Source organism: Hirundo rustica, chromosome 3, assembly GCF_015227805.2.
Source record: "Hirundo rustica isolate bHirRus1 chromosome 3, bHirRus1.pri.v3, whole genome shotgun sequence".
Classification (NCBI taxonomy): Eukaryota; Metazoa; Chordata; class Aves; order Passeriformes; family Hirundinidae; genus Hirundo; species Hirundo rustica.
The window spans coordinates 81311603-81442480 of NC_053452.1; the positions used below are offsets into that span (position 1 = coordinate 81311603).

At 39.8% G+C, this 130878-nt stretch overlaps 2 protein-coding genes and 1 long non-coding RNA gene across 11 annotated transcripts; 1 reads left to right on the forward strand and 2 right to left on the reverse strand.

Annotated features, from left to right (window-relative positions):
* The first annotated feature begins 40811 nt into the window (after positions 1-40811).
* Positions 40812-87368, forward strand: CEP162 (centrosomal protein 162). 4 transcript variants are annotated; one of them, XM_040059564.2, is made up of 29 exons: positions 40837-40919; positions 41038-41168; positions 41574-41653; positions 42495-42591; positions 47231-47369; positions 56091-56243; positions 56508-56694; positions 57655-57704; positions 58957-59072; positions 59989-60019; positions 60331-60453; positions 61163-61354; positions 61526-61607; positions 62444-62708; positions 63860-64127; positions 65830-65972; positions 66776-67003; positions 67643-67777; positions 68691-68803; positions 69595-69700; positions 70434-70560; positions 71455-71618; positions 73026-73130; positions 74164-74385; positions 75475-76145; positions 76963-77104; positions 78716-78814; positions 82660-82794; positions 84502-87367. In XM_040059564.2, the coding sequence occupies exons 4-29, from the start codon at positions 42532-42534 to the stop codon at positions 84709-84711; spliced, it is 4266 nt and encodes a 1421-aa protein (XP_039915498.1). In that variant the 5' UTR covers positions 40837-40919; positions 41038-41168; positions 41574-41653; positions 42495-42531; the 3' UTR covers positions 84712-87367. The 4 variants fall into 4 exon arrangements, with proteins under 4 accessions (XP_039915497.1, XP_039915498.1, XP_039915495.1 ...); XM_040059561.2 differs by having other exon boundaries at positions 41038-41157; XM_040059563.2 differs by lacking the exon at positions 41038-41168 and having other exon boundaries at positions 40812-40919.
* LOC120750650 (uncharacterized) lies at positions 60171-62111 on the reverse strand. Its single transcript, XR_005700091.1, has 5 exons — positions 61821-62111; positions 61216-61322; positions 60730-60862; positions 60532-60614; positions 60171-60417 (listed from the first exon to the last, which is right to left on the reverse strand). It is a non-coding gene; the product is annotated as an uncharacterized LOC120750650 (long non-coding RNA).
* A 2678-nt stretch (positions 87369-90046) lies between the features above and the next one.
* MRAP2 (melanocortin 2 receptor accessory protein 2) lies at positions 90047-110443 on the reverse strand. Of its 6 annotated transcripts, XM_040059073.2 has the most exons (7): positions 110346-110386; positions 107627-107897; positions 104621-104769; positions 101800-101904; positions 101246-101395; positions 96237-96336; positions 90047-91837 (listed from the first exon to the last, which is right to left on the reverse strand). In XM_040059073.2, the coding sequence occupies exons 5-7, from the start codon at positions 101370-101372 to the stop codon at positions 91444-91446; spliced, it is 621 nt and encodes a 206-aa protein (XP_039915007.1). In that variant the 5' UTR covers positions 101373-101395; positions 101800-101904; positions 104621-104769; positions 107627-107897; positions 110346-110386; the 3' UTR covers positions 90047-91443. The 6 variants fall into 6 exon arrangements, with proteins under 6 accessions (XP_039915007.1, XP_039915006.1, XP_039915009.1 ...); XM_040059072.2 differs by lacking the exon at positions 107627-107897 and having other exon boundaries at positions 110346-110443; XM_040059075.2 differs by lacking the exons at positions 107627-107897; positions 110346-110386 and adding an exon at positions 110120-110203.
* Between the last annotated feature and the right edge of the window lie 20435 nt (positions 110444-130878).

Below are 130878 nucleotides of genomic sequence, written 5' to 3' on the forward strand. Positions count from 1 at the left end.
CACCCTTTGGCATGATTGGAAGACTTCTGCTGAAGTATTGAGTCTGGTCTTGGATGCAGCACTTCAAAATGATGTGAAGGGAGGGACTCAGAGAAAGACAATAAGAATAAGAATAAGCAGATATTGAAAAACAAGAGCAGAGAAGAAATTTCATAACACTTAGCCAAAAAAAAAAAAAAAAAAAAAAAAAAAAAATTAAAGAGAGGGAAACTGAGATGAGAAACGGTAATAGGCTATGAAGGCTTTGGAGAATAGCTGCCAAAAGAGAAAAAACTATTCTTGTTTTTTTCACCTCTGTTTAGATGTGACAAGCATCTTAAATTGGAGCAAAGAAGAATGAGGCCAGGCATTAGGAAAACCCATAAGGATCTTTAAACACTGGAAGGTGTTTCTGAAGAAGGTTGTGCAATTTCTAGTACTGGCAGCATTTCTAAGAAATGCATCTATCAGACACAGTTTCAGCACAGAAGATCCCACCTCGAGTCAAGAAGATGGATAATGTCCTCCCATAACTTCTCACACCTTTGTTATCTCTAAGTCTATGCTTGGCCTTTGTCTTTCTTCCTGACTAACTCCTTATCAACACCTGCTCCTCCTCCTAAGCCATCCTGCTCAACCCCGCCAATCCTCCTAAGGTGAAGTTAAATTATCAGCAGGCAGTAGCACTCATTGGGAAAAGCTACCTCTAGTCCCCCAGCTCCTTCTGGTGTTTCCTGACAGGAGGTCACAACTGCAGGGAATGGATTGACCAACAGCAGTAGCAGAGAAGGAAACCCACCCAAGGTCAATCTACAGGTCAGCAGCTCTGCAGTTATCTTGAGCCTCCTGTGCCCATAGACTTGTGAATCCAGTGGATCATGTTATGTCTGTCAGTCAACTGGTCTTCAGTACCAGGGCTTGGCTATCTCTACAGAAGGAAAAAATATATGGGTATAGTTAACATGTGTAACTTTAATGCATAACACATGTAGCCATGTATGTAGCCAGAAGGTGTTCATTGTGCATGCTGGAGTGATGATTGCCTCAGCTTGCACCACATTTTTTTGTGCCACTGCTGCATTTCCTCCATCAATTGCCTGTTTGGCCACAGAGCATGAGTGCTTCTTTCTTCTCACATATGAAACAACTGGTCTCATGCCAGCATCAAACCCACTGTGGACCTCCCTGTACCACAGGAGACTTCAGGATGTCACGCAGCCAGTCTGACATTCGGGCTTGCTGAGCTCTTGCTGAGCTTTTGCACAGCGCGCTGAAATCGGCAAGAACAACAGATGTTCAGCAACTTTGGAAATCAAGCCAAGAGCATTTGCTGGGGTTGGTCTAATGGCAGAAGGATCCTATTCTGCATATGTGATTTAAAGCCTAAGCTGTAGTCTCTTGCTCCTCAAATGGACACGTCATGTGCACTGAAATTGCAATCTAAGTTTCCTGACTGCTTTATTTCATAATTAAGGAGGTTGATATGAAGCCTTCAGAGAAAATATGAAGCCTACATAATGAAATGCTTAATTGAGTTGACATAGACTGCTTAGGCCTGCAACAGGCAAATTTTTATGGGAGATGAGGTTTTTCTTTCATCGAAATTATGTCTTCCCATAGAAATACATGAGCTGCTGCTCATTAGAGAAGCATGAGACCACTGAGCAGCCTCTGTCTCCAAACTTGTCATGGGCTGGCATTAATGAAGGTGGAGCACAGGACCTGGGGCTTCTGACAGACCCCCCTTTCACAATACTGTGGTTCCCATCTTCAGACCTTGCACCAATCCTGCTGTATGTCAGCCACAGCATGCTGGGTGGCAACTTTGGCTCTGGGGTGGATGTTGTTGACTACGTGACGGAACCTACCCACAGGATCCCAAATCCTTAAGGACTCGGTAGCAGAGCTTTTCAGCCAACCTGAAGCAGCATATGCACATATGTGAGAAACAGCTACTTGCCTTCTCGGTTTTTGAGCTTTTGAGCTGACAAAATAGCTGAGCAAGAGCTCATGGTAATACCTTGTGTATTTCAGTCCATAATGGCAACCAACCTTCTCAGCTTTGCACACAGAATGATACTGAGGAATGAAGTCCCTGCTACCCTCTCAACAAACTGGGTGTGCAAGGGCTTGTGTCCAGCAGGGGTGGGACACGGGCCACCTCTTTGCAGCCTTGAACCTTAGCTCCCAAAAGCCTTCCATACTGCCTTCTCTTCTTGCTAACAAAGCTTTGTCACAAAATTTCAGTGAAAGTATATGTTTCTTCTCAACTTTCCTTGCCTTCCTCTTTATTTAATCAGAACACTTCCTCATTTCACCTACCAATATTTTCATTTGTCTATGACAGAGGCGCTTTCTTTCAATATACCAATCATTTCTACAGTGGCTGAAAAAGCAGTCATCTGAACCACTATTGTTCTTTAAATATTAAAAGTAGGGGTTGATGATAAGAATAATAAACCCTTAACATTTTATATCTCAGGGAATCATGAATTGGGAGCTCCATGCTTGCACGAAATATTGGGAAAATGAAGCTAGAGCTGACTTGCTTAGGAAAGAGATCTCTAAATTTTCTTCCATGAGTGTCGCATCACGCATTAGGCTTTCTGATTACTTTAGGAATGAAGTGTAGAGTGCACAGTATGAAAAGGAAATATTGCACATATGAAGTTTATGATGATTACAAGGGCAGAGGCCAGAGTGCAGTGGAGTTTCCTCCAGATAGTCTTCTACTAGGCAGTCGAGTAAGGAAGAAATACAGGGTTAATAAACTGAGTTCAAAGAGAGGAGTAACTGAAACAGTTGGAGAAACAAAGCATATTCTCATTCAGTATGCCCAGTTTGTCTCTATCCAATGTGTAAGTGATAAAAATGATCAGAATAACAGAATAGCCTCAGATATGGCAAACTTACACAAGTTTGTCACATTATTGAGTATTTATGAAAATTAATGTGAAAAAATGGTAAAATTCTGTTGTTAAAAAATGACCTGTCAATTGCTTCTACCATTGTTTTCACTATATCCCATGAAACAAAGAACATTTGGAGTCCAGGCCTCTGCTTCATTTTCATTTTGTCCCAAGCTTGTGATATATTTTTGCAAATTTGTCAAGACGAAAGAAAATGGCAGTTGGTTCCACAACCAGCATCTTCCAGCACACTCTACAAGGACACTGGAGTGAACTGTCTGTTCTCAGAAGAGCATTCCTTTCTCTGTTGTGGGCCTAAGGACACTCTCCTGCCCTCAGCTCCCTAAGGCAAGTCCTGGTTTTTGTTTTGTTTTTCAGCTAGGAACTAGGCCCACAGACATGCTATAAAACAGCAGAACAAATTGTTGCAAGCCAGAATTGAGGCTAAAGCTCTATTTCTCTACTGAAGCCAGTCAGACCTAAAGACCACACTTGGTATCACCAGCACTTATCACGGATCTAGAATTCACACACAAGGATATCTGAGATTAGTATGTTTTTTCTCTACACTTTGGGTAGAAGATATCAGTGGTTACAATGAGGTAATGACTGGCCAACGCTGATTTTCCAGTGACCTGTAAGGACGCTTGTTCTTGATCCCAATTCAGCACTCCTGCTGCTATGTTTTCTTACCCTTTTTTAACTTACAGTCTTGGACTGGCTCCCACACATCCACAGTTAATTCTCTTAGGCTACAAGTAGAAAATGCTGTACCCTTTCTGCAAGAGCCCTTTTTTCTAAATTACATTCTAATCTTCAACATGTTATACTCCCTTTTGTGTTCACTTCCTTTCTCCCCTCCATAATTTAGCTTTCCCTACAGAGCACACACATCTCAACAGACACATTCAGCCTTCATTTCCACCTTGGGCTTTCTGCACTTGTTATGCTCTGCCACCCCTTGCTTTGTCGGGGGTGGGGGAGGGGGGTGCTCCTCTCTCCTTCACCATGCCTGTTCAGGGCCACAAAAGGCAACCTCTGGCCAATGTCAGTTCTTCCACACCAGCTCTTTCACTTTCTCATATCCCATCCCTCCTACTTTCCAGAGCAAAGGATAAAAAAACGAAGTTACAAATCATATTCTTGACTTGGGGTTTTTCCCTATTTGGTGCAGGCACCTTCCAACTCCTTTAATCTTATCCATACCTCCTCCATATGCCACTTCAGAAGTCAAACAAAATATGCAGTGTATAATCATAGAATCATAGAATGGTTGTTTAGAAATCATCTAGTCTCAACCACCATGTAATTGGCAGGGACACATTCCACTAGACCACGTTGCTCAAATGCACCTTTTCCTTGCTTCCTGCTTTTGACAGCTTCCTTGCTCTCAGAATTTAAATTGCCAGGACTCTCTCTTAATGTCTGAATATCATTTTTCTTGGTTCCCCTCTTGGCTTCAAAAGTTTTGGGTGTACTTCTGCCCTTCGCCTATGCAATTTATCTTACAACTTAAGATACAACTGAGATGAATGAAGACCTGGGCAACTGTGATCAAGTGAAAAAACTGATAATTTGGAAAAAAAAAATAATAATGACACAGACTTTTAGGAGCATTTGAGGAAAAAAAAGTTTCTTTGCTTTTTACATAGCTCTTCCTTTCAAAGACAGCTGCAAAGACAGTGGGGTTTTTTGTTTGTTTCCCTGGCTCAAATGGTAGATTTACACAGCAACCTGAAAAAAGTTCATCTTGGCTCCAGATCCATCCAGTTGTCACCTGCTGTTATCTCCAGAGATAAACCAGTAACACAAGCACAGCTCTGAACATAGGTGGAGCCTGAACATAAATCAGACTACGCCCAGCAGTCCCAAAATCAGTTCTCCCCCATCCTGGGGTCCCACTGGCATCCCCAGCACAGGCAATGCATGGGCTTAAACAAAACCAGGAGGGTTGGAGCCAGCCTGGATATTTCAAGTACCTGTTCATATTGCCTTGTCCAAGCTCATTGTCCTTCATAATTGCCATCATATGTTTCTACGTGCAATGTGACTGAAAGATAGCTTTATATCCATTCTGCTTTTTGCTATGCTGTTTCACAATATATACAGCAGAAGTCCCTCACAGCTGCACAAAAGTGGAAACCAAAGTGTCCAAAACCAAGCACAATCAGTAGCTTGGGTTAATTTTCATGAGCAATTATATTTCAGTCGTGTATTTTGTGAGGGAAAGCAGTTAAAATCAGCTCTCTATTTTTATTTATATTAACTATAGTATTTTTCCTGTTGCAATTGTGTCTCTTCATTTAACTGTTTGATTAAAGCAAAGTGTCTTATAACAGCTTTTAAAGTAATATTTCTTTATATTTTCCCTCAATTGCATCAATAACTACCTAAACATGGCAGAAAATAATACATTATTTATTTCTTAAAAAGATTATAATGGCATTCAAGCTATGTACATAATTTGTCTCAGATTGTTTTTCACTTTAATGACAACACTATTTTTTTTCCCACGTGTTTGTTAATTTTAACATTCTCTAATCTCAAAATTGCCACAAAGAAACTTTCACAATTCTTATCCTCGAGAGAAGCCGATGTTACTTCACCAGTGACTCTTCAATTTGGAAGTTAAAATGAAACAATTCAGAATGGATAGCAGGACGAAGTTTTAAAATGAAAGACACTGTTGCAAACTTCACAGCACCGCTATAAATCAGGGGTTTTCAATCTCTAAGTCACATGATCACCATAGTTCCCTGCTTCCTCAACAAATTAAAAATATCTATCAAGCAACATATCTTTCCATTGATAGGGAATATTGTATCCAGGCTCAGTAAATATATATCCAGATACAGAAATGCAGCAATCAAGATCAAGATCAAGAAGATCCTGAATATAAATAGAAATTAAAGGTATCCTACTTTTTTTTTTATCATTTTACCAACATCACCCAGACAAAATGAAAATACTGCCTGCAGTGAAAGGACTCGAACTTTGCATGACTTGGAAAAGAGTAGTTCCTTCAGCAAGCAGACTGGGGACTTCGGTAGCCATTGAGATATCTCTAATGCCTACTACCTTGTGCATGGCCAATTATTGCTACAGTGCTCTGTTAGACAGAGATTTTAATGGTTAAACATTTCTGGAGGTCTATGCAGATCTCCATCTGCCTCTCTTGGACAGCTCCTTCTAGATTTCGACAGAACTGTGTTTTCTTTCTGCATCAAACCATCAAAGGAGGCTAAACACAGTCAGGGAATCCATTAGAAACCTCAAGCCATGGTCCAACCTGCTAAATATTTATTGAATTTGGAAAAATGTGAGACAAATTTAGACTGAACTTGGGCTGATTTATTGTGTTTGGCAAAACATTGTTTTGTATGATTATGACTCTCAAACCAGACAAAGCTAAGTGGTTTAATTTGAATGAAACTGAAGCTTAAATCAAAGTTGGAGAGACATTGCTGGAACAAAAGTTGATGGATTTTTCTTATTTTATTTTTTGTTCTTTTTCTTTTTCTTCACAGGAATAAAAGTTGTTTTGGTTTGGTTCTTTTTTCATCTTGAGCCAAACTCTATAATATATTTTATCTGTGCCTTTCGTCTGCCTGCACATATAAAAATGGAAAATCATGCTGATTTTTAATAAAAGGTTTTTCCTAATCATCATTTACCTATTTTCACCAGAATGTAGGAAGTCCTATAATTTTGTGAAGATTGATTTCTTCACAGCAAACAGATTCTTCCAGAACAGAGAACTGTTTTTGCCTAAAATATGCAGTCTTTCAACCAAAAAGACAGTGGCAAACTCTTATGCTTTTATTGAAGAGGTTAAACCAAATAACCATTCCAAATGTTAAATTATAGGGAATAGGCACATGAAAGCAACAATAAAATAGCTACAGAAAAAAAAAAAAAAAAAAAAAAAAAAAGTTTAATTCTGCTCTTCTGGAATTCACAGGCATTGCAAAATTTATAGCACTTCCTTTTTTCATTATCATCATTGTTATTATTTGGAATCATCAAGTGGAATGTTGTTTTCCAGACAGGTTTTGTAGAATGTAAGTTGCAAGCCGTTTTATTTTCATTTCATTAATACTTTTGCATAGCCTTAATCCTCTCCCAGCAAAATAAATTATCTGAAATTTAAATATATCCAAGTCTTGAAGATAATGCAGATACCTAGCCACCTACTCACAAAAACAGACATGAAATAGCAAAATATGGGCAGGTAGCACTACACTTTTTCCTCATATGTTTGCACAAAATAATTTCCTTTCAGGTTTGAATTATAAAATTCACCAAAACAAAACTAATTTTTCTTTGTATTCCAGATGCTTTCCTTGACAGAAGACTGCATTTAATTTAATTTAATTTAATTTATAATGCAGTTGATGCTGGAATAAATATAGTTGTACTTCAATTTGTCTAAAGCGACAATTAAAATATATTTAATATTTATGTCACTGGAGGCTAAAGAAGAATATTTTGGTATCACCAAGGCCAAGTAAAGCAGAATACGATGTAGTTATGAGTTCATTTTTGTGACTGGATGTAGCATCAAGGCCTTTTGGGTGTCATTCAAAAAAAAAAATCCAGTGATTATGTTTGGCTTTAAAATCAGTAGGGTTTTATATAGATAATAAGACTATGTAGAAATGTAATGCATTATGCTTAGGTAAGAGATAGTGCGAAAAATGTACCTCAGAGCTTCATCCTGGCCTTGTTTCTCCCTCTAATCCCACTACCAGAGCACGCCCTTGGTGGAGTTGGATGCTCGCGTGCAAGCTGGCTGTGCTGCCCAAACTCTCCTGCGTTCCCCGGCAAGGCTGATGCAGACACTGCCAAGGCACATGGCTGGGGCAGGGGCCATAGCAGCGGCTCAGTGCCAACACATCCAAGGCATGGCATGGCAGCACGGCCACGTGAAGGCCTGTGTAAAGAAAAACCCTGCAAGGTTTACACACATGCAACAACTGCATCTGCTCTGCAGGCAGCTGCTGGCCAACACCCAGCCCAGCCTGGGTCTCTTCCTTACCTCCTGGGTGCCCTGAGTGATGTCCTGCTGCTTCACAGCCTTGCCTTTCGCAAGGTCCCTGCAAATTAAGTGTTTGCAGAATAACAGCAGAAAGGTAAAGCAAGGCGATTTTATACTCCACCACAAGTATATCTAAAATAATACCCACTCCCACTGTGGCGGGAGAGGAAGGCTAGCTGTAATTAAGTTGCTGAAGTATAGCACTTTCATTCATTAAAAACAATTCTTTGATTTAGCGCTTAACACAAAACACCCACAGACCACAGGAAATCTCCAGGCTAATTCTCCTGCCCTTTCACCTCTCACACATTCGAGCTTTCTGCTTTCTTCCTCCTGTCCATCTGCTTTAATCATTAGCAACAGCCCTGTGCAACACCTCTAACAAGTAAAGTCAGCTGTCATCAGAGCATATTTAAACTCTGACTGTTAGTTTCCACTAAATCAGCTCTATGCCCACAGGCCTCATTAAGCACAGAGAAGGGCAGTAGTTGCAGGTCCCAAAAAGCTCCAGGGGCAACCAGCCTTTCCCAGGCAAAATTGTGGTCCATGAAGTCCACAGACCAGGCTTGTCCTTTCCTGAGTTTTTTGAAACTTTTGAAGGGGAAACACAATTACTGCAGAACACAGACACTGCATGACCAGCGTGCTGGGGGTAGGCCTGAGGATGGCAGATTTGCACTGCAGGCATTTGACTGCCAGAATATACCATTGTTGGGAGGGAAAAAAAAGTGCAGCCCTTGACAGTGGTCTAATAGGGCAAGTACAGAGAGGACTGCAGCACCAAACCAGAAGAAGGCTTGATTTTGCTTGGGAAATGAGCACCCCTTTTATAACATGCTTGCTCTTCACAGCACAATGACTGTAGGAATAGAATGAAGGCAAAGACAGGGGAAGCTTTTGGTGTTCAACTGGAAAAGACTCACGGGCAAAGAAGTTTGGAAAAGTTACAATGTTTGTCCTTGAAAACAGCATGCCACTGCTACGTGTCCATAACAGAGCACATAATGTGAAGATGCAGTCCTGCATTGTGAAGACACTTACACATTTGGATGAGCTCTGCTGGAGAATAACAGATGAAATTCAGAGATGTCATGGAAACTACTGGGTTAACCCAAAACCAATCAGGCAAGGCATCAGGTAATCAGGCAAGCTGAAGGGATACCAAGGCGCTTGAGTTTCCATTTTCTTAAAAGAACCTTTGGATTTTTCTGCCTGTAGTTCTAAGTGTATCTGCACTGCACATATTAAGCGTTAAGTCAATGATTGGGTAGGCCTAGAGAAAATATATCAATGGAAAAAAGTCAAGTAAAAATCTGAGGCATTGGTCCTGGATATTACTTTTAAACATAAGTACACATCTTTGGACCAGTTCCTCAAATGTTGGGAATCTATGTACTAAAATTAGAGAAAATGCCAAGACAGAAAACCCAGACAACCACACATAGAATCGTCAGAATAGTTTGGATTGTAAGAAACGTTTAAATGTGACCTAGCACAACTCCCCTGCAATAGCAGGCTCATCTTCAACCAGACCATGTTGCTCCAAGCACTGTCCAATCTAATCTTGAATATTTCTAGGGTTGGGGCATCCAGTGTTTTGTCATCTTCATGGTAAAAAACTTCTTCCTTATATATAGTCAAAATCTATCCTTTTGTTTGAAACCTTACTTCTTGTCCTATCACTACAAACACTAACAATATTCTATTTTCACAGCTCTTTATGAGCGCCCTTTAAGTATTGAAATGCCACAATAATGTCTCCCCAGAACCTTCTCTTCTCCAGGCTAAACAATCCCAGGTCTCCCAGCCTTCCCTCATTTGAAGGGTGCTCCAGTCCTCTGCTCATCGTCCTGGCCCTCCTCTGGACCTTTCCCAGCAGATCTATGACTTTAGTGGATTGAGGACCCCAGAGCCAGATGCAGCACTCCACAATCTCTTCCCTTGGCCTGTTGACCACTCTCCTTGTCCTGCAGCCCAGGTTACAGTTGGCTTTCTGTGCTGCAAGCACCAGTTTATGTCCATTTTTTTCCATCCACCAGCACCCCCAAATACTTCTTGTCAGGGCTGATCTCAACCCCTTCATCCTCCAGCCTGCGTTGATACCAGGAGTTGCTCTGACAAAGGTGCAGCACCTCAAGAGGTTCACATGAGCCCATGTCTCAAGCTTGTGCAGGTCCCTCTGAATGGCATCCCATGCCTCAGGCATGTCAGCTGCATCACTGACACAGCACCTGCCATTCAAGAGAATACATAGGTTGTGTCTTCAGTTTGGAAAAACAACTGCAGAAAAGCAGTATTATAGAGCAACAGACAGCATTGTAAGTGGCATGGAAAAGAGAAATAAGAAATTATTATTTACTGCTTGGATGTAGCCACACTGTCTTTGAACCTACTCTTTGCCCTGTGCCAAGTGTGAATTTTTCACTTGGTTAAAATGCCTGTAGAGAAGTAGTTTTTAACACTGCATGTGGTTAAGCTACAGCATCCAGAGAAACCCAAACCGAGTTATGGGAAGTAGGTCTATCTCAGGTTGCTGATCATAGTGGATGACAGTATAGGGCATCATTAAGGCACTGATAACTAAAGGCTGGCAAGGTGAGTGAAGCTCTACAGGCCTTGTGTTAGTATTCTGTTCCTCCATGCCTGCTGCCAGCCACTGTTAGAAACCAGATACTGTGTCTGAGTGATCTTCAGCTTTTTTCAGTGCCAAGACCATGTTCGTGTTCTCCTGAGAACTTAAAAACTCATAGAACATCTTGCCAGGTATTGAATTCAAACATTAAAGTTATAGACTGAAACAGGGCAAAGCTAACAAATTAATAAGCAGTGAAAACTTATGTTCCCATCACAGGATTGCCAAATTATCACCTGATATCTTGAATAGTGCTTTTAATCTCCAGCATGCTTTACTTATTAGCTGGTGGAAGGGTGGCAAGTCTACAGAGGAAATTACCCTGAGCTTCAGAAAATAAGGTATGCTTCCCTTAGGGCAGCAACAGATTCGGGTTACTCAGACTATGCACTCTATAAATGGGTATATTGAATGAAATAAGTTTGAATTTTGCAATAAAGTTGAATCACTAGCATTAATATAAGCATAATTAAAGTTATATCAGCACCTCTGTTCTGAAATTGCATTTTAGCAGGTCAGTTTCAAAGGTGCATTTTTAACAGAAGTTTTATTAAGCAAAAATAATCTGTGCTGAGGACAGTCCTAGAGGTGCTCCAGAAGGTGTAGCTACACTCAGTGTAGCTACAGTCAGAGCTCCTGACTTCAGGCACCAGGCTCTTTTCCTTCACCTCCCCCTGGAAAAGTCTGGAGCTCTCAGTGGTTAGAGACTGGGGGAATGCCTTGGACCAGCCTCCCAAAGAAGGCACTCTTCCATATACCTGCTGAAATTAATCTGACTGGTTTCTGCCTTCTTACACCTCTCTAAATGGCCACATTTTAAAATACACACATACACAGTGCACATGAGAACATTTCACATTTGGTTCTGCAATTTAATGGTTTTGCTTGCTCTGTTATGGTTTCTTGCACCAGATGTAGGAATGTTGAGACATATGGAAAATAAAATCAGCTGCAGCAAGAATGAGCTACCAGCCATCATTGTAGGTCACTCAGAGATAGGTGAACAAGATTAAAGACAACATCAACCACCTGGTAGAAGGATTCTCTGGAGCACTAGTGTTTCTTCTTTCATCATCAGATCCCACAGCCCATAACACTGTAACACTGTGCCATGCTTTCTCAGTTCTTCAAAGGAAGCAATTCCAGAAGAAATACTATGATGACAGTGTGTTACTATATAATCTATTGTGAAAGTTGCAAGATGATAGCAATTAAAAGAAATTTAAGGCTATTCACAGCACAATCTCTGAGGTGGACACGTGGCGCAATGCCTCTTGCTGAGGCAGCTGGCCAGAGGTTTTCTGCAGTACCCCCCTGTTCCTCCTCCCTGTGCTCTGTGTGGCAGCCAAACCAAGCAGTGCCACTGAGAAGAGGTGACAGGTTGTGTACAAGTGGCGGTGGCAGTGCCAAGAGCAAGGTGGGTCCCTGCCCATGGGCTTAGCCAGACTCTCAGTCGGGTTTTGCAGCCCCAGCCTCTGGCTTCCTCTCAGTACCTCAGCCACCTTGTTCAAAACTAGCTTAAGTAAGCCGGCACTGCATCGTGCTGCCAGCTGCACTCACCATCCCAAACACACCCCAGGCACTCTTGACTCCAGAGATAACCCATCACCTGTGGTCATGCACAGAAAACTCCGGTTTTCCAGAGCATTGACTCAACCCTTCAGGCAGGCATTAGGATCACTTACAGAACCATACAGAATACTTTGTTTCAGCACTCAATGGTCTGTTTGTGTGTTTACCAACTGGAGGGGGTTGTAGCATGCAATTTTGCCAAAGCAGAAAGGTGTTCCAAGAAGAGCAGCAGCAGCTGTAAACATGCTCTGGGAATTAAATAATGGCATCTTATAAAACTTCACAAATTGAGCCAATAAGTGTGCAATAAGTCCGTTTTGAAATTACTGTCTTATATCAAGTTTCTCTAATAAAAGTCAAATTTGTGCTTAGAAAAGCTTAAAGCCCATATGTAGGAAAACTTTACAACTCTAATGGGAGCCATGATAGAGCAGCATGTTAGTAAATACATGTGTAAGCAGCATAGTACAAAGAGAAAAGTAGCAACATGTTAATTATCTCCCTCCTGTATTATTTTTAGTTGTCACTATGGATGCAACTGCAGCAAAACACATGCACGTTCTGACAGCTGCTCTGTTCCACAAGGATTAAAACAGCAGGAAGACTGGCAAAAAGAAAGAAAGAAAACAAAGACTTTTCTTCTACAAGAGCTTGTTATGTGTCCATTTAGAGATAGAAATAACCTTTTTATGTTCTTAGTGATTGATCCAGAGGCAACTTTTTAAAAAAGGTTTAAAATGAGATATATGGGTTGGAAAAGAAAGTTGTCTCATGCTGGAGAACCAATTCAAAGGGGTAGGTTCCTTACTAACAGCCATAGGTTCTCATTTAGCTTGGATGTGCTGCGAACAGTCATGCTAACATTGATAGAGGGGTAGTCTTTTACATCCCAAAGGCCTCTGGCAGGCTCACCCAGCAAGCTTGGAGCCGGCCTGGATTTGAGGTCTCTACCAGATGAAAGGTGAGAAAAGCTGCTGTTGCTTTGCAAGTGTGAGACTTGGATACTGTGCAGAACATCCGTCCTGCTGCAGGAGAAGTTCCAGCCATTCCATATGGAGCATCATAGAGTAATGACAATTCATACACTGACTAACTGCATTTCCCAAATGGGTAAATGTCGGAGGCTTTCCCCGACATTCAGGTGGTCTTAGAGTCTTTTTGCCCTCTGCACAGCTCTGTGCCAAACGGATGAAAGAGACGGAGTCTTCAAGTTCTGATTTTTCAAGGTTGCATACTTTGTTTATTGTTTCTTATCTTACAATTTTCTCAGTGCCCAACAAAGATGTTTGCAGCTGTCTGGACATCTGATGACTCCTCCTGAACTGGGCTGTCGTTACCTTTTATACTAATTGCTACGTATTCTTTATTTATCATTTCTTGCCAATGCCTAATACTAAACAGGTCATCTCTACCTTGACCCAATCCCCATTAAACTACTTTTTGCCAACGTCACTGCCGAAATGGAGTGAGGGAAGAAGAAAGAAGAAGCAGGAGACAACGCCCCAAATTCTCCATCTTGCCCCCATTCACTTCAATGCTAGAAATCTAAATTTACTGGTTTTTCACCCTGTGATAAGCTAAACTACAATCTTTCACACTCTTGTGGCCTGCAAACCCTCTCGCAGTGTAGGAAGCCTTTCCCATGGACTGAGATCAAAGCCAGTGTCTCTCTGAGCTCTGGGCTGGGGTCCCAGACCCCCCTGTCCAGGTCTCAGACTCTCCAGGGCAGCCAAAGGAATGCCCTGGGCTCCAACAGGTAAATTTTCCATGGTTTGAAATAGAAGTGAGCAAACTCATTTTGATTAGATTTTCCCTTAGCCACAGTACAAGGCTGTACCACTTGTTGCTGTCTGGATGAGGTAACCACTACTGTATTGGTTGAGGTATAATAATAAAAGTTCATCTGAAAGGATCTAGGCAAGCCCTTTGATGCCCTCTCATCTGAACTTTTAGAGGAAAAAAAAAAAAAATCTAATAGAACATCAAGATAAAGGATACTGTAGGATCCTTACTGCTTTTTTCCACTAAAACCCCATACCCTTAAATAGAAAAGGTGAAGAACTGAGCTGTTTACAAGGTAGTTTCAGATGCTAGTTATTCCAGCAAATTGCAGGATAAATAGAGCCCATTACGCATGCAGTCATCCCTACATCCCCCAAACCTCAGCAATCTATTGCAGGATATAGTAACTTCTCACCTCAAAGACATTAAACACAGTGAGACAAATAAACAAATGCTTCCCCAAAGCTGTGTGTAACTAAATGGAGACGTTGCATAAAAAGGGTTACAGAGTATCTAATCCAAAAAGCACCTAATTCAAGGGTATAAGTCTTAACAAGTCCAGAGTTAACAACCTAAGTTCCAAAGTAGGATGAGCCTTTAAGATACAGCTTCATCATTTCTTAGTTTATATGACTCCTACTCACCCTGTTGGATTTTGTGATTTTGGTTCATAGGCATTTGACCCATGCATCACACTGCGTAAGTATCAATCCTAATATTTTTATATAGGTAACGTCCAGAGTCTAGGCATTACTATGCCTAATTCTTTTAAGGAACTACACTTGGACTTAATGTAGGAGCCCTGGTCACGAGTTTATATACATATTTTTGTTCAATCATTTTTGAGTTAATAGACAAGGCCATTTCAAAGATTTCCTTTGCCTTTGAGGTTAAAAAAAAAAAAAAAAAAAAAAAAAAAAAAAAAAAAAAAAAGATTGCTTATGTAACTTTTCCTTATCACCAGGTCTTCTGAGCCCTACTGTTCTGCTTTTAGAAACGGACAAATTATATCCTTTTCCTGTGATATGGTGACTAAAACTGCATAAACAAGTGTTTCAGATAATAATATGTAATACAACAGACCAGGTCCTCCCACTCTGCAAATAAAACAGGACCCCAACATTTCCTGGGCCACAGTGATGATGTAAGCAAAGTAATTCCTCAAATATGTTGGAGGTCTGGACTTGGAGACCAGAAAAAATCACTTTACCTATTATATTCCACGTAACTTTAGTCATCACAAGAGTATGCAAGTATGGAAGCCTCTCTCCTTCGCACAGTGTCTGTCATACATGGCCCATGGTCGGGGCTAGAGCTATGTAAGTGACAGTGCTTTATTTGGTTGTTGGGCTCTTCCTTTGCTTTGCTTTTGGGTACAACAGAGAGCTTAGATGTGTTGGATAGACACATACCCTCATCTTCAGGCAGGTGCAGGTGATCCTCTGTACTTGTAGTGGGTTATTCCACTGCCATGGAAGGCCCCTGCCTCAGCAAGCCTTCAAGGCCAACAGCTACCCATGATCTTTCCTCCCCCTTTTGGCAAGTAGTCTGGAAAACCTGAGCTCAGGTTCTGCCTGTTTTCTGAAGGCAAGAATCTGCATCTTGAACCTGATTCGCTATCCAAGGGGAAAACTGTTTTCCTGCACATCCTTAAGAGGGAAGAGCTCCCTACAGCTCCTTGGACCAGGTTTTGGGCAGCCTAATTTCACATAATTCCCTGTGTTAGTGTTTCCTGTGGAAGGCTGTAAGCCTTCGGGCAGCCAAGGCAATACAAAAACACTTAAAAATTGGTTTTGGAGTCAAATGGGGCTTACTGACCCTAGGCCTGTAGGTTTCCACTCCTCAAGGTGTGGGGGTTTTTTTGATGCTTTATTCTACAGCATGACCAAGAGTTAGGAAGTGTCCTGGATAACAGCAAATTATAGAATAACCTGCTGCAACTAGCTTGAGCTAAAAGCACTTGACTTTCAGTGGGACTTCTCATCTCTAACACTCTGGATCTCTGGATTCAAGTGCTGCTCTTCCATTTTGGCTGCAATACAGTGGCAGAAAGATGCAGCCTCCACTGGGCACAACAAGAGGAGCATCTGAGGATATTTTTGTCAGATGTAGAGAGAAGGGCTAAGATAAATAAGAATTCCAAAATCCACTACCTGAAATAGCAACTCTTGACTAGACCTTCTCAGATTCTTATCTATGACATTGCAGATTTTTCACTCAATCTCTTGGCATTTTGTGTGTGCATATGCAATGTGAAAGGTTCTGGAGCAAATAGTACAGTTCAGTTTAATTCACACAGGTCTGTGAAGTTGTAGTATAATTTGATTTGCATTCTGTTAGTAAAATAAATACACAGCATTTTCAAAACTACTTTTATTTTTCCAGAAAAATATTGTACCATCTATCCCTACCTTTAGAAGCTGTTTTGCCTTTGAGATGCTAAGACTCCACAAATGTGCAACCAAGAGATTTTTTCCTAGAATGTCACAACATGCTCTTCTCCTAAAATGGAAAATATCACTGTCTCCATATTTCATGGTATTCTGGGGAATATGAAGTGAGCTCTTTTATGGACGAGGACAGAGAGGCATTGGAACACCATGTGCAGGAAGTCACAGTGCAATCACTGGGGATATGGTGAAATGCAAAAACCTCACATTTCTACTTACAGCGCTATCTGGGAAGCAATTCCCCAATAATATAAGAAGATATATGGATAGTCTGACCTATTTTTTTGTAGACTCACTGCAGCTGAGTATTTCCTGTACCGACCTGGATCCAATATCATAGAACCTAATAAATCAGTTAATATTTCAGGTAACTAAAATATTAAAAGATGCCTTAAAGATTTGAAATTTTTCCACACATCATGCTCCAGCTTAACAAACAAAGGTAAAGTGAAACGTGTAAAACGTTCCCCCCTTTATTAATTTTTCTTTTTTTTTTTTTCTTTTTCCTTGAATGCTATCCAACTAAGCAAGGAAGCCATGGTCTTAGAAAGTGCTTTTCTCTTTAGCAGAGTGTTCAGAGACAATGTGTGTGGCACATTTAAGTGATACATAATCCCCAGTTCTTTCCCTCAGTCTCTAAGGAATAATGACATAATCTCTTGTTGTGGTAAGGACTATTCCCCAGAATATAGATTTCATCTATACAGTGTATCTAATGTTGCTCCCGTTATTAAACATCCTGTTAGGTTCTTATCTGTTTCCAAATATAGGATTTCTTTTCTGTGATTTGACTCAAGAATTAAAATTTTCATTTGGGTCACATAGGCTCCATCATAACCTCTCAGTTTTCCTGTGTATTGGTGACTCTGTGTAAGCACCCAGGAATAAATACACTTGGATTAGAACCAACTAATTTCACTTTGTTAGGCTTTGCTGACCATGATGTAACTGCACAGGCATCATGCTGCTTAGCCCAGGAGAATCTGTACATTAGGGGAAAAAAAAAAAAAAAAAAAAATCTTCCTATTGTTTTCCTAAAACAAAAGGACACAGTTTCATAGAGCCAAGCCTTTTGTAATAATGCAGCCACTCCATTTCTTGGAAGTTCAAGAAACAGTTAATTCAACATGATCTCTTAGAAAAAGCCTAGTAGCAGAAGAGTGTTTGCTGAAGGCCTTTTGTTTTCCTCTGGGTTTTAGTTAATTTTATACACAACAACTAGGTCATAATTCATTCCAGCCCATTTTCAAGCCAAGAATTCTAGGATTTGTGTAATTCTTTTGTAAAAATGGCCAATTTCATGCAGAGCATGCAAACATTCAGAATTGCAACTGTCAGGAAACAAAATTTGCCCATGGCCAAATGGAATTAAATTCAGAAATATTTCAGTCGCTGTCTTTTATATTAGGGAAGCACAAAACAAAATTTTACAAAAAAAGATGGTTGTGACACCAAAATAATATTTTGTCATTGATCCACAGATATTAATTCAATCCCAAATCCTTAAAACTCAAGGAATTTTTCATGAAACTCTGATGGAGGCTTCTATGCTTTCCAGGCTTTCCTGATTCTCCCAGCCCTGCAGAGAAACAGGCAAATGAAAAGCCCTTGGTACAGACATAGCTAACAGCATAGTTACAGATTTTAGATTTTGGCCTTTTTTTTTTTTCTATTTATAAATATTCTACGAACAAGCTGTAATTTGACTGCTTATTTCTTTAATCTAAAGTAATATGATTTTCAGGTTGCTGACTAGACACAGAATATTCCCTGCAAGTATCAAGCAAAATCCATCTAAGATTTGAGCTAAGATTTCAGGTCATCACTGACAAAGCAGTAGATTAACACCTAACTGTGTTTCCATGAAATTTAACTATATTATATCATTACATTTACAGATGTAACCAATGCTAGAAGACAAGAAGTTAAGCTTTCAGCTGGATCGAGGAACTCGTCATGTAAGGAACATCAAAATGTTCTTTGGTGCTTTTTTTTTTAATTTTAGAATAACAAATAAAAGGATTTTTACTGCATTCATTTGTGCTGCTGCATTTTTTTAATAAATTCAGACTTGACAGTATGAAGTTTATAAACACATCATGTTTATGAATGCACAGTTTATTAACACACTTTGCTTTAAACAAATCACTTATATATTAGGAAATCTTTCAAAAATGCCAATTGTTCACAGTGACATTGTATAAAAATACTTTTATATTTTCTAATTAAAATAGAACATTCCCTTTCAAAATATCCTTCTATTTGATTTTTATTAAGAAAGGTTAAAAAGTCCACAGATCAATAATCATTTCTAATGTTTTAGGATTTTAAGTGCGGTATCTACCAAAACTATCCACAGATCAATAATCATTTCTAATGTTTTAGGATTTTAAGTGCGGTATCTACCAAAACTATCTGCATGGTTTAGATTTGGGACAACTTCATCCCCACAGTTACTCCATCCCTGCCACTGAAGCCCAGATAAATCATCTGTTCTGGAAGAGCTCAACTAAAACACAAGACAGTCACAATCTTCGGTCTGAAATTAGCTGGAATTTCAATCCAGCTCAATGCTGCTAGCAAGGTAGGTGATGCCCATGGGATGGTGGTGGCACCTTCCCATTAGAATGCAGCCCCACAGCACATGGCTTGGGCAGGAATCCCTTCAGCCACGAAGTATTATTGTGTTGCCACAGGTGAGTCAGAGCCTGAAGACTCCCTGGGGCAGAATTGCCTCTTCACACCAACCTTGCTCTGAATCTGGCCAAGTCGAGCAGCTGCAACGCCACATTACTCATTTGGCAGGCAGGTCGATCCTGCAGTTTGTCGAACACATATAGCAGTCCACTAAACAAACCCTGATGCATGTGAAGAGTCCTCAAATTCAATGGGAATACTGCAGTGATTGGGAGATTTTAATTTCAAGGATACCACCCTTCCCAGTACTGGACCATTCCCAGTACATGGGAATTTTGCCATTGAATTCCACTGGTATTGGGGATGGTACTCCAGGGTCAGGTCAATTCTGTTACTACATGGAGGGAAACATCCATTTAACCACACCATTTGTGTTTTAACACAGCACTGATGTTCTGCTATAGAAAAGTTTCCTGCATGCAAAATCTGCATTTTCACTTTGTAATGCTGCAGTTACAATCTTTGCAAGTGTCTGCTTGGATCCACTATGAAAATGGGGTAAAACTGAAACTAGTTGAATTAAAGGTGTTCCATGCTTGCACTGGTTTAAAATGCCTTTTTCTCCTAACTCCTCACAAAATCCATCCTCCTGGCTAATCCTGAGAATCCAGGGAACAAAAACCCACTTCACACAGTCTGTTTCACCAGGATAATGAAATATCCAAAGGAATTAGTTTGGATAAATGCTTTGATTCAGAATTGTCTGAAGGCAGGACAAGTTAACTGGTGAAGATAATCCACGGAATTTGAGATAAACAGGAGGTGAAATATCTCTGGTTTAATGGATAGCTGATATCACACCTTGGCTTTCTTTATAAAAGTCTGCACTTACCGTCAGGAACAATGGGTACAGCAGACTTGAGCTTCCTCATATCCACCAGTCAGGCCTGCTCATTCCCAGCTATCACATATTCTTTGACTTGCAGCTACTTTTCAATGTCTGCTGCTACACGAGTGCTGAACTACCTCAATTTCAGTGCATGTGGCTGTTGCTGTTCCGTGAGCACTGAGAGCTGGCCGGAGGCTCTACTGTGGAGCAGAAGAAAAGGTCACTACTGAAACAGCTTTCCAACAACAGGTCCTGTCTGCAGGGGCAGATACATCTTCTCACACACACTCTGCATCCCTCTGTTATCAGGGGGCTCTAGGAGGCGCAGCTGGGTTTACCTACACGTAGAAACAGAAAAAAGCACAGATACACCCCTATAGATAGAAGAGATGGGTCAAAAGAAGGGGAAATGAAAATGGATTGGGAGAAGCCATGCTCACTACAAGGAGCTGGAAGCCAGTTGGGGTGATTTCTTCCCTCTGGTTTAAAAATGCCTATTAGAAAAGAACACATATAAGCCATTTAGGAAAAGTGCATTTTAAGGAAGTGATTAAAAGAAAATAATATATAGGCAAAGCCAGACAGTTACTCCAGGCAAAGGAGCACATATTTATCAATGTTGCTTTATTTGCAGAAAAAAACAATGCAATATTGGTCAAGTAATTTCTCCCTGCTAAAGACCACAAAAATATTAATTGAACAACTTACTTGACAAAAAACTCTGGCTATTATTATTTAGTCAGCTGTAGTTACAGCCTAATTTATGTCTGTTTCCATTCTCATTGTTATGAGAGTTTCCCTCAGGAGCTAAGAGTGTGAGATAGTACAAAAATGTTTTTATTTATTTTATAATACTGCCTACACCCAAATGCTTGATAATTGTACTAGTTTTTTTCAACATGGCAAGCAGAACACGCTGAGTGAGAATTTTAATTATTTAAGAAACTAAAAAATCATGTTTTCCTCACCTCCCAACTTCTTGGACACCAGCAAACAACTGAGTAGAAAAACATCAGCCAGAAAGAAGCATTTGTGACCTCAACAGTGCACTAACTGGCTTTAATGAGATGACAAAGTACCCAGAATCTAGCTGTCTACAGCAAATCTTCCAGATCATCAAGCAGAGGGTACCTCCAAGTCATAAAACTGACTGAGTCTCCATACGGAAGGCCTTGAGATCCCCATTTCAAAGCATCCCTACAACCTCCTCTTTTCACAACCACACAAGGTGAACACGTCGTTTTTAAAAGGCCCAGAAAAGTAACCACAGTGTGAAACAAAAAATACAACAAAGTCCATGGGTATTTGGGGCCACTAGGGTATTTCCTCCCTTTATTTTTTTGCTGTTCCATTCTGCTTCTATCCTCCTCCTTGCAGCAGCCCTCTCTTGCTCTCGATCTTTAGCTCTCTGCCACAAACCTCCTCCCCCCCACAAAATCCCCGCACATCCCTGTACATCCCTGTACATTCCCACACATCCCGTGGCAGCCAGCAAATACTCAGCGGCCGGCCATGGCCTGTCTACCCAAAAGGGAGCGGCTGAAATATTCCCTCCAGGGTTTCCCTTTAGCATCACCATCAGGAACCTTGCTGCTGACAAAGGCTCCGTGCTGGCCCCAGGAATCAAACAGTGGCCGAAGAGCAAGGGTTCTCCCTGTAGCCCAAACAAACACAACTTACTGTAATCCCTTGCTGCCTCTGTGCTCATACAGTGCAGGCCTTCTTGGGTTACAAGACACTTTGAAGATCTCACCTTCTCCCATTACTTGTCTTTTATATAAAATGTCCACAGATGTGAGTCTGCTAGCGTGTCAGAGGGCTGCGGTTAATAATTTATAAACCAGTACTTCCTATCGGGCGCGTTGTTTGACGCGGGGCTGCGCGGCGGCGCTACCCTGCTGCAGGAGCACCCTCTGCTGACTCCCACCAGGGGCCGCGGCCCTGAGGCGAGCGGGGGCCGCCTGCGGGGGGACAGCCCCAGGCTGCAGGGACACGGCGTTCAGCTTCTCCAGCGCCACAGAGACTGTTAAAGCCCTTGCTCTGCAGCAAATTGCAAAGCTGAGCGTCCCAGCAAGGATCAAATGAAAAGGACCCAAGTGGGAATACGCTGACCTGTTACCCACAGAAATGCCCTGCAATGCAAATCCAGCTTGTGAAGCATCACCTGCAGACAACCCCGCGTATTTTCGGTGTGCGCGCTCCAGCAATCGCACTGAAAAGGCTCCCCCTGAGCCAAAGGCACAAGGAAATGGTCTAGACAGACACAACTGAAAATAGGCCATTTTGTGTGTGATACTGTATTCCCAATTCACCCCAGGTCTGAGAGGAGCACAGGAGAGGACGTGGGCCATGTCAGATAACTCTCTGAAGGTGGGACTGATGCTCTGGGCCAGCAGTCACAAGCCGAGGAGAGTCTCCCTAGGAGTGTGTACTTGGTGGGTCTTCAATGCCCTTCATGACTGTGACAGCTCTGGAGCAGCAAATGGCAGCAACAATGGTGAGAACAGTGAAAAAGCATCTTCCTGCAGGGGTGTGTGGACTAGATCCTCATAAATAAACAATGTGGTGTAGCAATGGCTGTTCAATAAAGAACCTTTGTGTAGCTCAAGAGAGCTGGTGGCAAGTGCACGTCCTTCCTGCTCTTACCACATCTATCTCTGAACAGTAAGCCTATTAACTATTTCAAAAATATTTTTTAAAATATTCTAGACACTTTCTAAGTGCTTGCTTATTGGTGAGCTAATGGCGATATACCTCGCCAGGAATCCTTAAGAGATTTTAAACTGATGATTAATTTCAGATTCCCAAAATGCATCTACGTGGTATAAAAATTATAGAAAAGCTTTCTGGGGTACTGTGCAATTTCAGTTTTCTTTCAATTTTGTTTACATCTTAGGACATTTTTTTACCACAAAAGTGATTACTAACAAAAAACATTATTGGCTCACTAGGCATACCCTTACTGATCTGAGGAAGAGTTTGTCTGTTGAAATCTTGTCTGCTTTTTCAGACTAGTGCAATAAAAGATATTTCACTCTCTTAAAACCTTGATCAAAATGTTGGAAAGGTTATTAGCAGCAGTCCTTTATTATTCAGATTAGAAGGGCAGGTTTAAAAACCTGCAGTAGAGGCATATCCTCATTCAGATAGAAACCAAACTGACTTCCTCTTGCCTGAAACCTTTGGCTGCTTATCTCCAGTCTGTGGTACAGGAGTCTCTTTTTGCACCAGCAGAAACCATGGACAGTTGCTGGACACCCTTCACAGTAGGATGGAGGCCAAGGCTTCAAGACTCTGGCTGAGCTGTCCCACCCTCCACACTGCTGTTTGTGAGCCTCAGATTGCCCTTTCCTGCTGTCCTCATGCTGCGGATGCAGCTGGCTGATGCAGGGTGGGAGGTGTCACTGGGCAGCCACAGCAAGTGGTGGGACACGTGAAAGCTGCTGTGCTGATGCTCCCACACAGTCACAGACTCCTTCACATGCACAGCACCTGAGCTAAGGGGTGCTGCACAACCAGGAATACCTGCAGGGACTGCTGCTACCAAGTGTCACTACACTCTGCTTTCTCAGATCATCATACGATAGGGGGAATGGCTTCAAAGTGAAAGGCTGATTAGGTATTAAGAGGAAATTCTTTACAGTGAGGGTGGTGAGGCACTGGAACAGGTTGCCCAGAGAAGTTGTGAATGCCTCAGCCCTGGAAGTGTTACAGGCCAGACTCAGAGGCATACATGAGACATATATGTAGTAACCTGGTCAAGTGGAAGGCGTCCCTACCCATTGTAGGTGGGGTGGAACTAGGTAATCCTTAAGGTCTCTTCCAACCCCAAACATTCTATGATTGCATGGTAGAATTTGTCTAGGTGGTCTATTGTTAACAGCGTAGGGATACAGGAAGATTTGTGGCAAATGCTGAATTCTTTCCCACTCATCCAGGAAGAACCAATACCTTCACAGAGGAGAGACTTGAACCACGGAAAGGACAGAGAGCTAAGCCAAGACCTACCACTATAAGAAATACTGTGCATGTTGCACTGCATGGAGATGCAATTTATTGATCCCTGCTTCAGTGTGTCGAGATATTTTATATCTTTAAAGGAGGTGGAAAGCATACAGACAGCTTACTTCAGCCAGAAAGTACCTGTTAAGAGACCTTGAGGTATACTTAATTGGAAAAATATTCTGGTTAATCTGGCTTTCGGATTTTCATTACAATCCTGTTAGTCAGTGCATCAAAACCACACATACCACTTCTCATCCACATCTGTTGTGAACAGACAATGGCCAGGTAGGGACAAAGGGCCCTTTTAAATACACATTGTTTCACTAGAGCTTGTTGCAAAGCAGCATCTAACAAACTCCCTGACTTACTCAGGGAGCATCCACAGAAAATGAAGCTCTCTGACAGAGCAACCCCCTTGCAACAACAGTAAGAGGATTTGTTCTGAAGGCCTTTTATTTAGAAAAAGCAGCAAAATGTTAAGAAGTGCCAAGATTTTTCTTTTGCATATAAATCCCCTCACTTTTTTTTATTTCAGGGGTCATGCACCACTGAGGTATGTGGTAAGGAAATAGCATCTTGAACTTGCCTTATGCTGAAAAATGAAACAGATCTTCAATATTCCATGGAGAAGAGAGTGTGCATCATTTCTTGAGAATAAGCCCTTTGTGTCTCTATTATTTTTACAATGCACTTTAATGACCTGAAAGCATGTGTGTGCCTTCTTAAATCATCACATACAAAACTACATTCTGACTGTAAAATATATTAAGAATCTCATAGAGGAAGTTACGCCATGTGTGGAAGGGGTTTTTTCCCTTTTCAAAGATAGGATGAGCTTTGTCTACACTACAAGGACAGGCTCCAAAAATGAAAAAAAAACTAAAGTGGGAACTGGAAGATGGTTGGTTTAGGTTTTTTGGGGTTTTTTTAAAGAATAAATCCTAGCTCTAGACACCAGTGTTAGAAAAGTCACCCTTACCAGATGGCTAATACAGACAAGGGAAAATAGCCAACTTGATTTCAAATGTGAGAGTGATTTTTAAAATGAATGATAGAAACTACTTCAGATTCATTATTTTAAGCAGGAAAACTCATGTGTTTAGCTTATGGGTCTGGTTTGAATAAAAGTTTGTCTTTCTTGAATAGAAATCATATGTGATTCAGGCAGTGGCCTGGACCATTTGCTAATACTAATTGTTGAGGGTTGAAAGTAGGGTAGAAGATTGTTAAAGTCTTCCCTGGCAGTAACTTGATCTGTGGAAATGTACTTTACAGGACCTGTGATGAGGTTTACAGCTGGCAAAAGCTTGTGATAGGATGGCCACATGACTTCACATCTCCCTTTTAATAATGGAATAAAAGCTCACATGACACAAGTTTGGTAGGCAAAGGATGGCAGGGATTGTATAAATTGAAACAGGAATATATTTTTTTATAAATATTTCACATCCTGAAAGATACATGATGATGTGGCTATTTTGAAATAATATTATCACAATATCCTGAAGTAAAGCTGGCAACTTAGAAAACCACCAACTGAGGCCAGATGGGCTGCTGAAGTTCTCACATGAACCACTGGTGGAGAAAAAAAAAAAAAGTGTGAGATTTTAATCACATCAGTTTGCTCTTGCCCAGTCTCAACAGAAATTTGGTCAGTTGGTAAACACTTCATTTGCTGATAAGGAAGAGCTCTAACCTTAGTTAAAAAGACAAAATGTGATTATTCCACCTAATTTACATGTTAGCACCAGTACCCTGGTAAATTCCAGAGTGAAACCTTATCTTCTGTTTCTCAAATGCCAGTGTTGAAGTGTATTCAACTTTCAGCCACAGCCCATAGTGCAGCCTTGCTATTCACATTTACATCCAAGCTTGCTGGAGCTTACTGCTGTGTGAAACACCTAGGGCATGATTCAGCTGCCCAAAAATAGGTTTTGGTGGCCTTCAAATACCCTTCTGTGTCTGAGACATCCCCAGTGGGCTGGCAGAGAGGGTGCACAACCCCCTGCTCTTCACGTCCCTGCCTCCCCTTCCACAGTGGCACGCAGCTGCCTCGGAGCGGGGGCACGCACAGAGGAGCATCAAAAGCACAGCCAGACACCAAAGGTCAAAGCACTGAATCAAATCCTCTACATCTGTGGTGTAAACCTGCTAAGTCCCTTTGGAATCAGGCATTGCAGGGACCCATAACAGAACTGTGCCTGCAGGGCAGAAAGGAGTTGTGGATTTGATGCCCAGGTGGAATGCCACAGCTTCTCACCTACGGGGAGCAAGAGAAGTTTGGCCCCAGTCGAAGGGATGAGTGGCTTTTGGTTAGTGTTCATAACAAAAACATGTCATTCGTGATCTTGTCCAGAAGATTTTCAGCCTGCAGTTCCAGTCAGAGACTCACACACTTATTTTCATTGCACATCCAATTTGTATTCCTGTGTTTCCTGAAGCTTTGTCATGCTCGGGTAGACAGAAACTATTCTTTTCACTAATATTTGTATTGTTTCACATCTGGTTCGTAATAATTCTCATGCTATTGTCAGTGGAATTGCTCTGCCATTTCCTTTCATGATGTGCTTGATGGCTGTTCTGGAAAACAGTTTATTTACAGGTTCAAGAAGATGCCGTTGGGTGTATTTTCCATTTGGCAAACTACAAAAGTAACATTTACAGTTATAAACACCTACGTAGACTAGCACATATGTTGCATAACTTTCTTCACAGAGAGGTACACAGCATAAATGTCATGTAAATAGCTTTCCACAAATCAAAATGAACAGAGAAAAAATTGAAGACTCTTAGGGAAATAAAAACATAGAACTGCAAGTTTTTCAAAACTTTTCACTTCCATTCCTTCCCAATCCTAGTCATAGTTACATAGATTTTCTCCACTGACTCTCTTTTGAAAGTAATGAATATTGTGTGCTCATTTTGTATTCAATTGAAAAACCCCAACCTTTCAGAAACACTGATTTTTTTAAAAAAATTTCTGATTTTATTTTTTTTTATCCATTGTCAGAATAGCAGCTGTTTGTGAAAATATTCTGTGTAATGTCCTGCTTTGTGTGGTCCTACAAGAACTTTAAGTGTGCTCTTCTTTGGGGGAAGCTGAGCTTCTTGGTTGAGTCGTGTCCATAGCTAAGGCTGACACTAAGTTCTTTCACATTTTTCTAGTTCTCACCTGAATGTCCTTTGGCATTTTTTGGCATAACAGTGTCCTTGCCCAAAACATAGCTAATCAGTTTTCAGATCTATTGTTCAGCTGGAAAGCAGATATGAATGGAGTTGGATATGTAATGGTCACTTGTGAATAAAGACTGCAGCACCCCTGACTGTGGGGTTTCCAGAAGATTGTAACAAATTCACAGCTGCCCATAGCTGTGGTGGTGCAGAACTGTTTTATTAGATTTTTGTAAGAAGTTTATGTTATGGTTCGTTTCACTGTATCCCCAATTCTGTATCCCTTTTGTGTTGTCTGTATAATAAGGTGTTTTGTGTCAATCATCCCATACCTCACATGACATGTAACATCCCCTCTGCCCCAACCCCCCTCTCTGGGGCAGCTTGTCTATCACTCCCGGGGTTCCTCCCGGATTGTGAAATCTCTGTGAGAGAGCTTCAGGTGATAGGTAGCCTGGAGGAAATTCCTTTGGCTCTGGATTTTAGTGGTCTGAAGCTTGGGGGTGGGCACACCTTGTTACCCCCTGAAACCCCTGATATGTTGTCTTTTTGTATCCTCCCTGGGACCCTCCCCCGCTTATAAGGGGTAGGAGGGAGGAGGAAGCTCTCTCAGCCGCTGGGTTCTCAGCCTGGAAGCTCTCAGCCGCTCGCCTCGGAGCTTGGAGATCTCTGCTAATAAACATCTTTTAACCTGCTAAGCTGAGAGCCAGCCTTTTCTCTTCTGCTGCTGTTGACTGTCACCTTTGGGTCCAGCTGCCAAGCCGAGAAGCCAAAACGAACTGGAAACTTTGTGTCTGTGTTGACCCGAACTAGCTGGGGGTCAGCTCCCACCCGGAGCGGGGACACAACCGGACACACATAGCAAAAGTGCCTGAGAGAAAATTCAGCTCTTACACTTATAAACCTGACATTAGTGACTGAAATCAACCTCTTGTCTGCATATCTCTCAAAAGCAATGGAGATGGCTGTAGGATAGACCTTTCCTGCTCTGATTCAAAGACGAACATCTCACTTGTTTCCCTGGTCTTCACATTCCCATAGAAACGTATCTTTTTCTTCCTGCTCGTTGTATGTCCTTCAGTCCTCTTCCATTGACATCCTCAAAGGAAAACTGGCACAAAAAGTCCGAAAAACCTCATGTCTCTGCCTGTGGAGGGTGGGGTCCTACACTGTAGAACTCTCCTGCCTCTGCTCTGTACACTTCTAGGAGGTGCAAAGCTACTCCAGTGGTGTGGAGAAACTGAAGGAACTAGCAATTTATAGCTGTTCAAGGCTGCAGCATGGACCTCTGGGCAGCGTCTTGGAAGAAGTGATTTAACTTAACTGGTCTCCAGAACTGCCAGGATTATAGAAAAGACCACTGAGACTGCCGAAAAAGAATAAGATAGAACAAGACACCTGAGCTCAACACTTCCCAAGCCAGGCCTCTGAGAGGTTCTGCATGTGTCAACCTTTCGCAGGCGGTTGGGTACAAATGCTGAGCATGGAATGCAGGCCTTTGCCAAGAATGCTTTAGAGAACAGCATGGACAAAGGCTAAGAAAAGCTTTCACAAACAGCACAGAAAACAGAAATTAGTGAAATTCCTTTCCCAGCTGTAATTCACATGTGTTTTAAGCACTATTAACATAGACAAAAACAAATTTTCAGATAGTTTCTGCAATAGCAGAAGAGCTCGCTCTTGTAACAGGTTATGACTCAATGTTTCATTTTCTTTCATGCAGTATAACTTACATCCAGCCATCTTTTAGCTGGCTCTGTCAGCAAGTCCTGACTCCCTTTTAAGCCTCAACCCCTGGCACTCATAACTAAAGCAGTGAGACCAAGTCCTTAAATTTATCCACTAAATGTGTTCGCTTTGAGAGCATTCTCTAGAATTATGTCAGTCCTCCACTTATCACCTATCTCCCTGCCTCCTGCAAGTGGCCCTATTCACTGCACTTTGCATACTGCCTGGGACTTTTGGGGATCATCATGTAACATATCAAAGCCATTCTAATCTGCTGCTTCACACATAACACCTCAATCACAGCTCGTGATTCCAACCATCAGGCTTCATAATCTTTGCAGTACATTAGCCAAAAAAAAAAAAAAAAAAAAAGGGAGAAAATCCATTTTCATTCTATCTTATCCACAACATGTGCAAATATTACCTCATCCATTCTTGAGCTGGCTCCAGAGATTAACTCAAAGTTGACATGATAGATGTCTAATTTAAAAAATAGTCTGTTTCCTGGCAGTTGATTTTGTTGTCAGTTTTGTTTTAAACTTCAACTTCGGGTGTGACATTGCTACCAGAATTTCATATTTTTAAATACCATTTCACTTTCAAAGGCTGAAGCCAAGGATGATGTCATGTGTGCTAGTAGCTTAGCACATATCTGCAGTGGGAGCTTAAAAAGAAATTTTTTCTTCCAAAAACAAGAGCAGGAGACATAGGAAAAAGATTCTTGTAGAAAAGCAACATGACACTATTTAACCTTCTGATTAGGTAAAATATTACATGAGTCTTTTAATTGAGGGAACATCACTTAAGCAGTTTACTAGGCAGGAAGTGGCTGCTGATGCCTGTGGAAAGCAGGCTGCGTGAGGTTTGATGCAGCAACCTTTGAAGTGAATGGAAAGAGTTTTACTGAGCTCAGTGGAGGTACTCCGCATTTGTACTAACACAATTCCGAGTACAATTTGACCCATGGGGATGAAGGGCACTGGCTAAATGAAAAAATAGCATGAATCCTTTGTTTATGTTACAGAAAAGCTCTTATTGTATGCAATATTACTAAGAAATAAAATATCCTTTGCAGTGAAACAGTTTGTTCTTCCGAATCCAGTATTATTGTTATGCATGTGTTAAATCATAGGATACACATGGTTGTAAAAGCTGATTTATTAACTAGCTAAAAGTCAGAGGCATCCACCCAAGCGCCACCCAGCATCTGCTGGGACTAATGTCCCTCAAAAACGTCCCATATGTCAAGGAGGGTATAGGTTCAAAACAACACTAATCCCAGCTTGTCAAAAGGAGCAAAAGAAAAACAGGTTTAGCTTTATAGACTACAGTATTTTGTTTGTTTTCATTAAACACTCTTACTGATTTCAAACATCTGTATTTGTTAACTTGTCTAGTTCTTTCAAACTTAAGAGTACAAACAGTGCCATATGTGCTCACTGCTGGCATTTCTGTTCCCGGTCCTAACATTTGCCTCTAGAGACAGGCTTATCTCTGACAACTCAGTAAACATGGCTCGTGATGAAATCTGAACTATGTAAGGTAGTTTGATGCCTAGAGAAGGCAGGAGGCACACATGGAAATCTCTCTCTTAAAACCTATGATACCCCCTGTGGCAACATTGGTTCGGCTGAAGCAGAGCTGACAGACGCGGGGACTGCGTGTGGCCGGCTCTGTTGTCGCTGGTTGTTAACTTTCTCATCGCTTGCATTTGCTGCTCGGAGCCCGCACAAGCAGGTGGAAAGGTAAACTCCAGTGACTTGCACATCCTGCTGCTCTATTATCATAAAAGCTGGTTTAAAACGAAATCAGTAGCTCCCCACAGCAAGTTTGCTGACCTTGAGTTACAGCTGGTCAAGAAGTGGTTTGGCTTCAATATATTAGTACTCTCACAGAAAAGAAATAGAGTGCACTTCTGAGCTCTTTATTCTAGCAGAGGAGGTCTCACAAGTTGGAAGGCTCAAGTCAAACACATTTAAGTGCTGAATTAGATGGGTTTTTATCAAAAGCAGTAGTCATTATTACTCACCAGAACCAGTTACTAGGGAAGGCAATGTCTTTATGGCTGCTTTCCTAGAGGGGAAATCATGGTCACACAAGTTACACTTCCCAGTACCACAGTACTTCCAATGGACAGAAGACCAGACCTACCTATTCTGGGAAGCCACCAAGCTATAGATATGTAACTCACACTCCCTGGATGTGTAGGGAAATGACAATCATGCTCCTTCTTTCGCTATGGGATCAATAGAGAAAACAAATCCCTTAAGTTCTGCTCTTTTTTGGTAATTTGAACAACTTGCTCAGAAAAAAACCAAAAAATCATTTAAGGCATTTCCCATAGACTGCCCTCATTTTGAATATTCAGGCCACTTTTTGCAGCCATTAATCTAATTTCAGGCTGATCGCTTTTCCAAAATATTTTGACTTAATCATTTTTTCTCCTGTGATCAGCTTGTCATATCTAATTTCCATTTATAATGTATGCCCCCCCGGCAGAGAAATCTTGGAAACTGGCCTGGAATTATCCAACATAATTCTTGGCAAAAAATTTCCAGCAGCATGGAAATGGGCACCTCCCTAGAAATTATTCTTAGCTTCTTTTCTTAGGTAGTTTGCACCTTCACACAGAGTCCATAGATACCAACATTAAACATTTGTTTAGAATTAGGGGAACATGGGTGCCTTTTGTCCTCAACGCCCATCTCCTTGGCATTCAAGATCTGTATTTCATACTGTCTTTGCTAAACTCTGTCCATGTTATAGAGACAGAAGTCCATGTTCACCTCTTCTGCTTCATTCTCTGTGATCCAGGGAACCCCTCACTCCTCGAGACAGGGGTGCACCTATGCATGAGAGCATGCGTGCACACATGTGTGTGTTCATGGACACTCACACATTAAGGACATGCAGCAACTCTGCCTGCCTCTCTCCAGTGGACAACACTGGAAATACTGATCCTATATAAAGGCTGGGGAAGCAGCGGCAGGGAGAGGGGGTGGTAGGTATGGGTATACATATGTTTCTTCGAAGGAAAAGAGGAATGGTTTGTGGAATATATATAGGGTTTTTAATGAAAAACAAGAGAGGAAAAATAAAGCAATGGACAAGTTTACTTCTCAAAGCAGAGGACGCAGACGAAGTGTGAATGTGGAACTGAGGACAGCTTCTGCTGGTCAGGTGCCAGTGTTTACATATGTTGGAGTAAGGAAGAATCAAGATGCAAATACAGAAAAACTTCTCCTGATCATCTCTGGACACATCCCATGTGAATCTAACAGCAGCTGGATGAGGCAGCTAACAGAAGATGAGGTCAGGCAAGAGATATGATATGGTCTTGGTCAGGTGAACATTTCCCAAATACAGGAATCCAGTGTTAGGTGAGGTGCTTTACAGTCCTTTAGAAGTCGACTAAACAATCTGTCAGAAACACTGAACATCTCCACTACTCCTAGAGGCCTTCTGAGGCCTCATTTAACATTTCACTAACAAAAGTGTATGAAATTGTCTCTTCTACCTTGTACTTCACTACAGGATGCACTGGCAACGAGAGCTGATCAGAGAATGTGTAGTTTCATGTATGTGAAGTTGGTATCTTTTTTTTGTTCCTCTTTTTCCTGCAGCATTCCTTTCACTCTGTTCTTTATTTGTCCCCGTGGCAGGTAACTTTTGGCACATCAGTAAGAAGGTGTATGTTAATCTGATTAGACTCAAAGACCCCTAAAGAGGAAAACAGCACCTGATGAGATTATCAAAAAGTTTCTAGGCAATGAAATAGCTCAAGAAATCTGTCTTTACTCTCCTCCTTTACTCCTGGGTGTTGACTGTGGTATGTATAAATTTCTGAAATGAGGGACAGGTGTCTGGTAATGCTACTGCAAAGCAAATATGCAGGGGATTCTAATTCATATCACTTTTCTGAATTTGCACCTCTTTCCAAGCCCAGCTATTGGGTGGGTTTTATTGTTCACTACATTTTGAACTTGACACTGTGAAGATCAAATAAGCAGCCAGTCATCAATTAGCTTTCCAGAGCAAATACTTCAATATTCACAACACATATGCATTGCAGGCATAAGGGAGGGTGGTGAGGGGTGGTGGTGTGGGGGGTGTTGGGGGGTGTGTGCACATGTAGAAGCAACCAGGGAATTGGCTGCTCAGTTAACACACAAGTTTCCAAACATGTGGAGTATACACGCTTCTTCTACTTCTTTTCCCCACATCTTTCACTCCAAATGCAGGCAGATATGCACATGCTCACCTTTGATATAAAATTGGGCCTGTCCCTTGCTGTGAATATAATCTTCTGCTCAGTGGCTCCCTTAAACACTTTTCTGTAAATGGTCTGAGGGGGCCACCAGGTAAGGGAATTTAGGCCCACCATGTTTTAAACCTCATCACACATTAGAGCCAGAAGCAGCAATAGCTTCTCATTGTAAATTGTGCCTGTTATTGTAATTTATCAGGATCAAACAGTTGCTGGCAGCGCTTTCCATAATATCCAGTTTCAGTGTCTATATCAGCATTGAGCAAAATCAAACATGGCTTGCGAACAGAGGTTTAGTGATAAATAAATCACTCAGGGAGCTTTAAAGAAACAAAGCTTCACACACACCAATGTTATGGTACTTGTCTTTATTTCTCTTCCAGCTTTCCTTTCTTTTCTTTTCTTTTCTTTTTCTTTTTTTTTTTTCTTTCTTTTTTTTTTTTTTTAATTTGATTCACAGTGTTCAGATGACATGTGTTTTTCTTTATTCAGCCATTTGGAGTACAGGTGCATGACTGTGTTTTTGATGGAGTGTTGCTATTCTGGAGTGCTCCATCCAAAACACAATCCCACACATGTAATCCAAACTGCAGAAGATGAGTCAACCATCTTCCTTTTTCCATGATAATTAGACTTTTTTTTTTTTCATTCAAAGTTACATAGTTATTAGTTGCAGATGCCATGCTTGAACAATATTGTTGAATCTTAAAAGGCTTTCACACCATGGTATTTTATCCCTCAGAGGAGAGGAAATGAACAAAAAGTCCAAGCTTAGTCAACTTTAAATAAAATCACTTCAAATATTATTACACTGTGAGACAATTGTGACACCCAAGTACCGTTAGTATACATGTAAAAATCATAGCCCAACATTCAATTAAATATATATAGCAGCTTGCCAGGGAAGTTTTGTTGTAATTAAGGGATTCGTGGAACAGCAGCTTCCAGTCTTACTAATCCAGGCAGGCCACACATCTAAGTATCTTTTCTTTGAAAACATTTCAGTTTCTTATCACATTAAGAAAATTACTATTCCCAGAAGCCTGAAATAACAAAGAAACCTCAGTAGGTTTTAAATACTTAAGCTAGGTATTATTTTCCAGAAAAATGCTTGCAAAAGGCTGTTTTCACAGGTCTTAATATACACTGTCTGAACCTTGGGACTGCTAGTGTTTATTTCTGGTACCTTAGGAGCTAATAAGCGATTAGTGGGGTAGATATGGAGAGAAAGAGAAGACATAGGAAAACAGGTGTCATAGTCCTCAGAGGCTAAGCTTTAAGGTCTATTTTAGTCCCACAACAAGCCAATCTCTCAGCATTTTTGGTACTAGGTGGGTGGTAGACAGACACCAAAGATTCCAGTGCTGGAAATCTCTAAGTAATGACAGGTCATATCCCTAAAGCACTGTTTGTAGGGGGAAAAAAAAAATTAAAATAAATCTGCCTGTCCACATTTGAATTCCAGAGTAATGAGGTTTTCTATTCAATAGTACCTATCTGGCTGGCTCTTGTTTTCATGTACACTGAACATCAGTTTAAATTATCTTTTTTTCCAGGTAAAGAAAAATTAAACCAAAAAAGCAGGACTGCTGACTCCAGAAAGGTTGCTTCACCTGGTGCAGAATGGAACCTCCTTATGCCAGCACAAGGCAACAAAAGTGTCGTGATAGAAATGTGCTCTAAGTGAGGGATCTGCACCTACCTGAAATGTCCCCGAGCAGAGCTGGGGATGTGGCTGCAGAGAAGGAGACCTCAGATTTCCCTGACTTCCTCATCCCCCTTTTCTGCAGTAACAGCATCTGCACAAACAGCATGGGACTGAGCCCTCTGTCTCCACGAGAGAGAAGATGACGAGTGAGACAGCTATATTAAACTGACAAAACATGTAAACTTGCTACTCACAGAGAACAAACTTGTAATAGTCACCCTGTCCTCCCCCATCAATACTGGTTAACACATCCCAGGGCATTTGTTATTACATGCGAATTGGTTGTGAGGGGGTCATTCCTTCACTGGCCAAAGTCAAAAAGGGGTATCCATGTCCACTTATCTTTTTTCCATTTTTCACAGGAAAAAGACTTCCTGTACATTCACCTGGGCAGTCCACAGATCAGCTGGTGGAGCATAACTTGCATAGGCAACAATTCCTGGCAAGAATCTGATTTTACCCCCTCAGGCTTTTAAGATCTATTGCTCAATTCCCTGTGCACAAATATAAGACTGAACCTCACAGAGATATTTCAAAGAAAATTAAAAACTGTGGAGAAGATTATTTTCTGATGAAATTACAATGAGAAAAAACTTTGGGAGAAATGTAATAGGGATAAATTTTACATTCCAGATCTCCTGCCCAAATGTACACTGTAACTACGTTTAGCCTGATGAAACATACCACTTACAAGCCACTTAGTTCACAGGCATACACACATGAACACCCTCAGCCTGGCACGGGTGGCTGAACCTATGGAACAATGCAAACTGCTGTTGGATTAGCATTAGTTATCACACCTGTATGCATCTCCTATTCCACACCACGTCTATCCCATGGGAGACAGACCTGGAATTACCAGAGGAATGCTGCTGTTACACGCAGGGAAAGAGCAGTATGGAGGGACTTTTTTCATATGCCTCCAATATGAGTAACAAGCACCACATTCCTCAGCTGCAAGACTAGTTTGGGGCACACTTAGCAGTGGGCTTCAAACAGGTAACACTCCTAGCATTTGACATAGACAAAGCTCAACATCGTGGATGCACAGCAACTTCAAAAACATTTTCACTGATTTTCCTGGGGAAATGCACAATCTCTCTTTTGATCTCTTCCAACCCAAAATAAGCATCCTACACTGAATGAAGGAAGCACAATCCATGGCCAAGTGGGTGTTTCAGGTTTCCATCCCTTGAATAATATATCATTTTTAAATCAAGCCCCCCAAAAATCTGAACACCTCCCATTGCACTGAACACAACTGTTTGATCCTTTTTCTGGAAAGTAGGAAAAAATGTGGTGTTATGACTAGCTGTATTTTAGGGCACAAATCTCCTGTGTCCACCTTTAAGCCACCTAAGTTTCTGAAGAAAATGTTGAAAATTGCAAATCTGTCCCTTAAGATCTTATACTGTTTCTGTACCAACAAATCTAATTGCACTTGCCACACTGTACTTTTTCAGATACTTATCTGAAGAGAAATGATGTTCCCCTAATTCAGCTTTTTAATATAAACACACATGCATGTGCTGTTTATTTTAATTAAAAAAAAAAAAAAAAAAAAAGAAAAAAAAAAAAAAAGTGGAGCGCAGAGAAAGTTCTTCGAACTGCATTTGGAGAGTGACCTAAGATGTGGGAAAGTTGTCTATTGCTTATGTTATTTTTTTCACCCACTTTTGAGTGCTTTGAGGCTACATTTCCCCTGAGTTATGACAGATATTGCCACCCACCTTAGTTCTTCCTGCCTCTGCCCTAACAGAACCTCTTTGTTGTTTTATCTAATCAGATTCAGAGGCCCTGCTAGAGTTGGCTCTTTCAGACTGTTCAAAGCAGTTATATTTCTTATTTCCCAGGCTTCAGAAGAACTAAAAATAACCAAGTGAAAATCTGAAATGCAAAGCTAACATTACTGCCAGCGTTAAGCAGATATGTTGTCAAGATCAACGAAAGATGTTACAGCTCTGAAAAAATTTAATAAATCAGAATAATTTTTCTCTGCAGAATTTTCTGAATCTGATCTTTCCTAAGCCACCAATAATTTTTTAATAAAAATGTTTACCTTAACTTTTTCTGAACAGAACACATGCAGTGTATTTTCACACTAAGAGAAAAACTTTATATATGCAAAGGAGAATATTCAAGGGAGATGAGGGTTTGTAGTTCAAATTATCTCAGGTAGAAGTGACCCAAGGTGTTTCTCCAGTCCCACAGGGTTGGAATGGTAAGCGTATTGCCTGATGCCAAGAACAGAGACTTTTCACTGGCAAAGAAGGACATACACTGGCACAGGGCAGCATCATTAGAATAAATCAGAAGTGCTACAGTTAGTCAAACCAGCTATGTTTGTATCTATCTTTGCATAATATTTTCCCCAGGATTTCTCAAAAGCAACAGAAGGGATCTTGCTCCACTAGCTGGATTACACAGCGAAGCAATGTTTTCCAACAAGTTTATAGATAATCAGGAAATGAAAGAAAAAGTAGTGTTAAGTTTTGGCAAATGCACTTTAATCTGAGAGAGTGATAAGCACCTTTAATTACTGACTGCAAACAATCACCCTCTTGAAAGAATTTTTAATTGCTTACAGTTGTTGGTGATAGGAGAGTTTCCTCTGTGATGGTGAAGGATTTATTCCTGCAGCCAGTAATTGCAGCAACTTTGCACTCTTCCAGAGAAACTGAAAACTTGGCAGTACAGGGCACAAATTAAGGCAATTAAACATTTACAAAAATAAGCCAGAGGGAGGATCCATTTTCAAAAAGCATGAGAAACAGTTTGTGTCTGCTAACTTCCAGAAAACGGGAAATGGCCAGTAACAGCCCAGCTTCCAAACGCCAAACTTTGCGGCTCCCTTCAAGAGATGCAAGAAGAATTAAGATTTGTGACCAGTCTGAGTCTCTGGAATAATCTGAAACATGACTCAGAATTTAGTTCTCAGCCCGTGGAGAAAATTCATGATGGAAAAAACCCACACAGTGAGACACTGAGTTCAGGCTACTGTAATTGAATCAACCAAAAATCCAACCCTTGAGATCTGAGGACTTTTTATCAGTGACGGAACAAAAGTGAGATCTGAAGTGAACCAAAAGTGAAAGTATTAAAAACACTCTTTTAAACTACAATTATACTTATGTGAATTATTTTATAACTAATCCCAATTTGACTACCATTTTCTCCCACATGGAATACAGTTCTATGCAATTCCTTTTGTTTTCTGTGCAATTTCTGGTTATGGAAGGCTTTTCTTTTTTCTGATGTGCACACTGGAAAGGGCTTTTATTCCATCATCACTTAAAGAAGTTTCATCACGATGAGCATACACAGAGAATGCAATTTTAACTTCTCAGTCCACCACTGTTTTTTTGCTTTTGATCCAGTAGGAAACTGTTAACCCTTAAAAAAATATAACCAAGAATATGGTGAAATATTTATTATCATATACTCGTATTTCACATATTTGCAAGTTCAGTACTGAAATACTATCTGATACAATGCTTCAGCCAAAGTGAATGTGGCAGAGGTTTTTGTTTTTTATTTGGTATCTTTTCCCCCTTGACTTTTATGGATGATACAAAACTGAAATTAGCAGAATAAAAGTGTGGATAGTTTATTCTTTTTAATTTTGCCATTAATCTTTGGAAATTACCGTAATAATCTATGATGCCTCATATTTTTGCTGTTTAGCAAGAAAAAGATATGTATTATGTGTACACATGCCACAAATTTAAATGAGAAGCCAATGACTATAGCAGCAAAATCTGGTTTCATAGAAGTCAACAAAGGCTTCCCACCCATGTCAGAAGAGCCTGAAATTTACCTTATAATTTGGGGCTCTGTCCAGCAGGATCTATTTTAGATTTTGCAACCATCCTTCTGCTTTTATTAACACTGCTGCCCAAATTACCATGTTCCTGGCTGAAATTCATGGCTAGCCCTGCTCTCCCATTTTTAAGTTCTGCTGTTAAGAGCTCTTGAGAAAACTGCTTGTTTCCCTTCTAATGCCAACAACTGGTTGGCATTAGAAGGAAATTAAAATCTTTTAAGTGGCTATTGTGCATGTTATTTGAATGCACTGGATGACATTTCAACACCAGGCAATGCCTCCTCTCCACCACAGCCATCAAGAGTGGTTTAGGTTTTTTTCTTTCCCATATGGGCACTGAGGTTTCCAACAGCATTGATCCCTCTGCACATTTTTCTATACTTTGTACAAGGCTCTTTGAACATATTTCTGCAAACAGAAAAGCTTCAATGTGCAACAGTTTTTTAGCAGCTTGAAGGACTGAGCCCTTGATGTGATTATTTGATCGTATATGAAGTAACTCTCATGATCAATGAATGATGTCACAGCTATCACTTTGAAGTTAATAGTAAAATTTGCATTGGCTTAAATCTGAGCAGGATCAAGGCATGAAGCATGACTGGCATTCCTTTAATTAATTTCCATATTTCTTTTTAAATTCTCATGTCTCACTCCATGCTTTTTCACGTGACAAGAGAAAAGAGTAAATGTTGGAAATTGATGTTTTCACCATCTGTAGGCTGTCGTGTGTAACAAATTGCTCTAGTATATTAGTTTATGTGGGCATTCTGTCCTTGATCAGCTCCCACATTTCCCACAGACAGCAGCAGAAGCTGCACATAAAGACAAAAAAAATACTTTGCAAAGGGAAATATAATACTCCGTCTGCAGACAATAGGCCTGATTGAAAGAAGTGCTGCAGCACCTTTAGCAAAGTAATTCCTATAGACCTGTGTGAAAAACAGAGTCCATATTTCTTTTCTTCGTTTGTATTTAAACTACAATTTATACTAGCATTAAAAAATCTGGGATAGATAAAGGCCATACTGGAAGCGCTGTCTTTATCTCTGAAGCTAACAGGAAATGAGAGGCAGTAATGGGACTTTAGCTGGTTTCTCACTTGCAATGAGTATCCAACACTCACTGAAGAAAACTTCCTCTCAAAATCTTTTCGTTCCAAGTCTGCTGAACAGAGAATCAAAATGTGTGTGTGCGCGCGCGTGTGTGAACAATGTCCATTTGTATTCTTAAGTGAACTTGCTTTATTTTGCCATTTTACTAAATGCTGGCATAAAAATTCCTGAAGCAACGTGACTCTCACAACAAACACAACTGACAGACCCTCGCTGGAGAGCACATGCAAGCACAGACTGCAATTGTTCTGTGGTTATGTGAGAGGCAGTGGTCAGGGAAACAGGGGTCATTAATTTCCCTGCGTGTTTTAAACATTTCCAGAGATGTGCTAAAGCGCATTAAAAGCACAACGGCCGACATCTACGGCTGAAACATTAGGAAAATTTTAGAAAGGGATTTCTGTGAAAAAGCGAGAAGGGATGCTTTGAGTTTGACCCTCGCATCACGGAATGCAACACACTTTTAACTCTTTCCTTGCTGCTTTTCCTAAAGATCAATCGTACGACTTCTGGAGAAGTGTTTGGGGTGGTGGCGGAAGGAAACCGTGTGACGACGGGGTGCTGTAGCTGCTGAGGGGCCTCGGTCCCGCTCAGGTGCCGCGAGCATGACGCCAGGGCGGCTCCCCACGGCTCGGCCATTGGCGCTCCCTCAGCCCCGTCGGGCCCTGACCGCCCAGGGACCACCCGCCAGGGGGCGCCGCTCGCGCGCCCGGCCCCTTCCGCCCGTCTATGGCGCCAGGCTCGTCCCCGTCCCCTCGCGACCCGCGTGTCCCGCGGCGGCCATGGCGCCCGGGCCCGTCCCCTCTCGTCCCGCGTGGCCGCCGGGGCCCGCTCCCCCCGTGACGCGTGTCCCGCGGCGGTGCGGGCAGAGCAGAGGGAAGCCGCCGGATTTGGCGGAATCACGTGGCGCGGTCCCCGCTGGCGGGCGGGACGGTGGCCGGGAGGGTTTCCCCGGCAACCGCGCCGCCGGCGAGCGGGGCGGCCGTGGCCGAGAGGGGCTCGGCGCGGTGCAGCTGCGCGCCCGGCGCCCGGGGCAGCGCTCGGCTCCGAGCCGCGTCCTCTTCCCTCCCCCGCTGCTCCCCGGGCCGCCCGTCGGGCCTCGGAGCCGAGCCCCGCCCGCCCGTGCCCGAGCCCCCGCGCTGCCGTGCGCCGGCCGTGCGTGTGCTCCAGGGAAAGCTGGAGGAGGAGGATCAGGTCCCGGCTGGGATGATTAAAAGGTTAGGTGTTCGGCTGTTTAAGCTTTCCTCCATCCCTCCATCCCCGTGGTTTAGCCATATCTTCTCAAAACTTCCGCTTTTTTTTTTTTTTTTTTTTTTTTTTTTCGCTGTGTTGTAGCGTGTATCCCAGCAAGTGCCGCCTTCGTTTTGTGCACAAAGTCATTTGTGAGTCGCCAGGTCTGAAGATAATGGCTGGAAAGTATATTTGCTACGGTTAATGGTTGCCTGTGATCTTCTGGTACCGAAATTGTAAACATGTTTTTTGTCCCTTAAGTTACATATTGTTAGCTTTTATAAAATATGTAATTACAAGGTAGGCAGAAGAAAGCCGTCATTCTCACGTAGGAAGAGGTATGGATAATATCAGAAGAATCACTGTTTTTCTGGCAAGGTTAGAATTAAATATTCCCCACTTGCTAAAGTAGCTGGCACAGTTAGTAAATTGCTAAAGCATCCTGCGTTTAACATCAACTGTTCTTTGATGTGAAAGTATAAAAGGATACTGGATTATGTGTGCCCTGAGAGGTAACATTCTTAATCTCCTTACCATGTTTTCAGAGATGTTGTCCAAATGCTTACATAAGGATATCGTGCTCGATTCAACGCCTGGGCAGTCTGCTATATAACTTTTTCTCTTTTTTTTAACTGCCAAAGTGTCGGGTGGTCTATGGATGGATAAGGAGTGAAAGCAGGAAACAGTTGTCACAACTCGCCTGTCAAAATCGATTTACTAGGTAGGTAACAGTCCTGTGTACTGAGTGGGCTCCATACTGGGAGAAGTTTTATTTAATGGTAAAAGTGCTTTTGCAAATGTTTGGCCCTTTTATGTTTACATCACACTTCTCATCCTGGAAGATGCTAGTGTGGTTTAATGCTGCCATACATATGCGGTTTTGAAGGCAGCCATATGTGTTGAGCAGTGTTACACAAAAACTTTGCAGCATTTTGGTTGTGGGGTATATTTTATACCTGAGAAGCTGACGCAGACTTAGGGGAAGGAGAAGGGGGCAAGTGTCACTGGCTTTCTGTGTCATGGCAGATCAAACCAAGTGCTATTCCCTAACCTTTAAAATATTTACATGTATTTATTGTTTACTAAATCCAAAGCATAGCAGAGATGATGAAACAAAACTAATGATGCCAGATGTCCTCAGTGTTGGCGAAGAAACATAGAAAGGAATTAAAAGCCCTTAAAATGGAAATATTACTGCCTTAGATTCTCATTTGATTATTATCAAAATGCGTAACTGTGGGTTGCTAAGAGAGTTGGCTTTTGAAGAAGAATGTAAAGATGCTGAAGGGAATCATATTTTATTTATCCCTCAAAGTTAAAATGCTGAAGGTGGTGTTTTGGAAATGAGTATTTTTCTTATAAGGAATTTGGGTGATCTAGGTATGTTTGCACTAATTGTCTCATTCAGTAAATAGTTTCGTAAGGGATGGCAGAATGTTGTTTGTCATCTCTCAAGTTTTAGATTGGGTTTTTTTTGCTTATAGCTCTATTCAAGCAAGTCATTAGGTCACATCAATTTCAGAATGCATTTAATTAACTTTTATTCAAACTTTGGTTTTTAGACTCAGTTGTTTGGAAGGCAAAATCCAGCTGCAAATTATGGCACATCGATTTTCAAAGGAAGAATTAGATGAACAGTTTGAGGAGTTTTTGAAAGAGGTATGTTTGAGGGCAAGATCACATCCCTATTCTCTAATAAAAAAATGGGGAAAATTGAGAATGGAAGAATATGAAATATAAGATTCAATTCTGCTTTTGTCACATAATTAACATAGCTGTTCTTTTGTATGGGTCTTTGCAAGGTCTTAATTGCTAAGCTAAGTTCATACTATTTTGCTGTATTGAAATCAAGTGAACAGTTTTGTGATTAAATAAATATTGTGAGATTGCCTGGTTGTATCTTCAGAAAGAGCCCTTGGTTCTTGATTTGTGTTTCAGTTTTATTGTTGGTGCTAGTTAGTACCAGAAGCTTCAAATTGATGTATATTTGAAAATGAGGTAAAAACTCTGCCTCTGTATAACCACATGCTACATTTTAAAAATTTCTTTATTTTTATGTGCAATGCTTACTCTCACTGAAATATTTTAGAAAATTCTTGTATAAAATGAAGCATGTCACAGTGATTAGAAAATTTGAATTCGATTCCTATAATTTCTCTTGGTGCTTCATGGTTTTGAGTACTGGCAAAATCATGCAAGTCTGTGGGTTCTGACTTCAGCCAAGAATTATCAGATGTGATCTAAATGCCCTGACTAGGTATGTTTTTTTCAATGCAGATAGACCTGTAATTTCAGACCTTGCCCTCTGGTCTGTCAGACACATGGCGTGGTAACCCTAAAACATAAATACTGCTACATAAAGCCTTTACTAGATTTTAATCCTGTATATAAGCATAACTAGTGATGGCAGAGAATATTTCTGGAGTCTCTGTTATATGTGATGTATGCTTGAAATTTTTTTTAAAGTAGAGACTATGTTACAATTTAATGACTTGTGAAAAGTAATTTCATTTAATGATGTAACTAAGCACTCTTGAACTCACTGAAATTATTGACGTTAGTAAAATTAGAAAACTAGTCTGCATTTCCTTCAAAATTCTTTACTTACTGTTGTTACAAAGGGAGTTGCTCTGGGGAAGAGAAAGGGGTTTTATTCTTGTTTTTGTTATGCACATCTGTCAAAACTCTGCATGTGATTGCTTCTAGTATTTTATTCCTCATTTGACATGCTCTTCTTCCTCCTCAGCTATTGCCCACATTGACAATGCTCATTAAAAAAAACCAAATCCAAATAATTACTGAATTATTCTAAGTGGCATTTGGAATGTCCCAGAGGATGTAACTTTAACAGCTCACGTCTTAAGTTTTTTTTATAATTTCAATCCAAAACTGTTTTCAAACTGCTAATCCAGTTATTAAAAATGTTCATTGTGTTTTTTGCCAGCTAGATACAGACCCTAATAACGATGTTATTTATTCTCTGTTATTTTGACCCATGCATCCTCTATGTCCTTCTCCTTGCTTTTCTTTTTTATAAAAAGTGTTTGGCCGTTTAATATTAGAAAGATGAGAAACTGATGTGCTCCATTTCTTTAAGTCACTCTGTAGGTGATGTTCGTGTTGAGAGTGTCACAGCAGGTGGGGAACAGTAAAATCTGTTTCTCAGTAGTTTGTGGAAGGCTTAATATTGTTTAAGCAAGTCTTTCAAAGAGGAAATGGAGTAGGATTTTTCTCTTTTAAATAACTCTTAACGAATCTATGTTTAGGGTGAGGCTGTGTATGTATGTTTGTGATTATACGAAGTTAAAAGAAAAGTGTATATACAGCTGGATGATGCAGGTCTAATATAAGGATTAAACTAAGTCTTTTGGCATGTACACTGAACTTTAAAAGCTATCAGGATTTTCTAGACTATTATCATTATACAGAAGGAAACACAAATGTGTAATAACAATGACTGCATGTAGGATAAATCCTTTAATGATTCCCTCTGCCTGATTATGCTTATTCCCAACTCCTTGCCAAGACAGCCTGTTGTCATCCATAATTCTTCCCTTAATCCTTCCTCCTCCACTGTCTGGGTTCCTGTGGTACATCCACTCCTCACCATCAGTATCTTGTTTTGGTGTGCTTCACCTGTTGTCAATTGGATTTCCCTTAAGCATCGTCTGTCATATTGGTTTTGCTCCAGGTTTTCAGTGCTTGCTGTGTTTGTTGTGATGTTCTCTTGGGATGTGCAATGTGAGGAAGTCTTTCTAATACACAGGGCTTCAATTAATTGAATTAATTGCCTTTTTTTGATGACCCAAAGCAGTGTCGTGAAAAAGCCGTTGTCTGCTTCTAGTATTTTCAGTTGACCTTTGTTCTATTTGATATTCATGGATACTTGAGAAGGAAGACTTTCAAAAGGAAAGGTTATACCATCTTCACTAGAATATCTGTAGAATAGTATCTGGAAGACAAACACCACACATTAAGCCATGTTTAAGAAACATTTTAAGTTTTTATTAAAAGATCAAACAGATAAATTCATGAAACCAGTATTTTTCAGTCAAACAAGTCTACTCTAAAATATGCTTTTATTACACAATAATATGTTAATTAGGACAACTGGTCATGAAAGTCTGAGTGTTTTAGATCAAATTCTGTATTACCTATCTTTTTAAAGTTCTTTCACATGCAAAGGATGTGGTAAGCTGATGATGTGCCATGTAGTTGTTCTACTTCTTAAAACTCTCTCTTCTTGCTTTTATTTATGTTGAGATTGAACAACTGGCACTTTTTGTGTGTCTGTATGTCTATGTTCCTGAAGGGCTGAGAGGCTGTCTTATGGAGGAGGGGAAGGAAGTCATTGGTGCCACTTACTGGTGCTGAGAAGTCATTGAGTCCGAAAAGTTGATTGATGATTGATGAATCGACTTTTTTTTCAAAGGAATGAAAAAAATCTGGAAGTTTTGCTGTTGAGACAACTGACATGTTGGGAAAAATGCACCAGTATTTTTGTGTCAGCATTGCTTTCCCAGCTGCTGCAGCTTTACTGTCTGCAGTTGACAAGATGGCTGGACATGGAAAGTTTCCAGAACTGGAGCACCACCTGTGGAAGTTGCAGGTTCTTTAGTTACAATCCACTAAGGAGTATGAGCATCACTGAAGTTCTGTTTGCAGATCAGAGGATACTGTTGGTTGTAAAAGAAAGAGCAAGTGATAACAGAGCTTGCATCAAGCAACTGTCAGTGCTTCCAGCTAGCAGGACGCAGTCTGACCTTTGGGGACAATGGCACTAGTCCTTGTCTTCTGACTAGTGTCAGGAAATTGTAATTTATTGGATATTTGTTAGAAATCTAAAGCTGTTTTTTTCTATGTTACAGAGCCAGTTTAGAGAAATTGCAATACATCCTCTTGTCTAGCAGTTTCATAATTTATTAAAATTGTGTTTTATTTAAGCCCAAGGCTCAGAGCACTTCTTTCTTTCTGAGATATGACAGGCATTTAGTTTTCTCCGGTGAAATTGAAAGTTTTAAAGATGTTCTTTATCAGAGATACTAGTAAGAATATTTTATTATAATTATTTTTTCTTAAATTTTAATTTTATATAATTGGCATTTGATTTTTGAATGGTCTTGTTAAGCCCAGAGAAGTTGAAGTTTTAGTCATATAGTAAAGGTAGGCTTTTATGGCAGTATTTTTAATGTAATAGGGGGCAGTGGATTGCAGAAGCTTGTTTTAATAAAGCATACCCTTGTGTTTTACATCTTAAGTATTCACAATCCTGTTGCCTCTAATATTGGGTTTATTTATCACGTTTTCCTATTTGTGACTATTACAAAAGTGAAGCTTTTGAATTTTCCCAAGTGATTCATTTCATACGTGAATTCTTTGTTTCTTACCATTTACAGTTTTTGCTAACTCTGTGCACCGTGTTCTTTAAGACACTTTAGGACAATTGGTTTTAACAGTTGTAGCTAAAAATTTAAATAAAAACTATTCCATTGCCCTTAACCCCAGTTTGCTGCATAAAGAATATGTAGAACATAAGGTTGCAGTAGTTGCAGTTTAATGAATATTTCCTTGATTAATGTGTGGATAGCTGTTTGTGACTCTGAACTTGCTGTAGGTCACAAAGAGCTTTATTAAAGGAAAAGAGCAGAGCTTAGTTTTCTTTCTCTTCCTGTTACTTTCCAGTAATTTAAATTCATATGGTGTCCATACTCAGATTTTTTTTTTTCCATTGATTTAAGCCATCAGTCAAAATCAGCATGGATGACTAGTACATATGGAAGTTTAATACACAGTTGGGTAGGAATGGTTCTGCCATTTCTACTATATTCCATGAATACAAACTATAAAATTAGTTTATGTAATCTGATTTGCTGGCAGCTAGAATGTTGCTAGTGCACATTTCTTTTTAGAATATTAATAATGGTGTACAAAGCAAGGACAAGGCAAGATTGTTTGTGCTCTACTTCATTATCTTCAGGGATGTAGTTAGAGTTTTGGTTCTTCTATATCTCAACCAGGTGAAAAAGAGATGATTATGCTTTTCGTTTGAACATACATTCGCTAAAGCAGTCAACTTTTAATATATCCAAATTCTGGCAACGAGATTATTAAAATGTGCAGTATTATACCACATGAGTATAGTTATTTTTTTCCTAATCAGTTTTGTCATACATATACAAAAAAGACAAACAGCAGGGAGAAATGAGAGGCATCTGGGCTCGGAAGTCCAGAATTGAGTGGCTGAAAAAAACATAAAGAGTGTAAAAGCTGTCTTTAATCTTGTATGCAATTGATTCAGTCTCTTTCAGATGATTCACTTGGAAATTCAAAGAAAAAGTCCAGCATTCTTGAGAAATTGGGACAGCCCAGGAAAAGAGAAAAGAAGAAAAAGGATTCGGTGCCGTGGTGGTTATCTGAGGAAGATTCAGATGATGGTGGTAAATTTACAGTTTTGCAATGTTTTGGCCACAGGGGGTCAGGCTAGTTCTTTCTCATTCTGCGTGTTAGGCCTGGTTTCAGATTAAGCTGATGCCACTCAATGGTTTAGAATGTTACAGTGCAGGTTTGTAAAGCATGAAGGTCAAATAGAATTGTATTTTTTAACAGTTCATATTCATGCTGTCTGCTGGGTTTTTTTCTGTAGCTTTTGAGTTAATGAAACTTTTAAAAAAATAAACACATTATAAGTAGTAAAATAATTAGAAAATACCGTTTACAAATTCTGCAGAAATATTGGTGTGTGTGTTTTGTAGCCAACTGTTCTTTATACTGACTTTTTATAGCTTTCTGTTTTCAAAACTGTCGTGGAAAAAGACCAATTTGTATAAACATATGCTGACTGCAACATTTGTAGTAGGTTGGAAAAGCACAGAAAAGGTTTTCAACGCCAGCTGAATCCAAGATGTATGTCTTTAGTATTCTCAACATTTCCCTTGCCAAGAACCATGGCCCAAGGTGAAATGGGCTGTGATGACGTGATTGCTGATTCAGTGTTGACATGGTCACATAGTTCTGGAAGAAAATATATAATTGCTTGCAAGCTTTCCACCTCTATTTTTTAAATTTCTACATTGTCTTCTTGCTGGGTAGTAGAGCCTATGGGTAATGAGTTTCCACAGGGTGACTGCCTCTTCTTGCAGTAGCTGGTAGTTTCTTAATTTTCAAGATTCATATTAATTGCAAGTGGACCTTAACAGAAAAATACAAAAATCAATTTTTCATCTGGCATAGTTAAAATACTGCTAGTAGTCTCAGATATTAAGACTAGCTGTATCCTGTCAGTGTTGTCTTAGTGAGTGAGTCAAATCCTAGTCAGCAGTTGTGCCGTTTAGGCATAATCCTAATAGGTGGATTTCTTATCTGTCTGTGGCCTTTTAAGATGCTATGCAAAACTCAGATGGATATGAGAAAGTTCTTTTCAGGTGGTTGTGAGATATGATTTCCTTACAGCTTTTCAAATAATGTAAGCATGGAGTGTTCTTGCTGGGCAATGTGAGAATTAAGAGGTTAGCATGACCTAATTTTTCTACATACTATCAAAGAAAATTTTTGGATGACTTTAGAAGTTCAGCATGTTTCCAAGGTTTTTCTGAGAATCTTGAGGCAACACAGCTTTGATACTTATTATGGAAGAAAACACACTGGAATAGGTTCCTAAAGGGCAGGGTGATTACAAGTTTTAGAGAACAATGCTTTTGTGGATTAAGTAAAATTTAAAACAGAATTACAAGAAACAATGTGATTATATCGAGATGTTCCATCCAAATGATTTCCACCACTGTCATTTTTAAAATTAAGAGTATCTTATCAGCTGTGCAGGTTAACTAGTGGTAAAGCTATTAGAACCGAAACAAACTTGATCTACAATTTACTGATGTATGAAATATCTGGTAAACTTTTCAAGGTCTCTCTTAAGAAAAGCTTCTCATTTAACAGAGAAACATTTGAAAGGTGAGCCTATGCAGTTTTGCCAGTATGGAATCAATTTACATGCAAAAGAGGCTGGCCTGTTCATACTGTTGATGAGGGGCTGTTTTTGGGGGTTTTTCTGGAGGGAGTTGAAAGTAATCTATGTGTAATACATTTTGACTCTAAGATCCAACATCTTGGTGGCTGGGCATAACAAAACTGAGAATATAGGAGTGTACGCCAAATGTGCCAGATCTGTGCACAGAATTCTTCCCTGAGCATCATTTTTGCCAGGCAGATTACTAGTTTTATTTCATTTACTGCTCTGTCACCACTCTGTGTAGAATACCATGCTCATGGAACATATGCAATATAAGCCGTACTCCACCTTCTGCTTTAATATTGCCAAGAAGAGTGGGCCTTAATTCTTACCAGAGGACTTTCCTTTCTGTCTTGGCAAGAAGGTGGTAACTCCATGACCTGAAGTGGATCTCTTGGTTATGTCATCCCGTGAGGAAAGGGTTATATTTGTCACACTGGACACTTGCAGATGGTAGCAGTTGCAAAATGTGTGCTGTGATGAATACCTTTCTGCAAGGTGGGCTCTAGTTGTAAGGCAATAGGGTCAAAAGAGAGCCATTTGCAGAGACCGCCTTGGCCGTCTTTGGGATAAATTGAGTTTTCCTCTGCAGTTTTATGTGGCTATAATTTTAGTTCATGTAGATGTGTTTGAGGTGTTATAAAATGACAGGTGGGATAGATAGGCTTCCAGACGTGCTCATGTTTTCCTCTGTGTATCTCTCTGTCTTGTGTGCTTCCAAGTACTTTGTCAAATACCATTTTGCCACGTCTAATATTCTCAGCATGTGTGTGTTGTGCAGTGTGTTGCTCAGGCCTCTTAAAAGTGGATGATGGCACAGCAGCATTGCAATGTAAGTTACTGCCCTGGATGACTGAAAAGATGATGATTTAGGCTTGTAATTCTTTGTAAGGTTATATGTAAATGTCCCCTAAGTAGCAAAATAATTTCCTGTGGGAGAAAATAATAACCCTGCTGTGATGCTAACAAACATGAAAATAAGATGAATTTAATTTCTGGAAAGTGTCATGTCAGCAAGCTTCAAAATTTTGTGGAGATCCTTGTGTGTCATTCTAGGCTTGAACCTTCATGTTGGGTGCAGATAGGTCATAATCAATAGACTGTCAGCTGATAGGATTAGTATTTTTTAAGTTGTTTTATCATCATGAATTAAACTTACATAAATGCATAAATCTTACCTTCACCCACAGTGTGGCACTGCATTCATTACAAATGAGTGCTCCATCTGTGTAAGTTGATGTCTTTGAGTGTGACTATATAAAGTTATCTGAAGAAAGCCTGGATAACTAGCTTCTGTAATACACCAAGCTGACATGCTGCTTGCAGTTTGAGGTTTTGATTTTGAGTTACTTCATTATCTGTATCGTGCTTTCTTAAAAGACAAAGAGAAGAAGATGAAATATGTGCTCTACACTTATTTGTTGTCCATTCATTTTTTTTCCCCAAGGCATCAAATAGGTAGAGAGTTAAACTAATAGTCTGCTTCGCTGAGAAGTATGAAGTACATTTTAAAATAATTCCAATAGTTATTCTATGCATGTTTAAACTATTTGTTCTTCAGCTTTAAACAAATGTGCAAATTATGATTCAAGACACTGTCTCCTATATTGGACAGGTTAGACACCTAGGTAATATCCTTTCTACTTACTTTTGTCATTTAAATTATTAAAAAAAATTGGATACTAAGAATTCCTGTCTTGTTTTGCTTGCATGTCTGTTCCTGTTGCTTGTCTTTTCAAGATGTTCCAATAAAATTTGTTCAAGTGAGAAAAGAGAAGAAACTGACAGAAAGCCATGCCAAAGTAGTGGAAAATACTGAACAAAAGAGTCCCCATTCAGATTCCCAGTCTGGTATTTGATTAAATATGTTTTGATATATTTAGTCAGTATCAACCTTGTTTTTCTAGTCTGTTTCCTGTAGAAAATCCTTAGCAAACTCTCCATTTGACCAAGCTGCCACATACTTCTTTTATCATTTTCAGAAGAAACTAATAATTGTTTGAACTTTTGCTCAATTGTTGTAGTATCATATATCACTACATATAGTGATGTAGTAGGACAGACAGTATTGAATGTCAGCCTGGGGAAAGGGGGAAATAACTTCGAAAATCTGAACAAAAAGCTCTCACCTGTACTAAGCACATGTTTAGTAACTAGAAAGTCTCTTACACTTTCTCCATTTCATACCTGAGAAATATTAATATTCATTGTTCTACTTGTTTAATTTCAAAAGCAGCAGTCACATAAGCATTTTACTTATTTTCTATTGATGTGGTTCTTTTCCCTTTGCTGATGACTTTGCTTTGTGCAGGCTTCCCCTGGAATGGAAACAGCAGTTGGTATAAACAAAAAACTTAAATTGTTTAATATGCAGGATTATTTTAGTCAGTGTAACTTTAAATTCAGCATTTTATGTGAGTCATTTTATGTTATCTGAAAAGAAACTCCAACGACTAAGTAGGAATTAAAAGCATTGATCCATTAAATACTTCTGTATAAAAGACAGTAACAATTAACTTGTCCTGATTTAAGCATGGCTTTGGTGTTAAATTCAAGCAGATCAGTAATATTTCGGAGAGCCATGACAATGAAATATTTGGCACTTGGTCTTTGGATCATGTTGTAGACTAGTTTGGATCTAGTTAGCAGACTATAGAACATCTCCCTGTGTTAGTTTTCTTGAGTGTATATGCAGCTCTAGAAAATGTATGTAAATGTTTTCATAAGCCTCATTTGCATTGAATGGCTGGAAAGCATCTCAGTCTGGGAAATAAATGCTTTAATTGACTTTTCAAATTAGGATTAATGTTTGAAATATGAGCAATAGGAGGACCTCTGTAGTTATTTCAAATTACTGTTTTAAAAGGTATCGGGTGTTCACATTATTTATAATAGGTGGTGTGCTGTTAACACTTCCAGTTTCCCAGTAGATGTGGGAGAATATAGATCTAGAGAAGTAGTGCCTTGCTACTGAACTTACACAGGAAATAAAGGACCTATGCATTGTATCAGAGTGGATTTTTATCAGAATGGATCCACTGGATCTTGGATGTTTGAGCTGTGTTAAGTTCTGGTCACATCCCTATACTCCTGTTCTAAATAGCAGAAGTATTTGGTTCCTTGTCCTAGACTACTCTCTCTTCTGTCAAGGTCAACTCAAAAGACCCATAAGTAAGAGTTTCATCTGAATTAGTCAGTTTTGAAGTCTCTTCCACCGTGACAATTTCCACCTGGCAAAATCTATCACAGACCATCTGGCTGAGGTATATAAAGGCTGTAGTGGAGCTGTCATGTAGGAGTCCAGGGGAGGCCACTAAGATGGTTAGAGAGGTGGAGGACCTCTTGTATGAGGAAAGGCTGAGAGAATCAGGTTTGTTAAGCCTAGAAATGAGACTTCAGGGTGGCCTAACTGTGCCCTAGCAGTACATGAAGGGAGCCTGCAGGAAATAAGGAGCCTTTGGACAAGAGCGTGTAGTGACAGGACAAGGGGGAATAGTATCACACTGAAAGAGAGTAGGTTTAGATTAGGTATTAGGAGGAGGTTCTTTGCTATGAGGGTGGTGAGGCACTGAAAAGGTTGCTCAGAGAAGCTGTGGATGCCCCATGCCTGGGAGTGTTCAAGGCCAGATTGGATGGCGCTCTGTGGAATCTGGTCTAGTGAAAGGTGTCCCTGCCCATGGAATGGGCATTGGAACTGGATGGTCTTTGATGTCCCTTCCAACCTAAACCATTCTATGGTTCTTCGATCATGAGAGCAATTTTCAGCATAGGTGCTGTTGCCTAAAAACTTAATTCTGCTAATGTAAATGGAAGGTGTTTGTTGTATTTGCTGCTGAGCAAGTCCCCACAAGGGTTTGAGCAAACAAATGCAGTTCTTACATCTGGCAGTGATAAAGACAGTAGTAATTCATGTACCTATGTTTTCCTGCTTTTCTTTGAACCAGTCTAGATGCTTTCTTTCAAATCTCATAGTAAAAACCTGTTGAGGTAGTTTTACTGGTTTTCTTTTTTTTTCTTTTTCAGGTCATTTATTGAGTTCCTAGAACAATGTAATTGAATACAAAGTATACATGGATCAATAATGTTTTTAAAATAAAATTTTAAAAAAAAAGGATGGAGAAGAATAGTTTTATTTCCAGAATTTATAAGTATTAACTTTAGTTTTTAATTATAGGTAGAAAATTAGAGGCAATTCAGTATACAAGAAATTGAACTGTATTACTTTTTTCAGAAGTAATTTCAGTTTGAAGTCTCACATCTCATTCTTCTCTTTATTCCCTGTCCACTGTGCATTAAAATTATAATGTTTATGTACACTTAGAAGTAGTTCCCTCTAAATCTTCCAGTGCATCTTGCAGCAAGGCTTTGTCTAAATCCAAAATGTTGGAAAAATTTCATAAGGACAAGAAAGATTCGTCCTTAAACAAAGAAGAAGGAGCCCTTTCTTCTGAGAGTCCAGACCATTCTGAGGGTAACAAATTTACTGTATTTTATATAGTATTAAAAGGGTAAAATGGCTCAATTCTGACAGACTTGGTCAGATTAGGAAAAAAGAAGATACTTTTTGAAGTAGGTGTTTGTCATTATCAGTTTGAGTTCTTTGTATTTGTATTTTTAAATATTTCTCTATAAGTGTGGTAGTTAGACATTTTGTTCAAAGTGAGACTCAGGTTCTTATTTTAATTAATTTCAAGTGGCTGTACTTTAAAAAAGAATATCATCTATCATTAGCCTTACAAAATGTTGCATATAAACATACAGGCAGCAAAATCTTTGGCATTCAAAATAACTATTTAAAAAGCTTTTAAGAGAAGTAACAAATACCCACTCCACAAAAACAAATAGCTCTTGCTAGCCTCACTGAAATCCGTGGGATTGTTCAAACAGCCAAAAACACAATGACGAGACTTTTAAATCCATATGAGTTGATATTTTCTCCAAGTTTGCTAGGCTTGTCAGAGTTCAGATTGTGTAGGGAGAGATAAAACAAACATTCTTGCCTTCACTAGCAATGGCGGATGTGTCTGGGTGTTGAGAGTAGCTAAGCTGCAAACTTCAATGGCTGCAGAAGCAGTATTTGATTTTCAGATTATTATGGAAGGTGCTTTTTAAAAAAACTCTGATTTGACTCAAACCCTGACTAGCAAAATATTTTAAAATTATTAGATAGCTTACATAAACCCCGTGAAGCCTTCAAGATCAATGTACATCTGCTGAGAAATTTCCCTGGATATGAGATGGTTTAAATAAAAAACCACAGGAAAATGTTTTCTTTAAACTTTTGTTCTATTAAGCATTCTAATTATTTTTTTTTACTGTTGTATAATCCCTTCTCCTTTCTTGGAAATCTCTACATAGGAGGTCAGTTGCAGTTAGCATTTGATTCTGCTAATACATTCTCATTCAGAAATAGGGTGTTGGAGGTCTGATGAGATTATGGGAAATCTAAAGCTCTGCAAAAAACTTGTGACCCAGCTGCAACCAGACTCCTATTTACTGTCTTGATAACTAGAATAGAGTGCCATCTGAGTAAATGACTTTAAATTACTGCACTCGCCTACCGGAGAAATGGGTTATTTGTAGGTTTTTTACTTCTGTTCAGCACTTTGAGCTTTCCATTTTCTACTTTGCAATGTAGCAATATGTATTTATTTTGGCATTAACTGTTCTATACATGTGAAGCTTGACCTTTAGACAATGTCTCTGACATTTATTTGTTGTATGCAAGTCAAGTCAGTCAGAGCTCTATATTGAGGACAGAGCTGAGGTTAGATACAGGAATGTGGCTTTCCAAGATGTGGAATCTCATGCACCTAGCATCTGAATAAGACATGCAAGGGGATTGTGTCATTAAAATCAAGAAAATAAACCTATTCTACTTTTTTAAAAGGAGGCTCTTATGACCAGAATGAACATGCGGAGGGCATGTAGGGCATTTCCCTAGTAGGGAGGGAAAAGGTATTGAGACTCCTACTTTCCCACTTTCCCTCACCCTAAGTACATTTTCAGTACCAAAGGGAGAGGATTCTCCATTGTCATGATATAGGCAAGTATGACATTTTTAAGTGGGACTTGTATGGGCCCGTGTAGAGAACAGAGGAAGATCCCGGAGCTGAAGCACTTGGTCAGCACATGGAGGACTGACTTAGTGGTTTTGATGTATGGATCTCCTCCAGTCTCCTGCAGCAGGAAATGAGCTGTTGTCAGTGTCTTCACCCTTCCTGGTATGTTCAGTACAAGGACACAGCTACAGTCTCAACATCATTTGACCAGGCAGAACAAAAAATTCTGAGTGTTACCAACTGACAATTCATGTCAGAAAAGATGAACGTTATTTCTGTTCCCTTCTGTGAGAACTGTTAAATAATTTCATGTGTCATTCAATAAAATGCATAAGCAGCTTTTCTCCTATCCTTTCTCCAACGAGAACTTTATTAGAATCTAAGTATAAATATGTGTGCTTTGTAGGCAGGGAGAAGGGAGTTTTGGAACTAGGAATGTCCTGCAACGTCTGGCTTTTAGTATTCCACAAGGAAGTAGATACAGCAGCATTCTGCCTGAGAGCCAGCATAAACTTGTTAAGGTGATGTTGAACCCTCAGAAAAGTGAAACTACAATTAGGGGAGCAACTACAAGTTGTAGTTGCATAAATATATAGAACGGGAGAATTGAGTGTTCATCAGTCACTTTTGAGAGACTATTTTCCTTATAGCCTTTAAGCAACAAATGAAATGTAGCTACTAAGCCAATGGCTTAGCAAGTTTAAAAAATCTGTGGTGATCTGAGGTAGTAGATCAAATAAAATGAGCTGGGTTTTAAGAAAGAAATGTCAGTTTCTGGATAGGGTCTGTGTGTGAGATTGTCTTTCATGAATAATGTGACGATAACTCAGTTTTTGCATTTGACTCATGCTGAACTTTAGGTATGCATGCAAAGGATAGGAAGGTAATGTTTATAATAGCCTAATTAATTAAACAAGATTTACATATAGAATCAGTGGAAATTAGGTGAATGTGACTTGTGAGATGGCATATCTTTGCAATTGCAATGTGAGACTAAAACTGGTGGTTCTGGAAGGAGACTAGAAGACTGATGTGTCATACAAATAGCTTTTAGATGGTAGTCAAGAATATTGCAACGTTTTTCTTAGGAATGCTTGAAGGCAATGGAAACTTCGTCAAGATGCAGGACACTTTACAGCCTGTGGGAGAAAGTCATGAAAATATGGATGTCGAAAGGATGCAGCTTCAGAATCGTCATGGAGATGCTGTCTCTTTGAGTAGAGACAGCCTGGAAACAAATGGTGAGAACTGAGGGCTCAACCATTTCATCGAGTTAAGTAGATCTAAATAAGTTACTATTAAAAGCAGTTTACCTTAATTCATTTCAAGATGAAATCCTTCACTTCTGTCAGCTGTGTTGTGAACTGAAGTCTCTTAGTACTAGTTTGTGATGATTTGATACCACTAATATTTTTTCAGCCTGTCTGTAGTTGTTGTTAGCTATTATGAATAGGCTGTGTGGACATACCGCACAGACACAGTTTATTCTCTTTTTTGAACTTTAGATTCAGTTTTAGCTTCTGGGCCCAATCAAAGTATCACGGGAGTTGGATTGGATACCTTGGAAGAACAAGAGGAAAAAGAGATCTTCTTTGCCAAGCTTGAACAAGAAGCTTCCTCTACTATTGATTATTCAAGATTAAATAAAGAGCTGGATTCCAATGATTCTGTCATACTAGCACCATTTGTACGGTAACTTAGAGGGAAGAAAAGGGTTGACTGTATTAGTGGGCACATGTATGGCCACTGAGATTTTGTTGGATGATATTCTGTATATGATTTTTTTTGTTTATAGTGGTTTGGCTTTTTTTATTCAAGACAAGGACAGAAATGAGCTTAATAGATAAAAGTGGGAGCATGACTTAGTGATGAGTGGATGTAGTTCCACAGTCTTGTGCATAACTCCATAGTAACAACTCAACATTCCTAATCGTAAGGAATAACTAAATGAGGAGGTAACAACTGATAATAACAAGGAAATTAATCAGGAAAGATTCTGTGTCCCTTTAGACATGATATTACAAATTAATATAGAGGAAAGATACTTAATCTTCATAGTCTAGGGCAACCCCCCCTATTTATAATCAGTTACATGAAAATAAGTTCAAACATCTGTGAGAGAAATGGATGAAGGGGAAGTTCAGTCTGCTGTTGCTGAAAATGCAAAGTTCAGAGGCAACTTCTGATATGAAAACAGCTGGAGGGGCAGAATTTTGGGGAGTTCTAGACAGGGACAAAACTTCAGTTTTATGGGAAAAGGGGAAAGAAAGGAGAGGTAAGTGGTTTTTTAAATTGATTTTGTTAATCCAGAATGACAGGGTCAGAACAGGAGGCAAATCTTTAAAAATAAAAATAATAAATAAAAAGTGATAAAAATATTTTTGAGAAGTTAATGTAGATGTTGAAGAGCATGCAGAAAGGGAGTGGTTTTAAGAATTTGAGAATTTTAGCTGGGAAATACTTTATGTTAATAATTGCTCACACTTTACTGCTTTTCTTACCTTTGATTTGATTTGCTTTGATTTGTTGGACAAATTACAACTTTTTCTTTTATTACTAATTGTAAGAAGTATCAGAGTGTAGAGTTCCAAGAAAAAAGGTATATTTATTTGCTGTCCAGAAAGAGAGTAGAATTTTCATTTTATTTCTCAGAAATGAAAATGCTGAAAGAGAAGAAGAACCTGCACATGAAGGGAAATCTGGTAATACAATCTTTTATTTTACCTGTAGTTCTTACATCAGCCTTTTAGGCTGTCCTTGCATTATGACTGTGCAGCTGTTATTCATTCAGAGGGGTTAAGGGGTTTACTTTTGCTTCTGTACTTTTGCTTTTCTGAAGTGGATTTTTAATCTATTGTAAACCAAAACACACCAAAAAAAAAAAAAAAAGGAAAGGAAAAAAAAAATACTAAAAACCCTGCGTCAATCATAGACATAAAAACCCCAAACCTCTGATGTTGAAATTTTGATTTGATGCTTGATTTACTCCGGTGCCTTAACTGTCATCTGTATTTTCCTGCCATCTTCTCATGCCTCAGTTTAATCTTTATAATCTGCAGTTTAATCTCTATAATCTACTCTTACCTGATTTTCCTCCCCAAATTTGCATGCTACTTTTCTTGCTTCTTTGTCTTTCACTTGTCATGTCCCTTCATGCTTCATTGCTGCCACATGATAGATTGTATTATTGTAATTTAATGGATTGTAATTTTCAAATTTATATATTTGGCTGAACTTTTGAGAGGTCGTGTTGTCAGGCTGGAATTTCCCAAGCATAAGGAGAATGTATTTGTAAACCATAAACACATAATGAACACATTATGAACCAGTGTATTGCAAGGGTTCTAGGTTTAAGTGTTACAGATAATGCAGGTGCTGGAGCCTGTAACCACAGGAGCTGAGTGGGAGAGATGCAGCAAAAGAAAACTGAAACTTGTAAAAGGATCTAGGTGACTGAAGGAAAAGCCTTTGGCTTGCTTGTGAAGTTCATTCTCTGATACACTTGGTTTTAAATAGTGCTTACTCTTGAGAGTGGCTTTTGGCCCACCAAAGCAGGTCATAAGATGCCAAATTACCGATTCTGAGCCTCAAAACTGCTGGAGTTGTCAAAGTAAATGTACAGAGTACTTTATCTACGGGATTGAAATTACATCATTTCATCCCTAAGTGAGAGAGAGTAATTGAATAAAAGGGATCAGTTGAAGTACACCTCGAGGAGACAAAGCATATCTGATCACAAGGCAAGCTTCCTTTGAATCTAGAGATATTATGTGTGACTTTCACTGTAGTTTTAGTACCACACTCAGTTTTGGACACTGTGTTGCCCCTACAAAAGGAGTAGCACTAACAGTAGCTGTTCTTATACTAGGCATTGGGGAAAAGAAAATACCTGTCTCTTACTGCTTTATCTTCCTTGAGTATTCATTATATTTGATGTTTATTTTACTCTTTTAGGTAGCTACAGTGAAGATTTTGAAGAAGAAACAGATACTAGTCCTGCCCTTAAAACTGAGGGAGATCAGGTGAATCAAAATGTCGTGTCAGAAGTTGATTTAAGTCCTCAAGAACAGGTAATGCTCTAAACTTGCTAAATGTTTCTATTACTTGAAGGAGTTTTAAAAGCTCTGCAATATGTAACTAAATACAGTAAACCTTTTTATGATACATACTGTCTGAAAGAATGTAGTGGCCCTCAGACTGTATGTTTCTGTTAAGGATATCCACTTTCCTGTCATAGATCGTAGAAAGGGTTAAGTTCTTCACAGGGGATGGAAGTGCACAGATGATGAGGTTGGGTGGAGACTCAGCCTTGGACTGGGTGGTGATTAATCTCTGAGGTGATGTCTACACTAGAAAGTGGCGCAGACTGATGGAAGTAATTCTGGACAGAGAACCCAAAAATCTCCACGGTATGAGCTGTGAGGGCACTGCTGTCTGCTGGCTTAGTCAGGTCTTTTGATGTGTAGCACATGTGGTTGGAGCACATAGGTGCATCGCACAATCAGATATGGGTTTTTTTCAGAAGTAGTCTATAGAGCTTCATGTGTTCGTTTTCACAGGGTAAACTTAATTAATTTTTAGTTATTTTAAAATAAATTTATTAGAATGGTATTTCTAATAAATGTTTGAAAAGTTAGAATGGAAGTGTAATAATGTGCTTACTGCTACTTAGCTTTCTTTTCTCAAATTACAGTAAAAGAAAACCAGGAAGGTGTAAAAATGTTCCTCTATGCAGAGGAACTTGTGCACTTGTGAGAAGTGCACTTGTGAGAAGTTTTATAGAGTACAGGATGTTGAACTTTTTGGCATCCTATGGAGGGTTTTAGAGAAGTGCCTGTTCTTGGAGAATATTGAATAACTTCTTAGTTCTAAAAACTCTTTTTAGGTATTGGACCAACTTCTAAAGTTTGTCCAATTTTTTTTTTCCTTATATTCAAAAAGTAATTGTGGTTTTTTTGGTTTGTTTTTGGTTTTTTTTTATGTTAGGAAGAAGCAAACACTGGCATGCTGGCTAAAGGTAAAATACAAACTTTGATCTGTGGAAGAAGATTAAATGTAACTTATTTGATTGTGTTCTATTGAAAAATATATTGAATTGAAATAGTTAAAAACAGTCTATATATTAACACTTCAAGGTGATCATCAATATATTTTTATTACACCTACTCAGAACTCAGATTTGTAATCAGAACTCATTGGTTTTCCATTAATGGCAATAAAATAATCTACATAGTACTTTTTGTATGCTTAAGATAGCAAGATAAACTGGTATAGTTGTAATTCCAGTGTGACAAAGTACAAGGATTTTTGTTTTCTTTATCTTCTTAGTTGTATTGCTTGATTCACAAGATTCCACTGTAGAACTTCAGAAGGCCATTGAAACATTGGATGTAGCTCCAGGCGAGCATCATCAGCCTGAAGAAGTCAGTGCAGTTGAAATGAATGAAGCAGGTAAGGGGTGCTTTAAAAAAAGAAAGAAAAAAAAAAGAAAAACCACCACACAACAAAACTCAAAACCTAAAATCTTACTTTGTTAAAATAGGTGACTCCCATGTCTTCACTTGTTCTTAGATTTTTGGGGAACATGAAGCCCTTGGCTTTTACCAACAAATCTTGAAAGCAGAAGGAAATATTTCAGGGAAAAGTGATGTTTCTGCTAAAAAGATGTCTTTTTACACTTGGTTATTGCAAAGCAGCTTTTGATGCTGCAATTTCATATTTAATTACCATCTCCTTTGGTTATTCCTCAGTGTAAAATTCTTCTTTGACAGCATTGAACTGAATTATTAAATGCATTTTCTTATCCAACTTCACACAGCACTACAGGCCACTTATATCCAGATTATGGTATTGATGGCACCTGTTAAAATAGTCATATAACATAAGGTGTTAATTTTAGTACTGTTGAAATATTGAGGTGGGGGAGGATGGGGGAGAGGATTGCAAACTGTAGATGAGACAATTTAGTGGGCACTAATTAACTTGGCAACTGTTTCTTTTTATAGGAAAAATGAGATTTAAAGTATTTTTTTTAACGTGAGCGATATCACTGTTTTCCCTACATAACAGACCAAGCTAGTAACTGAAACAAAGACTCCAGTGGGATGTCTCCAAAACAGAAAATCCAGTAGTGTCTCTTACAAGCCTGCTTTTTTCCCAGGTACTTCCTGTGGACAAACCACCAGTGACATAGAAGCGCTACACCAGGCATACCATCACATTGGTCAGTCTTTGGGGAACACCGATGAGCAGAAACTGCACAATTCTGCAGTGGCAGTCTCAGAAGGCTTAGGGCAAAGCATTTCACGAAGTAATGTCATCTATGCAAAGAACATATCGACTGTTGATTCAGGTAAATAGCTCAAAGGAAGGAAGGCATGCGTTGTACAAGCTTGTAAAACAAGGGAGCTAGTAATATCATTAATACTCCATTTATGAAACATTTTTAAATGTTGTCCTTGTAACCAATGTCTTTTCTAGGCTGCTTTTAAAATTTATTTTATATTTATTTCCCATTATTTAGATTTACCTACTGTGGAAGAATTGATGAAAACAATTAAAGGACATACGTGTAGTATCAGAAATTTTGATATGGACCCTGAAAGGTATTTATTTCAAAATGCAATTTTAAGAATTTCAGTAACTTAAAGCTGCTAACAATTTGTGAAAAATACCTTACTGAATAACTCACCTGTCTCTTTCTCTAATTAAATACTGAACTTTCGTTACGTCCTGCACTGGCATTATGGCATTTGCCGTGAGCTGTTAAATTAATTATACAGTGTTAATAGATTTACACCAGGGATTCCCATACTTACTTTGGGTAATAAGCAGCAGTGTTTGTCAAATCATTTGGAGGAGTGTTCATCACTCTCACAGCTAGGATCTCTGCCTTCCCAGTCTTCTCTTTGCTCTTCTCTATACAAGGATTTCAGCCCACATCCTATCTTGGCTCCCTAAACTTCATAATCTTAAATTGAAATCCTCTTAAGATCAAACCCCACTCTGATTCCTACTAACCTGTGCTCCATACTTCCCCCTTATTTGCTGCAACTGTTCTGTCTAAGGCAGACGGCACAGGCCTTGGAACTGTTGGAAATAGAGCTAGTGCTTGGCAGATGAGTTCAGTGGGCTTATCAAAGTGCTGCACTCAGCAGAAATACTGCTCGTTTTTTCATTAGTGTTAATTGCAGACTTACAGGTGTTTATCTTGTAGCCAATTTTGCTACCTGCCTAAAAACAGCTGCTCTTTTTACACAGCATGGGAGCGAATCTGTATGACTAAGTCTGCAAGATGGGTCTTAAAAGAGGCTTAGTAGCTCTTTGAATTCCAGGCAGTCTTTACAGCAAATACCTAAGGGAAAAATGCCACGCTTTTTCCAGAGTGATAAAAAAGCAAAGGGCAAAAGTCTTATTATATACAGCTTCTTTTTTCTTGTAGTCCTGTGAAACTGGTAGGCAGCACAGAAAATGACCTCATTAGCCACTCACCCTTTGAAGACCCCCAGAGTAATACAGCTTGGGAGAAAAACTTCGTTGAAAAGTTTAACAGAGAAGCAAGCTTCTTTCTACAGACAAATATGAATGACAGTAACTTTCAGAGGATGACTGAGAAAGAAATTCAGACCAGTGAAGTACAGCCTGATAGACTAAGAGAAAAAACAGGACAAGACTCTCTGCTTTCACTAGGAAGCAAAACTAAAAAAGTAAGTATTATCAACCAGATTTCTGTTATATAAAAGTAATTTTTAAAGGTTTGTATTTTAGACTGCCTGTCACTTGATTATGCCCAGATGTTAAGAAATTGACAGACTGTTGTTCTTTTTCTTGAATTTCTCACGTTTTCATTGCTACTGTTAGAGGTCACCAAATCCAGTGGACACTGGGACCAGTGGGATCCTCTTATCCCAGCCCAACATGTGCAAGGCTGCTGCAATTCCATGTCTCCAGCTCAAGACAGTGATGTCTCTTAGCATGTGAGCATTGGAGGGACACATGTAAATGCACAACAGGCTCAGAACAGGGAATATTTATACAGAGAGAACAGTTAGAAATGCAGTTCAGTAAGAATATAAGAGAGACTGCAAAGGTCAGTGTCCTGCTGAGTCAGACAAGCTTGCTGACCAGCAACCTGATCCTGTCACTGACTTTTTTAATCTGATTTTTTCCTCTATTTCCCAGACTTGTTTCTTTACATAGTTTTTATTCTTTCCCTAAAGATACTGTAAATTTTGCACATTCTTACAGTCATCTCAGATACTCCCAAACAAGATTTACATAATTCCAAATCTCCCTGCGTCCCCAAATTCTTTTCTCCTTGCATCCCCTAGATTGACGCTCCTTTAGGCAATTATCTGTGTGTGCGAGGCACTGTAGGGACAGATTTGGCTGATTTATCCTGGTGGATTACCCAGCAGGGCAAACAGGCTAAACTTTTTCATTTGTTGGTCTTGGGAGCTGTGTGCCTTGTTTTTGATGATCAAGTTTAGCAGGGTTCCTTTGCCTGCCACTGTTCCTTTTTTCATGGCTGGGTGTCTATAATCAGTGAGGTTTAGTCATGACTGACCTTATTTGGTAACCAAAAGATCCTGTAATGTAGAGTACAATTAAAATCAAAATGCAATTCCCCAGATCATTTAAACAGAATCAGTACAAAATACTTACTCTATGTAGTTCTGAAGTAGTACAATTCTGCAAATTTACTTACTACTAATTTAATAAAAAATAATTCTTGCCATCACCCTGAATCTTACAGTTTTGTAATTTTGGTAACTGGTTCTGTTTCTCACTGGTGAATACTACCCTCAGTTTGCAGCAAAGCCTAAAACTTGTTTTAAACAAATGTGTTCTGCCACAGGCTCTTCGGTCTTGCTCCTTGAAGAATGAAAGATCAGGATCAATGACAACCAAACCAATGTCACACAAGAATATTAGAAGTCCAGCAACTGTACATAAAAAGAAACCTTCACATGGTCCTCATGGATTGGTTAGAAGTTCTGGCTATGGGAAACCCAGTTTCATTTCAAAGCAATCTTTTCCAGTTAGTGAAAAGAGAACACCAAAAGAATCTTTCAAAAATACCTGTCTGAAAGCCAAAAGTCCTGCAGATAGGACAAAATCTAAAGGTAATTCTAAGTTTTAAGAATTTTAGTTCTGAGTTTATGAGCCAGAGAAGTTTGCTTTTTATGCTTTACATTAAAAAAAACCCCCAAATGTCATGGAGAAATCTAAACTCAAATGCAGTTTAATACTGATTTTTTTTTCTGTACTAGCATGAAATTGCTGTGAGAGAGACTTTTATATGAATCTTTGTAGTCCTGCTTCATTTCCACTCATATTTACCACTGCTGTGTTTGAGACTTACCTATTGTTCACCAGTAGGACTGAAAGAATAAGAAAAGCTGGTGTTCAAAAATTAATATCTACAGTTGACATTTTTCATTACAGTAAGTGCAAAGATTAGCTGACTCACCAACTTGTATGTTTGAGCCTGAATTCCTGTTCTCAGCTGCTTCTTTTGATCTTTGCTTTCCTAGAGTGCCAAAAAAGTAATAAAAAGGAAGCCCTGTTTTCTTTTCATGTCTCTTGGAAACAGTATGGAAAGGAGAATACCAATGTAATCCTGTGAAAACTGGTTTACAAGTAAAGAGCTGAACCTTTTTATTTTGGGGTGAAGCTTGAAGAGTTTTATGAGATAATTCAGCTTAGTGTCTTTGCAGACAATGTTTGCTATCCCTGAGGTGTGGGCAAGTAACTCTACAGGTACCTGGGCTTTAATGCATTTCCAGCATGCAGTGCTTTTAAAAACCCTGCAGGCAGTGGCAGGAAGAGCGGTTTAGGATTATGTTAACTATCTTAGGGAGATGCTTCAGTGGCAGCTGTTGAACTGAAGGACCTCAGTTCCTTGGTACATTGTGTCTCTCCCTGGGGAAAAGAAGGTATTACAGCCTGGTGAAGGTGGTAAAGTGAATGACAAGTACTGAGTAAATAAGACCACTGTCTTCATTCAAACTTGCTCTTTCCTCTCTAGCTATAACCATTCACAATAGCAATTTTAGGTGATTTCAGAAATTAATCTCACCTCCCCACATTCTGCAAAGGCCTCCTCTACAGCTAGAAGAAGAGTAGCATTGAATCAAACAATTCCCAAGTCATCAGTGCTCTGGGAGCACCTTTCTGGGGGGTGTGTGACACTAAAAAGGCATGCAATTTGGAAAAGAATCATTGTCTGGTGTGTTTTTTTCAGGTGTAAAATTCCTAAGCAGGAGCAGTTGAAATGGCAGTTGTAGTTACTATCTGTATTTCAGAAGACTGAGATGTGAACAGTTCCATGTATGTTAGTGACTCTAGGGGGAACTTTCCAGATTTCTTATTCTAGTCGTTACTTGATGCAACAAATAAATGTTGCATTTCTTTCTATGCTGTCTGCACTCCAAAGTCTATTTTGAAAATTGCTGTGTCTTAACTTCCTCATAGCTTGAAATATGTTGTTTTTCTGCATACTTAGATAACTGGCCAATTCTGAAGTGGAGGAGTGAGGTTAACCTTGTTTCATGAAGGATTTATTATCCAGCTACTTGTTTCAGTTGTTCTTTTGGGTTTTGTTTTATCTTGTCATCCATTCCTTGCTGGGGAAGAAAAAAAAAAAAAAATCCTTCCAGTTTTTCCATAGTCTATCACTGCTCTCAAGTTTCTATATTTCTTTCAAAATTTAGATTGTAGAATAGTTTATAGAACTACAGGTTGGATCACATTAATGCATATTTTTCTTAAAGGACCTAAAATCTGAATTTAATTTGTTCTGTTTTACTTTCTGCCTAAATGAAGAAGCCTTATTTGCTACTAGGACAATAAGATCTGCAACAAATGAACAAACTTTGGAGGGAAGTATTAACAGAGTTTTGTCTGGCCAATCAGTTGTTGGTAATCTTGGACACCAGGCTGTGGATTATAACAGGCAATATCGTCATGTGAGTAATTATCAGCAGTGATGCTCCTAATTATAGCATAACTTGGTTTGCAAGCCTATTTTGTCAAGGCTTTTAACAATTATCATAAGGTTGGCATATGGTGAAATATTGAATGAAGGCTTCCCCTTGGTCAAACACTAGTTTTTGCTTTTAAAATATGCAAATATAATCATACTGCTTTTCAGTTGCTTGGATAATGCTGTTGCTTTGGTGGTTCTATATAATTAAAGTGCTTATTAAATTCTAAAAATTGCTATTTCATTGTAAAAGAAGGTTAAATAGAACTTCTACATATAATATTCTGCTATGAATGTTTAAACAGTACTACTGTTCAGGGATTTTTCCTATTTGCGTTGCATTAAATATTTAATAGTGTCTTCTGACTTCTCCTGGATGACTGAATTTATAGTCCCATAATGGTTTTTCCTTCTCCCTTATCAACTGCATTAAAAAGCTATTCATTGAATACCTAATGCATTGCTACTTTTCTAAAAGTAAATGCATAATAGAATAATTCTAGTAGCAGTATAGTGGCTGTTATATGTGATGTATTTGTTTCTTGTTGGGTTTTTTGTCTTGTTTTCCTCATATATATTTTGCAAATGAGAAGATAGCTCATTAAATTAAATATAGGATGTTTTGCTATTAAATGGTGGGGGGTGGGGAGGGTGTATTTTGGGTTGTTTTTCCAAGTGCCTTGTGTTGTTGCTGAGAGCCAGACAAACCAGTTAAAAAAAGCTGATGAGCAGAGTTTTGGTAAACAATCAGCTCAGTGTAATGTTTGCCTGAATTGTCTATCCTAGGGCTTATCATTTTCCCCTTTCAAAAGCTGTGATAGAGAGCTGTATTTGTTAAAGCGAGTACAAGCAGCAGAGGAGGACCTGAACACAGCTCGGGATTTGGTTCAGCAGCTGGGCAGCAAGCTTTCACAAAAAGAGAAGGAGATGGAGGCCAAGGTAGTGGAACTGGAAACACAGCATGAAAAGGAGCTTTCACGTCTGGGTCAGGAAAACTTTGTTCTTCAGAGTAAGGTACTTTATCTTCTTGTATCCTGTGCCTTTAGAAGAGAAGAAACATTGCTTCTGAAGCTTGAATCAATGTTACTTTACTTGAGCTGTTGATGAGCAGAAAATCCAAATTTACACAGAAACTGCAACTTTATAAATGCATACCTGCTGTTATATTCATTGCCTGTAAGACATGATTTTTTTTTTTTTTCCTGGACATAAACCATGTTATCCTGAGTTCCCTTACTTTTCTGAGAGTCTTGCAGCAAGTTTTTTGCAAAGGTTTAATTCACTCTCATGGATACCGCTTGTTATAGATAAGTACTATATGCTGAGACATTATTTATAGTTCTTGATGCATTTTTCAATGTTGTGTTTTGTCTGTATGAAATATTCCCAGAGTTATTCCACTCTACCCTTGTTGCAGATATCCCTCTGCTTCATAATATACCCTCCGGTCTACACACATGAGAACAGAAACTTCTCGCTTTTCCCAAAAGTTTTATACCTTTTTTCTGTTTCATAATGCTTCTGTAAAACTCCAGTAAGAGCCACTCATTGGTCTGCTCTCATACCTTAATGAAGAGATTGGCTGGTAGTCTTGCAGAAAATTCCCTATTGCTAACAAAATTTTCTTATTGCTTGTGTGTCTTTATCTGAAAGTTAAGAAATATGGAAGAGATGATCCAAGAAAAGAGGTGGACCCATGCAGAAACAATTCCTGTAACTGAGGAAAAACTGGCACAAATACAAAAAGAGATTGAAGATCAAGAGGTCATTATTCAGGGTTATCAACAGGTAAGACCACACATCATGTTGAGCTGTGTTCTGTCCAGTTTCAGAAACAATTGTTTAACGGTTACTACTTTTCTGTTGAAAACAGGTACCTTGTTTTCTAAAAAGTGGATGGAATTTGGGTGTGAAGGGCAAACATATTGCAGGTTTTAAAAGTCTTTCACACTTCTAGTTTGGACTAAGTTTTTCCACAGTTCCATGTAAATGTTCTAAATTGTAAAAATCAGTAACTTTTCAGTTGAGAACTGGGAAAATACTTTGTGGTCAATGAAGAACCATGAACTTTTTGCCCAAATGTAGTTGAAAATTAATACATTTAAGCAGCATTAGAAATCTGAATAAATTTGGTTTTTAAAATGTTCTTCTCAAGATCTGAGCAACAGATTTCAAGGTAACCTTATTAGCGTGCCTGATTTGTAGTACTTAGTTGAGTGGAGAAATAGATAATTGAAGCTTAATAATCCTTTTGAATACTTGAAGCTGTAAAATCTAAAATCCAGTAGGTAAGTCAATCAGCTTTCAGCTGATGCTCAGCATAATTCCTTGGTATAAACACAATGTCTTTCCAATATGGCTGTGAGCATCCCAAACAAGGATGGGTTTGTGTCCCTGGGACTGGAGCGTGGGCAGGCTGAGCTCTGATCTAGCAGCACTCACCCATGAACACATTTTCAGAATATAGTTGGGATAGTTTGTAGAGGATCTGTCTTAGCTCCTTCCTTCAAAGTGAGCAGAAACTTGGATGAGATTGTAGAAAGTGAAAGTAGATACCCATTTTAGGAGCTCAGTAATGAAATATTTAGCGTTTTCTTCCACTGTTTCAGCAGGGAAACTATGTGATTCAGATAAAAATTTTTTATAACTGTGGAAAACTCTAATTTATGAACATTCTGTAACTTTGTCTGTCTCAACTTAGGAAAACGAGAGGTTGTACAAACAAATGAAAGAGCTACAAATCCAAAACAAAAAAAATGAGGAACGAATGTTTAAGGAAAATCAGTGCTTAAAGTCTGAATTAATACAGTTAAGGTAGGCTGATTTACATATCTGACCTAAAATCTCTGGAGTTTTCTACTGGTTTTGGTTTTGGTTTTTTTTTTTTTATGAAGAACCATTGCAGAGTCTATCAGGTGTGTGTTTTCTAGTGTTTCTTGGGTTTGTGGTTTTGTTTTGTCTTTTGAGAATTGATTTGTGATTATTATGGGCACTTAATTCCTGGTTTTCTTGATGGTGTTGCAAACCCATGGGAAGACTAGAGATTTCCACTTGGGAAATATTTTGATGTTGTTATTCATATCAAAATGCATAATACATTATACTGCACTTGTTCTGATATTATGGTCTGCTGATGTTGTTAAGATGTTTTGATTCTGTTGTAAGATACACAGTAGTTCAGGGGGCGCAAGAGGCTGTGCTAGTGGAGAAACCATTTTACTCACTGCATTGTGGGTCCTGTGAGATTTGCGTCCTGTGCTAGTAAGGAGGGAAAACAGCCTAGCAATTTTGTGTACTCCTAATCTAGAGATCTTTGCTTTGGAGAGACCTGTAAATGAGTTCCACTGACACAGGGTAGATTTTTATTTCCTTCCCTTGTGTAGTCTAAATAAACAAGTTTGTGTGAGATGAGAAGACTTTGCCTTACAGTGAATTTTATTTGTGTATAAATATTGTTCATATTCGCTTCTCTTTTTGTTTTGAACCTGCCCAGATTGACTTTGTGGTACAATCTGGGGGGCTGGGGGTTGTGTTTGTTTTTCAGTAGCCACTGGTAGTGTGCTGAGTCACCACATTGCATAACTACTTTTGTTGTTGTTGTTTAGAGAAAAGATAGAGAAGACTAATAACCAATCACGAATCATGCAGGATTCTGAAACAGCCAGGAATCAGAGTTTCACAGAATTGATTTCAGAGCTTCGAGCAGCACAGGTAGGTATATACCAAGCCTATAGGATAACAGAGTAGTGCCTTTGCTTGTAGCGCAGAAATACAAATAATACCACTGGAAACACAGGAGCATTTGTGGCCCGATGCACACAGGCCTGATATGGCCTGCTCAGCAGATTCAGGACAGGAGCTCCAGCAGTAACATACCTACATGCACATGCCTAAACACTGTTTACTGGCTGCTCCCAAAATTTCAGCCCCATAGTTGATACCTAGGACCAAGGGGCTCCATCTCTAGAGGTGGCTCTTGCACCAAGACCTTTTGTCCTACTTGGTCTTGAGGTTTGCTAGTGTTCACACATAGCAAAAAGAAGAGAGACTGCCTGCAGAAAATAGCAAGAAGTAGAAGGTAGTAAGGTGAATTGTTGGGCAATCCATCTGCCCGATTGAGCTACAGTCTTCAGTCTCAGGAGTAAGTCAAGCCATTTTCTTTACTGACGCTCTCAAAAGGCAGAGGTTTTCTGCTTCTGTGACAGTTAAGGCTTAAAAAATCTGGGGTTTGGGTGGTTTTTTAATGTTTAGCTTATGTTTTCCCATGTTCGGCTACAGCAAGGCCTGAGAGTAATACCAAAATTAAAAGACCTTATCGTTGCTGTTGTTGAATGCAACTGTTCTGATTGATCTAATCTTTGTATGATGAAAAGGCATGCTCAGAGGTTTTGTGTGATATCATGTGTTTAGTTTTTCATGTTCTACTGTTTTCTCTAACACCCAGAAAGAGGAAGCTAAATTACAAGAAGATATCAGATGTCTAAAACAAGATAAGCAAGCTCTCGAGGTAGACTTGGTACAAGCCAAGAAGGAGAGAGATTTAGCAAAAGTCCAGATTGCATCTGCATCAAGTAAAGCACCTTCATTTGGTTGAATAATTTTGCTTACTTTGCATTTCAATAAATAAGTATGTAACAAAAATTTCTTCTTAATAAAGTATTCTTTAATGAAATGCATCTAGACCATTTCCAGATATTTTCTAAACTTCTAACAAAAGCATGTGGTGAAGGACATGCTGCAGTACTTTTGGTACTCTATTAGAAAGTATCTTCCTGTATCCAGCCGAACTCTTTGTTGTGGCCTGTTAAGTTTGGTTTCTTGCCCATCTTTCACTGGACATGGAAAGCAGATGATTTCAATTATGAGACAACTCTGTTCATAAGAAGAGATTTACTGTGTTACATCTTAGTCTCTTAATTTAGCTCTTGCCCATTTTTTACCTATAACTTATGCTTTGGGACTTTTTTCAGCATTCTTATCAGAGCTTTTTCCAGTTTGAATTAATGAGAGCTCAAAATTGGACTCTCATTTCCAGTGTCAGGCATCACAAAAGCTAAGTGCAGTAATATTTACCTCCGTGTCTCATCTGAAAATGCTTGATCCCTATATGGGAAGAGTGTGATCAATACACATCTAAGCATATATTCTATGTTGTCATTCATCTTGATGCTGAAGGTCTGTTTACTAAAGCATGATCAAGAATCTCCCTGATATTCTGTTTTAAATACTTTCTGTGGTGAACTGTGGGCCATTGAGTACTGCTATAGATAAGAGAAATAAAGGGGTTTTTACAAATACTGTTGCTTTTAAAATCCTAATTAGGATCTGGTTTTAAATTTGCTACAGTAACAGTGTTGTCAAAATGGTAAATGTATGAAATATGCTGAGGAAAACAGTGTTGACTAATTATTCATTCAATACATAATTACTAATAAAACAATTCTAAGAATGTTTTATTCTTGTAGGTGAGAAGTCTTATGAATTTAAAGTTATGGAAGAATCATACAAACAGGAAATTACTAATTTAAAAAAAAGACTTCAGTGGTATGCAGAAAATCAAGATCTTCTGGATAAAGATGCAGCCCGTCTTAAAGATGCAAGAGAAGAAATTGAGAAACTAAGACTAGAGGTGATAATATCTAGCTTTATTTAAGAAGCTGGAACTGGAAATTGTTTCTTTCTCCAGTGATAAATGTAATGTAATTATTTCCTTCGTAATAATCCCCTTTTTTTAGTATATTAGATTGGTTCTAATGGATTGGATGCCTTGGCTGTGCTTCTGGGAACAAGAGTCACATGCTTGCCTAAAACCTTCGTATTTCTCGACCTACAAAGAAAGAAGTATATTGTTACATTAACAACTAGGAACACCCCTCTTCTCATTCTCTTTTCCTCCTTTTTGCTCTGTAGTAACTTAGGCAACACTTTTTTTTCTCTTAAGTACCAGTTCTAAATTCTTTCTTAGGAAAAACTCCCTGGTTAGTGTGTAGTAGGGAAGACAAACCCAAAACACTTGAAATCTGAAACAAAATTAATACATGAATCTTTAATACTGCTGAGATTTGCATTGTCTGCTTGTCAGTACAGTGGACTTCGGATTCACAAAAACAAAAAATTTTACCAGTGCTAAAATGGAACTGATCTTGGAATTTTTTAATGGTGTTTTGTTAGAGAGATTGCAGATGAAAGGAGGTGCTTCTGAAGGAGCAGCCAGGGTCAGACATCACCATTTCAACCTTTGATCATGATATCATTCCTGTGAAAGAAAATATTTTTATTGGCATTTTCTCTGACCAGCACTGGTGTTTGAAAATTCTGGTGCCTAGAGCTGTGACTTCATAGAAATAATGAAATCAGTCAAACTATAAAATGCTGGCATAAAACCTTGACTTATGCTAATATTACCAGTGTGGGAGAGAATTTAAGATAGGAGTATTTTTAAATATCCAGGGTGTGATATCCCTGTACAGAGATCACAGTGGCTAATCGAGGCAGGAAATTCAATTTTAGATTATAGCTTTGAGTCCTCATGGCCAGACTTCACAGAAGTGCAGGAACATGAGTTATCATCCAGGTCCTTCCCCTGATTTTGGGACTCAGCTTTTATTTAGGCACAACATAACATTGCCTGTTGGCTGTTTCTATATCTCATCACATAGTGTAGCATTGCAAATCACAAACCATTTCCTAAACTCATGCTGAAATCATGGAATGCACTGTAGTATTTTATATGATAGCTTATTAATCAAGCCTGCTTACTGGCAGTAGGAAAGAAACAGTTTTACTGATATGAAGACAAGAGTGTCCCAGAACTGAAATTTTCTCTTATATTTCCATAACTAGTTTCAGTTGCTTTGGAGAAGGAAGCTGTCATGTGGATTAAGAGTCTGAAGAATCACTTAGTACAGAAATTACTATTAGGAGTTTTTAAGTGGCAGAATGCTTCCATTGTATTGTGTGTGTTTGAAATGCTTTTGTGCTACAGGACAACGTGTCTGAATACATATTTCAGTTTGTCTCCTCATAAATTGGACAGGTTGAGAAGCTCAGAGCTGAAGCAGGAGATCAGTGTGTGCAACAGAAGAAACGTTTGCGAGACAGAGCCGCAGATGCTAAAAGAATTCAGGATCTTGAGCGACAAGTATGCAATAAAAGAACTGTCCTTCATTTAACCTTTGTTTCAGATAAGGTCTCTTAAAACCCTAGTGCTTTTATAAGGATAAAGCATAGCATGAAGTTCTGTGATACAGTAACTTGTGTTATTGAACACTCATAAACACAAAAAACTGAAATTATTTACTTAGAGCTCTTCTTGCTACTATATCCTGACAAGCTGATTCATTTTAAAATCTTCTAAAATAACTGTTTAGAGTTTCTTCGAAGGAGCATGAGGGCAAAAGCCAAAGCTTGCTGTTTACCTTCTAAGACTCCTGTCCACATTCAGTAATTCCTTAACAGTATGACAAATTTCAGTCAAGTTGATTCAAGAGCAGGGGTTTAAATTCTATTGGATTCCTGCAAGATTCATGAAAACTGGGGGAGTGGAGACCTTAAAATCCATGTTTCTACTAAAGAAACATGAAGTGGAAGTGAGCCTTCCTGAATTTTAGGAGGTGGCGGTTGCATAGGCAAGAGCCATTGCAGATTTCTGATACAAGTATCTTATCCATAGATAAGAGAGGGACTTGTTATTAAGTTAGTTATTAACACTATGAAAAGTGTTTGTTTTATATTATTGCAGACTACCAAATAAAAAGCATATAATCTGTTATTGGGAGAATAATTCCAATTTCGCTATGAAATATATTTAATAGTTGGAAAAGCAGAATGTGAATGCAAATCCAGAAAAAAGCATATTCACAGCATTAGGAGCCATACTCAAGTAGCTTTTTTTTTTACTTTCATCAGAATATTGACATAAGGCAATCCAAAGACCAGAGCAATATTTTGTTTAAGATCGTGTGTAAGTTAGTCACTAAGAGACAATGAGTCTTGCTTTTCTGTAAACAAAAACATAAATGGGAGGAATATAAAATAATTCTCAATATATGCATCTATAGTTTTCATTCTTCCACTTTAAGGGAATGAAATTTAACTTTCTGTCACTTATTTCTGTTCTCTTTTCATTAGAACTTCATTATTTTTGACATTTGACTTAACTTTCTTACTAACAGATCAGAGAAATGGAAGGAATTATAAAAAGAAGGTACCCAAATTCTTTGCCTGCTCTGATTTATGCTGCTGCTGCTGCTGAGAAAACAAATCTTCCAGCTAAAACAAACACAGTTGAGTTTTTGGAGAGAAGAATAAAAAAATTAGAAGCAGAACTTGAAGGTAAAGATGATGAAGCTAAGAAAAGCCTCCGTGCCATGGAACAACAGTTTCAAAAAATAAAGGTAAAAGTTGAGTAGTCCACTTTGCAAGTAGCGGTCAGAAGGTAACTGTAGTCTAACACAGGGTAGTGGTTAAAACTGAAAGCAAACACCACATTCAAGGGAAAAAAAATACTCAAAAGAATTTAGAACCAGAATTTCGGTACCTTCAGCACCTAAGAAGAATAGCATTGAAATTGCTAGGGTAGCATTGAAACAAAGAGGCCATGGTCTCGAGGCAAAATTCTTACAATTAAGGTAAATGGTTTTCACCCTGTGGGTCAGAGTAGCTGCTTATCTAATTCCTTGCTGTACCAAAGGCAGTGATTTCAAAGGTCTGCTGACAGCATTTCTGCAGGGAACACTGGGAGCCATTAAACATGCTGTCCAAAAATTACATGATAGTGAGCCTAAAGACTCAGGTTAGCAAACATGGAAGTCTGGCATTTTACTTCAAGTAAAAGGTGAACTGCACAGGCGCTTAATGAGTAAGAAAGGAAAGCATTGGCCAGTTGTTCCACCCTTTCTCCACGCGTTGCTCATTATACTTTCCTCAAAGGCCATCCAAGCTATTCAGAAGGTTTGGTTTTCCTCAGCTCTTTAGGAAGAAAGATTCTGTGTCTCTCTGAATTCATACTTCTTTCTTCATACTTACAAATACATAAAAAGAAAGATGTGTTCTGTTAAAAATTAGGATGTTTTGGAAAATGTGATGTACAATTTTGAACGTGTGACATGAATGTTTGTCAGCTGACATATAACAAGTATATAATGACAAAGTTAACTTTGGTAGCTTCTGAAGAGAACTCAATTACATAAAAATGAAATATTTTCTTGTCAATATAATTTTCTATCCCATGGTTACTGCATCCATTGAGATTAGATTATTTTGTAGGAAATGTTTCAAGTAATTCTGTTTTACAGTAGACTTAATTACTTCACTCACTAATTTCTGAACTGATTGAGTAGTTTGTTAGTAATCCTGATTTGTATCCTGTCTTCTGAAATCTTCCTTCAGATGGGCAATAACTTTAAAGAATAATAGGAAGAGCTAATAATAACAGTACACTTATGAAACTGCTTTTTTGTCCCTGCTTCCTACTCCCCTCCTAGATACAGTATGAACAGAGACTTGCAGAGCTTGAGCAACTACTTGCCTATGAATTTATGAATGATACACCAAAACTGAATGGTGATAAAGCCACTTCTACAGAACTTGAACAAGAGCTTCATAATCTAAAGAAGGCCCATCAGATCACTGTCGGAAACCTCCAAACAGAAATTGAAAACCTTAAAAGTCAAAATTCCCAATTAAAATTCAGAAGTAAAAATGATAATAAAGACTTAGAGTCCATGGACTCTAAGATAAATCAAGATAACACAAAAGACAGGTTGTTAAAACTAAAGGAAGAACTGGTCACCAAAAATAGAGAAATACAAGACCTCACAAAGACTGTAGAGAAACTTCAAAAAGAAAGGATGGTGATGTTGTCTGATAATAATTTGAGAAATAAAACAAACACAAATGGAAACTCTGCAGAGGTCTTGAGAAAGAATACCTCAGCAACAGATGGAAGGAATTCCAACAACACTGAACCCTGTCTAAGCCTTTTCAATGATGACAAAATACACCAACCACATACCTTTTCTGAGTCTCATCTCTTGGAAGTTCTGCAAGAAAATGCACATCTGAAAGAGGAGCTGGAGAGATTGTCCCTAGAAATGAGCCAGCAGCGGGTGAAGTCTCAAGCGGCTCTGGCTTATTCTGAAAGTAACATACGAAGGTAAATGCTCGACATATTCCTTTAAAAACCTTCTTGAAGTGCTGGCAAATGTAGGATTGAAGTAGCACATTAACATGTCAGCCATGTGTAAAGGTTGTTCATTTGTACTGTTTTCTGGCTTTGGGAGGGGGTTTTAGTTTGGTTTTTTTTTTTTACTTTGGGTTTTTTTTTTTTTAAGCAGTGCACTGTCACAGTTCTTTCTACAGGCAAACCTGTATTAATGCTTTTATTAATACTACAGTTTCTTATGCTTTTAAGTAAATTATCTCAGTGTAAATCATCATATCTTAGATGCTTTGTGTTGTATAGCATTAATATTTGGTCCATTCATGCCTTCAAAGCTGGGGTTTGCTTTCAGTGGGATTTACTTGGCCAACTGTAGAAACCTTATACTTCACCTAGTCTCCCTTAGATCCCTTCACGTCAAAGTAGAAGAAATTGGCATCTTTGCAACACATTCTTTTCTAAAATAGATACCTGAAAGAAGATAACTGCATTATGATTAAGAACCATGTGTTTTCTCACCACTGTTTAAACAGGAGGAACCAGCAAAAATGATTGACTGAATTTTCTGCATCCAAACTGCCTCTAGTTAGATGATATACCTATCTACCATTGTAGGTTTCCCACCCTTTCCTCCCTTCAGAGCAATAGAAGTAATGGTGATCCTGTCTTGCAGGGTTTTGTTGTGAAATACCAAAATATGCTGCCTTTAACATTTTTGTTATTTTGTGTGTTTAAGTGAGAAGCTGCTGCGTTTTTGAAGAAGTGTCTGTAGCTGCTTCACTACATCTCACTTTTCTCTTGTTCTGTTCAGGATGCAAGAAGAGGCAGCAGAATACATTGCATCTCTGAAAGCTTCCCACCAGAGGGAAGTCGAGAAGATTGTTTGCCAGCATGCAAAGGAGCATTCTACTTCTAAAGTAGCTGAACTAAAGAACAGAATCTCAACACAGGAGGTAAGATAGAGTTAAAGTAGATACATTACTTACATATAGATATATATGTAAGTTATTTCTTTCTGTATTATTATAAACTCACTTTCTTCAAAGTAGGACCTATTTTAAAAATCATCCTGTGCAACAGTAGCCACAGAATCCCAGAATGTCTGAGGTTGGAAGGGGCCTTTGGAGGTCATCTTGTCCAACTGCTCTGCTCAGGAGGGTCATCCAGGACCATGTCCAGATGGCTTTTGAGTATCTCTTAAGGAGGGAAATTCCACCACTTCTCTGGGCTGTTTCACACATGGTATAAAATGTAGAAAGAGCTGTTTCATTCAGATTATTAAGAATATTTTAAAATGGGGAAAGTAACTTGAAGATTGAGGGGTTTTTTTCATATACTACACATATACCACTGCCCGTGCACACACATGTTGGAGGCAGTGTTGTTAATGCACATATCACTTACACCTGCAGTACTACAGTCAGAGAATCATTGAATGTTAAGGGGCTGGAATGCATCTCAAAGATCATCTACTCACAAGCCCCCTTGCTATGGGCAGGGACAACTCCTACTAGACCAGGTTGCTCAAGGCATTGCTCAACCTGGCTTTGAGCACTGCCATGGTTGGAGCGTCCACAGCCTTCCTGGGCAGCCTGTTCCAGTGTCTCATTATCCTCATGGCAAAGAATTTATGCCTAATGTTTAACCTAAACTTCCCCTCTTTCAGATTGTACCCATCACTCCTTGTGTGTTGGAGTCCAGGGCATTCCTTTGGCTGCCCTGGAGGGTCAGGGACCTGGACAGGGGGGTCTGGGACCCCGGCCCGGAGCTCAGAGGGACACTGGCTTTGATCTCAGTCCATGGGAAAGGCTTCCTGCACTGCGAGAGGGTTTGCAGGCCACAAGAGTGTGAAAGATTGTAGTTTAGCTTATCACAGGGTGAAAAAACAGTGAACCTAGGTTTCTAGCATTGAAGTAAATGAGAGCAAGATGGAGGTTTTGGGGCGTTGTCTCCTGCTTCTTCTTTCTTCTTCCCTCACTCCATTTCAGCTGTAACGGTGGCACAAAGTAGTTTAATGGGGACTGGGTCAAGGTAGAGATGACCTGTTTAGTGTAAGTGATGGACATTAGCAAGTAATGATAGATAAAAAATACGTAGCAATTAGTATAAAAGATAACGACTGCCCAGTTCGGGAGGAGTCAGTCAGAGCCCAAGCAGCTGCAAACATCTTTCGTAGAACACTGAGAAAATTGTAAGATAAGAACAATAAATGAAGCATGCAACCTTGAAAAATCAGAACCTGAAGACTCTGTCTCTCTCATCCGTTTAGCACAGAGCTTTGCAGAGGGCAAAAAAACTCTAAAACCACCTGAATGTCAGAGAAAGCCCACGACACTTGTGCTATCACTGCGGTTCCTGGTGATGAGTCTCTCTGAATTCCCTGTAGGCCCCTTCAGATACTGGAAGGTTGCTGTGAGATTTCCACACAACCTTCTCTTCTCCAGGCTGAACAGCCCCAACTTCTTCAGTGCTGCTTATTTTTTTCTGTACTTTTCCTGCATTGGTTTTCACATGTTGTCATGGGTGTGTATGCTAATGACAAAATATTTTTAAACCTTTTGTAGGTATTAATAACACATCTTCAAGAGCAACTTGGTGAACAAGAGAGACGGCAGGAAGCCCTTTTAGTTTCACAGATAAGAGAGCAACTCCTACAAAAAGAGGTGTATTTAAATTTCAGTGGGGTCACCTAGTCTAATAAGAATTTTCATCCTAATTCATGTCAAGCCTCAAATAATATATTGTTGTAATGCATTAATTGGGTTTATATTTCATCAGATTTGTAATGTTTTTTCTCTGTATCAAGGGGTCTGTCCTTGCCCAGCAGTGCCCATCCCCCACACTGAAATGTAACCTGACTCTCTTCCCCTCCCACTGTATCCCTTATGGGGTGGTGTCTTGTCCCTGCCTCTGGGCCCTGCCCCCTGGGGAAAAAGCCCTGACACAGGAGGGGCTGGGTCTCTCTGGCAGGGGAGAGCCATTGGGAGGGGCTCCAGCCAAGCAAGGCAGGACTCAAGAATAAAAGCTGTAATATCCCACCCGGTGAAAGAGAGCAGACTCTTTTCCTTTTGCCATTGGTGGTCATCTGGGTCTCTCTAAAGAACCTCCACAAGATATCGTAAAATAAGTCTTAGAAACAAAATCTTTGTCAGTTGCTTCTACATCAGTTATTCCTGATAATGCAAAGTTTTTCTAGTGTGACCAGGAGAGAAATACAGAACAGAATGCAGAACTTTGATTTTTTTTTTATTTTAATCTTTCTTTTGTTGCTGTTGTTTGAAATGTCTGACATCTGTATGAAGTTTGATCTGCGGGTTAATCCAGGTTTTCGTATCCCTGTGTTATGGTGGGTAATGGTAAATAGACCATAGCACTTTTTCTTTATTTCTCTCTAAGAGTTTTTTTAATTATTGTTTTCAAAAGCTTTTCTTTTTTCATCCCTGTCTTGTTTTTGAAAGACAGTTGTCTGCCAGGGAAAGCTAGAGCTTCCCTTGGAATGGAGAAACGTAAACCCTCTTCCCTCCAAATTATTATAATTGTGCAATTAGGGGCTTTCAGGCAAAGATGGGGGAAAAGGAATAACAGTTCTTTACTAGGAATATTTAAAAAAATGAAAATACAAATGTAGTAGTACAAAAAAAACAAGCAAGGAAGCAAACACAAATCCTGGAAAAACCCTGACAGAGTCAGGGGTTCTGTGGAGTAGAGATGGTCTTGTAGAAAGTCCAGTGGTGGTGAGATGGGTCCAGTCTTCCTCTGGGATCCAGTGGAGAAACCAGATACCTTGTGTCCTTCAGTCCCAGTTTTTATCTAGCTGGGAACAGCTGGCTCCTCCCCCATTGTGTGGAGCATCTCACAATGGGATGATGGAATGTGTCATGTCATTGGTGGGCCCTAATGGGCTATTATCAGAAGATGTCCCCCTGGAGGATGGAGGGGTGGTGAAAGAGATAAGAAACACCGCTCCGTCTGGATTTAATGGCTGGGCCATTATCAGGGGGCATCCTTCTCCTTCCCCCCTGAAGTTACAAGAGATAAGGAAAAAGCATCTCCCAAAAAACAGCTTTCAGCAGATGAAACAGAATACACAGATTTTTGGTTACGTAACCCAAGACAATCCTCCATTGTCATAAAACTGACTTAGTCATTTACATGCTTGGCTTTCTCCTCTGCTATCTCTGAAACTTAATGTGTCTCAAGAAGGGAGAGTTACCTATAAAATTTACGAAATTCAATGGGTTTTGAGAGAAGCATATAGCTTTTTTTTTTTTTCCTAATCTTCTATCAATAGCACATAATTAAAAATTACACTCGTTCTCATCTTTGCTTTTGGGTTAATGTTGCTTCAAATTGCTGTCCACCTTTTAGCTCAAGCTGTTAAAATCATTGGCTCTGCTTTTGTTGTTCTTGAAGTACTGCCAGTCTTTTTGTTGCCACCTCCTGTTCAGGAGCAGAATGTAGCCTGTCTCAGCATTGTGCCTATACTTCAATCACCATCTCCTTGATGGATGAACATCACTAATTTTGACTTAATTTTGATAATACTCTAACTTGGATGGGTTATTAAAAGCAATTAATCTTAATCTCACTAAACTCAGATATATCTGGGTATTTATCTTACACATGCAAAATTCCATCTCTGTTGTGATGTATTTGTATTAAACTGTGGGTTTGTAGGGGGAGAAAAAAGATGTGCTATTAAACAAGTTCTGTGTTTGCAGAATAGAGGCCAAGACTTTGGCTTCATACAGATGTTGGCTTTCCGTACAAAGCTTGTTTCACTCCAATGGTGTCAGTATATGCAATACTTCTTCCTGGAAAAACAGGGCAAGGGCACAATGAGACAAATGTTATTGTGTCCTCTATGACTGCTTTACAGATTATTGACAGTGATGGTTTAAGAGAGTGATCATCTGATCTGACCCACATGGTAGAGGCCAACTTCAAGGTGCTGGTATTTAAGAAATTTCTTTGTTAAAGAAAGCATTGCAAGACTGTACAGAGAGAAATATCTATGTAAAGCCTTGCTTTTGCCCTCTAGCACAACTTCTGTGCTGCTTTTAAAACACGTCTTAAGCATTAAATGGTTAAATAAGTTTTGCTGAGAAAAGAAAACAACCAAACCTGCAAATGGAAATAGCAGTGATAGGGGAAAGCACCTCACTGGTAATAGGATTGAGTCCTCTGTCCAAAATAGTGGTACGTCCAAAAAGGCAAAGTTTTTCCTGAGCCTTGTTGGAAGATTGTTATTTGAATACTAATCTCAGAAATGCTGTTCATGGATTTCCATTAACTGAGTACTTCTTTTCCTTGACAGCTTGCACGTAGCACTGAATTGTATTTGACGTGGTTCTGTTGCTGACAAAATACATAGAGCCCATTTTTTCCTGGGGCTTTTTTCCCCCTTGGGAGATCATGCCACTATGATTTTTAATTGTATTTAGTTATATACTCAAGACCACACATAAGCCCTTCCCTTCAGTGTGGCAACTTAGCAGCCACGCAGCAGACACTCAATTGCACAGACCTTTTGAAATTAACACTTCTGCTCCTGTGACAAATGTGGCTGAACAGGTTCAAAGCTGTAAGGACAGGCAAAAATGTCATAGGCTTTGTTATTTTAGAAAGCCACCTTAAAATATGGAAATAATAGTAAGCTGCTTTAAAGTTACTTCTCAGTAAGAATGACAACATCTTATGAAGACACAATGCTTTCCGCTACTTGAATTCACAGCAGAGAGCCAAGGGTGCCTGAGTGCTTGAAGAGGGTTAGCAGCTCTCAGATATATTGGCTAAGGGGAGCTAAGGACTATCATAAAAGATAAAGATGTCAAAGTTTTCCCTTTACTTACACACATGAAGAGTGACCAAAAAATACTTTGGATGTTAAATGAAGGAATATCAAGTTACTTAAAATAGGCAAAGAATGAAAATAAACCAGTAGGGTTTTATAAGAAAACTTCCCTGAGTTTCTGGAGGATTAGGAAATCAGTTTTAAGTAATTGTCAAGTTGATTTTTTTCTGGTAATTATTAAACTTACATGCAGGCTTGTAATCATCTCTCCTAGCAGCATGTCTTTAATTAATTTAGTCATTAGAAATACACTGGTATCTTTTATATTTGGTCTTTATCTTGCGTGTGTGAAGGGATTGTGTAAGAACATCTAATCATAATATTCTCTGTTAACTTTTGTTCTATGAAGTATAAAATGTGACAGAACACAATCCCTTCATAAGATTATTAACAGGACTTGATTTATGAAGGAGGACTAGACTTTCATGTCCTCAGGCTACTTCTTAGAAATGAAAAATCCTAATATAAGTCTCTGAATTCCTGTTAAAGCTTTTGAACAAAAGGTATTTCTCATCTCTTCTCTTCTCTGTATTCCTTTCTACAGCTTTTGAATGTAATGATTAAACAATGCAAGTACATTTTTAAAGGGATCTGGTTTATACACTGAATATTGAAACAATTAAAACAATTTTCATCAATTCTCTTTGACTGTAGGTGACAAAATTATTGGAAGAACTGAGAGAGGCTAGGGAGAGCCAGAGTCCTGAAATGAAACATTTCTTGTGCCTGGAAAAGAAAATCAAGCATATAGAGAGCAGATACGCAGAAAGAGAGCATGAAATTCAAAAGGTACACCAGTGCATAACTGCATTTACTTCTCAAGAGTAATTTATTGCTTTAGCTGTAATTTTATGATATTTATTCAGGCTTATTTAGCTTGCACTGCAGGAAGGAAGTAGCTCTTGTACAGCCATGGTTTTGTCTTTGCCTGCTAATGCAAGTGAATGAAGGTGCAGGCTGGGTCAGCTCAACCCTGCTGTGGTAATTAAGATTACTTGTGTAATGTCCTTGCAGCCTGGTCTAAGAAGGCCTTGCTGTTTCAGAGGTTTGGACAGAGTGACCTCTGGAGTTAATATCATTATTTCATACTTCCGTTACACAATGAAAGCGAGCTACTGAAAACTGACAAGAGTTTGAAATGTGGAGTCTAAGCTATGATATATTCCTCAGCTGAACTGTGATTATCTAGTCCTAGCAGCCCTATTCAGAAAAGCTATATTGAAAGTATAGAAATACCTTATTTTATTTGAAATTTTAGAACCAAAACTCAAGGAATATACTTTTAATGTACAGATGTTTTTGTTGTAGATGATTTCTTTTTGTACATTTCTATATCAAATTCTGATTTTCTGCCAAAAAAGGTATGTGTATAAAACAATCATTGGATTAAAAACAAATCCTGTTGCCACTATTTTTGTTATTTTTGTTCACATTCTTTCCTGCTAAAGGTAACTGTAATGCAGATCATTTTTTTGCTATTAATTTGCTTTATATAATGTGAGAATGTCTTTACCATTTCTGTGAAGTGTTTGCTGCTGCCTACTCTGTGATCTTGCTCCACTGAATACCAGTTGTATTTACTAAGATGTTTTGTAATGTTTTGGGGTTTTTTTAAAGAAATAATAGTATACATGATTAGTACTAAATAATTTCATCTTTTTGTGGTACTCCTGCCCTTGTTATGTATTAAGCCTTGTGTTTTGTTTTGTCCTAGTTTTTCTCCTTTAACCATCAGCACTGGAGCATTGAACAGTTGCCCAAATGCATTAGATAAAAATGAATAATGTAGAAAAGGGAATTGCTGAGCATTGACAGGTTATCTTTGGTATCAAACTGCAAGTAGGGTGATTGTGGCCTTTAAGTAATAGGCTTTCTTTAAAGAATCTATTACAATTAATTGTGGTGTGGAGATCTTGATATCTTTTGATACTTCTTATGCTGTGTAATTTATTAGGATTATATCAGGGATTCGTGTTAAAGTTATCCACATCTTTATCTGTAGCAGCATTAGATCTTTGTGACTACAGGACAATTTCTGATAATTCATGGAACTTGAGGTTTTGAAAAGTAAAGTAGTAGGGTACAACATGTCATTGACATTTAGTTTGCTTTGCAGAGTATTATTTTAATTACCACATTTACGTGGCAATTCAAAAACTTTATTTTGACTTATAGAGGGTTTTATGTTATATGCTCAACTTTGTCTTACGTATTAAAATTTAATTGCTGCTTTGGAGAGGATAAGTTAAATTCTCCTAGGGCTCATTACTCAATAAGCAATTCTACCCTTCTGTCATTAATGCAGATATTTAAAGGAATTCATTGCTATCGGAATGATTTTTGTAATATTCAGAACAAACTGCTTCTACTTAATGTGAGCATTCAGCTTTGATACTGAGCATCAGATAAAATGATGAGGCACATTTTTGCTAAGCGGCAGCACAGGCTGGATATTGGTGTAGGAAGTCATAGTGCTGACTTTCTTCTAATTTGCAGGCAACCCAACTGACACAGCACGTTTCTGAAGTAAGGCGAACCCAGGAGGCTGAGAAGTGGCGAAGGCTGGCGCAGCAGAAGAATCAGGAGCTGGAGAAATTTCGAGTGGAATTGGATTCAATACTAGATGTTTTACGTGAACTGCAGAAACAAGGGGTTGTTATTCCTGCACCTGATTCCTGTGGATTCAGAGTGACAGGCGGCTATTAGAAGACATGACTAGGTAGTAGTTAAGGAGAGCAGAAGAATTTTAATATTCAAAGTTATGTATAGAAAATGTTATTGAAAATGGTTATTGTAACATGTATAAATTGCATTGCATTCTGATCTTCTCTGGAATCTCTCGTGTCCAGAGGCACATTTGCATTGAGCAATACTCTAATCATACTGTGTGTCTTCTATTTTATTAGTAATAAATTGGCATTTTTTTTTTAATAATAGGAATGTTGAGGTTATTCCATAAATTTAACTACCACGGAAAATTTTCCTTTTTCACAGACTGTAGAACATGCCTGAATATTTTTGATTTCTAACTTGTCTTATAGTGATTTCTTTGCAAAAAATTTGAGCGGTAAGCTGTTTGGTTTGTATGTTTAGTGTATGGCATACGTGTATTCCATTCCATAGGACAAGAAAAGCATCCTTTTCCAACATTGTTTTCCAATTTACTGCGCTCCCTCAGATTCATATAATATTCCCTTATCTTTAAGACCCCTTTCCACTTTAGTGAATGATTGGAGGGCTGGAACAGAGCAAGCATTCCCTGATGGTGCTCAAATTCAAGCTGTTCTTTGTTTCTTTTTCAGATAATTCCAACTGTGCTGGTAAGATGGATGGCAGTGTGGGTCTAGCTGAATTCTTACAGGGCAGATACAGAAAAAACCTATAAAACACAGTGTGAGAGTAGTTATTGGTGTCCCTTTTAAAAGGGAAGGCTGTTCTGGTAAGGTTTTTATCATGGGCTGTTCAGGATCTGATAGTAAGTACCTCTGTAGGTGATCTTGACAGACAGAGAGAGCAGTCAGATGTGAAGACAATGTGCTAAAGCTCAGACTTCAGGCATGTGTAGGCAGGGAAATTTAGAGTTAAAATATTGAGCAAGTTAGGAAAGGAGCCCCAGGAGGGGAAGAAGGAAAAAAAACACCACCCAACCGATAACCAGACCAAAATACCAAATGTGGAGGTAACTTTCTGCTGAGCTGCCAGGCATCACGGCAGGTGACACACTGAATGTTGGAGGCTGTTGCATTCTCCCTCTCCTCAGGCCCTGCTACCTGTGCTGTAGAGCAGGTACATAGGAGCAATTCCTGCTGCAGCACAAATGTGTACCTTAGGGTGCTACACTTTTGGTCTTTTCTTTCAAGAAAGAAATGGACCCAGTGGAGGGAAAGAAGAATCATCACTCAGGAAGTGTAGCTCGAAGAACCTCTGAAGCCATAGGAACTGCACTGCTCCAGAGAGGAGACTGGGGGGGATGATGAGCGTGGCTATTACACTTAACATATATGAAAAAGCTGCCGCTAAAAGTGAGAAGCAGCAATTAAAAATAAAGAAAATTCAAAATAGGTGATGATAGCAATTTGGTGGTTGGAAGGAATTCACAATAAATCAGTACATTATTAGTTTGAAGTTTCAGTGGCTGCAAGTCCTTAAGAATTCCCTAGCACATATATTGATCTCAATCAACTGTACTTACTTAGGGCAAAGAGAAGATGAAAGCTAGAATGTACTCTTTAGGTCCCTAAAGACCTGCAGTATTGGTTGAACCTAGCATTTAAGTCAGATATGAAACAGTTCAGGTCTGTGCATGTGTGTTTATGTCTCATGTTCTTCAGGGACCAGCAGTAAACGTGCATTTTCTCTCATGCAAGTATGTGGCTGAGCATGCATAAAAAAGAGAAGAGTATAAAAAAATTACACCATTTAGACATAGACAGTGATTAAGTGCAAGGTTTTTTTGTTTTTGGCACATACACAAACATAAAATGAGCATGTATACACATATATCTAGATATTTTTAAAGGATGGTCGGTTGCCAATTAATATGGTAATCTTGATTGTTTCATGTTCAGATATTTTCAGTATTTTTATTTCTTCCACATCCAACAAAGTATTAGTCTATATTCATAAAATGTGTAAATATAAAAATGCTTTGTATATAAAATATCAGCTATGTGTAAAATGATGCATTTTCTTGATCTGGGTATGTTTTGCAAATGAAAAGGATAAAAACTGAATCATTTAAACTAATTTATTTCCTCTACAATTTGCTATATATGTAACAAAGTGTGTATTAAAGTGTGTGACCTGAAGTGAGAGATGTTTTTTCAACTGCTGCAGCCCTTGTGTTCCCAGAGAAGCCAGGTCCTTGATGGAGGTTCCTAGGACAGGAATCCTGAGGAAGCATTTCTGGTTACTGGAAACTCTCTCTCATGTATGATGCCTAAGTCATCAAGAGAGGGTTGCCCTAATGTTCATGCAGTTGATTCAAACACTTTTTACAATTCATACAGCCAGTGCTGGTATTTTACGTAGTTGGAATTAAATTCTCTCTCTGAGTCAGTTTTTCTGAGCAGGGGCAATATTATTTACCATTACTGTAAGCTATCAGATGATTTTTACTGTTTTCTTACAAGTATTTATGCAGCTGTACACTCACTGAGGCATGGTCTTCAGTTTTTAGGCATTTACCATGAAGTTGTCGCTCTACATAGTAACAGACTCTCTCTGGGCTTGAATGGCTGCTGTTAGGGTGTCCTTTTAGAGAACTAAGGTGCCAGTTTTAAGTTCTCTTCTAAAGTTGATACTGACTCTCTGAGGATTTCAGTGTGATCTTTCAAGGAGTTACATGGTTATATACTCTTTATGTATATTTTTCATCTTCTTGTGCCATCCTGTTTCATCATGCATTTCCAGGAGGCAGCATAATGGATTGATTAAAATAATCAAACATAATGTCTTTAAATCGTTGCCTAATGCTTAGCTGCACTTCATCTGTTTACAGCAAAGCAGCTGGAGTATAATAATTTGAAGTGTCATGTTTGAAGCTTTTAAGAAATCACATGAACAGCTGGCTAGTTGACTCAGTGACCTAGATTGCTTCAAGAGAGGAAAACATGATGTACAGAAAAGGATCAGATTTCATCACGGCACTTGGGGCAGAGACAGCAGCAGTGTGTTCCATTTCAAGTTCTATGAAATACATGTCCAAATGGTTCATGTAACAAACAGGTTATTGTGAGTGAAGACTTTATCTGATAGCACATAATACATTTTGCAGTCTGCCCCTCTATCCCATGTTTAACCTATTCTGGAAAATTTAAGGAAAAAGGACAAGTATACCAGCACTAGCTGTGCAAATCCACTTCTGCAGGGAATGGGGGAGTCATGCATCAAGTGCTGCCCTGACTCTTGCACAGAAAATAAAGTGATATCTCTGAATTAAAACTAGCCTTTCACACAGCTAACTATATACCTCTCATCCAAAAATAAGAAAGCACAGGCCTCCAGCTCTTGCTCTCATTGGACAACATGAGGTAGAAGGTTTTTCTCTGCTGTCCGTGCTACCTGTCAATATCTAAGGCTAAAAAGTGGCAAAAAATGTCAATGTTACATTATTCAAGGTATTCACAGGGCTCAGGTGCATAAATACTTAGTTTCATGACAAATATACCTCATTTACCTCACCTTGCAGTCTCAGAGACTGTATAGCTCTGGATTGTAGTAGAGACAATCACAGTTTTACCATTCACTTTCTCTTCTCTATGAGCAGGTATTTACTGATTTTACATTTTAGGTTTTGAGGGGTTTTTTGTTTTGTTTTGGGGGTTTTTTTATTATTTTTAATTTTTTTTTAAGATACAAAACTAAAACTTGTTTACACAGAAGAGCATTTTGCAAGTATTTACCTTTGAAAACTGGAATAAATAACTTGACCTAGTAAGTTCTTACAGAATACAAGATATGTTTAGGCAAACGAACATATGTAGCTGGTTTAGACGAGCTGTGTCTCTCTGCAGTTAAATCTGCTGCAGGTCATGCATTTACACTGAGTTTTGAGAAGAGGATGATTGAGACCAAGCACTAAGAACACTCACAAAAATCTAAATCAGACTGATGCTGCCACAGTGTCCCTGAAGTGGCATGGGAGCTTTGACATGTTATTTTTCTGAGAAAAGCAGCATGAAGGACTTTAAATATAGAACGGAGATAAGATGACAAAAGTAGGACCTTCATCAGGAAAGAACAAGAGCAGGAACCAAACACTTAAATAGCCTTACAGGATTAATGTATGCTGCAGAAGGATATTAACTATGCAATTTAAATGTGTTGTAAGTTAAGCTGGCATCATCTCTGTGTCATTTTATTAAGTACCCTTCATCTAGGCATTATTGCCAATATCCATACACAAAATGCTTCCCTTTTCTCCCCAAAGTAATAGTTATGTACCCAAAGAAAAGCCACTGAGATTTAAGGTAGCAGAAGAAAAACAGAATAGCCTACAGGGAATAGCAGCATCTTCTTTTTCAAAACCCCCATCTGCATTGTTTTGAAACTTCCAAAACTTTTGAGATTTTTTTCCCCCCAAAGGGGTTGTGGAGCACTGGAACAGACTGCCCCGGGAAGCAGTGGAGTCACCATCCCTGCTTCTACCAACATCCTTAGAGGTTTTAAAAAGCCATGGGGGAGATGACTTAGATGGGCAGTGCAGAGTTAATTGTTGGACTTTATAATCTTAAAGGTCTTTTTCCAACCTAAATGAAACGTAGTTTTAAATGCCATAAAAGTACCCTTCATTTCTCAATTGCAAAGAAAATGGATTCCACATAGATTTGCCCTTCCTTCAAGCAGCACTGCTGTTTTCAAGCATGGCAGAGGAAGAAAATAAAATAAAAACAGTAGCTCAAACATTACAGAAGGCAGCTCACTCACCTATAAAAACCTTTTTTAGCACAAGTCCCACAGTGTGTTAAGCAAGAACCAACATCGATCTTCAAAGTTTAGCCATCAGATAGCTAATAGTTACTGAGGTGCCTCAGCAGGAAGCAGATGCCATATTCAGAGACAGATTTCCCAAATTTAGGAAGAGGAAAGTCTATACCTATAGCCTTCATACTTGCAGTTATGTACTTCCTGTGAAAGAAGACCTTTTCTGCACCTGAAACATTTTACTGGAGAAGCACATTGCAGCCCATGGAGCAGTGCTCATTCAGAACAGGGTTCATTTCAGTCTTCTCTGGGAGCTATTTTCAGCAATAACCCTCTATAGGGTTTCAGATAGTCTCTGCTTTGTTTTAAGTGTAATCCTGTTGCTTTAAACACTAGCAGGTCCTGCAAAAATTACATTTGAAAACAGGAAATTAATCTGTAAGTGGTGTGTAATAAGGGCACAGGACATAAAAACAAAAGATGTTTCATGCAGCCTTCCTACACAATTTGTATTCTTTAAATGCTCAACCCATTCACTCTTTTTCCTATTTGTAAGGTGAAGAAGGGATGAATTAATCAGCATTTAAGTGGCTGAAAACTATCAGCAGGTCTCTAGCCTTAAACACAGATGTGTTGGGTACAAAGCACATTAATTTGAAGAAAATCCAGGTAAGCACAGTGTCTGGAATCCACTCTTTTCATCTCAGTTAAGAACTTCCTACAGAGCATACTTGAAATCCAGCAAAGGGTTTGAACCTGGTACTTGTGCATCTTATATGTGTGATCTAAAACCATTCAGTCACTAGTTGCCGTCTTTTGAAGAAAGCTGAAACACAATTTTGAGTACTCTCAAAGGTTCAGAATTTAATTCCATCTCTCAAAACTAAAGATTGAAATGATACCTATTCAAATCCTTACTGAATCTTTCACTGGGAGAACAGCTGGGGTTGCAGCCCTATCTCAAATGAGTACAAAAAAAAAGATGGAGCAAGCACAGCTTAGCTATACTTTCGGAGTTTGTCCTCTCAGCTCAAAGCCTGCTAGCACTTCACTGGCCAATGAGTAAAATGACCTTTTATAAAGACAAAAAGCATAGGAAGATTCAGCCTGTTAGCAACAGATAACACCAGCTTAACATACCACCACCAATTGCATGTAGTAACTTTACTGGCAAAAGAAAAAGGTGTTTTCTTATTTCCTGTGATTTAGCTACTGAATCCTGTAATTACTGAATGGAAATTCACATCAGCAATTGACAGGAAAAAAAAAATTAAAGAGAGAGTCAAATCACAGTTTGTGTTTGTGTGTAGAATACTAATTCCATGTCATCACGGGGCAGCTGCTGAGGTGTCATTCTGAAGTATAATTACAGGCACCAATTTGCTTTTACTCAGCAGCAGGTGGTGATAGCATTTTGTAAACACTGTAACCAAACAATTTAATTTGCAAAGTATTCCCTCTGGAAGCCTTGTGAATTGGATTTAACCTGCACCACAGAGCAGTTAGAGATCAGAAACTGAAGTTAGTCCCAAGCAGATATTTATTGTGCTGCTCAGCTTCAGGCATCTTTATTGAGAGTAGCAGAAACTACAGAACCTTCCCAGAGCCTGATTATTTCTTTCTTCCATATTCTTTGAGATATACACTTTTTTTGGCCAGTGAGTTTTCACAGACCTCCCAGTGCCAGGCTCCAGTCTTCACAATACTTGTAAATTACTGTCCTTCAGAAGCTGGTCATAAGAAGTCGTTTAAAAATGAAGATCAATACAAGAAACAAACAAACAAAAAAATCAAAAAGCAAAAATAGTACTCGACAGAAGTTTTAGACCACAGAAGGCATCAGAATAAAGCATTCAGTGTCTTCTTGTCTGAACTGAGTTCTATCAGTACAGCCAGTCTTACATACAATAAAAAGCACAGGTCAGAAATACCTTCTGTCAAATGAGCAGGAGGCCAAGAAAGGCTTCAAACTGGACAATAACGGGAATTTTCTCCTTAAAGTAAAAGATTTTTTCAATCAAGGATCCGATGGGAAGATTGCATAACCAGTTTGTTTTCTAAAATGATTGGTGGCTCTGAGATGAGGAGATCATCCTCACCTAATGAAGAATTCTGCTCAGTGTTCACAAAGTTAGGAATGTTAAATTTTGTAAGACAATGTAAGTCTTCTTCAAACATTCCACTGCTTTTGGGAGCCTCCTGGAAGTGGGTATTACTCTCCTGACTTGGACCTTTCTGACTCTCTTTTTCTTTGTTCATATGGTCCACTTCATTAATGCAGAAATGGAAAAGTGACTGGGATTCTTCAGCCATTTGGTGAGAAAAGACCCTCTCAGATTCCAGAGGTCTTCCAAAATCTGCCACAAAGCTGTTCATGCGGAATCTTTTTTCAGACAGTTCTGCATTGCTATGGAGGAAAAAAGAAAAATACAGTAAATTAAAAAGTAGAACTATCTGAGTTCTTAGCAACAAGTTTGGTTTCAGCAACCATTATGATCAGGAAAAAAGGAAACCCTACAGTTTACCTACCACAGACTTTTAAAGCCAGCACTATTTATTATTTTCTGCTGAAGCAATTTTAAGTCTTCATTTGTCATGATAATTTTCCATGGGAATAAGTTAATGCCAGCACTCTTAAATAGCACTTCTAGTAATCAATATACTATAATAATCACATCATTGAATGAGTTTATAAACACTCTAGATTTCAAGTAGCAACAATTGTTTTAAATGGTTCATAAGAACAGTTTGAGAAAAGTCCTTGATGGACAAAATGTTTGAGGCACAGGCAGCACTGCTCTCACTAAGGGCATTGAGTGCTTGTTTGTCCAGACATCAAACCATCTTTTCCACAGACTTCAATCAATGACATTCAGATTTGCAGATTAGGAGAGCTGGAACTAAAGACTGCTTTAAACACTGACAGTCTTAACAATCCAGACAGTCCAGGAAGGGCAGCTCAACAAGTTTTTTGGACCCTTTTCTCTATAAATCTTACCTCAAACCAGCACCAATCTGCATGGACTTATGCAGGAGCCATTTGCAGCTGGAGGTGAGAAGAGCTTAAGCTAGATAACAGTTTTACAGATTCATTCTTTGTCAGGCTGAATTTATATGCTATCATCACAAAATGCAGGTTATTTGCATTTGGAAAAGCAGTCGAGGTATTCAGAGAATGAGCAATGAAACGTTCTCAGAATATGAATTTTGTTAAGAGCTAATAAATCATACTGTTTACATCTGAAGATGTAGCAAATGACACTGGAGTCAGATCATTGGACATGCAAAGGTCCACCCAGCACTGAAGTGTTTTTTGATGTAACTTAATTTCCTCAAGCCTGCAGTTGAAGATAAGTGCCTGCAAGCTTTGAAAGCCTCAGATGACACCTTCAGAAACCTACCCACTAAAATTTTCAAGGTCACAGGATACCTACCATTAGTCTTTCAATCACAGTTAAAGTTCCGTGCTTCTCAAAAGCTAATTTACTTCCATTACATGATGAGGGAATTCTGTCCTCACAAAATCACTTCCACTAGCCTAGAAATGAGAGCAGTTCTCTAGTTTGTCAAAACTGTGTTGGCTCACTCTGCATTTCAAAGTGAATCAGGTAGAAGAATAACATTTAAATTGATGTAAGTCTGACCAGTAACTAAGTAAAAATCTACTGTATACACAGCAGGGGGCAAACAGCCTGGAATAATTCTGAACTGACAACTGACATTTATGCATTTATAATGCAGTCTAAAGCACCACTCTGAGTTTAAGTTTCATAAATAATTTGGCAAATCTCTCCCAAGAGTTTCTAGGCAGAGTTGTGGCACAGGCAGTAGAGGTGGCAAATAAGCACAGAAAGAAGGACAAGCACTGTAAGCCCAGGAAGAAGGGACTGCAGAAGAAAGTTTAAAATGCATCCACTACAGGAACAGAATTACTTCATAGGTGTGGAAAGTGCTTCATAATCCAGTGAACTATGAAGGAGCAAAGTCTGACCATGCATAGGGGCACACAAGACTGACAATGGCAACCTAATCTTAATGAAAGAACAGAAGGTGCAAATAAATTTTACAATGACCCAGAATGTTGAGGCTATATGATGAATCATAAACCTGTGTTCATGAGCAGGGGACACATGATCTAATATACAGTGATATTTTTGGATTTTGAAATTCACAAACACCATCTTTGTATTCTGGAGAGGAATTTTATTAGATTTTTTTTAAAACTAGACTAGAAACTTGCATAGTCTTGCTCATTACAATCTGCAAGCATTCCTCAGCAGATGCCTTTTCAGAACACTCAAGAAAAGCAGCCTCAAAAATCATGTTTATTTAACCAAGAGCAACTGATTTCTTAAAAAAAAAAAAAAAATTTAAAAAATCAGTTATGTAACTTTTACTAGTTTAAGATTACATCAGCCAATATTTTGTACCGATAGGTTGCATGACCTTTTGCCTTTTTTGCACAAATGTGCTCTTAAGGACATATTCAAATGCAGAAACAAATATGGCATGCTTTCCTCTCCTGAGTGATGAATGAGAGCATTTTTTGGAAATTCAGATGTTACCAACAATTTTTTTTTCAGTTGCACAAGCTAATGTTCCACACATACTTATTATATGCAAGCAAACAAAGGAGAAATGTAACAGATGTAATTTCCATAACCGATTAAATTTCTGCCAGTCCCCATCCATATCCTGTCCATTCTGGTCTGAGAATGTACCTAATTCTGAATATCTTGTGTAATTTTGAAAAGTACATCCTATCATGCCCTCTTACATTGAGCCAAGAAAAGCATACTACTAGGGGAAAAAAAAAAAAAAAATCACAGTATTCTACATTGGATCCATCCATCTGAGCCCAGATAATCTCTCACATTAATGGTACTTTAAAGAATAGCCAAATAGCCTTACTGATGTCAGAGACTTCACCCATCCATCCATCAAGCTGGCTTTCTCCCAGGACCTAGGAATCCTGCTAACATCTATTTCTAAAGGAGGGCTGAAGGCAGCCCACTAATGAAACGCTGAGTCGTGAAGAGTCCAGTCAGGTATAAAAATAGAAGATGCAGACAAACTAAAACCAGTCTGCTCTGGTTTTACAGGTAGCTGTTCTCCAGTTTTTATATACATGTATCAAAAATAAGATATAAGACTGTATTCACTGCCCTTGGTGTATTCCCAGAGGATCCATGCACATTTCATTGCCAAATGTCGAAAAAACTGCTCAAATTTGTTAAAGGTGCCAACTCAGCACACATAGCAAGTGGGCAAGCACTCAGGCACAAAGCTCCCAAAGCTGCAAAGAGATCTGTAACAAATACAGAAAGGAATAACTGGTCTGCCTCCAGCAACTGAAGAAAAATTATATTAATAATTTTGAACAAAAGGGACTTCTGGAAGTCTCAAGCCTAATGATGAAGGTAAGGGCAAGACAGAATTCTGATCACATTATCTGGATGTAGAAGTTGACCGAAGGTGGACATTTCACAAACTCTCTAGGACACTGTTCTGAGACTGATGAAAAAAGCAGAAAAAAGTGGGAGATATCAAGCAAACCTCTGGTACCTGAAAGTAAATTTTTACAAGTGTAAAAATTTTTGACAAATATCCATATTAAATTCTCTCTATATATGTTTTTTTTTTTTACTTCATCACTTTTTCCCCTCAAGTTATCCACATGAGGTCCAGACTCATGCTCATCTAATAAATAAGACCTTGGTGAAAAAGAGACAGCGTACCAGCAATTACAGGGATTTAAAATCTATTTGGTGGCAATATCTGGTTACTTCATAACGGTCTGTAGGGGAAGCAAAAATACCAGTATGTCAGTTCTGTAAGCTGGATTCTTCTGCCTCTATTTTCTTCTCACAGGAGCAAAACTTTAGGGGCACAGAAGAGGCTCAGGACATACATCTGCCCTCTCTAATGTGGTCCTGTCACTTGAGATGTGCCATTACATGGCGTTCCAGAGCGAGTTTACATGTGATTAAATAGCAAAGGAGCTCTGGGAGGCAGAGACAGGCTGCTTCAGGAAGTGATAAACACCAGCAATTGCCTTTTACAATCAGCTTCTCATCATTGCTACCTGCCTGCAAGCAATCTCTCGCTCCAGAGAGGCTTTTTATTTCCACTTTATGGCACACAAGCCTGAGAGGAGATATGGTTTCAAACTTTCTCAGAGGAAGGGACACTGACTTCCTGCATCCTGCTTCCTGCAAATGCAGATAAACCACTGAGGCAAGGCATGGGCTGCACATACTTATCAGCCAGAAAGAATAAAAAATAGAGGACTTTCAAGGGACCCTGGCTTAAAGAAATGTTGAGCTGATCTCTACTTCAGCATCTATTGCAATTTCTCAGCAGACACAACGACACTCTCAGATCCCAGGGGTTAAGGGAAGACTTTGCAAATACTACCCATATCTGTCTTTGGACTTGAACACACAAACATTTGGAAACCAGCCAGGCTACAGCTTCCTTAATTCAACATCTACACTGCATTTTATTTGTATCCACTCTGTTGATATTCACAGTATCACTCCATGAAATCTTGAGCCTACTTAGAACCATCCCACCTGTTTGCAAAGCAGTAATCTAAAGGCACCTGTGTGGCAGCCTACCCAAAACATGCTTTTAGAATGAAAATGCTAAGATTACTTGAAATGAAGACAGACTGCACTGTTTCATAGGAACAGACTAGAATCAAAGGGTACAATCTCAGCACAGTCACTGCTTGTTTGGGGGCGGCAAGAGCCCAGGTGTGCCACTTAGCAGGCTGGATTTGTTATTCCCCTTTTCAGACTCACTCTTGATGTGGTGCTCCTGTCTTCGTCAGCAGGGTCAGGACAAAAAACATGAAGATGACAAAAACTGCAAGACCAACCCAAAATCCAATCACAATGGAATCTGGTGAAATAAAAGGAGGAAACGAGATGATCAATATTTTACTTGCACTTGCAAAAAGTTGCCTTCCACAGGCAGCACAAGTGCAAACTCAAAACAATTTGCGGTTTATTTCGGGGTGACAAAGAAAACGGATAAACAAATTTATCTTTATCTATTTTTAAACAGAATGCTGCCATTGGAAGTGTCATTTTGAGACCAAATTTTACAGCTATCTGGACAAACCAGACAGTAGATAACAGAGGGAAGACAATTCTCTTGGTTAGTGAAAAAAGAGGAGCTCCTATGTGATGCCAGGTCCGTTTCCAAGCATTGCTTTGGAACTTCAGTGCTAGAACTAGGAGGAGAGGATTATTTGATTTTCCTCAAAATCCTGTCTCTGTAGAACTGAACTGCTATTTTAAGTTATTTCTGCCCCAGACCATTAAGTTTCTGGATTTAAATGGATTTCTTTGACAAAATATGTTTAGGAATACCTTTTAGTGGCAAGACAGAGGGTTCTGCAAGAAACAGAACCACAGATAAAACTATTTGCTACTTCAATAAATATCAATAACCAACAGATACGATATGTTTTTGAATAATTTTCAGTTTGGGTTTCCAACTTAAGCACAGAAAACTGCAACACAATGTCAGAGGAGCGCAACCGATTTAGACAAGAAAGTCAAACCACCAGTTAACTAATCAATAGGAAAACACCAGTGCATTAGCCAAATATAGCAGTCATGGGGAACAGCACAGCTTTTTGCCTGTGTGCATAAACTGTATCTACTGTCCTCATTTATAGCAAATGGACCGTAGACAATTTGCCAGTACTACGAGAAACAAATCTATGTCCACTTAGAACTTCAAGGTGGAGATCCATTGTTGCCAGGAACTTAATTTAGAGAGTTTCAAGTGGGACCAACATATTTCTGACAATGATCAACTAATTACCATGGACCAAAGTTACAGAGCACCAACACTCAATATCACCTGGCCCAGGACCCATCAGCACCCAGGTATTTTTTCACCTGTCATTCAGTTAGTTGTTCTTTGCTTATGCAAGTATTCAAAACTTCCACTGTAGAAGTTCAAACATGCAAGAGGGAACGCTTGGCCAGGACAGGAATCCTTTCTACCCTTACCTCTCATTACACAGCCACTACCAAACCTGAGATCCTCACTGGCTGAAATGTCTGACCCAGTGTAGCAGGCACAGCACAGAACTGTTGAATTTCCTACAGGACTAACTAAACACACTGAAAAAAAGAGGAATCCACTATCCTACCTGGTGCTTGACCCCAGCTGTTAACCATGCTCCCACTCTGAAGTATCTTCCACACTAAAAGGCACATGTGGAAACTGGAAATCAACTCAACCCTTTCTCTTTCTCTGCAAAGTCAAAATGCCTGCTGCAACTTGAGATTTTCTCCCTGAGAAAATACTTTACCACAGTGAAGTCTCTCTTCAATCCCTTTCTCAGGTAAGCTAAGGAGGTTAAGTTTCAAGTCTCCCACTGCAATATTTATTTCATCTCTCCTATGCCATATCTTCCCCTATCAATACCTTGTGTAAAATAACAGGAATGTAGTTTGAGTACCGGTCTCTGTGATGGAGGGGAAGGAGATTTTAATACCCCTTTCTGCTTAAAGCTTTCTGCCATGAGTTTATTTTTGTAATTCCATATATAATGTGCACTAAATTACTTTCAGAATCATTCTATAAGCACAGCCTGTATTCACTGGTTAAAGATATACCTTATGGACAACCTTCCTGATACAAAATAGCTCATCCTGCTGGACTTTGTAGTACCTGAAGATTTCATCTAAAAAGAAACACTCCCTTTAAAAAATTTACCACTTAAACATTTATAGCTACTAGAACCTTCCAATTAGTCAGGCATGCTTGGATGATATGCAGTTGCATTAACAACCAGAGTGTAAAATGTCATCAGGATGACTAAAAGAACTGTACACAGATTATATCAATCAAGCTGAAAAACTTAACTAAAAAAAAAAAAAAAAAAAAAAAATCAGGGCTCTGATAAACTACTGCTCCCCACAAAAATCACACCTGCTATTGTGCGCTGAATAACAAGCCTGTTTGTGATTGATTTGGTGTCCCTGCTCCCAACAGAATTATTAAAGATATACCTCATGGTATCCTGAGTTCTCTTCAATATTTCATTTAGGTCTCACTCACTTTAGTGGAAATTCTTCAAACCTACTACATTCTAAACACTTATTCAAAATTAAGAGTACATAACCCAACTTCTGTTCAAAAAATATGGTATGAAGGACACTTAAACTGCCCAAAGTTACAAATAGATAATCATGGGATACTTTCACATTTTCATGCTGCAGTTTTGACCTTCCTTTTCTTCATAATACAGACTCGTAATGTCCTGGCAGCAGTTCCAACTCCCCTGAACATTTCTGCCTATTTTGCTTCTCACTATTATTACTGAGGCTTCCTCATTTTCAAAGGCACAAAAAGTGATTTTGTTCTAATCTCTGCCAGTCAGAACTATCTCCTCCTGGCTCTCTTTGTCTATTTACTTTCTAATGCTTTAATGTACAAAATATCTGGTCCCTACTTTTCCAGATATTTTGATTTCTAGTTCCAACTTTCACTTTTTCTTCAGCAGAACATACTAACATACTTTTTGCCTTCTTTTTTTTTTTTTTTTTCTTTTGCAGTCATATATTTGAAACATCACTGTGGCATCTTTTTTTTTTCTTTCTTTTTTTTTTCTTTTTTCTTTCCCTCCACAACCCACCCCCCCCAAAGAAAAGTATTTTTGTGTAGTAGATTGTTTTGTCTATCCTTTTTCTCACAGGTTATTTTGAATAATTTTTTCTCTGCTTTCAGAAAACAGTCTTCTGGATTCCTTTATATTTAAATCAATTCACCTAAACTGGAGTCCATTCCCTGTTGAGCTCTCCAACATAAGTTACAGGCATTCATTGACACCTGTTCTCTGTAAGTATTCAAGGTGTCCCTCCCCATATAACTCTTGTTTAATCTCCTTTCCTTCTCCCCAGTTTAGGAATTCAGGGAAGTTCATGTCCAATCATGTTGCCTCCACATTTCACAACAATCTCAGCTCAGCTAGCAATGGCTGCAACAAGAACACACCATGTCAAGAAATATCATCCCATACACAACATGGATTATTCTTTTAGTAGATTAAACTCTGCCCTCTGGGGAATGCTTGCAATAACAGTGAAGGAAACAGCCCACTCCAACCTGTCAGTTAAAACAAAGAAAGAAAGAAACAACAGCTAAAGAAAATCCACCATAACCAGAGGGGACTTCAAGGACCGCCAATGACATCTTTCATCAAGCTCCACCTGAAAAGCAGTTGTTTCTTCCGTCCCCTTCTCTAAGAGCTGTCCAGGATGTTCTGCTCTATGAACAGCACAGCCAGACAGGGAAGCTCAGCTGCCATGCCCAGCATGGCAATCACTTTGATGGCAATCCAAGACCTGATTTGCAGCTGTGCCTTCTGCAATCCAGAAGCAGCTGTCATTTATACCTTTTTGTCTCATCACCCTGTTTGAGACACTGAGCTGAAAAAGAGATGTGCACATAACATTTCAGCTGATCTTTGCAAGCAGTAATCTTTGCAATCAGGTTTAACCTCTGATTAAGTGGAAGACTGGAAGATAAATTAAAAACATGATGAAAGTTAGTCCATATTTTTCAAGTACCTATCATTTGTAAAAATACAGACAGCAATCAGCAGACTTTTTTTTTTTTCTTTTTTTTTTTTTTTTTTGGTGGTGGGGGGGGGGAAATAAAAAGTAAATTCTACTCCTTTTTTCAGAAGTGTAAGTAATTTCAACAAGTTTCTTCTGTCCCTTGCAGAGCCTGCCCCAAATCTTCCGACTGTGTAAAGGCGAGGGAGATCAGCTTTTCTGGGCTGCTCTTTCCCAGTGCAGACACTGGTTTTTTTCCCAGTCTGAATGCTCATCGTGACAAATGAGACAGAAAGTATGTAATCCATCCTGGACCAGCTCTCCAGCACTGGATAAGGACCCTTCCCCAAAACTTTAAAGTCTGGGGATCAAACCCTTTCACAGTGAATCTAGCTCAGAAATAAATACACAGGATGTGATTTTTTTTCTCTTTGGTGAAGTGCTTGCAAGACCCATCAGGTAATTGAGTCAGCTTCTTTTATTTTTTCCCCCCTCTTTTACTGTTTGTCCCTCACAATCATCTCATCTAAAAGGAAATATCATGAAATCCATTGTCTCGTTTTTAGAAAAATGTTGGTCCAGCTGTACTAGCTTGTCCTAGTTACATTTTCTCCCACTTCCAATCCACATATTTCATCTTTCTGGTACCTATGTATTTTTTGCTTCTACTGTAAAACAACTCCAGTATTAACAGAAAACTGAATTTACCACATTCCTCCTATGAAGAAAGTACCAATGGCAAGTTTGTTCAGAAGGAGAAAATTAGTTTCTTATTTTCAACCTTTTAAAAACCTTTATTTTCTATCAAGAAAACCAAACACAGATAATGCAGGTAAGGCTCCCTACCTCTGCCTTTTTACCATTTATACAAACAAATACAAGCAAATAGAACCAAAACAAAGCAACACTGATCTTGAAAAGTAGCCACCAGAGGCAGCAGCGTATCTGTATTTGTTGTAGTTAACAGTCAGATATTCCTCGGTATTAACAAATTTCTACCACAGCCAGCGGTAGAATTTAGCCATGGTTCTCTCATGCACAAGACAAAATCAACCAAAGGGTACAGAATAATAAACAATAATGCCGATCTGATAACTAGAGGGATGCTGCTAATTGCAGAGAATCCTAGGAACTGGGAGAGAAACGCTGTACAATATTCAGTCACGAGTGAAGGATAGGAACACGACAGGGAGCTCAGCTGCAATGAAGTACGTCTCTGCCGAACTTACACTTATGAGCCTTCAGGCCTTCAAACGACACTGGTCCGTACTCATAGTACTCGTAGTCCCAGGTGTAGTCAGAGTTAGACAAGGCTTGCTGGGAGGTTCTGTTAGAGATCAGCCTCGGGGCAGACATCTTGCACCTCAGCAATCGCAGACCTGTGGATACGAAATGTGTTAATGGAGCCTACACCTAGCACAGCTTTCGTGGGTTTTTCTTTCTCATCTGTTGGATCGCTTCCTCATCACTGTTCCCAAGAGCAGCCGCTGCCTCATTAGAGAAGGCCATCCCATCCCCAGCCATTCCTCCCCCTAATTACAGGCACAGACACTGGGGCCCAGTGAAAGGCAAACAAGATGTTTTGGGAGCTGAACACAGGAGGCACGGGAGCCTAAGGGTGTGTTCAGCCTGGGGGAGAGAGCTCCAGGGACACCCCAGCGCTGTCTGCACTTCAAAGGTGCAGAGATGCTGCTGCCAGGCTCTTCTCAGGGCTGCACAGTGAGAGGACAAGAAGCAATGGACAAAAATTGGAAATTCAGATTAGATACATGGAAAAATTTACCTGATCTAGTTGAACATGCTTTGAGTAGGAGATTGGACCAGATCACCACCAGGGGTCCCTTCCAACCTAGGTTTCTCTATGCTGATAAACGGGCTCAATATGCCACTACAGAAGGAAAATAAAACAGGAGTGATTTCCCTCACAGATTAACAAAAATTGGTAAGCAACACTGAGCATCATGAAATTATCTTGATAGATATCTCTGTCATTACCACCATTCTGTACTAGAGCCTTGCATTTTACAGAGTCAATTTTTCAGAATATGAGACAGTTTCATGCACACCAAAAGAAAGCACATCTCTCCACAAAACATCTGCTGCAGTAGCTGGAGTCAGGAAATCCAAATTAAAATATATGACAAAATACTTTTTGTGAAAGCAAGCTGAGCTTTGGGTAATTTTGGATTCAATTAAAACCCATGAGGATTGACCAAGGCTTCAAGTGCTAGGAGGGCCATACATAAAGAATAAAAAGTTAGGCACAAAGTAAGAAACACTTTCACCCAGGGAATATGAACAGCATTTCAAATTTGTACATTCTTTCTGCAGCTATTTTACCATGACCAAATGCCTCAAAGCAAATTTAAATAAGTAGTATGCTTGAAAAAGTAAACTTCACACTTAAATACAATGTTCAGAACTTTAAACACACAACAAAACACTTGACTGGCAATTAATAAATCTTTTAAAACAATAAATAGATCTATTTCTCAACTCAAATTAGTTTAGTTTTCAGAATGAGCAACCTGACAGCAGGAAAGGTGTAGTGATGGGCTGGGGAAACAAGGGACCAACCTCATTCTTGGACTGGATCAGGATTACCTTCACCGCATTCCCCTACCCTCCCCTCAGCCACTCAGAAAGCCTCCAGCAGGAATAAATAGCCTGAAGCACAGAGAAGAAGGAAAAAAAACATGGATGTTGTGGACAACCCAGTTCATGGCTGAGGATGTTTCCCACCTTGTATGTCCAAACCTCTCAGAATGGACAAAGAGGTAAGTCTAAATAAAAGTGCCTGCGTTGGCCGTAAAGTTCCTCCTTGGTTTTTCCATTTCCTCAGATTAAAGAGAGAATGTCTGATTAAGCTTTGGACAGAAGTTTCTTATTTTAATCAACTAAAGGAACTGCTGCCTCTGGGAGAAGTTAGTGGCACAGAGAAAACCCCAGGATCCCTGTTGTAATTTTCTCCCGTCTCAGCTCTGCCAGTCATTTATTACAAGACTCCGTGTTTTGTTTTGTGACGGTGCTCCAAGAGACCACATGGTACTAGACAGGGTTCCCACCATCTTTTCTCCCCCTTCTCCTCAATGTTTTGTTGATGTCGTATCTCTTGACAACATTGATCAGTCCTGCTTAAAGGCTGTTTTTCTTTTTTATAACTTTCCAGAGAAGCCTTTCATTTAAATATTCCTCACATGGCATCCCTAATGGCCATTGTCGCCTCCCTCCTTTTAGTATTGCAAAAAGAGCTGAAATCCACTTGCAGAAAACTTCAGAATAGAGTATAGGAACAATCTGAAGAATGTTGTTTCTTCCACCTCAGGTGTTTCTTCACACCTCGAAGCAGATGGGATTCGTTGGGCCACATGCAGAGCTCTCTCCCAGTCTAGTCACTGGTGTCCATTTATGATTTATGGGGAGGATAGCCACTTCCAGGACACAAAGAATCTGTGCCAGTACAGCATTAGGTTACCATTAGAAGCTCCAGCCTTTCACCACTGACTGCATGCATGTGGAGACTTGCTTTCACTGTAGACTAGCCACTCTCAGAGGGAGAGGTGCTGATGAAAACTGAATCATCAGCTCTCTGGCTAATCTGTGCTTTGAAGGACATATAAATATGCTTCTAAATCAATCAGTAGGGCTAAGCATAAGCACTGTTCCAAAGCAACTTTCAGCTCACCTCTAAGTTTCGTCTGTCCAAATACCTCCAAATCTCAGCCTCAAACATGTGAAAACCTTTTCTTCTACTTTAAAATGGTGGTACAAGGACCAGCACAGTGAAAGAAGTGACTATTTAGACCTTGCACCTCTTGAGGAAGAGCAAAGCAGGCTGAGCTGGCACAGTAGCAGCCTGTCAGGTGCATTTGCCTGGCTACAGCAGGTCATGCAGGGATTCAGGTAAGAGGCAAGCACTTCCAAGAAGGAATTCCTGCAGGAGATGCTCTCAAACACTCTTTCTGTCAGACACAGAGAGCAGTGATTCATCCCACAGCTCTGAAGCTTCACAAGGACCTCTTCTAATTGACTTTGCTGGGTTTTTTTCTGGAAGGTACAGGAGTCTTTTGAGGCAAACATGAAAGCTCCTCTATTGATTTTGGTGTGTATGGATGCAGACAGGCTTTCCTCACTCCAGCTCTCTTCTTCCAGGAGCTAGTAAGTCAGGAACAAAAAGCTTCACTTTGATTATTCAAGCAGGATTATCCAAAGCAGGACTCTCTTCAGAGCTGCAAACCAGAAACTTAGGCAGGTCGGTATCCTGGAAACTAAAAAGGGCAAGTGCTCAGGGCTTTCTTCTGGAGCATTGGATTGCTCTCTGCAGATAAGTGTAACCAGATGTTCCCCATGGAGACCCAACTGCAACTCTTGGAATTGAATTATGCCTTCATGAGAATTTTTAACCTGTGTGAAAGTCTGTAGGGTCTCAGATGGCCTGACAGCTGCCAGTGGCACCTGAGCAAGGTAGTCTGGCTGTTGGGCAATGTTTGCATAAAACCCATGCCCTTGAACAGCAGCAGCAGGATATCAAACACCGTGCAGATGGACTCTTTTCTCCAATCTGGACATCACTGATACATTACATGAGGCTCTCAGCCACTTACCGTTCAAAATGAAAGCAAAACTGAACACCCACCACATCTGCAACACAACTTCATGGCTTATACCACCACTGAGACCACAAAGGCATATCTGGTTTTGTGTGCGTCTGAAACCGTCCTTGTAACCAGCAACAATTACCTCCGAAGCTGACCTGCATGCACAAAAAGAAAAGCATGTGGATTGTTCATGTACCCTTTGTTTCTGGAGCAAGAGAAATTACCAGTATGGTAGACACAAGGAGCTTGGTGAATTTCAGTCCCAAACTACATCTATTTTCCACATACTTCTATTCTGCTTAGTGCCACAGACTCTAAGCACTCAATGGTTTTCAAAAGAACAAATGAACAAACCATTGTCCCCTTGCAAACTCTGAAGATCCCAAGACCCAGACAGGGGAAAAAAGAAGGAGCATTTCAAATTGTGAGAAGTCCCAGCCTGAGGAAACTTAGCACGACACCCTTGTGCATCATCTCCATCAGCTAGGCAGTACAGTTAACCCAGAAGCTGTTTGTTATGAGAAGTTAACAACTCAGGCTGTTCCCATATCTTCTACGTTCCCATACCAGCACCAATATTCTGCATGAGGGAAAAGGGAATCAGCAGCCCCCACATTCCTTTTTGCTCCATCCCAAAGACTAGGAGGTGAAGTCAGAGAAAAAATCAAATGAAAAAAAAAACCCAAAAAAACCCCATGCACAAACTTATTTACACTGCTGAACTGCATCAGCTGAAAAGCAATACAGACCCCATCTTTCCACAGCCCTGCCACATGGCTTTGAACAAGCTGTGCCACTCCCAAGCACAGATGGGAAAGTCTGCAGGAAATACTTCACCTAAGGGTCCTTGTTTCTTGCTCTTTCTCAGTTCCCTAGGTGGGCAGGGTTTGAGTTCAAATTTGTGGTCTTTTCAGGGGAATACTCAATCCACTTGCAATAAAAGAGAGGAAAGCAAGCAATAAAAATTAAATTTAGAAAAAAAGAGAGAAAAAGAAAGATATCTGAAAACTGACTTTACAATTAAAAATCAGTCATGAATGTCAACTCTGATACTTAAGTCTTTCCTTGGAGAGAAAAGAAAGTACAATGTTAACCATGGTTATGTTTGTTACTGATGTTTACAAAGAGCGATGTCTGAGCTGTTCCACTAAAGTAACAAGAATAACATTGGATTCATCAGAAAAGGAGTTTATAACAATGGAAAGGAAAAAAGCCGGTTTAGTCACTACTTAAACTGTGAACTAAGGATGAGATGTTACAGTTACAGACATCTTTGCCTCATACCACCATATTACACATCATATAACATGCATCTTATTATCCTTATAACTGTGCAATGTAAACTCCAACAACAAACTTCTTACACACCGCACACAAACTCCACACCATTATATACAATTTGCACGCCAGCTGTACAGCTACTCTTTGTACTGTTTGTACCTAGTTAAAAAGTGATGACATTTAAAGTGGAATTGCATAAAGGCTAAAAAGACTTGCCAACAACTTTCCTCCAGGCTAACAATATAATCAAATAATAATGCCCACTTAGCAGTCCAGCTCAGTAGGTGCCACCTGGAAGTTAAGGTAGAAACTAATATGAAATCACACCTACGAGTTCACTGACAACTGTATGGTTCTAAAAATAAACAAAGCAAATACTACATAAGCCCACTCATTAGCCTCGTCTGAGAAGACAGATGAACTGCAGCTAACATGGTATCACAGAACGTCTGCATTCCTCTTTCTCTTAAATGGTTTCATGCCTGCACTGACAGTAAAGGGACATGGAACTGTTCGTAGGGAGCTGCTGGGACTTGCTCCCAAAACACGCTGAAGCTCAGCCTAACTCCAGTACCAAAAGCTTTATATTACAGCCAGAATATACAGTCTTGGGAGCCAGCATTTTCTAAAAGTAATAAAGATTTGCCATAATTCCATTAATTTCCTGCATCTAGGGCAGGATTACACAATCAGTACTGAGCCTCTGTTCCTCTCCCCACCGAAAGCCAACCTCCTCTTAGATGTGCAGGTATGGCAGCTGCAAACCCAATTTTCCTCAAGACCAACCAGACTAGAAGAAGCCCTATCAGTGAGCATTAAAATACTGATACTTTTTCAGTCCTATAATGTTATAAATGCTGACATCAATGGTATGTATATAAAAATATATTCAACACTTCCCAAAGGAAAGGCTGCCTTTCCTTCAGCTATTTATATTGCCTGTTTTAAACTTTCTCACTGCAATTTTTTAACTTCTCAGTCTGATTTGTTGTAGAAAACCCTGAAGTGAAAGAGCCCTGGCATATCTGCTGAGGTAAGATTAAACTGTAAAGCAAGTTTTATTAGCTTTATTCTCACAGAAAGCTAAGTGCTGGGATGGGGATGTTTTGAATTCCTTTCTAGCCCTGAAGTCTGACAATCCAATGCCTTACTCTGAGCAGAGAGAAAGGAAATCTCCCTCCATCCACTCTTACTGATCAGCACACTGCAGGTCAACTGGAATGGCTCCATCAGAATATGACCTACCTGTAACAGATGCTTTTAAAATACCTCCTATTTGTGCTACCATGTAAGTACCTAAAAAAAAAACCCCAAAAAATCAAAAAAACAGCCTCCACAGAAGGGACAGAACAAACACTGCCATTTTTTTAATAACTAAAACATGGTATTTGAAAGAATAAAAACCTCACAGAGAAGTTATTTTGATGCAGAGGGGATCAATCTAGATTGACTCCAACTGGCTAGTCTGCAGGTCGTGAAGAAACACTGGAAGTGTTCTGTGCAGCCAGAAAACCCAACCAATCCCAAGACCAGAGGCACCTGGGTGTGCTTCAAACAACCCCACCTAAACCAGCCATTTTCAACAGGGGCAAGGCTGAAGGCAGGAAGAACCCTTGTGTGATTGTTCCTGGGAAACTCAGCGCTGATGAGCAGCTGAAACCACCCGCGCTCCCTTCGTGTCAGTGCCCCGGGCATGGAGATGCCCCGTGCCCCACAGGCAGCCTTACCAACCTGCACTGGGCCAGCCCCCAGGTTTCATGCAGTCACCTGTAGGGTTGCACAGCCCAGAAAATGGATGAGCGTGTTCAGGCCTCATTTCATAGCTCTGTTTTAGCTTTGCGTCAGTGAAAAAGCCACCACAGGGCTGAGGCTGACAAGCGGAGTGGAAGCCAGTGACAATTTCCTCTTTCCCATTAGAAAATAATTCTCTAATCTTCACACAGTGTTCATCTGGTCTGAAGTACAGCCACAGCACGCTTCCCATAGCTCCTCAATGTTCTCCCTGCAGAAATAGTTCTGTTCCCAGCCTCTGCTGAAGCCAGAGCAAGATAAACCAGCTGGCAGGGATGAAAAAACCCCAACAAAACAGGTATGATAGACCATTTATCGGAGCTACTCCCACACTTGGGTATCTCACAGCTGAGGTTTGACAGCACTATGGTGGAAAAATCTTCAACTTGTGCTTTCATCCATGCAGGGTCTGGAAGCTATAATCTTTCAGATGCAAAATAACACATGAGCTTTTTAATTTGAATCACGTATTACATTTCCTCAAAAAGTAATAAGACAAAATTACAGAGATTTTCTTTAAGATTTCCACACTTACATGACAAATATTTTCTTAACTTTTGTAGTTATCCTACAACACAATGCAGAAACATTGCCTTAATTGGTTCAGTGATGATTTTAAGCACTCACTGAAATAGAGCTGTTCATGCAAAGTCAAACTGGTCTGGGATTGTTCCAAACAAGAACTGGGGGATTTTTTCCCCATCTTCAAATCAGTCTTCCCTCCAGCCTGCTGAAGAAGCAAACAATTTATTGTATTGCCTCAAATACAAATTTCTCCTCAGGTTAATCAGACAGCAGTACACAACTCACAGGCACGTGTCTGAATTTTCCCATTGTTATCCCTGCCATGTCTCTGTATTATAAATAAGTAACTAGATGCCAAGAAAACATCACTGAACCAGTACAACCACAGCTCATTGCTGTGAGTACAGAGAATAAAGCCTTAATTTATTTGTAATAAGATTTGTAGTATAATTTTGCCAGCAATAGCTGCTATTATAGGTTCAAAGACTTTACATTTTATTTAAGTTGTTGAACAAGCTGCAAGAGTATGACCTGTGCTTCGCCTTTTCCATGACAAAGTGTACATGGGCAACCAGGGAAAAAGTAGTCAGTAAATTACTTTATCTCTTCATATTTGGGGAGGGGGGGAGGGGGGGGGTCCTTAAAAAAAAAAAGATTTCTTGCAATCGCTTTATTTATTTTATACCTAGTTGGTTGTGATTGATACACCCAGAATGTCTCATTATTTTTTGAGAATAATGGAGCCAGGCTGTCCTGAGTCAACGGAGACCTGCCATTTCCCTGGCATTTTTCCAGGCATTTACTCCTGTGGTCAGAATTATCTTGACTCTTTGATTAAGAACCTGAATAGAAAGCCACAAATGGACAAGAAAAACAGCCAGAACAGGGGACAATTACCTGATTATCTCTAAGCAGAGACCAAAACATCTGTTTGTTTTCACAGCGATTACATAAATCTGCACCCCTGTGGGCACAGCCTCTGGGAAGCTCAAATGAGAGGAACAGACTAAAACAGGGAGACGCTCCAAGACAGAGCAGTGGGCTGGGAAACACGCCTGGAAATAAAAGCACCTCAGTGCCCTCTCCCACAAAGTCCAACCAGCCCTGCTGAAGCAGTTTGAGGCAGCATTGCCGCTGCTGTCCCGTCCCTCTACAAGCTGCACCTGTCACAGAAGAGCCAAACTTGTGGTGTGTTCTATGCTTCCAGTCACTGTCCAGCTTTATGTGCCAAACAAAGTTATATGACAGGATGAAAAGGCAAATGTCAGGGAACAGGGACTGCTCAGAGAGAAGTTTTGCGAGCTTGTCATTGAGGTGATTGTTTCCAGCAAAAAAAGAATGGCAGACAGCTCAGGAGAGGGACCTGAACTTACACACCAGTCACTGTCAACAGAGGCTGAGGCCAGAGGAAGAAACCACTGAGATGACAACTGTCAAAAACAGAGATTGTTAAGGTAGAAGGAAGCGGGGGGGGGGGCGGCAGGGGGAAAGTATGAGAATCAACAGTCTAGGGAAGAGCACACAGAGAAAGGGAAGAAGGCAAGACTGAGCAGAAGAAGTAATCTAAGGCTTTATGGAGGAGAGATGTTCACTCCTTCAGTCTGAAAGCACAAAGGAAGAGAGATGTTACCTGCAGGAGGAAAAAAAGGAAACCCGCCCCCCCTCCCATTTTTTTCAAAGGTTTTCGGATCAATTATTAAATTAATTCAAATGCTTAGCGGCGAGTGTGCTTTTTAGCTGTTCTGCTTTTGAATACAGAAGGAATCACTCCGTTACAAACTCAGAAAGGAGACACAAGATTTTCTACAGCTGACGTTCTCCACGTTATCCAAATGAATAATGCCACCTCCTGCATTTTATTGTTATTATTATTTAAAATGAAAGAAAAATTGGCAGAGCGCTTCAGACCTTAAGGCTTGCGAGAGCCGCCTGGTCCCCGTCGCGAACCGCCTCAGCCACCTGTTAACCGCGGGCTGAACTCCAGGAGCTCGGGGCTTCCCGCACCGCCCAGCCGGGAGCACCCACCCCCGGGAAGGGACGGGCAGGGACACGGCGGGGCAGGGCAGAGCCGTCCTTTTCTCTCGTCCGCTCGCTCACCCCCCGCCCCGCAGAGCCGGCCCCTCACCGCTCTTACCGCTCCGGGCGCGTCCGCCCGGACAGATCCCGAAGCGCCGCTTCGTCCCGGCCGAAAGGCGCAGCACCCCCGGAACGCCCTGGCCCCGGCGAGGCGAGGCGAGGCGGAGCTGCGGGCGGGATGCCGCTGGCGGGCAGGCTGGAGCGGGCGGGATGCCGCGGGCGGGCAGGATGGAGCGGGCGGGATGCCGCGGGCGGGCAGGATGGAGCGGGCGGGATGCCGCGGGCGGGCAGGATGGAGCGGGCGGGATGCCGCTGGCGGGCAGGATGGAGCGGGCGGGATGCCGCGGGCGGGCAGGCTGAAGCGGGCGGGATGCCGCTGGCAGGCGGGATGGAGCGGGCGGGATGCCGCGGGCGGGCAGGATGGAGCGGGCGGGATGCCGCGGGCGGGCAGGATGGAGCGGGCGGGATGCCGCTGGCGGGCAGGATGGAGCGGGCGGGATGCCGCGGGCGGGCAGGCTGGAGCGGGCTGGCCGCTCCCCGGCAGAGCCAATGAATCAGCAGCGGGCGCGCTGCCCCGGCCGGCGCGGGCGGCATGGATCGGCCGCGTGACGCTCCCGCTCCAATGGGCAGCGCGGGCGGGAGCGCCCCGCGGGTGGCCGCAGGTGCGGGCAGGGCGCGGGGCCGGTGCGGCCGGCGAGGGGCGGCGAGCGGCGAGCTCCGGGCGGAGCATCGGCTGGGAGCAACCCCTGCGCGTGGCTTGCCCGGCAGGAGCTCACACATCCCAGGGGGAATCACCGATTTCGGACGGAGAGGGATGGCCTGTCCTCACCTGGGGGCTGAGGGGACAGCGCGCTCGCGCATGGGGAGACTTTGTGAGTGGGACGTGGTGGAGAGCAGTGAAGATTGTTAGAGGTGCCGTCTCAGCCGCCAGGAGGTGAAGGGCTGTGCCCTAAATCTACAGGGATTTGCTTCAGGTCTCTTGAACCGTATCACAGGATGGATCAGGGTGGAAGGGACCACAGTGAATCATGTGATACAATCTCCCCGTTAAAACAGGGTCATCCCAGAGCACATTGCACAGGATTGTGTCCAGACGGTTCTTGCATATCTCCGGTGGGGAAGATTCTACAACCTCTCTGGGCAATCTGTTCCAGTGCACAGTCACCAGCACAATAAAGAAGTTCTTCCTCCTGTTCAGGTGGAATTTCCTGTGCATCAGTTTCTTCCTGTTGAAGAGCCTGGCTCCATCCTCTTGACAGACCCCTTTAGATGCTTATATACACTGATGAGGTAAACCGATCTTACAAATAGCCAAACCTATGAATTGTAGCTTCTTAAAACAAAGAGACCTTTTGAAATATGTGATATCTGTAGCTTGCTTGGACAGACTCGCTAGGGGCAGGTAGGACATCTGGAGATCATCTAGCCCTGTGAGCCATGTAGGGTGTTTTGCTCAGGACATGAGCTGAGTCTTCAGTAGCTCCAAAGATGGAGACTCCACAACCTGAGAAACCCTGATAGCCCTCACTGGGAAAAAAAATTCTCATGCTTAATGGAAGTGCCTGTTATTCCAATTCATGTCCATTTTTTCTTGTCCTGTCACTGGATACCAGAGAGAACAATCCCACTACATCTGCTTTACTCCCACCATCAGCCTTCATCCACATAAGGAAGAGTGCCCTGAGTCTTCTCTAAGCTAAGGGACCGCAGGTCCCTTAGTCAATGCTCATACACCCAGGCTCTTCACCATCTTCATGGCTTTTAATCACCTTCATGGCAATCAAGTGTTGCAAGGAATGACGTGGCTTCATTTTTCAAACCAGTGCTAGGAAACAAGTCTGAGACATCACCAATCCAACAAAGCAACCAGCCCCCTGCAATACCCACCCTCTAATGTTACAGTGGATCTTTGCCAATGCTCTGACACTTGTTAGTACTGTCTTCATCTGTTTCTTTATAGGCAGGACCTGTGTCTTGGACAGTACTGTCCCTCTCCAGCAGTGGTCATAAAAACTACCAATACTGTCATCTTCATCTCAAAAATACAGAACAGATGCTTATGCATGCTCATGATTGTAATCAGAAATGTGAATAAGCACAATGGCAAGTTAGGAACTTCCCATCTCCTCCTATTTGCACTGCTGTTGAAAAGGCAGAATGACTCAGGCTTTTGCTCATTTTTCTGAGCCTTAAAAAAAAAATTAGCATTCAAATTCTCTCCAAAAGAAAGAAGACTCATGTAGCCAATACCCTACTTCCAACATATCTCTGCTATGTCCTGTAAGAAAATATTTTAGAGCTTTTATACTAAAAGCCAAAAAAGCCAAATAAAAACAAACAACAGACTAATGAACCGGAACTGTAGCACTTTCCCAAGATTCTAAATTTTGTTTCTAACAGTTCTTATTAGTGAAAATGCAGAATTAATGACTGATCAGTAATAGCAATGCAGCTGAGATTGCAGCAGAAGAAGCACAGTATTCTTGTCTGATGAGATGTGGAACTGCAGGTGCACAACTGCAAGTGTAGATAATGGTGCTGCACAATGTTTTTTTCCATTCCTCCTGTCATTTAGTTTTCTGACTCTTTATGCTCATCATTACTGTCTCTTCCTCGTAACAGGGACAGCAGTGGGAGTTTTTAAAATGCAAAGGAATTCAGCTGAGGGAAAAGGAAAGGTAGCACAAGCATTCACATTGTGGCTGACCAGAACGAGGATGGAGCTTCATCTGCAGCAGCTGCCCTCTTATGGCCCAGTAGCTGCAGCATCAGCCCCAGGTTTAGTGACACACAGCCGGAAACTGCATTTACAATTAGAGCACAAATTCTGCAGAAATTCATTCTACCAGTCCTTCTCACTTCCCAAATCTTTAGATTTTGTGTAATTAGCAGCTGCCTGGGGTTTAGCAGCCACCTAGAAAGCGAATGAAAGTAAACAACACTTCGCACTTTAGCTGATTTAGAACTGACAACAAAGAAACAAAAGCCAACAAAATAACAACAGAAAAACAGTCTTGAAAGGAACATTATTACAGGGTGAAAAGCTTTGAATTTCTTCCAGATGTGTGGTGGTTTAAAGAGAATGAAAGAGAGGAGCTTTCCTGCACCACTTTCGACAATATGACTATTTTATAAGAATAAAGCTCTATGGTAGCACTTGCATGTTAATAAAAATTATATAAAGAAACAAGCTTCAGATTTTTGGTAATTTTTCTTATGCATTTCTAGCATATGCTCCTTTTTTCTTTGTGTGGTACCTGCAGTCTGTGTTCCTCTCTCTCCAGACTCCATGTTCTGAAATGCCTTTTAACAATACAATAAAAAAAGCCAGGTAAATTCAGGACTATGCCACCTGCCCACTGATAGCTGTTTAAAATCTGAATCAGTACCACATCTGATACATTCTTACTTGCATTTTAGTGCAATTAATTGTGTTATCTGAACATGGTGCAGATATTACATGTAACTTTCAATTATTTTTATGAGTCAAAGTTGTAGTCTAATTTTAAAACTGATTTATACTTGTTAGATATACCTTAGTTCTGTTAAAAGTACTAAGTGATAGTTAGGCTTTGAATAAGCTCACCTCCCTTCTCTTGAGGGTTAAAATAGTTTCTCCGACAGCCAGCAAATATCAGTAATCAGATTCATGGATAATTGTCACAACTTCCCCAACACTTGCAGTTACTGCCTAGAAAAGTTTAAGTTCTGAAGAGAAAGAGTAAGTCACCCACAGTGCTTGCGGTCTCCACTTTAATTTATTTGATTCATCCTGTGCCAAACTTGGCGCTCTTTTGTCCATCTGTGGCAACCTATCTAGGTTTTCCCTGTACAAATCCTCTCATTTGGTCCTTTTGGTAATGCCTTATCACAGCATTCTTTTCCTTGGTGTTTTGATCACAGAATAAATTCTTTTCAGATATATTACACCCTATTTCATGAAGGGTCTTGTTCCTGGAACAGCTCCTATTTCTGTGAGGAGTAGATGGGGAAGATACCCTTAAAGGTTTCCAGTTAAAGCTTGTAAGCCACACAAGGAGAGAGGGACAGGCAGACTTCATTCTGATAAATTCCAGGTATTGTTTTCTAAATATTGTGTTGTATATGAAGCAGCTTTATTCCAACAAAACTACTCATGAGTCACAGGCATTATAGCCTAGTTTATCCTGCAGATGACAATTCTGTCATAATTTAGCAAAATAACCTGCAGCGCCTGCCAAGCCCTGCATTAGTAAGTAATAAAACAGAAATGTGCTCCATGTGTCTGGGATTTGATAAGCTACATCCTACAGTTCAAAGCCTTACCAGAAAGCCATGTTCGCCCACTGTAACTGGTAAGCCATGTCAGCTGTGGAAATCACGAGTGTGCCTCACTGCCCAAAGCTCCTCCAGGTTCTGTTTGCTTTATTTTGCAGTCTGAGAAACAAGTAAACCTAATTTGCTTTTACTGCCCAGGTTTTGCTGTGCTGTGCAGAAGAGCACTTCTGCAGTGGAAGCCGAGGTGGTTGTGTCTTTCCTTAGACTATTGGAAGAAAAGGAGGAAGCCCAAGTTCCATTCTGCCTTCAGACATCGGATTCACAAGTCCTCACAGACCTTTGCACTGAAATTCAATCATCCTGAAGCTGTCTGTAAAGAACCGGCTGCTCTGAGACTGGAAGAAAAGAAAGGTTTTACTCCAAGTATCCCCAGGCTTCCTAGCAAGGGCAGCTCTCTCTGTAGCTCATCTCTTCTATTTTCAGAGATTCATGTCCTTCTCTAGGCAGGGAGGACCTGCCAAGCATATTAATATTGGTGTGCCTTGCAGGTATTGGCTCAGATGTTTAGATTATAGGTTTTACTGCATCTACTGCCCTGCCCAGTCCGTGTTCTTCTTGAAGCTCAAGTCATAGCTCAGGTGGGCCTGTGGGTGGGGCATTGTCCCCTGCAGGGATAAACGGGATGTGATCAGACAGCTGGAGACTGCAAAGGCAGAACATGAATATAATTCCACATTCCTTTAGATATGAGAGAGAGGACATTCAGATATTCATTCTCTGGTCCTTTACAAAGGCTGTCATCTTATGCTGAACCCTTAGGGCAGGTTGTGAAGCTCCAATCTCGCCTATAATTTGCAGTATTTTCCTTCCTGCTGTCCCCTCCATGGTAGAGGAGGATATAGACAGTGGGGAATGCCTTCTGCCAGAAGTGTGCCTGCTCACAGAAGATTTACAGCCATGTATTCACTGCTGTAGAGAGGATCTTGATCAACCAGGTCTGCACCTCTCGAGAAAAAATGTCATTGAACTACCAGGCAACTCACCATAAAAAATTATTACACTGCCTTCTGTGAGGCATTGTTTGCTGTGAGCTGATTTCTTTTTTTTAGATAAACCAGGAGAAACTAATACAATCAGACAGGCAAACTAACATGCACACAGTCCTTCCTCTGGTCTGAAGGAGAAGCTACATCCTCAAAGCCAAGTGCAATTTGAATGAGATTTTAAATTGGTTTATGTTAATCTGTTAAATGTTTTGAAAGAATATGCGATTGAAACCTGTAAAGCAGAGGTTGGTGTTAGAGAGACATACAGCTGTAAGGCTGGTAGCTCCAAAATAAGAGAGAAGTAGTTTACTCCTTACAGAATAATCTGTAAACGATAAATCAAGGATGGGAAGTAGGCAGAAGCCAACATTCAGTCTGTGGTTTTTCAGTATGCAGTACAGTTATGAACTATGTTTGCCAGACTCCTGTGAAAAAGGTAAACCCTTTGAGGGTCATGAGAGGGTTGAAAGGAGCACTTCTCTGAAATGCAGACAGTATGACTGTAAGGAGGTGTTTGCTCTGTGCTACTGCACAACGGTGCTTTGGTTTCTTCAAAATTCACAGATCAACATATCCACCTCTACAAATACAGCTCCAGTCCAACTTAAGCTCAGATACTGAACAGTCATTGTAATGACAACATTAATTTAAAAATTATGTTCCTACTTAAAACCTCATTTAAAGATTTGGGGAGTCCCTTAAACAGGCCTTATTATGTTATAGGAACAAAACCCTGTCCATGATACATGCACAGTTGTCACACAGCACCAGCTATGTGCATGGAAGAAATGCAGAATCAAGAGTGAGCCACCATCTACAGAGAAAGAAAAGATCCTTGGTGGGAAGGAATTGCCTCCTTTCTTCAAGGTGGTCAGCAAAGACTCTTAAAATTTTAAGCTTCCATTTCTGTTAGGCACTTTAAATACTAAACATCACTTTAAAACTCAGCTCTCATTTAACCTCCAATGAAAATTTAGCTCTTTAAAGGGCTCGCTGTTTTAAAAAAATCATTTTGCATCCACAGTTTGTATAAAACCACAGCCCCCTGAAGTTTGCACGCAACTGGCTTTTAGCCATCTTCAGTTTTGAAAAGTTTCCCTTTATAAAGAAAGATATTCTCACACTACAATCAGGTTTTTAGCCTCTAATTTTCGTAAGTTCATAATCTTTCTGCTTGGACTAGGATAGAGCTTGGAAATAGCTATTAATATTTAAGTATATGCCATTTGAATAGCAGAATACCTTTCATCTGGAGGTCTTAAGACTTTAGGCCAGCTTCAAATTTGACTCCTGAGTTCAACAGTTGCTTAGGCTGCGTCCTGTGTCAGAGAAATGGCCACAGGCTCTTTTATCTTCTGCACGATCAGACTTAAAAGTGCTCCAGAGGACAAATAATCTCTATGGCTGGAGAGCAAGGAGAACAAGGATGATCAATAGAGGAATCCTTCTGGCCAGCACAAAGACAGGAGGTCAGGACTTTCCACCAGCAGCTAAGTGAGGTGTATTCATTCCTTCACCTTTAAATGAGGCTGCCCCCATCATAAAGGGCTTGCTAGTAAATTGAAAAGGCAGAACTTGATAACCTGCAGGCCTTCCTTCCCTGAGGGTCTGGCAGCTGTAGCTTCCAACAGTTCAAAGATTATTTTTTAGTATGGAAAAGTTTCTCCACAGCATTGAAAACCTTGATAGGTAGCATGCAGCCTTGCCTCAGTGAAAGTCTTGTATCAGAGTCTGTGTGAGTATGGAATTTATAAGTCTGTACTCAATAAGGGTTTTTTGCATCCATCCAAAATCTTTCTTAGTCAGAAAGAGAAAAACCAGTCCTTTTCAGCTCACTTAGGTCAAAACAGTCAAACGACTCTGCCAGGCCTAACCCAAGCCACACTGTGTTTCAAAGTCCACGTTGTTCCTGAAATCCCCATTGACAATTTGTTCTCAAGTGGAACTCAGAGGGACAGAAAAAAGGGCAGAGGTGAGTGTCACCAGCTTCAAGCAGCATTCAGCCCTCTGTGTAGTCTGGGAAAACACAGGGCACGACCATTCCCAGAAAGAGCAAAATAAACCTGCTACAAGAACATGCTGTAGTTAAGCAAATGGTTTAGAAAGCTAAGCTAAAATGAGAACGCCAGGTCTGTTGAAAATGACCAGTATGAAAAAGCCCTTCAGTGACAATAGGCCTGATATGCTAGTTCTCTTGCTGGGGTGGCATTTGAGAGTGGAGTGAGGTTCTAACAGCTCACTGATATAAATAATAGGCAGCTTTATGGAATCAGACTATACACCTTGTAATGAAACTAACAGCCCTTATCTGTACAGATCAAAACAAAATAAAATTTTAGTATTTAAAAAGAACATAACAGTCACAAATTGGCATCAGCTTGATATGGATATAAATGTGCAACAATTCACAGTGCTGGTTTTATGATCAGTGTGAGAGGAAGTGATATGCCTGAAGCCTCCTCAGGAGAGACACAAATAATGCTGTGTTGCTTCTCTCCAGCAAGAGCTGATTATTAACTTCTTGCTGCTTTTCCATGTCTTCAAGAACACAGAAAATGGGAGAGAATGAAAATGAAACTCATAATATCCATATATATTTCTTGTAACTTAAGTTCCTAGTAATCAAGTTATTGTATATATTTGATAAGTCCATTGTGATATTGAAAAGTGACAGATGTCCTCTGAGCTTGTAGGAAACAACAGTCCATATATCTAACTTACAATTTTTTTTTTTTATAATGAGGATGGTAAAACCCTGGAAAATTTCAAGGCCAGATTGGACCGGCTCTGAGCAACTTGATCTAGTTGAAAATGTCCCTACTCACTACAGAGGGGTTGGACTAGATGTCATTTAAAAGTCATTTCCAACCCAAACTGGTCTACATTTCTATGATTATAACATCCAGGAAAAAAAACCAAAAAACAACAACAACAAAAAAACCAACAAAAAACCTCCTTGACATACAAGGAAGCTAAGGAACTCCAAATGAAGTTGAAGAACTTTGGTTCCTCAGGTTTTTTTTTTTTGGAGGGGGCGGTTGGGATTTTTGGGGAGGTTTTGTTGGTTTTGTTGTTGTTGTTGTTGTTATTTTTTGTGGGGTTTTTTTGTTTGTTTTGGTTTTGGTTTGTTTGGTTTTGTTCGGTTTTTTGTTTGTTTTTGGTTTTTGGGGTTTTTCTCCCTTTAACATAACCCTTGGCAGTAGTTCCAGATCTTGAAGTTTCATGGTAGGAAGCAGAGTACAAGTCCATATAATGGGGGCAGCCCTGTCCTGAAGCAGATAGAGGTTAAATGGGAAGGGGGGATATTAGAGGAAAATGCCCAAAAGGAGATCTGTGAAATACAAAGCATAAAAATATATATGGACGCTTTGTGTCCAGGGAAGACACCCCAGCTATCAGCCCCAAGGGGGAAATATAAAAATGCACTAGAAAGCTTGTTCCCAACTCTTACCTTTGTGACTATGATTAAATTCTCCATCATGAGCAGTGGGAAAGTATATTCTGGTGAATTGTTGATGGAGTACCCTGTCACTGTGCTACATTGTTTGGTTTCAGATATTTCTGTGACTTTCCAGCAGGGGAAAAAAACCAAAAAACCAAAAAACACAAACCAACAAGTCAGTTATAAGAATAAAATGTAATAGAACTCAAATTTCTTACCATCTTCACAGAAGCAACATGGGCACAAAAACAAGGTATGTCAGGAGAACATAAGGCTGGAGATACTAGCACAACCTCATGGTTAAAAACACCTCTCTCAGATTTTCAACACCTTACAATTGTTATCAGAAAAGAAATGAATGTGATAGCTGAACTACTCACAGTGCTACTAGCTAGTACTGAAGATTGCAGGACTGGTGGCACAATCTGCTTCTCTGCTGAGAAACTGACTCGAAGGGTTCCAACATTGATGGATAACAATGGGAAGAATTTATGTCATGAAAACTACTCATAAGCAAAATACTGGACAACAGCCAAGGAAGATAGAAAAAAGATTCCAAAAGCTGGGAAATACAATGTGTACTAAGTATTAAACAGTAGGAGGGTGAAGGAAGCTAGGGAGTCAGACAATAAACAAGTGACAAGTGAAACCCTAAATTAATTTAATCAGACAGTAAAAATCATAACAAATTTTGAAGAAGAGTGAAAGGAAAATACCAAGAGGCTGAAAATTAAATAAAGGTGCAGAGAAAGCACAATGGATTTAAATTGCTGTAATTTAAAAATTAAACCATAGGAGGAACATTTATGATTGTACAGGGGAAAAGAGACAAAGAGCTATCATCCTTCTTTCAGCTTCAATTTGGGCAAGGCAGCTTCAAAATGGGGGAGAGAGCTACTTGCAGCCACAGTGTGTATCAGTTATTTGAGCCTGAAAATAAGCGTTTCTGTAACACTCTCCCACAGCCACAGGACTGAAGCAGATCATGTGGAGCCATGGCAGAGATTTGAAAGGCCCTACCCAAGTAGTCAGTCCATGGCTAAGCCAGGAACCAGAGCCAGATGGCACCTGAAAAACCACGAGCCAAAAGCAGCTGGTAATTGAGACCATTCTTTTAGGCATGAGTTTGGTCTACATATTGGCATGGTTAGACTGGTCATCCCCAAGTAGCATTAGGAGACCAACAGGGCTTTGCAAGTCATTTACAGCTGTGGAGGAGACCCACACTCCTACATATGTTCCTAGATCCTCATTCCTGTGTATCCTCAGAAGCTCTCTGACTTTCACCAAAGATAGCTGATTACTGCATTCACTGTTAAGATCCATCCCATAAGAGCTGCTTTGCTTCAGTGACTTCAGAGACCTGCCATATGTAAACGTGCTAACAATTACTATTCCAACCAGGGCTTCAGAAACTCACACAGCTTGACTGGAAGTGGAGCTATCTTCTCAATGCAGAAATGTGCTGTGGGTTAACCTGGCAGGCAACTGAGCACCACACAACAGCTCACTTGCATCCCCCTCCAACACACAGTGGAGCAGGAAGGAAGAGCAAAAGCAGGATAAAAATTATTAAATAAGCAAAAGAAAAGTGGAAGAAAAAACAAACTGAACCAAATCAAAAACAATGACTTACCACCTCCCACGAGTGGATTGATGCCAGCCATGAACAACAAAAAAAAGATGTCTCATCTCCCTAAACAACCTCCTGTCCATTTTGTTGCTGAGCATGACATTGTGTGGCATGGCATATCCTTTTGCTCAGTTTGGGACATCTGCCTGGTTGTGCCCTCCCCACCTTCAATCTATTTCCTGGTGGGGGTGGACATGAAGAATGAGCATCCAAGGCCTTAATGCTGTGCAGACACTGTTCATCTACAGCCAAAACATCAGTGTGTAATCACCACTCTGTGGTCACAAACCCAAGCAAAGCACCTAGGAGCTGCTATGAAGACAATAAAGTGCATTCCAGCCAGGGTCAGTACAGAGAAAGTGGAGGGAAAGATGGGAATCATTGCCTAGTGAAAACATGTCTGTCTGCAATTGACACATCCACTGTCGGAGCCTGTCCTTCTCCCCCTGACTATAAGCCGGAGTGAGCTGAACGTCCTACACTTGATTTCTGGGTAGTCAAGGAAAGTGAATCACGCATCTCACTTTTTTGTTACCACCACTACATATAAAGCTAGGATGCCTCCCTGTTCACAGATGCTTTTGTTTGTAAGGCAGATCAACAATGGCAATTACTGAAAAAGCAAACACATGCAGTAGAAGAAATTGCATTTCCTACTGATGATTGTCCCAGTTTTGAGACACTAATGATCAGAAGCTGAAGGAAAAATTCAGGCTCATACACCATGTGATAGCAAGCAAATTACATTGCTATGCAACTCCTGAAGATGGGTTTAAGTTCAAATCTTACCCTCCCCAAAGGAGAGAGTAATACTAGGTTTACTTCTAAACGAGCCCCGCTGTTATGGATATCATAACTTAAATAGGAATAGGGCATGTTGTACAGCTTAAAATCTTCCTAGCTTGGGCTTTTCAGTTATTAAAACAATACACAAAGATTTGCTATCCAATTTAACTGCAAATGGCATTTGTGCACATCTACTTGCTGAGTATGATCATTTATCAACCAACTTAATGGACAGTGGGTACTGCCTGACATAAGAGGAATGTCAGATTCATAAGTGTCAGAAATAACTACAGGATATAACCCACAACAAAAAGAAAAGTCTTGATGGGTGTGTGGAACTAGATGATCTTTAAGGTGCCTTCCAATGCAAACCATTTGATGATTCTGTGTAAAACCAGCTGATAAAAAGACGTGTCTTGGCACATTTTCACTTCTTCAGCCTTTTCTTGACTACATCCCATCTCCGGTCCAGACTGGTCTGTTTCATACTTATCCTTTTTCACTCTGAAGGAGATTGTTAAGATTACAGCTGGGAAAGGAACATGGAAATCAGAGTAATTAGCAGTAAGTTCTGGAAAAACCATGACTGCTGAAGATCTACCCCAGGCTTCACCTTGTCACTGAAGGCTCACTGAGGACCAGACTGACAGAACAGTGAGCTCCAACTCAACAAGACTCAATAAAGACACTTCAAGTATTCCACACTACAGGACAATGACCACTTTGGAAAAAATATCTCATGTCTAAAGAGGACAGAAAAAGATGGCTAAAAGGTAACTTTTTGACAACACCATTCTTTTGTGCCAACCTACCAGAGTATGTTTTAAAAGAGTATCATGCTGCATAGCAGATAAAATAACAATTAAAATATCAAGCTGGTGGGGTTTTTAACAGAACTAATGGCAATACCAGCCAAGTAATATGGTTTACCAGATATTTCAGAAAGTGACTTGCACAAATAGGATATGTTAATAGTGCCAGGATAATTCTTTGATGGTAGAAGCAAAAGACAGTGTAAACATGTCTTGACACATTTGCTATGTTATGTAAAGTACCTTACCAAGAGTGAAAAGCATAAAAAAGACAGAGACGGTAATTGGAATAAATATAAGACAGCTTGCCAGGCAATGTAGTCGTTAGGCAAAATAAAGATATTTTGGATCCTTGCAGAGAAAAAGAGGCCAATGATCAGGCAGGCAGGACACACAAGATGCTCACCACAGACTTCCAGGTCCTTAGAACAGATCAGAATTTCTTGGCAGTGGCAATATAATAATATATCCATGAATATGTCTAAGGGAAGATGGGACATATTTTGTAAATAAATCTTCCATCTGTCAGCCTAAACATGCACCACCAGCAGCACTGGCTGCCAATGATCCAGGAGGACATGGTTTACTCTCATCTCAGAGTACCAGCAGAGACTCTGCTTTAGAAGATGATGTGCACAGACTTTTTTTCTGCAAATTAAGTATATACGTTCAGATGCCTGCACTTGGCAAACACAGAAGCTAAAACAAAGGCCTCACACCCACATCTCCCTGGGGTTCACACAGACAAGCCTTGCAGTGCCCCTTGGGATGAGAAAAGTCACTTACCACCAAAGAACTGAATTTCTTTTAAGAATCTTGCTCTTTGTAAATGATGGGAATCCCTGCAATAATTAGTTCCTTTTCTTCCACAGAAAAAAGGGATAAAGGATTTAAATTAAGCAATTCTGACAGTGACTGTGGTAATTATACCCCTGCAATTCATAACAGATTATTTTCACAGATGATGTAGATTTTATTAAAAAACAGTTTCAGGATTTGTTTTCAACAGCAATGTAGACTTGATAAAACCACAATGTTTACAGAAGAAGCAGGGGAGACCTGAAACAAATTAGCACTTTGATTAAATTCTGCCTGTGCCAAACATTTTTTACCCAATGTGAAGTGGGGAAGAAGACATTTACTACTTATGTTCATCACAAGACTCCCCTGCAAGCCCAGATGACAGCAGGAGAATGTGCATTTAGGGCCTGATCTTGGGCTCACTGAAACCAAAGGGGAAAAAAAAAATAAAAAAAAAGGTAACACTTTGCACCTTTTCATCCCTGGATTTCTGCAGGCACATTATAGATTTTCATGCTGGTTTCATTTTCCTTTTCAAACACTTCTTTAGCCATCACATTCCCATATCCAAACACCCTTGTGAACATGTCAGTAAAATAACACCCACTGGTCAAAACATTTACATTTAGCTGGTCTGTTTTCATTTATCTTGGCATTTTTCTAAGGAATGCTCTGAGGCATTCTGAAATTGCTGGTTGTGTCAAGTTCATGTTCTCCTCAGCACCTGTGTTTCTCTATTATGTTGCCATTTCTTCTCTTCAGTGAAGGCTGAAGTGAGGAGGAGAGAAGGAACAAAGTGTTTGCTGCCCTTCACCTCCACCAACACAGGAAATTATCCCAAGCTAGTAATAAGACAGCAGGCACTATTTCCAAGTCCACACTTTCGTAAGTGACAGATACTGAAGAGCCCAAGTCAGCTTTAGATAAAGAACCTCAGTTCTCATTGTTGTTTCATCCCAGTTTTAACAACCACCCAGGGTAGGCAGTACATTCAGTCCCAGCATAGACATCTATATAGTCAATTGCGTACTAAAATAGACACTCTCACAGGATCAGCCAGAAGTGAGGTTTTTCAGTGCCTAGGAGTTCACACTCATTGCTGGTGACAAAACCACTGCTAAAACTATTTTCAGCACTTTGCAACACACAAACCTAGGTTGGAAAGGAGAGTTCACTCACTAAACCTTATGATCAAAAGCATCTTTTATTTCCAAAGGAATAAGTGAGTAGAAGTAGGCTAAGCCAATTGCACCTCAATTTGCTTTTCCAAAGCATCTGCTGAGGCACATGACACATAGATTGCAGCCGTATTTGGCCAGGCCCATCCCTTGCTGAACCAGTGCCAAAGAAGTGTGGGCCAAACATACCTTCCATCATACAGAGCAAAGAGTACAATAACAGCTGCTCTGCAAAAGTATTGAGAAATGTTTGTTTCCAGCAGAAACAGGACAGGCAGCTTTGCTGGGCAGCTTCATTACCTGTCTCCTTTGGGCTAATGGGACCACTCTTTAGCAAGCCTCAGAGAAAAACCTTCTCTACAACAGGGCTGCCTTTGAGGACGCTCTTTCCAAGATACTGCCCATCTTCTTTCTACTAAAACCTTTGAGTTGCACTTGGTTCCCAAAGTGTTTGTGCCACTTCACTGACAGGATGTGGATCCCACCCTGCATGACACAGGGGCATATAAGGAGGCTAAACCAGTGGTTCTGTAGTTTTTCTCCACGAGACTAGACGACCGCTGATGGCAAAAGTAAGAGTCTGCTCTCTGGCACCAGGTGGGATTTTACAGCTTTTATTCTCAAGTCCTGCTCTGCTTGCTGGAGACCTTTCCCGATGACTCGCCGATGCCAGAGAGACCTGGCCCCTCCCCAGTTGGGGCTTTTCCCCCAGGGGCAGGGCCCAGAGGCAGGACCCAGAGGCATCACCCGATCAGGGAGAAGTGAGAGGGGAACAGAGTTAGGTTACATTTCAGTGTGGGGGGTGGACACTGATGGGCAAGGACAGATCACATGATACATAGAAAAAACATTACAAATCCGATGAAATATAAACCCAATTAATGCATTACAACATGGCTCCCTGCATGCTTTTACATTCTTGGCTTCCTGGCAGTTGGTGGGCAAGGCATGGCCAGCAGCTTTCCATTCTGTGAGAAAAAGGAGCCAATTTGATGAGTGAAATATGACAAGACTGAAGCATCTTCACTATAAAATTTTCAACCTAGATTTAATCTGAGATGAGAGCAGAAGGTCAGGACTGAGGATGAAAGAGGAATGTCCCACTGATGCTGTGCCCTCACAGAAGACCAGCAAGGTCAGAAAACCCCATGAGAGTGACAGTGACCCTGCTTCCTAGACCAAACATGCATCGAGCTGAATGTGCAGAGAGCCCCAACCTACACGAAGGATCTTTCTGCAGTTACAAGATCAGTCACTTCCAATGTCACACAATAAAGCAAGCCCTGTGCCTGTGATGGATTTATCCTGCTCTCCTGTCAAGCAGCACACATTTAGAGACACTTCCAGATAACCCCACTTCCTGCGGTCTTGATCTGTCAGCTCCTTTTTCAAGTGTTCAGTGAGCATCCCAATACAGAATTCACAAGCATTGTTGCCGTGCTTAGAATTTGATTAAGAACTTCACCAAGAGGAGATTCCACTGCATTAAAAATGTATATAATAATTATTTATTATCTTTTATATTATGTAATTACTATTTGCAGAGTAAAATTCCACTGTCTTTGGGTCTCACTGTACACAGCTTAACAAGATACAAATTCTGAATTTGCCTCACACTCATTCTCCCTTGAGTACATAAAATTTATGTGCAAACAATGCCATGATACCAGTCTATTTGAAAGGGGAAATAAAAGCAAACACACTTTCACTTAGGAAGCTGTCCAGACTGCCAAAACTGCTGCATGCCATTATAAATACAACCACGCATAGAATACAAACAAAAATTGTATCCTGTGTCTTCTTCTGTAGAATTTATTCACCTGAGACATGCTGTGGTCTTGTTATTTTCCTGTTTTATTAAATGTGACATTGTTCTGTTGGCTTTATTCCCAGTGAATGGAATGTGAACTAAGTGTTGTTCCAAACCACCCATGGCATGGTCCATCAGTCCAGCTAATTTCTCTCTTATGCTGAGCAACATTTTCATTGCTATGGTAACTATACCATTGTTACAGGACCGGGGTAGGAAATCAGTTTAGGCGATTTTTTTTCTCAACTCCTCAGATCTCCTGCTTATTCTGCTATATGTATGTATGTTTTGTTGAGCCCACATATTCACTGATGACTGAACCCCTTTATAGCCACATCTGCAAATGGAAAAAAGTATGCCTGCCACTGTCAAGAAGCCCACACTTCACACTGTCAAAAGGATCTCAGCCATATCCAGAGAGGCAAGGTTACATGCATTTTCCACATTCATGGCATGGGATAGTTTCCAGAGTTGGGCTAGAGAAACTAATACAGAGAATCAAGCCAGGAGCCTGAAAGAAAAAGAGTTTTGGTGCTTTCAGCTTGTGTGTCAGATCAGGACATCTCAGTACCTTGCTCTAACACATTGGCTTTTTAATAGATTAAACTGCTCCAGCACAGTCTAAGCTGTCCATTGGTCTCAGCTTATGGCTTCTGGTATAAACAACTATGGTTCAAAGGTACCTCAAAACCAACCTTTATGATGCAGCACAGACAAAACCAGGAGCATTAAATCTGCTGCACAATTTTGCTGGAGGACATATTGGGATATCGAAGTAGAGGTCACTGTAAGTTCTCTCAATGGCAACTGATGGGCAGAGGGAGCTGAAAGCAGTGTCTTTACTACTAGTTGTCAATAAAAGGTTAATAATTGATGAAACATATTTCAAGCAGTTATTTTTAATCATCCTTAGCTTGCAGTATAGAAATTATTTTTTTCTGCTGCCTTTAAGAATATACAAAATTTTAATTTCTAGTTGAAAAAACTAAGCAGATTATGCACAGGATTTATGCCTTTTCTTGACTTCTGGCAAAGGATGAAAAAAGGAAGGAGATGCACTCAATTTTTCTTTGTAGTCATTTTGAAGTAGTCACACTAATCATCAGAGACTACATAAAAGTTTGGCTGTTACTTGCAAGTTTGTTGCCAGATCTTTATTTGCTATGCATATTTTAGAAACTATTTTCCAAAGCAATTAGTTGCTGGACTGGGAGAAGCTCTTTTTGTAGCTGTAGAAACACTAGCATATTTTATAACTAAATTATTCTTATTTTACTAAGAGAATGTCAGGGAGTGCTAAATTATACCTTAGCTCAAGGCCTTATCAAGAGAGATTGGCAAATGTCTCCTTTACATATGCAAGACACCATGTTCTTATGTCCTCAACATATGCTAAAAGGCTGTGTTGAGGTTTTTTTATTTTAACAAGATGTGTTTTGCTGGGAGACACTATTTCTTGTCTTAGACAAACTGAAATAAGAATAAAAGAGGAGGGCACAGCAGCTTTGTGTCTGAGAAAGAACAGATTTCCAGCTGAAATTTGAGATGGTTGATCTGAATTTAACTAAATTCTGTTCCTCAGTTACTCAGCTTAAGGGGAAAGGAAAGAGGGCAGCACAGAGTAGAGGAGAATGGTGAGCACAGTGTTAGGTACAGGGGACAGAGACACGCACCAGTCATGAGTGTTGTGGAGTATATAAGATATATAGTGGTTATATATATATGAAGTGGAGGTATTAGGGTGGAGAAACATTTTGAAACAACAGCACTGATACGGCAAACTAAGCTAGAGATTAGTGTCACTGGACAAACAGATGTATAAACAAGAAGTCTGAAAAATAATACACTGAACATCTGGTATATTATCAATACAGAATTCCCTCTCTTGTCCTTGTTCACTGACCATGTGTGGTTCTGCAGACACCATCGCAAAGACCTGATCAAAGGTCTCCTGAGGAGAGTTTTTGAGAGGTTAAGTCTTAAATATAAATTAAGAGTCTAGGAGATGAGGTAAGGAAAGCCTTATAGGTTCACATTTAAAATACTGATTTGTTGATTTATTCCAATATGAATAAAATACATTATAAGGCCTTGGTAGCTGTTTGCATCATCAACCAAAAGAAATGCAAGAACAACCTGACTCTACTTAGAGGAAAGCCTGAATATCCACTCAGGCCTATGGTGCACTGAACTCTTGCACCAGGTCCCAGGATGACAGCTTGGGAGGGCTGGTCAAGTTCCTGACTGTTTCCTAAGACGCGGACATAGGAGTAACTTATCATGTAAACTTTGCTGGCAAGTTTCCTAAAGTTCATGAAAAAACAGTAGGGATGATATTAATTTATTAAAATAGTTTCACTGGTTTCAAAATATGCAGAGGAATCTCTGCATATAGGTACTAGTTATCCAGAATTTTTATTATTTAAGATTTTCCTATTCAGTAGTCTTTACAGAAAAATAATTGCCCAGGAATTTCTGCATCACTAAAGAACAATGTTCGTTTGACTAGTGTACTGAATTCCTGTTAATGAACTTATTTTTCCTGTGAGGAATGATGCAGAATGTTGAAGGGAGACTAGATGGATTTAAGATGGTTATTTAAACACCTTTTTAGACTTAAAACATGCTGCCATAGTCTACTCTGCTTTTGTTAATTCATCTTGTTGAATGGCTATAGGGAGGCAGCAGGTGAAGATGACCTTAGTCACTGACTGTGTTATTTAGGAGCCAACTCCACAGCTCCAAACAGTCCAGGCTACCAGAGGCACTGGAAGTACTTTTCAACAGTGGCTCAGCCTGCTGTGGAGGCAGAAGTCTCTTCCTTAAGACATACATGACAACTGCTCACATTGGTGAGCACTAAGGCACCCAGCTGCTCTTTGTGCCTCCTGGAGTTAGTTTTTGTGCCCCTGCATTTAGGTACCTACCTTCGTGTTACTAATTTTTTGATGTCTTCCCCACAAAATCTAACACAGTTACATCGTATACATCCTCCTTTCTCTCTCCCTTCCGTGGTCTAAAACCATCTGTGAAAGCCTTTCACCACTTAGAGCACTGACATATGAATGGATCATTCCAGTCATGAAGATTTGGGGCAGAAACCCCTAAATTATAACCTTCCTGGACATAATTTCTTTTACCTCTCAATTAGCTGACTTTGAGACCTGTTACTCCTATCTCCCATATTGCCATTTTGGAATACGCATCAGAGTAGGACCTCCCTGGCTTCTCCATGAACACCATTCAGGGTGTAGTTTCCACAACTTTAACTGAAGCAGATGACTTCTCTAAAATGGTTTGTCTCCTCTTCATCTTTTGTGGAGCTGATGCTCAAAATTTTACTTTGTGTTCTGCACTGACCTTCATCTGATCAAGAGGGACACAGTCCAAAGCGGAGATCAACAAGACCAAAAGGGAAACAAGATGAGCCCTTTCTTCTCATCCTGAGCTGGTCAATTGGTTTAGCAACTCTTTTCCTCTTAACTGGGAATAAGCCAGGCACCACTTCTGACTTAGGGGTAGAAAGGTCATATCATACTGTGCTTTAATTAACATACCTGTCTTTACATTAGTAAAAGCTGCTCTTGTATGACTACAATTCAACCAGCATGAAGTCACTTATTCCTCTATCACATAATCTCAAGTGCTTTCCCACCCCTCCTTTTTCTGCTAGGTAACTATCTTTTTATCTTTTGCAAGTTGATTAAAACTCCTTCTTTTACTTGCTTTTAAATCCACAATAAGTGGATCTTCCTTACCTCATCTCACTGCATTTTAAACTGATTCCTCATTTCAAATAGGAGAAAATATTTCCAACAGGACCATGTTTTCTACCTGCACGTGCTAGCACAGACAGGATTGCTAGCAGGTACATTTCAGCTACAAATGTTTGCAAGTTAGTGAAAAAACCCAGAAATTCATCTTTGACCTCTACATGCCCAGTCAATAACAGAATCAATAAATCCCTTGAGAAGTTACAAAACACACAAGGCAAGCATATTTCTCATGGTTAAATGCAGAAAGATATGCAAGTTGGGAGGAACATTTTGCCACTTTAAGGTTTCAGACCATCATCTGCATCCTAGGGAGACCCTCACTCCCCTCTGGGGCATCCAGCAGCAGCTCCTGGCAGATGCCAGATGCTCAGGCTTAGCAGCCAGCACGGGCTTGACACTTTTCTACACCTGCTAGAATTTTTTACCTGTGTTGCCACAGCAACTCAGCATGTCCAGTTTGTGTGAAGACAGTAGTATGTTTCCATGGGAACTAAGAACGCAGGCCTGCCCCGAAATTCCAGCTGGGAAAACATGAAATGTATCCAAATAACAGGAAAATCAAAGAATGAAAGGCAGGTAGTTAACTAAGAGAATCTGTACTGCATGCTCATAGGACTGTATAGAGAGACAACCACAGAATATTTACTCTGGCCAAGAACTAAGTACATTCGGACTCTGACTAGAATGTTAAGCCACTGATCACACACTCTAGGACAGCTCTGTAAAAATATGATTTTTTTTTCCCCTCAGTGATTGGCAGCTTTTATAATAGCAGATATTCAGACTATCTGCTCAAGAAGTTGAAAGGGCTGTGGTACAGAGAGTTTGGGGTTTTGTCAATCCAAATTTTTCCAGACTAGCCTAGGAAAATTATATAATCCCTTCTCCAAGTAGATTTAAATATCTATAGAATACAAAATGAAGTAAGTTTATTCTTGCTGCTGTTTGTGTGAAAACTGCTCTTTTAATAGGACCATTTAAAGGAAGATCAGGAAAATCATAAAAGTATTAATTCTTTAGGAGTGCAGATATATATTTCAAATAAACATA

What these genes read in the sequence shown, in the direction of transcription:
- CEP162 (XM_040059561.2), top strand. Translation starts at nt 41,137, where the DNA reads ATGGTTGCCTGTGATCTTCTG. An exon ending in CCAGATTGCATCTGCATCAA is followed by an intron (nt 70,561 to 71,454) that starts GTAAAGCACCTT and finishes TTATTCTTGTAG; the next exon opens with GTGAGAAGTCTTATGAATTT. An exon ending in AGCAACTCCTACAAAAAGAG is followed by an intron (nt 78,815 to 82,659) that starts GTGTATTTAAAT and finishes CTTTGACTGTAG; the next exon opens with GTGACAAAATTATTGGAAGA.
- MRAP2 (XM_040059072.2), bottom strand. Translation starts at nt 101,372, where the DNA reads ATGTCTGCCCCGAGGCTGATCTCTAACAGAACCTCCCAGCAAGCCTTG. An exon ending in AGGCCTGAAGGCTCATAAGT is followed by an intron (nt 96,337 to 101,245) that starts GTAAGTTCGGCA and finishes TTATTTCACCAG; the next exon opens with ATTCCATTGTGATTGGATTT. An exon ending in ACAGGAGCACCACATCAAGA is followed by an intron (nt 91,838 to 96,236) that starts GTGAGTCTGAAA and finishes TTTCCTCCATAG; the next exon opens with CAATGCAGAACTGTCTGAAA.